The sequence below is a fragment of the Hippopotamus amphibius genome, chromosome 10, assembly GCF_030028045.1.
Source record: "Hippopotamus amphibius kiboko isolate mHipAmp2 chromosome 10, mHipAmp2.hap2, whole genome shotgun sequence".
NCBI classification, from domain to species: domain Eukaryota; kingdom Metazoa; phylum Chordata; class Mammalia; order Artiodactyla; family Hippopotamidae; genus Hippopotamus; species Hippopotamus amphibius.
In genome coordinates this window covers 13,986,033-14,096,322 of record NC_080195.1, presented here as the reverse complement: position 1 = coordinate 14,096,322, position 110,290 = coordinate 13,986,033, and the positions used below count along the sequence as shown (strand labels likewise).

General features: G+C 40.3%; 3 protein-coding genes across 16 annotated transcripts; all 3 read right to left on the bottom strand.

The window, feature by feature from the left end:
* Positions 1-2,482: 2,482 nt before the first annotated feature.
* KLKB1 (kallikrein B1) lies at positions 2,483-28,809 on the bottom strand. Of its 4 annotated transcripts, none has more exons than XM_057697501.1 (15): positions 28,741-28,809; positions 23,391-23,449; positions 19,801-19,963; positions 18,284-18,390; positions 15,262-15,421; positions 14,693-14,802; positions 10,979-11,138; positions 10,115-10,224; positions 9,814-9,976; positions 9,607-9,719; positions 9,280-9,445; positions 7,183-7,358; positions 6,122-6,217; positions 3,425-3,564; positions 2,483-2,929 (listed from the first exon to the last, which is right to left on the bottom strand). In XM_057697501.1, the coding sequence occupies exons 1-15, from the start codon at positions 28,746-28,748 to the stop codon at positions 2,747-2,749; spliced, it is 1,914 nt and encodes a 637-aa protein (XP_057553484.1). In that variant the 5' UTR covers positions 28,749-28,809; the 3' UTR covers positions 2,483-2,746. The 4 variants fall into 4 exon arrangements, with proteins under 4 accessions (XP_057553484.1, XP_057553486.1, XP_057553485.1 ...); XM_057697503.1 differs by lacking the exon at positions 28,741-28,809 and adding an exon at positions 28,433-28,569; XM_057697502.1 differs by lacking the exon at positions 28,741-28,809 and adding an exon at positions 26,117-26,229.
* On the bottom strand, positions 28,775-47,436 carry LOC130830328 (cytochrome P450 4V2). Of its 3 annotated transcripts, XM_057697516.1 has the most exons (12): positions 47,314-47,436; positions 46,909-47,017; positions 41,847-41,959; positions 41,372-41,457; positions 40,368-40,558; positions 39,875-39,944; positions 38,264-38,390; positions 36,087-36,272; positions 32,970-33,072; positions 32,028-32,162; positions 31,755-31,934; positions 28,775-28,947 (listed from the first exon to the last, which is right to left on the bottom strand). In XM_057697516.1, exons 2-12 carry the CDS (start codon positions 47,015-47,017, stop codon positions 28,775-28,777), a joined length of 1,473 nt encoding a protein of 490 aa, XP_057553499.1. In that variant the 5' UTR covers positions 47,314-47,436. The 3 variants fall into 3 exon arrangements, with proteins under 3 accessions (XP_057553499.1, XP_057553498.1, XP_057553500.1); XM_057697515.1 differs by lacking the exon at positions 47,314-47,436 and having other exon boundaries at positions 46,909-47,235; XM_057697517.1 differs by lacking the exons at positions 46,909-47,017; positions 47,314-47,436 and adding an exon at positions 44,746-46,170.
* Positions 47,437-50,461: 3,025 nt separating this feature from the next.
* FAM149A (family with sequence similarity 149 member A) lies at positions 50,462-76,700 on the bottom strand. 9 transcript variants are annotated; one of them, XM_057697507.1, is made up of 14 exons: positions 76,236-76,367; positions 72,849-72,959; positions 72,423-72,561; positions 70,063-70,205; positions 68,611-68,736; positions 67,768-67,938; positions 66,997-67,187; positions 66,022-66,176; positions 62,831-62,934; positions 62,154-62,363; positions 58,952-59,072; positions 57,626-57,754; positions 57,461-57,539; positions 50,462-50,527 (listed from the first exon to the last, which is right to left on the bottom strand). In XM_057697507.1, exons 1-14 carry the CDS (start codon positions 76,244-76,246, stop codon positions 50,514-50,516), a joined length of 1,704 nt encoding a protein of 567 aa, XP_057553490.1. In that variant the 5' UTR covers positions 76,247-76,367; the 3' UTR covers positions 50,462-50,513. The 9 variants fall into 9 exon arrangements, with proteins under 9 accessions (XP_057553490.1, XP_057553496.1, XP_057553494.1 ...); XM_057697511.1 differs by lacking the exon at positions 50,462-50,527 and adding an exon at positions 53,663-55,078 and having other exon boundaries at positions 76,236-76,687; XM_057697504.1 differs by lacking the exon at positions 50,462-50,527 and adding an exon at positions 55,111-55,376 and having other exon boundaries at positions 76,236-76,700.
* Between the last annotated feature and the right edge of the window lie 33,590 nt (positions 76,701-110,290).

Here is a 110,290-nt window from a genome sequence, read left to right as displayed (position 1 = left end):
GGATCGAACCCGGGTCCCCTGCATTGGCAGGCAGATTCTTAACCATTGCACCATTTAGGAAGCCCCAAGCTCCTGCTTTCTTATCAAGACTTGCTTTGTCCCAGCTTTCCCCTTCCCCTCCCCTGCCCCCCTACCAGTGTCCTCAAGTCTGTTCTTTACATCTGCATCTTTATTCTTGCCCTGTCACTAGGTTCACCTAGAGCAGTGGGATAGGGAGGCTGGGAGGGAGGCTTGAGAGGAAGGGGATAAGGGGGTATGTGTATAAATACATCTGATTCACTTTGTTGTACAGCAGAAACTGGCACAACAGTGTAAAGCAATTATACTCCAATAAAGATCTGAAAAAATAAGTAAATTAATAAACTTTAGGAATTTTTTTTAAGATTTAAAAAATTAAAAATAATAATAGTAATTTTTAAAAAGACATGCTTTGAAAAAAAAAAAACACAGACTCCATGTCCTGCCACCTCTTTCTTGCTGTCCCTGAAATACCCTCTTTTCATGACAAAGTTTTAATGCTAACCTTAGATCAGGGTTTCAACCCTGGCATTACTGATATTTGGGCCGGATAATTCTCTGATGGGAGGGGTTGTCCTGTGCATTGTAGGATGTTTACCAACATCCCTGGCTTCTACCCACTAGCAACCAGGTGTGGCAACCAAAAATGTCTCTAGAGATTGCCAAATGTCCCCTGGGTGGGAGTGTCTCCCATTGAGAACCACTGCTTTAGGTAATAATGAAAATAACGAGTGATGGTTATACATGCTCCTGTCACCTTTTATCTTCTTCATAGTATAAGACAATATGATCCGGACCTAGAAGACATAACCTGGGATATGAATGCCAAACTTAGTCCTGGCTCTGTCCTTGCCAGTGACCTTGAACTAATCTCTCTACCTCTTTGAGCTGCCATTGCTTCATCTTGAGAATAAAGATGTACTCATTCCTTACGACATTTACTGAATGCCCAGTTATATGCGATGTGAATGAAAGTGGCTCACGGTTTCATACAAGTTTTAAGTGTACATTGGTGGTTTCCCACACCTTGGAGAGGAACGAGACACACGTTGGAGCCCTTGGCTAACTGCGTATCAGATGTGTACCTGTGCTGTACATCCCACGGGTTGACAGGCTGGTGTCACAGGGCAAGAGCAGAGCCGGCTGCCAGGCTTGGTGCTGCCACTGCCCTCTGGAGCACAGCACTGCCAGAGACCTACACCTCCAAGCCCACTCTCCCTCGTGAGGGTGAAGTCATCCTAACCTCTCGCCTTCTTAGCCTCTTACACACATCTCATTCCTTTGAGGCTCTTACTGTGTGAAGGGCTCTTCTGTTCCTCCTTGTACTAAACACATGATGGGTAATAAAGAGACCAGTCCAGCACCACTGGTTCCAATTGGCAACTTTAAAATGATCATGATTCCCAGAAGAGTTCCACATTTCAAAACTTACCTCTTTTGCACAAAGGAGGTCATTTCCTGACAAACAAAAGCCCAAGGGTTACGCTGCAAGCACTTCAAAGTCCTATTCAAACACCCTTTAGGATACTAAAAGCCAAGATAAAAGATTTTCATTGCAAACCATTTTTTTTTTCTTTTTAAATATAAAACAACAGCCACAAAGAACAAAGTCCAATATCTTTACTGCATATAAAATTAAAAGTTGAAGTTGTGGGTTGTTTTGTTTTGTTTTATTCCTTTCAGGGAATCCGGCCAGATATTACAAAATCTGGAGAATTTACTTGTGGAATAAACCCTTAACTCTTCAGCTTCCTACTGTGTGGTTTATGAGTAACTCAGACCTTGTTGTTTTCCTTCAGCCCCCTCCATTTTCAGCCCTCCCTACTACTCAGTGTGTCTTTGAGCATAGAAAGAAAAAAGTCTCTTTTAGGAACTTTATTTTTCTATTTTTCTCATTAATTTACACAATATTTTGTAATTGGTCAATTCGGTGTCAATGTCAAGTCAGCTTAATGGAACTGAATCTAACTACCTGGTATCAGCTGTGGTCACTGGTCATTGGCAAGTTTGGAATTTGTGTTGCATAAGAATTGGTATCATTCATTCCAGGGCTGCTTCCTGGTACTGTGAATTTACCTAATACTGCTTCTGCTTCTTGGGTTGGAGCTCTGTGGCAACGCCCCGCCCTGGAAACCAAGGTAGGAGGCCAGCATGAAAAGAGGTACTACCATTCTTCCAGGTTCAGATAACCCATCTCTTCCTTGGAGAAGTGCATGTTACACAGGTTTCTTTGATTCCACTTGGCAGAACAAAATCCAAGCTTACCAGCTGTTCACCCCAAGTGACGCAGGCAGTAGTAAGTATGAATGACCAAGCAGGTGAGGCTGAGAGAAGAATTTAGTATCTCTGAGATAGACTGCATCCCAGAGGAGGTGGTGAGATTAGGATGATCCCAGGCACTGTGCTAGAATCTGGAGTCACTTATCTTCCATTCTGTTTCACTATCAGAAGAAAACACTTTTCAATCACACAATTTTGCCATTTTATTTCACAGCAGCCATGGAGACACTCAGTTGTTATTCTCTCCCATGACAGCGTTATTACTGAGTGTTGAAAGCGTTACGCATTGTCCCTTTCACCCTTATGACAAGGACAGGAGGTAGACACCACTCCCCACGTTTCTGCAGATGAAGACCCCAGGGCTCAGTACTCGACGTGAACGCAGGTTGTAAAACGAATGCTCCCAGACCTGGGCTCCTTCCCGTCCCTGTGATGCTTCTCAAGCTGGCTACTTCATGGAAGACGGACCACCGCCATCCTGTGTTTTCTCTAAAATCCAGTCCATGTACTCAGAGACTTTGGTGTAGACCCCTGGATGGTCCCTGCGGGCACAGCCTTCACCCCAACTGGTGATGCCCACCAAATGCCACACGTCGTCATGTTTACAAACCAAGGGACCACCTGAATCACCCTGTGTCACAGTGAGTGGAAAAAATAAAATAAGAAAAGGTCATGACAGACGAGCCTTTAAAATTCTGTAGTCACACCACACACAATTTCTCACAGTTCTTCAGATACTCGTGTGCCTCGGCTATGGAATGACATGAAAGTGACTTAAGTCAATAGTGTATGGATGCATTTTCTGTTTATTCCAACAAAGGAATTTTGACATTATCATCCCAAGGTGAGATAACCTAATGCTCTTATATTTTAGCACAATTACTGTAGGTACAATTCTCTTCCCTTGAATATGGCATGCTCTTGCAAAGGCTCTGAGATATATACTATATGAGATATAAAAATTGTATGTGTATATTCAGTTTGTTGAAGACGTCTTATGAAATTACCAAATTATTTGGTTCTCAATTATTTGGAAAGCTCCTGTGAAATACTCTTGGAAAAAGTATATTTTGAAATGATTTTTCTCATGCGGCCTACTGCGTGTTTTCATAATCGAATGCATTACCTTGCAAGCATCTTTTCCTCCTTCTTTATAGCCAGCACAGATCATCTGTTTGGTTATTTTATAATCTCTATAACTTCTCTGGCATTCTTCATTTGATACCAAAGGAACTTTTGCCTTTCGTAGGGTATTTTGGATTTTCCCTATGAGGTAAACAATATACGACTTCAGAAGGAGGCAATAAAATAAATACAGAAGTAAGACTACAGTCTTACAACAGAGGAGAATGATGAATTTGCCACTAAGGTCCTTTCTTTGGATAAAAATAGTAAAGGTGGGAGGAGAGAGAGAGTCCTGTATTGGACTCTGATGCAGCGTTGGGACCACCCTAGAACCTTAGGTTGACCAAAGAACTTCCATTTTCTCTGCCATGCTCTCATCTCCATAAAAGTCCCCCAAATTCCCTCTTATCGCCTGCAGTCTGAAAGCCTAGAAGTTCTTATTTTTCAGGCTTTGTTTTACATATTCAAAATTATAGCTTTAAAATTATTTTTCTCAACAAAATGAAAAGACAACCTACAGAATGGGAAAACATATGTGCAAACATTTATCTAATGAGGGGTTCATATCCAAAATACTTAAAAGAATGCACACAATTCAATAGCAAAAGAAAAAAATTGCCAATTTTCAAACGAGCAAAGGAGGTGAACAGACATTTTTTCAAAGAAGATAATGGCCAAAAGGTACATGAAAAGGTGCTCAACCTCAGTAATCATCAGGGAAATGAAAATCAAAACCACGATGAGATATTACCTCACACATGTTAGAAGGGCCTTCATCAAAAAGATATGAGATAACAAATGCTGGTGAGGATGTGGAGAAAAGAACACTTTTGTGCACAGGTGGTGGAAATGTAAATTGGTGCAGCCTTTATGGAAGACAGTATGAAGCATTCTCAAAAAATTAAAAACAGAACTATCATGTGATCCAGAAATTCCACTCCTGGGAATATATGGGAAGGAAATGCCAATACAGTGTCACAGAGATGTGGCAGCCCCATGTCTACCGCAGTGCTATTTACAAGAGCCAAGACATGGAAACTTAAGATGTTTCCTTTGACAGATGAATGGATAAAGACACTGTGTGATGTCCACAATAAAATATCCCATCATATATGTATGCAAATATATGATGGAATATTATTCACCCATAAAAAACACTGCCGTATGGTACATTTGAAAGTTGTTAAGAGAGTAGATGCTAAGAGTGCTTACCATGAGGAAAAATAATTTTTTTTCTTTTTCTTTCTTTTTTATTTTCTGTGTGTGTATCTATATGAGATGATGAATGCTAACCAAATTTATAGCAGTGATCATTTCACAACATTTATAAGTCGAAACAATCTGCTGTACACTTTTAACTGATGCAGCCATGTATGTCAATTATGTCCCAATAAAACTGAAAAAAGTATACACATACAATTTTTGAAAAAAAATCCCAAACCTTTGGCAACAGAAGAGTATTTTGTTCTTTGAGTAAATGCAAGTGAGTGTTTTTCACAAAGAACAATTTATATTTACAAATAGTTTAATTTCCACCAGTGTCCAGGCACCCCTTGGACATGTTTTGGGAGCATTCATCATTTAGCTAAGGTTGCTTTTAAATTCTTCGTGTTCAAAGCACTAGCCAAAAATCAGAAAAGTTTTAATTCTTTGAATAAAGGACAGAATCAGCAAAGATGGAGAGAGCTTGGCAGGCTATCTCCTTTTGTAAAGAATGATGCAAATATTGTTCCATCTAGTGTCCACCAGGAACATCATTTTGGAAAAAAAAGAATGGTCTGTTTCCTGGAAAATCCAAGGACAGCTGAAACACCCCAAGTACCCATAAGCAGGGGTTCTTACCCAAGGGTCCATAGGAAGAGTTCACATGGTCTATAAACTTGGGTAGGAAAAAAATACATGTCTTTATTCTCACCAACCTCCAACCAAAGTCTAACACTCCCTTCACTGACGAATGCAGGCAGCACACAGGAATATTAGCGGTCCTGTGACTTTGCCATCAGTAGAGATCACAGATATTTTCCTATCACCTTGTAGTTATGGCAGGTGACTGAAATTACCTTTGTGCTCATTGCAATTTCAAAATTATGGTAGTTACTAGAACTTACTGTTTAATATATTAATAAAGATGCACATGTATTTCTATATCACATTTTAAAGTATTTGATAAATTATTGCAATTTCACTGGTTTTCTTTGTAATTCTATGTGTTTTATTTAAAGGTTTAAAAGCATCATTAGAGAAGTTTATAGGCCTCACCAGATTGCAGGAAGGATGCAATAAAAATAAAAAAACAGATTTAAGAGCCTGCCAGAAAGAGAGATGGCGTGCCTGCACTCCTGGTCATTAATATCAAGGGATAACAGTGGCCTTGAGAGATGGGAACTCTATTAATTCTGAGGACAGGATGGGCTTAGGGGAGGTTGTAAGTCCTGCATGGGACCAATCCTTTATGTGACGTCAAACAAATGATGTTTATCATAAAGTAAGATGCTTGAGAGATTACCCTATAAATTTTTCCAAGCCCAAGCAAAACTCTGTATTCTCAAGAATTACTGAATAAATACTTGGGAATGAGTAATTTGGAAAAAACCGTGAGTTTGGATATAATTTTAGAGGCCAGTTAAACGGATCCACTCCATGTATTTTAACATATAAGACTTACTTTAGAAACAGCATTTAAAATGTCAAGTTGTACCTTTTTCCTCTGTGAAGCCCCACCCAGTTATCCAACAGTCAGTGTAAATAGTTTTTGTATCATCTTTGGAAGGTAGGCATATTGATTTTTGGGAATCTGAAAGGTAATTTTTAAATTAAGAGTTTGGCTAGATTTAGTTAGAGATACTGACTTTAAAAATAGGTACTTTCCCCACCCCACCCCCACCCCCACCCCCCATATTCTCTTTCTATAGAGTAACACCAAGTAGAATAAACCGTTTGCTTTCTGCTCAATTTCTAAAGTCAATGATTCAACAAAACTTCTCACCATCAGAGTCATTTTTGGTGTTAGATTTTCTGGATTAAATTTTAAAACTCAGGACCCAAACTTACTGTCACAAGCACTTAGAAGTTCTTGTGTCTTATTCTGTGTGTGATTCTCTTAATAGTAACAGCAGAGGGTCTACACTGTTTCAGGCATGATATTTAAGTGTTTTAAATTTTATTTTAAGTGATTTAAATGTCAATAAGTACATTTTATTTACTTATTAACTGATTTAAATTTCATAACAATCCCATGCAACAATCAGAGGTTGCAGAGAGGTAAAGGCATCTTGCCTGAGTTCACAGAATCATTCGTAGACCCAGCAGACAGCGAGCAACCGTGGTGCATTGTACCTCCAAAGGCAGCATCTCCAACCGCAATGCTACTGTCTTCCCAGAACTTCCTTCTGCAACAGTCTCCTCTCTACTCAAGTTACACCTGGAAATTAATATCTGGCTCTGCTTGCCCTCATAGGCCTGCTCTGCTTGCTACTCTTGTCAAAGGAAGCAGTGCTTCTCAATATCTATTATTTCAATAGCATATATGCAGCTGTATTCCTTCCTGAAACAACTAATTAACACATCTTGGCCATTAAGTAGAAGAGATTTTATGTCAAGTCACAAGTCATCTTTCCTGTGAACACTCATCTTTCCCACAACTCCACTAACCAGAAAATAAAGATGGTCTCTCTAGATTCTGACCACTCATTCAAACTGATGTGACAACTGAAACCAACACAATTCAGCTGTATGCTTCTCCTTAAAAACGCTACATACCAGTATAATTCAAAGGAGTCTCAAGTTTTATTAAGGCAATATCATGACCACCTTCCGAGATTTTATAATTTTGGTGAATAATAATCTCTTTTATTTGTGAGAAAGGTGTTTCTTTTGTTATCTCTGATAGATTTAAAATGCCACCATAAATGCGCCAAACATCTGATAAAGGAAGCCTAGGAGGAAAAAATAAATACCAATTTGAAACCAAAAAGACTGGTCTTTGATATTGGTCCTTTTTTCCTCTCACGTTACATTTCAGAAAAGAACTGGGAAGAAAATACTACACCTGACATATGTTTACGTACCTAATTTCTCCTCCTTGCAATTTAGCACCAACGGCAGCTGTGCTGAATCTCTGAAGATTTTGTTAAAGATGTTGGAAAGTGTACATTTATACAACTATGTCATGTTTTCCGTAAGTAAATACACAAGAATGTTGCTATCTCTTTCTGAGAGAAACTGTGTTTGGGAGATGTCTAGCAGTTTATCATGGAAAATCATGCTCATTTCACGAACCTGAAAACAGTTGCTTCCATGAAATTCAGAACTGGCAAGAGAGATTACTTTACACAAACCCTCTGTAACTCGATAGGGTAGGGGGTCCCCAGAGAAAGAGAACCAGGCATGGTTTTCTTGACATCAGAGAAGCCATTTTCTGCCTAAGCCATTTTGCAATCTAAGCCTGGCCACAACGCTTGCCCTTGAATAGGTCTCAGTAATTAATGATCCTAAGGGAACAAAAGAATGCAGAGACAAATGACTGTTACAGGCAAGAGAAATAACAATTGCGATGATCATAGATCAGTTGTAAAGACTCCTAGTTGTCTTTCAATGGTAAAGATTAGCCTGAAGCGCTCAACCACCAGAATGGCTGGAACCTAAGGGATGATGATGTTGACCTTTTCTGACCCTCGTGACTTCAATCAACTAAAGCTTGGGCTCTGCCCAAGCCCCTTCATGAATATGCATGTATCCTTAGTTTAAAACTTCCCCAATTTTGCTATTCACGGAGACACTGCCTTGGGAAAGATCCATGGTGTTCTCCTTACTCGCTGCAAGTTATAAATCCTTCCTTTTCCTGATCTTTGGCTTGGTTGTGTCTTTGACTTGACACCCAACCAAGAGGTGAAACCAGTTTTCACATAACACCCCTAATAGAGCAAGTGAGGGGAATTTCGGTGCTATTTAAATTATATCTATATTTTGGGAAGTGTGAAAATTTAAATTAACTTTAAATTTGAATATACACAAAATAAATCTAAAATTACTATTTAGAGCAAAGTCTTATTTTGTGTAAAAATCTGGAAATTGTTATTATCAAGTTAGTGGTTCAAGATATGCTCACCCAAAACTCTAGAGAAAATAATGGAGGTATTAGGTGCAATGTGGCTTTTCTTTCAATTAAATCACAGTATTTCCCATGTATATTATCGCTTATAAACTCACAACACTGAGCCTTCCAGTATGAAAATTCTTAACCGGAACTGGTACAACCACTATGGAAAACAGTATGGAGGTTCTTCAAAAATTAAAAATAGAACTAATATATGATCTAGTAATTCCACTTCTGGGCATAAAGCCATATATAAACATATAAATATAAAATGGAATATCATTCAGCTATAAAAAGAAGGAAATCCTGCCATTTGCAACAACATGCATGAAACTTCAGGGCATTATGCTTAGTCATAAGTCAGAAAGAGAAAAATAAATACTGTATCATCTCACTTACATGTGGAATCTAAAAAACCAAACTCAGAGAAACAGAAAGCAGATTGGGGGTTGTCCCCAGACTGGGGGGGTGGGCGGAAGGCTAGAAAATGGATAAAGGTGATCAAAGGGTACAAAATTCCAGGTATATGATAAATTAGTTCTGGGCATGGAATGTACAGCATGGTGACTGTAGTTAATACTGTATTGTATATCTGAAAGTTGCTAAGAGAGTAAATCTTCAGAGTTCTACCACCAAAAATATTGTAGCTTTGTGAGGTGATGGCTATTAATAAACTGACCTGATGATGGAGAAATTGATTACAGAGTCTTCAAAACAAAGAGGCAAGGTAAGCCCCCAAATAAAATGCAGGCAAACCTTACCCATCAAAGCAATGGGCAGCAGTTAAGACCCACTGGTGTCCAATGATTGACCCTCCACACAGGTGGCTCTGAGGTCTCAGATTCACTTGCAGACTGACCTGCCAGGGCCACTCTCCCCAAGAAGAGTTGGTTCCTCCAACAATGCGTGCATTTTTTGTCGTACAGACTAAAACGAGAGCGTTGAAGTTAACGGTTGGAACTAGAGGTGAACCAGAGTAATCTTCAGCCAAGGAAAACAAGACACATAATTCCATTACGAAGGACTAAAATTATCAAAACAACTCAGACATCCCTCTACAGTTCTATGAAAAACTGAGATTTACTCACCAGAGCTCTCCCCACTTTTACACAACCTCAAAGAATAACCAGAGCTCGCTCTTGTCCCATATGTGATTCTAACTGGGGAACCATCCAAAGACAACCGTAAGGAACACTTACACCTAGATAAGATGATCAACACAAAGGTTAAACCTCAGAGGATGAAAGCCCACGAAATTGTCTTCGACTGTCTTTGAAAAATAAATTTTCACTAACCTCTCTCCTCTACAGTCTTCTGGTAATAAAGAATAAGAAAAAAACTGACAGCGAATCATCTTTGTGCAAGTCTCCTGGCAACCATTTGCTCCCTCAACGAAGGTCACATTCAGTTCTTCTCCTTCAAAGTCAACTTGTGAGTAAATTTTGGAGTGGCAGGGCTCTGTGCCAATTATGAATATACAAAGATTAAAAATGCAAACAGTAAGCCAAGTTTACACAAGTTTCTGCTACATTGAGGATTGTTAGAGGGTCATAAAAATGTCACATTTTGTGTCATATTATTATTGAATCATATTACCAGGTAAAGTTTGTTTGCAGGTTAAAAGGCTGTATCCAGAAATGGCGTTTTCCTGAGGAGTCGGGGAACTTGGGGTCCCACTCTGGGAAGTCTTAAGTAAACAAACATTTCTATTTAAAAAAACAAGCAAGAGAAAGAAAGAAATCTACATTAAAGGCAAAAACAAAAGCACCTCATATCAAAAAAAACACCCTCTGCAAATTTTATTCTTCTGAAAAATTCTCTTCAAAGTAAATCAAACTACAGAACTCAAACTACAGAGATAAAATGTAAATCCAGCCACGTCTCCCTCTGAAGAAAACTGATAGGCACAGAAAGCCTGAGAAGAAGAGAAAGGTAAAGTTCTACCCTCTAATTAAAAAAAAAAAAAAAAAAGAGGAAAGAACAAATTCTGGGGAATTATGGCACTGATGCTATCATATAACTCTATACCCTTCTCTTAGCTCCACCTTGTATGTAAAGAAAATGCAGGTTATCTGAGGGTCAAGAGGTCGAACCAGAACCTTGATCAGGATAAACAAGGCTCTAGTTTCTAAAACAGGGGTTAGAACAAAGAAGCTTAAAAATATTCTCCTAGCAAGTAGTTTACTTCAAGCTAATACAAAGCATTAAGATTAGTAGGAAAGGTATGTGATCGTTTTTTTTCCCCATGGCTGTTGTTTCATTGATTCAATATGTTTAAGTAAGAGAAGGTGGGTAGAAAAGTCTGTGAATCTCTTAACTAATCTGTACCTGGCAGAAAAGCACCTATTGAAACTATGAGTTCAAGTGTTTTGAAGGAAATGAACAGAACTTATTAAAAACTCAAACTATAAAATTAAAGTGATGTCGGGACAGCAGCAAACATTATACATTCATACGCACCTTTGTGATTCTGTCTTCCACGCGTTTGTATAGAAAGTGAAGAAAAGGCACTTGGGGTGATAGGTGCAAATGGTTCGACACACAAAAGCATCCGGTGCTATGATTCTGGCAACATTCACATCTGAAAATGCGCGATGTTGGAAAATGTTCATGTGGCAGCCTGCGAACCCACAGAGGGAAGGAGTACATGACACGATGCTAAATGTGCTCGTACTTTGTCATCATAACTAAGGAAACTATGACTGTTATTCATAAAACTACACATGCTAAGTGAAAACATGTCCATTGGAACATCCCCAAACTTGTTTGCCATTTGGAAGAAGGAAAAATTGGTCTAACTTGGATAAAAAACAGATTCAGAGAAATAAAATGCTTAACCCGAGTTCCTAGCTCCATCCTATTCAGTGTGAAATATTTATGTTACTCAGTCTTTGTTTATATTTTCTTTATATTACCCTGACCCTGAATTCCAGGAACACGAGGTTTTGTGTTATGTTTTCCTGAACATTCTGAAAAAGATTTTAATAAAGAGATCAACAAAAACCTGACTTTCTAACAAAAATGCCATGTGCCCACTGAAATTAGAACAAGAAGAAACCACTTTCATTATCTATAACATAATTATATCCCTTAATTTCATTTTATATGTGTTCATATTATTTACTCAGTTTACTCAACTTGATAACACATGAATCCTATTAAAATTATGCAATCTTAAAGAATAAGGATAGCAGTTATGAGAAAGACAAAAAAAATCCAAATTTAAATGAACATAGTTGGATCAAGAGAGAGTGCCCGCCATAACATAGTATCTTCAGATGGGCAGTTTAGGAAATTAGACCTCAACTAATTACAGCTTTTTTATTCTTTTAATTTAAAACAGAGTCTTGAAGCTGGAAGAGAACTTATGAGTCATCCATATCTATCTACAACTGCATCCTCTTAAGGATACCCTTGACAAGGTGTTCAACATTTATTTCAGACATTTATAGTGACAAGGAGCTGACTATCTCATGACAAGGCTCACTTCTGGATCACTGCAGGTGCTGGAATTTTTTCCTTATTTTCATCATGGTAGTGTCTACCTTATAAAACCACACAGATTAAGCTAATCCTTTCCCCAATGATAGTCCTTCAAAAACAAAAATTTAAAACAGTCATCCTGACTCTTTTTCAGGTTTACTGTCTTTAACCTGTTTCTTTAACAGGATCTTATTTTCCGTGATTTCTAGATATCTCACCATCTGGTTACCTTCCTTTGAAGTGTTCCACTCGTGCGTTGCTCCGCACAAAATGTGGACCACAGAGCTGAATACAAAATGCAGTCACCGTCTGACCTGTCCCCATGACAAAAGGACAGGCGCTACCTTGTTCCAAAGACCATGTTCTTTTTTAAAGCTAGTTTGTTCTGTTTATGAAAAGCACCACAGGATGTTAGTCCGCCCGACAGAGGAAGGACCTCCCCAAATCCTCTCCTCCCTCAGTGTCAAAATCAACATGGTTTCAGAACTCTGGAAACCTACCAAACGTTTGTAACAGTCCAGGGAGTGTTTACTGAAGAAAAACAGCCGGATGCCAGTAAGAACAGTGAGTTTTGTGGGGTTTTAACTTGCCCTGTCTCATCCCCTCTCCCCAGCTCCACGGAAGCCACGGAAGCCTTGGGAAAAAACACCCACAATCACGGGGAAAGCCCCAGGAGGGGCAGATCGGAGCTGGGGCCACTCCAAAGCTTTGTCCCCAGATCACTGTCATTACTTGACTGGCTGGAAGTTCTCAGGAAAACCCCACTCCCAAGGACTGAGTTTCTTTAACCTGACTTAGAGCTTCCTCAGTGTTAACAGCCTTTTCTTGGAAGTGTTTGTCCCCCCCCAAAAAACAAAAAAAACAAACGGGGGCCGTTACACAACATTGTAGCTGCCTAAGGCAGCAGTAACAGTTGGGATAAACAACAAGCCAATAAGAACCCTAAAAGGAAAACCAGGGAGAGTTTGAAAATCTCTGACATATTGCTGGGAATCTGGACGGCCATAAGCCTGTGTAGAGCCGGCTGTGCGCATGACCTTGGCGGGGCACACGCCCACCGGAGATCTGAGGCAGCCCTGAGCCCTCGCCGCTGGCTGACCTTGACCTCTGTGAGCAGAAAGTGCCAGGGCAAAGCTGTCAGATCCCTGCCAGGGCAGGGAAGGTATGCCCTTACTCTCACACAAAGCCCCTTGTTCAAGGCTGGGAAGCTCCCTGGTTCTAGGCACTTGAAGGGAACTTCTGTCCCACCATTAGCTAACTAGGAAGAAAACCGAGCACAGACATCCGTGACCGTGTCAGCAAAGACTAAACACTTAACATAATTAGTTCAGGAGAGTCTTCAAATTAACAGCCACAGCAACACAAGATGGTAACAACAACAAACTCTAAGGAAGGAGGGAATTTGGTTTCCAGAGTTGTCACATGCTAGTATTTAAAAAGTCTAAATTTTTTTTTTTACAAAAAATTATGAGACATGTAAAGAAACAAGGAAATATGACCCATACATAGAATTAAAGGTCGATATAAACCATTGCTGAGGAAGCACAAACCTTGGATTCACTATATCAAGACGTTACGTCGACTATTTTAAATGTTCAAAGAACTAAAGATAATCTTGTCTAAAGAACTGAATTATGAAAACAATGTCTTGCCAAATAGAGAATATCAACAAAGAGATAGAAATTATACTTAAAAAAGGAACCAAATCTGAATATTAGAAAATTAAATAATCGGTTAATTCGAAGCAATAAATCTGGAACCCAGCATGGAGGAGGTGTGTTTGGGGAGGGTGGGAACAGATAGGAAAAGAGATGCATTGTTGCCAACTTCCCAGTCTTCCAAGGAGGGATCCAAACCCAGCTCCCCATTCAGGGCGCACAGAGCTGGCACTTGATACTGTGTAGAAGTGGCTATTGGTAATTTGGTTTCAATAACATGTTATCATTGACACAGTGATATGCTAAATAAAGTAGAATATCATAGCAAATTTTCTGGATAATTCAATTAAAATTACCTCTATGTCTGAAACTACAGGGTTTCATTGATTTATTATGCTAGAGTCATTTCACTAGATAATAGACACCACCAAGAAACAACCTTATGGTTTTCTCCACAACGTCACTGTGCTACTTTCCTATGGCTGCTGTAACAAATTATCCCAAACCTAGTAGCTTAAAACAACACAAATGTATTATCTCAAAGTTCTGGAGATCAGAAGTCAAGAGGTCGGAAATGGGTCCTTCTGGGCTTTAAATCAAAAGGCCGGCGGGGCTTTGTTCCTTCATGCATCTCTAGAGGAAAACCTTTTTCCTTATCTATTCCAGATTCTAGAGGCCACCTGCATTTCTTGGTTTATGGACCCTTCCTCTATCTTCAAAGCCAGAAATGTAACCTCTTCAAACCTCTCTCTCTTCCTCTGACTCTGACACTTCTGCTCCCTCCTTCTTTTATAAGGACCCTTGTGACTACATTGGGCCCATCCACATAATCCAGAATAATCTCCCGTCTCAAAGTCTTTAATGTCATCATACATTTAATAAAGCCACTTTTGCCCTGTAAGGTAACATATTCACAGATTTCAGGTATTAGGATGTGGAGGTCTTTGGGGGCGGGGGGGTGGGTGGGTGGGTGGGAGGTGGAGTGCTCTTAGTCTGCCTGCTACAATCACACAGTGAAACAGGAGCCAATTACCAATTTTCGAGTCCGCACAGGGCTTCAGTGAGAATCCAGATTCCACGTCAGCCAGCACCTTTATACTAGTAGGTGTCCCTTGTGGACTGTTCTTTAATAGGCAGTTGTTCCTGGATGTGAAAAACAGAGGTTACTTTGCTTCCTAAACTTCGAGGTGCCTGCAGAAGTCCATTTCCAGTCAAAAATGATCCATGGTCAGTGGAAAATAAACAAAGCAATCAGAACAGTGACCTTGGTGATGAATGAGTGAGGGGTTTGTGTTATTCATCAAATAAACATCCCCACCCCCCACCCCACAGAGGGAAAGTGATGGGAAGGTCATGATGAGGTAGGAGCCATTTTTCTACAAGACATTATTCTACTGAACCCCCATTCCGCAAGCACAGTGTATCTGCGGACCAAGTGGAAATTATTCTCTTCAGGAAAAATGACACAAAATTGAGTAAAATAATAAGAGTGGTTAAATCTAAAAACCCTATCTGGTTTTCAGCTGGGGGCAAAAGGGTTATGAAGAGTACAATTAAACCCTAAAACACCATCAGAAAGAACAGTCACTGAATTTTACTCACCGGTACTCTGCATTGAAGAAGCTTTGCGTGGCGTATGTGAAAAACTGGCAGTGAATGCTATTGGTGCACTTTTCTTGGCATTCTTGAACGCTTTTCACTTTAGATACATTGAAATTGACTCCTCTCATATCAAGTCCTTCATGAATGCCTCGGTGGCAAGCTGTCCAAATAAAACGCATAGAGCAAATTCAATCAGTTTCCCTTCTGGAAGTAAATAATCAATTTGGGCTGTGTAGTTTTGGGGTTTTTTAAAATTTTTTATTTTACAGTGGAGTATAGTTGATTTACAATGTTGTGTTAGTTTCAAGTGTACAGCAAAGTGATTCGCTTATACATATACATCATCCATTCTTTTTCAGATTCTTTTCCCGTATAGGTTATTATAGAATATTGAGTAGAGTTCCCTGTGCTATATAGTAGGTCCTTGTTGGTTATCCATTTTATATATAGTTGTGTGTATATGTTAATCCCCAAATCTTAATCCATCCCTCCCCCCCTCCCACATTTCCCCTTTGGTAACCGTAAATTTGTTTTCAAAGTCTGGGCTGGGTAGTTTTGAAAGACATTATTCCATTTTTGGCAACTGCCCTATTAAACAGGGGATTTAGAATGTAGAATCGCTAAATTATCAAACTCTGCTTGAAATAAATATATTTCAATACGTTTTCGAGCACTAGCCTGTAAAAGGGGTTCATTTACTTCCCAAACTGCAAAGTCTAGAACTTCACACTAGAATTATCAATGAGCAGTGGAAGAGAAACAAGACAATAATACTGATAACAGGAATTTGTAAGTTGTAGAAACGGAAACTCTTTCCAATTCTGCTTTACACGAGAAAAGAAACAGGCTAAGAATTGGGATGGAATTTTTTTTTTTCCTTTAGGAAGCATTTATTTTATTTTATTATTTTTTTTGTAATAACTTTTTTTTATTGGAATATAATTGCTTTACACTCTTGTACCAGTTTTTGAGGTACACCAAGGTGGGATGGAATATTTAAAAATCAAAACTTTTCTTAATGATTAATTAAAAGCTATAAACATACCTCTAAATATTTTAAAGTAAAATTGTCCTGAGTTTAGAGACTTTATGTGCCTGGGAGCAATATTTCCCTTTAATTTAAGCTGTTTGGGGAGAGTTAGAAGGGAAGGTTACATCAAGCTCTGTGAGTAAACTAAGTTTGGGGAAAACAGTAACTGGGGGTATTGAGAAAGGCAATATATTATTTTTTTCTTTAAATTTTACTAGCATGTCACAGTGGAAAATAATGCTTAATAGAAGAATTTACACTAAATTGTATTAAGCTATCAATTTGATCTGATGAAATAGGAGAAACACTCCTCCTCAGGTAAACTATATTGACAAACCCAGGCCCCCATGTTTAGAACTAAGGCTAGTTATACAAACGGCAGGCACACTGTGTGTGTGTGTGTGTGTGTGTGTGTGTGTGTGTGTGTGTGTGTGTGTGTGTTGTGTGTGTGTGTGTTGCAGGAATGGTGTTACTGGGGCGGGGGAAAGGATGAAAAATTTTAAAAACACCTGTAATTTAAATCTACAAAATTACCAGTATATGGTAAAGGTAAAATAGCAATGATGCATTGTCCAATCATGGTTATTTTAAGGTTCTGCCAACCCATCAGTTGAGAGAATCTTTTCAGTACTTTCCACTTTCAGATCAGTCATGTTAGAGAAATAGTTCCTTTGCTATAAATTTATTAGGATAGGGTGGGAAATTGTTTCCCAAGCCATCAGCAGCGATAAGCATCAGAATGAAAGTTTTCTAGTCTCCTAATCCTCACATTTTTTCCTAAGATTTGCTATTGCTGGCAAGATTTATGGAGTCCAATTTTACAATTTGGGGCCTTAAGGGGATTTCTTAACTTTGGCACTATTAACATTTGGGACTAGAAAATCTTTGTTGTGGGGGCTTCCCTGTGTATTGAAGAATGTTTAGCAAGCATCTGTGGTCTCTATCCAGTACATACCACTAGCATCCTCCCAAGTTGTGACAACCAAAAATGTCTCTGGACACTGCCAAGTGCCCCTTGGTGGAAGGACAAAATCCCCCTGGTTGAGAGCCACTGAGAACCTCTGGTGTACAACTTACCCTCAAATGAAACAGGGAGGGAGACGCCCTCTGTATTCTCTCTCTCTCTCTCTCTCTTTTAGTGTTCTACTTCTTTTTCGTGAAGTTTTTTTTTTAATTTTTATTTTATATTGGAGCATAGTTGATTAACAATGTCATGTTAGTTTCAGGTGCACAACAAAGTGATTCAGTTATACCCATACCTGTATCTATTCTTTTTCAAATTCTTTTCCCACTTAGGTTATTATAGAATATTGAGGAGAGTTCCCTGTGCTATACAAGGTCCTTGTTGGTTATCTATTTTTTTAATTGAGAAAATTCACTTTATATTTTTCCTTTAGTACTAACTTTATTTTTATTTTTTTAATTTTTATTTTTGATTGGAGTATAATATAGTTGATTAACAATGATGTGTTAGTTACAGGTGTACAGCAAAGTGATTCAGCTATACCCAAACAAGTATCCATTCTTTTTCAAATTCTTTTCCCCTCCAGGTTATTAGAGAATATTGGGCATAGTTCCCTGTGCTATACAGAAGGTCCTTTTTGGTTATCTGTTTTAAACAGAGCAGTGTACACATGTCAATTCCAAACTCCAAATCTATCCCTCCCCCCACCCTTCTCCTCTGGTAACCATAAATTTGTTCTCTTAGTCTGTGAGTCTGTTTGTTTTGGAATCAAGGGGAGCCTATTTTGGATGTGGATTCACTATCTGTACACCTTACACCAAAGAGCCAACCTCACAGAGAAGAGACGCTCCTTGAGTATGGGATGCCTGATAGAGGCAAGCGGGCACGACCAGAACACAACCCCGTCTCTGTTATCTTTCTGAACGCCCCCTTCCAAAAGTGCCTGGCAGTACATACAGAGTTTAAGCAGAAGCTGTTCTAAGGTAGACCCATTATCCATCCAATTAGCTCAGAAATCCACACCTTACCACTAATTCGATCACCACATTGCTTTAAGGAATGTCCAGAAATTGCACTTGTCCGTGACACTCTTGGCAGAGTTCCTGTAACACTGTCTTTCAAGAAGCAACCAAACCTGTTTTTAAAAGTAGCTTCACATAAGAAGTAGAATAGTAAACACACATTGAGGAAATGTCTAACATTTTTATACACTCATAAATATAGCCAGGAATAAGGAAAATAATACAGCTTCCCTGACACCTGCTGGGACAAAAAAAAGAAACATTCTTAGAGGCAATTCCATCATATCTAACAGTCTTTGTAATACCTAACTTCAGCATTGTTTTCCTGTATATTCACATTTTAAAGCACAGAAAGTCAATCATAATAAAGAGGTAATGGTTTTTCCTGTGTTCCTAAACTTTGGGGGAATTATGTTCCCCCGGTGATTGTTTTTATAAATATTATAATTTACATAAGAAATTAAATCAGTCATGAGAGTTGCGTCTATATATGGTGTTCATCTCGATGACTAACTCCTTCCAGTCCACCTGCTGAAAGGCTTCTTTCTGTCTTTAATGTCAACCTTAATGTAATTTCATTATTCACAAGGATTCTAGACCCCAGCTCAACTTTTTATGTGAAAAGTTGCTGCCATTCACATACGGTCTGGGTTTTCTATGCAAGTTTCACATGTAGAATCAGGGATGATTGTCTCATTCCTAGTTTTTAAATTCGAACAGAGCACAGATAAAGGAAAAGAATTATGGATATGGAAATGGGAACAAGGAAGAAACATTCAATCATTCATTCTGAATATTGATCAAAATTAAAGAAAATTACAATGAAACTATGGTTGTGCTTAGGCAACTTTATGACTGAATAAGATTTTTAATTACCTTCTTTTTAAATGCTCTTACTTTTCCAAATTACCAGTTAATAATATATATTCATGGTCTCTGACACACACACACACATGCACATGCAGGCACACACCCGCCGGCACACACCCGCCACAGATACCCTAGATGCCCAAACGGCCTCATTATAGGCACCATTCAGACCTAACTTCTCCCAAGTTTACAAGTTCTGGATCTTAATTCTATTCTCAACAAAACGCTTCCTTTCTATCTCATCTTCTTAGGACTGTGCTATCCACAATGTGGTCATGGGTCTGATAGCAAGTACCTTTCTTATTCTGGTGAAATATTTACCTATTATTAGACCCTTTCTTGACATAATCTCTTAATGATTTCAAGTATTTTCCTCGAGGTCTTGGACAGAAAAAGACTACCTTCTACTAATTTAAATGAAGGCAGCAATTTTTTAAAATGCAGATTTCCAGGCCCAAGAGACTTCGGTTCAGTAGGTCTGGGCTTGAGCCTAAGAATCTGCTTGGATAAGAACTACTCAAGATGATTCCAATGAAGCCGGTCTTTGAACTCCGTTTAGAAACATAACCATGCTGTATGTTACCTTTTTGCACACAACTGATTCCACATTGAAAAATGACTGGCTTCTTCAAAAAAGAAATATCAACTTTTACCTTTTGTCTGTGTCAGTGGTTGAACTTGCAGGAAGAAAACTAAATAGCAAACACCTAGGGTGGAAAGTGCACACCATCTGGCAGTGTTTGACGGTCGGGGTGTACACGGCAGATACATCCCCACCCCGGAAGAAGATATTGTTATATAGTTGAGTCAAGCATTCTGTGATAAAACAATTGAAAAAAAGAAACATTAATTTAGAACAAATAATGATTTTAAAAGAAATGTATCTTCGTTCTGGACGTTCTCATTTTATCCATGGAATACCCAAAGGTCTTATGACATGACTAAATACAGAGGCAGAATGAAATATATTAAGGTTTGATGTATGATGTTAAAGCTATTTTATGGGTACTTCTGAATAAAAATCTTTGTTGATTTTTATTACTCATACTAGATCATTATCAATAATTTGTATGTTAATTATTCCCCCCAAATGCAATCGTAGCTTGGTTTCTCCCTGTTTTCTAACATGCTGTGAAAATATCATGCCTTAAAAATAACAATGTAGGGACTTCCCTGATGGCGCAGTAGTTAAGAATCTGCCTGCCAATGCAGAGGTCACAGGTTCGATCCCTGGTCCAGCAAGATCCCACATGCTGAGGAGCAACTAAGCTGGTGCACTACCGCTATTGAGCCCACATGCCCCAACTACTGAAGTCTGCGCACCTGGAGCCAGTGCTCTGCAACAAGAGAAGCCACCACAATGAGAACCCTGTGCACCGCAATGAAAAGTAGCCCCACTCGTCACAACTAGAAAAAGCCTGTGCACAGCAATGGAGACCCAACGCAGCCAATAAATAAAAAGAAATAAATTTATTTTTTAAAAAAGTCTAAGGACTGGAAGGCACAAAAAAGTTTAAAAAAAAATAACAATGTATGATATCTTTCAAAACACTTTCATAACAAACATCTGCACTAGATTCTCACAACAGCTCTGAAATGAAAGCTAGAGATAGATTTTATCATATGTATAATGACCTTTTTTTTCTTTTTTAAGAAAGAGGTTAAGTAATTGAATCACAAGGCAGTACAGACTTGCACAAGATCCACACAGCTAATGAATGTCTTGGGATATAACCGCAACTCTTCTGACTCCTAATCTTGTTCTCTTTTCTTATGTGCAATGTTAAATGCTGTTCCTCAACTCACTTTAATTCAAGCAATCTAGCAGTTATTAAGTATTTATTACTTTAGGAATGAGGGCAAAAGAGGCAATATTTGCTCAATGTCTACAAGCTCAATATTTAAGTAGTTTAAGCAAATGCACGCATATACCAAATTGAAAACACATTTTGAACTACTGCTGTTTAGAATTGTTCACAGTTCTAAAGTACCCTGCTTCCCACATACTGTTAGAGTATTAAGTGTTACCTTTACTTTTATTGTTTCATATATTAAAGTGTTAACTTTTATATGTGAATTTAGGTTTACCTTGAAAGACCCACATCAAAGTGCTTAATAAGCTTTCCCAACTCAGGTAGAACCTTCACTTTAGTTGGTCAACAGTCCATTAACTGTAGCGTATTCCAGCGACAACCTTGTCCATTCCCGAGGGCCGTAACCACACTTCAATTTTAGTAATGCCTATTTTTATATTGCCCTTCAGGGAATGGGCAGCATAGACATGAATATCACTAAGCACTGAAGATTAAAATTTCCTCTGTGCTATCCTACCCCTCTGGGGATTCTGACCCTTGGCCCTATTACGACACCCAACCCAGCAAGATCAATTCTCTTCCCTCAGAGGCGTAGCTAAGATGACTAAGCCTTGGGTAAGGTTTATATTTAGAAAGAGCAGAGATCTCTCCAGGTGGAAGCTTCTGGGAGTACAAGTTGCCAAGTGTACAAGCCTAGATTTCATATACACACAAAACACTGAGGCACTTGTCCGGTGACACCCCTAACTGCAACGTGGCCTGTGTTTTAGACAGTTGGTGTTTTTGGCTGATTCATAATTATCAAGCAGCCATTCTCCCCCATCCCAGTGCACAAACAAGGTTCCAAACAATGGCTGGTGCTAGCCTGGGAGTTCCCATTCTGCAAGTGAACCTTTGCGGACTGCCGGGTGACTCTACTGTTGAAAGGGGGCCACAATGAAGAGTAGCCCCCGCTCGCGGCATCGAAGACCCAGTTCGGCCAATAAATAAATAAATAAATAAATAAATAAATAAATTAAAAAAAATTAATTAATTTAAGAAAAAGTGAATATATACTAGGCCACAAAAAATAGATGATTTTTAGAGTTGACCTAAGTTGGGTAAATGATTATTCTCTGCTGGTAGAAAAAGTCAACTTGGGAATAACCTTTCTGGAAGCTCATTTTATGATGTATGTCATAAAACCTTCAAAAATATGTATACCTTCGTATCTGGCATTTTAATTCCCCAAAATTTATTCTACAGAAATAAACATGTGTATAAGAATGTGCATACAAAGATACCATGAATAGAGAAGAATATTAAGCTCCAAAAAACATAATATATATTTATTTGCATGAAAAAGTCACTATAAATGGGAAACTTAAGTTACAAAGAAGTATTTGTAGTTAATAACATCTTTGTTGCACGTGTAAAGATTTGTGCAGACAAATATCTAAAAGACTAAACAGAAGATTTTTAACAAAGGCCATTTCTGTATTATAAGACTCAGACAACAGATATTCTCATTTTCTGCTAATCTGCACCTCTAATTTTCCTAGCCTGATCATAATTTTAAAAAAATAAATAAATAAATTGAAGTGGCCACGGTTCACAGCATCTCTGGCTTCTACTCCTCAGCATTCAATGGATTTGTATGTGGTAACAATTATGGCTCAGAACAGCAATTAGGAATGAGGGGACAGATGGAAGGGAGTTTGGTTTTGGGGACAAAAGCTTCTTCCTTAAGAAATTATATTTCCAAATGTAACCCTTACCCCACAGGTGTTTATCTTAACCTTACATCTGAGAGGTAAGTAAACAACATTGTGGCATGGTCTTCTTAAGTAAACATAGACTCAGAAATCACCCATAACGGTGGCATCACAGAAATGCCATTCTACAATGATTAATGAAAAACAGAGTCCAGAATCATCCCTATTTTGTGAAAATTTAATGGAATGGATAGAAAGAGAAATAAGATCAAAACCTGATGTTGAAACTCAAACTATTCAAGTGGATGGTTTACTACATTAAGTATAAACCAGGTACTTTCATTTCTGAAATGATTCCTCAGAGGTCTAAAAGAGTAAAAATACGTACTGAGTACACATTATGATACTTGGATTGGACCCAGACACTACAAAATGCCTAGCACTCTTTTGAATATTCAGATAAAGTTGATTTTTTTTATGTTGATAATAAAAACAGAGGACTGACTATTGTAAGATCTACTTCACAGAGAGTCATTTCCAAAAGGAAGTTTCTGTTAACACCTGCCAAAACATTGTCACCTCTGGGCGCCTCCTTTTGGTGTATCTAGGATCTACATCTGACCAGTGGTAGTTGGTACTGAACCTTAAAAGGATATGTGTCCTGGGGGGTGGATGTCTTGCTTACCTACTCTCCCATTCACCCTTAACTTTACATCTTAGAGAAAATCCACTCACCACAGGAAACTGTAGCAAACAAGCAAAGGAAGTAAGCTGCTTGTCTGAATGAAATCATCCTAAAAGAGAAAGCAACACATGCATAATTCTGCTGGTTGTAGATTATATTCAACACGAACCTTAATTTAAGCTGATATAGATTTTCTTGTAAACGTCTGAATTGCAAATCTAAGCACACAATTACCAGCATAGAAAGCAAGGATTTTCTGCACATTTTGTACCCGGCGACTTGGCACAAGATACAAACTGAGACCTCTAGACTACTGTTGTGTTTACTGTTCATTTGGCTCCTATGTTCTTAGTAATTATGGAGAGGGAATTGGTAGAAGGCAATTAAACACTTGCAGAGCCTCTTGATTTGAGCAAAAAGAAAATTATTACAAACCACAGCAATAGTATTGGTCCAGAATCCCTAGGGAAAAATATTCAAAATATCCAAGCCCACTTTAAATTTTTAAATCAGTCAATATTCTCTTTGATTTAAAAAAATCTTCCATTTAAATATTTCCACATATTGAGAACATTAGTTCCTTCTACATGCTCTAAAAACACAGGAAATTAGAACATCAACTAGTAGTTTCTTCATAAAGTAAAAACAATGCTTAATGAAAAAAAAACCCTATTTGGAAGCAATCAGAATAACAGAAATTCTCTACCTGAAAGCACAATTGCTTCCGTGGTTCTGGAAGTGAGGGTGCCTCTCGCCACTTAAAAATGGCTGGTTTCGAACTTTCCCCATAGGGCTCTGCAGGCAGTATTTGCTTGGCTCTAGTATTGACTTTGGTTGTCTGCCAACAGTTTAAACTTTTTGTCCTGTCAGCATATTCTGTGAACATCCCATTCCTGTGTTGAGCTATTTACTACATTAACTATTTCATAGTAGGACCACAGAATTCATAAACAGGCTTTCATTTTTTAAAATGTCCATAACATTCCCAGTTATTTGGGGTCATAATAAATCTTATCTAACTAGACTTTTCCACTATAATGACCGGGATACACAACTGAATAAGGGGTGGGGATGGATAGAACATCCTGGAAGGCCTGAGGAGCCTTTTGGAAAATGGTATCCATGCCTTCCTATATCCTGGTGAAGGAATCTTGTAACACTGAAGTTTTAAGGATGGAAGGGAATTCGTCAGTGTTTAGGTCTTCCTCCCATCCAGTTCAGGAAATAAGACATAGCAGGGGTTGAAAACCACCGTTCACAGACCAAATTGGGTCCGGTGCCTGTTTTTGTAAATAAAGTTTCATTGGAACAGTCATGCTCATTCATTTCTGTATTACCCACGTTTGCTTTCACCCTGCAGATTTAAGTAGTTGTGACAGAAACAGTACGGCCTGCGAAGCTGAGAAGATTTACTATCCGCCCCTTTTCAGATAAATGAGCACTCCTAGCATAGAGTTTAGACTTCTCTGTCAAGACACCTAGGCCTGAAACATATTAGTTTTCCTAGAAGACTGTTCCTGTTCAGGGAATTCAATTTTATTTTTAAGAAAAATTCTCCCTATATATTGAAATATACCTCCTTGCCACTTCTATCCATCATTCCTAGATTGACCAACTAGATCCATACGAAATGATTTATTCTCTTTTTTGTGCTTTTAAAAATATTTAAAGACTGTAACCTCTAGCCCACTAAATGTCCTTTGTTTTCTAACTATTCTTCAAAAATGCATTACATCTTTCTGGCTAGTAAATTAGATTTTTAGGGAGTTAGTTCTTAAATAAATATTTAATGCATGTTACTGCAATGCAGAACTGTGTTTATTAGAAATGTAGGATAATGTTGCCAATAAAATATTTTCTGGCTGTAATGAAGTAGCATATTTCAAATATTCAAGCTGTACCACCATTTAAATTCAGGGTATCAACTGGTACAGCAGCAAACAACAAAAGGGAATCCTCTGGCTTGTGCAATATTAAAGAATTGAAATTGGGGATTTCATTTGCTACTGGCCTCATCAGGAAATAAAGGTGACTGGGAAAAAAACTACCTTGTCTCCAAATCACAGCAGAAATCCTCAGAAGTTGTTTCCCAAAGGTGCGATTACCAATTTTAACCTATTTAAATATACTTCTGTATTTCTTTTGAGTTTTTCTTACAGTGGAATATATGTTCTCAAAATACAATAAAATTAAAATTTCTTTGTGGATTCAGAAGAACCAAATCAGAATGAAGTTGAAAAAAGGCAGTAGTAGTCAGAGTTCTGAAATGTCTTCCAAGATTTCCCACTCTGATCCCAGAAACTGAAGATGGGATACCCTCTCTGTCCATGATCACATTACGTTACATGTTGCACGACAAAAGCAATTCTGCTGCAGATGTAATTAAGATCACTAAATAGCCAACTTTAAGCTAATCAAATGGGGCTTATCTGGGTATGCCTAATCTCATTGCAAGAGCCCTTTAAAACCAGTTTTCTTCTGCTGTTAGCATAAGAGAAGTCCCAAAGATTCAAAGTGTGAGAGCAATTGAGCAGGAGGGAAGCTCTCCTTTGCTGCCTCTGGAACCACATACTATAGAGGGTGTGGTTTGGGGAAGCAAAAGGATGAGGAGAACAGAAGGCGGGGGAACCCTAGGATAATTTCAACAATAAAGTGCTGTTTCTAGAAAAAGGGGGTCTATAGGCAGAGTAAACAAAGTTAAATGTATCTATCAGCATCTCATTAGATGCTGGAAATAAATACATTTGATCCAGATACATTCCAGGGTAAAACTGACCTTTTTGTGACCAGTATCTCTCTGTGAGACAGGTCAGTTGGTTGAAAACTGACATTCTTTTGCTGTCTGTGACAAGAAATAGAGCATCAATTCAATAGCCCACCACCTGGAGAGGTTTTCAGGCTGTAAATCCCTGGGACCCAATGATGCTTATGGTTTTTGCTGATTCCCAGGTAGTAAAAGAGATTTTACTGTTTGCTATCAGCTAAGCAAAACATTCTGGTATTTCTACTTCTCCTCTACTTTACTCTTCAGAATATGGGAAACTCAAAATCAGTCTATGATAACCACGTAAGGATCATTTTGTTAGAAAGCCTAACGCTAATGACATCGACTCAAAAGTGCTTTTGCTTTAATTAGGGGTACATTATGAGTCAGTCATCCACTAACCTACCCTTTAAACTTATCCATATTTCAAACTGACATCAATCCTTAGAATAAAATGTAGCAGCCATGTTTAAAATGTAATTAATTTTTCTTGAGATACCTCTTGGGTAGAAGTAAGACAGGTAATGGGGATATAAATGGATATCTGATCATCCTTTTATTTTAAAAAATCAGCACCTGCATTTCCATACTACAGAAGATGACATCATTTCTCAATTCCAACTCTGACACGGTTTTGGAGAATTTCCAATTAAAATACAAATAACAAATCACTCTGGGGCTAAATGAAGATTTTAGGCCAAAAGGTAACATGTAGCAATATTTTACTTTACATTTAATTTCACATCTAATGTAGGGTCACTTAAAAGAAACAAACAAACACAAAGGTTTAAATGAAAGTGCATAAAATTGAGAAAGAAGACCGATTTCCACAAACAAAACTCCAATTATCCAAGGTCACTTGGGAACAAGATTTCCTAATATATCCACTTTCTAGATAAGAAAGTTAACCATAGGATGGGAATCTTGTATCCCCACTTGTATCATACATGTTCTTGGCTTTTGCTGATCAGCTTAGGGGCTGGGTGGTCTACACGGGGTCTCTGGGATATTAAAGTGGGTAAAGCTGCTGACACTGCCCTCAGTGCCGCGGCCTATGGTGCTTCCCGAGTGGCTTTGGTTTGTAAACTCTTTTATATCCATTGAAGAATACATCTCCCATCCTCTTAATCTGTTGTTTCTATCAGCTATGGCCTTGGAAAAATTGAAGAAACAATTTTATTAAACTTACTTATTAAAAGATTTAAAGTCACTGAGAGAGGGACTAGGGATGTTGTCTATGGCATTAAAATTCAGGGAATGGGTGTCAGTTATCAGCTTGGCAGGTATGTTCTGGAAGATTGAATTTACTGGAAGTCTAACCCTAAACTAAGCGAGACATGACTGTGTCACTTCATGCAGATGAATAGCTTCTCTTTTCCTGTAACCATGGAAGAATTCTAGAAGAACTATGCCAAAATCAGAGGCAGAACATCTGTGTTCTAATGACATATCTAGACATGAGTTCCATAAAGCAAGCGCATATTGTACAAGTGTCGTCGTACTGGGAGTGGAGAGATTTAGAGTAAAGACCTCTATTGCCAGCCTTACCACCCACTAGTGGCCTAAATTCGGGAAGAAACTTACCTTTCCATGGATCTCATTCCCTTCTAATAAAAGGGAGTACAGTCATCCCTCTGTATCCGCAAGAGATTAGTTTCAGGACCCCCCCCAGACACCAATCCACGGATGCTTAAGTCCCGTATATTAAATGGTGTAGTACTGGCATATAGCTACACACATCCAACTGTATACTTTAAATCATCTCTAGATTACTTATACTACCTAATACAATGCAAATGCTATGTAAACAAGTTTTAATACAATGTAAATGCTAGGTAAATAGTTTTCCTTTTTTGGATTTTTTTTTCAAATATTTTCCATCAGTAGTTGGTTGAATCCATGGGTTCAGAATCCATGGATAGGGAAGACCTGATTGCATAACTAAATAAGTTCTAAGGTCCTTCGAGCTCCAGAAGTCATTAATGAACTCCCTGAGGCACTGTGAGGGACTGGAGATTACCAAGAGGAATGTCTTCCAATAATACATGATATAGAAAGGTAATTGTGATGCTCTGAGGAGTGAAAGGAAGGCTATACGTACACAGTCCAAGGGGAAATAGGAACAGAACCTATAAGTCAACTTATAAATGATCTGCTGTAGATGATTAACTCTGAAAAGTATCATAATGAGTATTCTTCTCATAACTGATGCCACTGATATAATTCTTGCAACCTAAGCTCCTTGTATCTAAGTACTTAATTATTCACCCTTTTCAAATAAATGTGTAGATATACATGCATATATATGTTCCTGAGTGTAAGGAATACCTTAAAAATATTCTGGAACTTTAATTAAGTTATATCCTTTGAGTCTGTTGACTGAAATTGAATTGGCCTGTGGATCCCTCTGTTGAGAAGCTGTTACATGTTTACTTGGGTACAGTCATCACTTAACTCTACTTTTGGGATCAAGACCAAGGGTCAGAGCTATGATGGTGATGAAGATATGAAGACTCTCACTTCGGTAGACTTGACCCCAAGGTAAGTGGAAACAGGAAAAAAAAATAGATTTAGTATTCTTATATTAAATTCATGATCTACGAATTGTAAATGCAAAGTTTCCTTTAAAGAAAGACCTTTCCATGGTAAGAGCACAGCCCAGTAGTATAGTTAGGATCCAACTGTGTTTCTCCTCTTCAGCTTGATCCAGATGCCATTACTTGGACGAAGAATCAGCTCTCCTGCCAGACCAAGTTCTTCTCTTTTTTGGTCGGATTCTATCCAAAAATGCCTCAGGATGCAGGAAAGAATGGTCTTTTCTTCCATTATGGCAAACTTCTGACCTTCAAATTAACGTAAATACCACCACTTTAATGACAGATATACCTCAAATGTGAGAAATCACAAATCCAATTAGAGGAAGCAAGCAATTTTATATTTTCGCAATGGGCCCTGGGAGAACCAGAATCACTTGGGATGCTTGTAAAACATGCAGTGCTCTCCCTGCTCCCACCCAGTGCACCTGAACAGCGGAGGTGGGTCAGGTACTTGTAGTTTAGCAAAACCTCAGATGAATACTGGGCTCATTTAAGCATGAGAATCACAACTCTAAATTGATTTCTTATTTGGGCCTTTAATTTAAATTTAATTTACTCTAGAGTCACCAAATAAGCTTCAGATTCATCCATTTAAATCTGGACTTACACAACCCTCAGAATGGGAGAAAATACTTGCCAACGAAGCAATGGACAAAGGATTAATCTCCAAAATATACAAGCAGCTCATGCAACTTAACACCCAAAAAGCAAATAACCCAATCCACAAATGGGCAGAAGACCTAAATAGACATTTCTCCAAAGAAGACATACAGATGGCCAACACACACATGAAAAGATGCTCAACATCACTAATCATCAGAGAAATACAAGTCAAAGCCACAATGAGGTATCACCTCACACCGGTCAGGATGGCCATCATCAAAAAATCTAGAAATAACAAATGTTGGAGAGGGTGTGGAGAAAAGGGAACTCTCCTGCACTGTTGGTGGGACTGTAAGTTGGTACAGCCACTATGGAAAACAGTTTGGAGGTTCCTTAAAAAACTAAAAATAGAACTACCATATGATCCAGTAATCCCACTACTGGGCATATACCCAGAGAAAACCATAATCCAAAAAGAAACATGGACCATAATGTGTATTGCAGCACTATTTACAATAGCCAGGACATGGAAGCAACCTAAATGCCCAACAACAAAGGAATGGATAAAGAAGATGTGGCATATATATATACAATGGAATATTACTCAGCTACAAAAAGGAATGAAATGGAGCTATATGTAATGAGGTGGATAGACCCAGAGTCTGTCATATAGAGTGAAGTAAGTCAGAAAGAGAAAGACAAATATTGTATGCTAACTCACATATACGGAATCTAAAACAAAAAACAAAAAAATGGTACTGATGAACCCAGTGACAAGACAAGAATAACGAGGCAGATGCAAAGAATGGACTGGAGGACACGAGGTTGGGGGGACGGGGGGGCGAAGGGGAAGCTGGGACGAAGTGAGAAAGTAGCATAGACATATATATACTGCCAACTGTAAAATAGATAGCCAGTGGAAGTTGCTGTATAACAAAGGGAGATCAACTCGATGATGGGTGATGCCTTAGAGGGCCAGGATGGGGAGGGTGGGGAGGAGCCGCGGGAGGGAGGGAATATGGGGATATACGTATAAATACAGCTGATTCACTTTGGTATACCTCAAAAACTGGTACAGGAGTGTAAAGCAATTATATTCCAATAAAGAGCTTAAAAAAAAAAAAACATGGCCTTACAAATGTCCGCATTTATGTAAATGATAAAATGCTAGAGATTATAAAGCCAAAAGTGTTTATGGTGCATGGTGATGTGCATCACTTTGTTTAAGCACTTCAGCTGACCTTTTGGTAAGCATTTTGTGTTTTGGTCTTGCAAAATGCAGTTCTTATAAGCAACAAACACAGAAATGAAATATAACTGTTATAAATGTTTTCTACCATATGAAGTATATTCTATTTTAATCCAAAAGCTACAACATTTTCAAACTCTACCACGTAACTAATTATGCTTTATGTTATGGGCTAAATAGTGTTGTGCAAATTCATAGGTTGAAGTCCTAACCCTCAGTAGCTCAGGATGTGACTGTATTTGGAGACAGGACCTTTAAATAGGTAATTACATTACAATGGGGTCAGATGGATGATCCTAATCCAATCTGACTGGAGTCCCTACAAAAAGGAGAGATTAGGACACAGACACACACAGGAAAGAGCATGTAGGGATACAGAGAGAAGACCACCATTCAATCCTGTTGACACGTTGATCTTGGACGTCAAGCCTCCAGAATTGGGAGAAAATAAATTCCTGTAGTTTAAGCCACTCAGAGTGGGGAACTTTGTTTCGGCTGCCCTAGCAAACTAATACACTTTAGGACAGTCATATTTTAAAACAATAATGTATAGTAAATTCAGGGGAGAGGAAGCCAGTTTTTTAAAAGACTCTTGACTACGGGACACTACATCTCAAGAAAGTTTTGTAAGAAATGCACTACTCTGCAGGCCTGAAAGGTCAAACCAGTTCTGAGGTGCCCTTCTTGCATAAAGTACATAATCAGTCTAACCATGAGACAAACCTAAACTGAGGAACATTCTACAAAATAACAGACCAGCACTTATCAAAAGTGTCAAGGTCACGGAAAACAAGGAGAGACTGAAAATTGGAGGCGATTGTCATCCTTGGAGGAGATTTAAAAAAAATGGATGGGGTCCTGGAACAGAAAAGGACGTTAGTGGAGAAACTGATGAAATCTGAATAATGCCTGGTTTGGGGTTTAGTTAATAGTATTGCACCAATGTTAATGATCTGGTTTTGATAATTATACTGTGATTATGTAAAATACTAGCATTAGGGGAGGGTGGGTGAAGGGCATACGATAATTATACTGTGATTATGTAAAATACTAGCATTAGGGGAGGGTGGGTGAAGGGCATATGGGAACTCTGTACTGTGTTTGCAAGTTTTCTTTGATTCCAAAATTATTTCAAAATAAAAGTTTAAAAAATTAAAAAAAAAACAAAACCAAAAAAAAACCAGTTCTGAGGGATACAAACCTATACAGTTTCGGGGTCCAGCAGAGAAGGGCACGTATGCATACGAATGACGTCCTTTTGAATTCTCAGGAAAGAAACGTTCTGGCTCGAATTCCTCAGGATTGGGGAAGTACCTTGGATCTCTATGCAGTGCATAGGGCACGATGATTACTTGAGAGCCTTTCACAATTTTGTAACCCGCTGTCAAGAAGCAGTCAATAGGCCATGAGGATTGAGCAAGACAGACAGTAAAATAATCCACTCTCCCTGCTCTTCAAATTACAGAATTCTTACCAACTTCACAGTCTTCATTAAGATTACGGGCAAAGAAAGGAACAGAAGGGAAAAGGCGGAGGCTCTCCTTAATAACGCATTCCAGATATTTAAGTTTCTTCAGGTCTTCTAAGGTAGCAGGATGATCAGACTTCCCTGGTTTTGAGTAAATGCATAAGATAACAAAGAAAAAATTATTTGAGTCTGGGGGATGGGACATTGAAAAAGAATACACTCATCAAAACATTGACTGCTAAGTACCTCCAGCTAAAGTAGAATTTCTAATATTTTCCATAATCAAAATCAAATGAGATATGTTCAGTAAAAGGAACCAGATACTAATGGTCACATATTGTGGGATTCCACTTATAGGAAGTATTCAGAGCAGGTGGTAAATCCATAGAGACAGATAGTAAATTAGCCAGGGGCTAGGGGAAGAGAGGAGAGTGCTGATTAATGGGACGGGGTTTCCTTCTGGGGTGCTGGAACTCCAGTGACATCACTGCTGGCACCAGCCTAGGACAGCTTCCCTGCAGATTGCTGGTTGCGGAATAGAAATGTATGCCCGATCGGCTTAACGCATGTTTTCTCTCATTTGTGGCCAGCTACAATGCTGTATGAAACAGTTTTCCTTGACCCCATGACTCAATGCTTTATGCACATAGGTCTGCTTCATCCATTAAGCAGAGAGATGCTTGAGGACAGTAACATTTATCTGTGCATCCCCAGCATCTAGCCCAGTGCAGTCACATGCCAGGCAATTAGCAAATGCCTGTATTCTGCACGTGATGAATAAAGCCCTGCTAAGAAGACTGGTACTGGACGGGATCTCGTATGGGAGCCTTCCTTCTTATTGCCGCATTTTTAGAACAGGTCTTACTGCATGTCCTTCATGAGCAAGAACAACTCTTGCTTCGGTGGATGTGGTACCCACAGTGTAACTAATGAAGGGACCAAACATACCAAACACTTCCTCCAGTTCATTGTCCACTTTCTGCTGGATTTCTGGGTATGATCCCAATAGATATAAGGACCAGTTTATTGCAGCTGTGGTCGTATCGTGGCCCTACAAATGTAAGGAAAAAATAACTTAGTGGAGTCATATTGCGAAGATTAGAAGAGAGAGCTCTATTTTGAATTGTTTGGATTTGACAGCGCACTGTGACTCCAAGCAGAATAAATTAATTGGGTACAGTATTTCAAAGGGGAGGTTCATGCTTAGACATTTCAGCATAAACAGAGGTGCATATATGGTGAGAAGGGGCTGTGCTGTGCTGATAAGGGGGCTTCCAAGAGAACTAGGTGCTCTAGGCTGTTTTTAAGGGGAAAAGGTCTGACTTTTATGAGCCAGTTTACAGGATCTGTACTCCTCCACCATCTAGCATTTGTAAAGTAGGCTTTACCTGTCAACCCTGGATACCACAGAATCTATGTATGGTTCTAAGTAACATCCTGCACGTCAAGAAGTTGATAAATACTTGCTGAGCTTTAGGCAAAATACTAAGTATACTCTGCAGAAACTAATTCAATTATTCTTCAGGAAAACTGTGAAATACTTGATATAGCTATTTACATTTTAGAGATTAAAAACAGACCAAGAATTGTTTTTTACATGAGTTCTTCAGAAAAAAATATTTGTTTGAAAAATCACTAATAATATTATAGCTCTATGAATAAGACTTTTAGGGGAACTAAAGAGAAAAATTATTTCCTCTATGCAAGTTCTAACTTTTCCATTTTCCCTATGCAACACAGGTGATGGTTATAATTTTTCTTTCCCTGGGCAGAAATCTCCAAAGCACTTGCTTCGTAAAACAGCTTCTCTGTTGAATTGTTTGAGGTTTATTCTGCAATTTTATAAAATATGTATTTTCCAAATCTCTGACATTGGGGTCATTGCCTCTTCTCAGGCTTGCTGTTTCTTCACAGAAACTACCCTGAATTCCGGACAAGATCTGACTCATTTCACTCAGTTGTTTATGAAAGTCACAGAAGGAAGTGCTCTTGCTAAATAATTCTTAATAACATCTCTTGAATTTATAAGTGGAAGCCTGATCTGAACACGTAAGCGAAGTCTGCTGAACTTCCTGTTTCCATTTGCCAGCTACCCGAAGACGTCGGGGTGAAACAAAGCATGAAGCACACAGTTTACAGAAGCAGGCTGGTGGGACAGGGCCGGGGCAGAAACCTTAGCGTCCAGCGGCCAGCACCTGGGGCAGGAAAGGCATGGTCGTGATAACCTGCATCCGCCTTATGGAGGAGGTCACGATATTATAGTCACACGAGGTGTGCCTCCTATTTGATGCGAAGAAGAAAACACTTAGAAATTCAGTGTTAGAGCCAGAAGAAGGAAATCATTAGTCCAGTTGTTTTCATGAACGTGAGCGGTTTTCGGTGGGAGAAGGATGTATGTGTGCACGTGCACATGTGTGTATGAGAGTGTATGCACGTGGGCGTGTATGTGTGTGCGTGTGTGCCTGGGTGGAGATGTGAGACAGTCTCTCCACTTCGACATCAAATGATAACAGCCAGTATCCACTACACACTTCTGGTGTGCCAGGCACAATTCTCCGTGCACTTTCAAAAATCACTCACCTAACCCTCACAACTCTCCTGCGAGGCCTGTGCTTGACGATGAGGACACCGAAGCCTAGAAAGGCTCCATGAGGCACCTGAGGTCCCACCTCCAGTACAGGTTAGAGGTGGGATTTGGCCCCAGAGCCCCCGAGCTTAACACTGCTCCCCGTTTTAGCTAATTTAGATGTCCATTTTCTGCATAACATTTCTTTTCAATGAAGTGCTCTGCTTGAAAAAGAAGTTACAAACTCCTGATCTAATCCTCTATTTTATACACAGGGAAGCTGTGACAGAGCTCTGGGGTGATGGACACCATCGCATAAGGCCAGTCAGCATGGAGCCAAAATAAGAACTCGGGTCTAGGGCCCTTTGACACAGCTCGCTTTCCTACACTGCACCCCCAGGAGAATGCGCGCTCCAGCACTGTACCCACATGTACACGGCACCCACATGTACACTGTACCCAGATGCCTGCAGGCAGGGCAGCTCACACCACCATGGCTGGCGTGTGCTGAGCCTTCTAAAACCACCCATGGACAAAGTGAGAGAATAGCCTTGACATATACACACTACCAAATGTAAAACAGATGGCTAGTGGGAAGCTGGGGCATAGCACAGGGAGATCAGCTCAGTGCTTTATGATGACCTAGAGGGGTGGGATAGGGAGGGTGGGAGGGAGACTCAGGAAGGAGGGGATACGGGGATATATGTATACATACAGCTGATTCACTTTGTTGTGCAGCAGGAACTAACACAACATTGTGAAGCAATTATTACAATAAAGATATATTAAAAAAAAAAAAGCAAAGCAAAAGTAAAAACAAACAAAAAAAAACTACCCATGCCCTTCACTTTCCTCCACTTACTATTACCACATGGCACTTTTTCAAACTATTTCTTCCTCTTTATTTGGCAATCCTCACACTGAGAGATTCACTCTTTGTAATATTTACTAATGCTAGAATTACCTTTTGTAAAAACTGCATCTTTCTTTTCACTATTTGAAAGCCAGAAATCCCTTTAGAATCACAAACTAGTTGAATTCTCTATCGGAGGGCTCTTGCCACCTTCTTTAGTTTGGGCAGCTCATAGTAGAAGCTAAGTGCTCGTTTGCTAGAACTTCAAAAAGGAGGTGGTGAAAAGACAGAATTGTGGGTTTCAGAGATTTTTAAATAGCATGAGGTAATATAGGGAACTGAGAGCGATTTCTGGCTGCTTTTTGGCTTGGAAAAATCCAATGGGTTTTAGGTTTGCCTGAGAAAGCAATGTGTCTAGTGCAGTACTCACCGTGAGTCAAAGGCTTTTTCTGAAGAAGAAAGCTGATCTGGTACTTAATAAGGTTTTTACATTGTGTAATTTCTACTTATAATGTAGCGATTCATCCTCAGTTATATGAAGCTGCTTTAAAACTTGAACAAACTTTAAAAAATAATGCTAAAGATTTTAGACAATAACTGCAATTTGTTTAATGATACCCGAAAATAATGTGACCAGATAAAATACCTCAAACATAAAGGTGTCAACTTCTTCTCGAATGTCTTCATGACTCAGCTGGTTCCCTTGGTCATCAGTCACATTTAAAAGCAAGTCAAGAAAAGCCCTGTATTTTTTTTTGGTTGGAAGAAAGTCCCCGTCATTACTTCTACCTTCTTCACGTCTCTTCATTTCATTGGCCCGTTCAGTGATGACCTGCGATTTAAATAACCATATGCTCTTGTTTGGATATTGATGCGGCCACGTAACACACGTTCTTATGAAAATGTATTAGCTTCTCTCGTGGATTTTTTTCTAAACCTTTCCTGTTCTAACTCCACAATAACTTAGGCTTCTTGTGGAACATGTAGCAAAGCTTCCTGTTCACATTTCAGGGCATTATTTGATAAGACTTTAAAAAACAAACTTAATGTCAGACAAATTCAGAATATTCAAGGGCTATTTCTGCCATCTTTCCAACACGGGAATACCGTTAGTAGTCACCTAAGTGGTGCCCTAGAGATTTCAATGAGCTAATGAGAAAAAGTGTAGGTGCTGGAGAGAATACAATCATCATATAATAGACTCATTACGGATCACTCTCATTGCAGGCTGGATTGGAGAAGCAGCAGCAGGTTGATCAGTCAATTCACCTGCATGCTTGCTTTCCTGAGGCCGAGATTTCTCTTTCTTCAAGTATCAGTGTGGCTGACTCCCTCCCTCCTCTTAAGGTCCTGGCCCCTTCTCACACAATCAGAAAGCCCTTCCCAGATCATTGCCAACCTGGTCCCTAGCACACTATCTTCCTCACCCTACTTTATTTTTTTTCCATTTCACTCACCACCTGACGTTATATTATACGTGCTGTATAATGTAATGCCCGACTCGAAGGTACCATCCGTGTGGCAGTAAATTTGTTCACTGATATAATTCCAACCCTTAGAACACTGCCTGGCATTTGAAGGGCATTCGTTAGATCTTTTTTGAAAGAATAAAAGAATTAAAGCCCGTAAGCTTAATTTGGTTGTACATTTCGATTTTCTTCTCCTGTCAAGCAATTGACCAAACTTGCTACTAAATGGTTTGAATGAATAGATCATACGTTCTTTGAGAACAAAGCACTGTATCTCCTTTCATTCTTGGGGGAACCCTAGTGCCTGGCAGTCAGTATGCAATTTTCAATAGTTATTACATGAAGAGCATTGTCCATCCGATTTGGACTTCATTCATTATTGATATTGATAGCAATGCATGTAACTTGAGGGAAAATTTAATTGTAGTTATAAAATACAAACTGTTGGTCATTATCCTACTGCCCCGTAATGGAGATTACTTTGTTGTCCATTGTGGCCACACCATCTCAGTCCAACACCTCATTCATCCACCATCTACTGACTCAGTAACCACATGATCTGTTGGTGACAGGCTGTACCTCACTGTAAGGAAGCAATGCCAATATAATTCAAGCCCAGATTTACAGTAAAGAGAGAATATATTTAAACGGGCACTTTTATCAGTGCATTGAAATCATAATTTGATGTATATTTTCACTTAAATATTGCTTTGTCAAAAGCACATGTTTCACATAAGACTGACATCTTATATCTGAAACAATATCACTATCTCCTTGCTATTTTTGAACTGGAGGTAAAATAGTGATATCTAGTTAATTTTAATCTTTTCCAAGTTGAGATATTGCTATAAATGCCCTTTGCCTTTGAAAACTATTGCCTAATCCATACATTTTCCAGAAGGCTCTCATAACATGGATCCTTTTCTCTTTATTCATGCCACATAGTTCCCTGGGTGTTAATAAATATTTATAGTTCATATCACATTTTGTAATTTTTTTTAATAGACAAACTCCTCTACTAGACTAACCTCTTTTAGGGTAGGAAACATACATGTCTTACTCATTACTGTGTTTCTAACACTTGGTACAGTGTTTGACACCTAACAAGTGCTTAATTAATATTTGCTGAACACATAATTAAAATGTAATCATGCTGTCTACTTTTTTCCATTATTATTCAACTTCTATTTCAGGAGACACAGGCTCCAGGGTATGTTAACACAACAAAAAATCTTGGGCTTATAAAAGAACTGGAAATGGAGAGTGGTGAGGGCTTCAGAACACTGAGAATACACTTAATGGTAAATTTTATGTTGTGTATATTTTATCATGATTTAAAAACTCGTGGGCTTACATTGTTGGTAAAAGTATGTAGGATTTTTAGGCTCCTTTTGTGTTCCCGTCCATCTTTAAGCACAAAGAACAAAAGGTCAAGCCAGAGCCAGGGTGTCTTCATTCTTTGATGTACCGAATCACTCATCCTATAAACAGGATAAAGAAACATCAGCTAATACACTGAAAATGTGTGTTTCTTGAGCACCTAATTGATGCCCGGTCTCAGTGAGGGTAATATGTAGGGATGATAATGATGTATCTCAGAGGCTGCTAAGAGCCCCAGGCTTTACCCTCAAAAATAAAGGCATCGGTCATTACACATCTAGTGAAGCTTAAACGTTTAATGGGTTCTTCAGAGGAATGAAAAATCTGTTACGAAACATCCTCACTAGACGGCCATCTGATCTCTGCTGCTTTTCCTCTAGAGACAGTGCTCGACTTCCCCAGGCTGCCTGTGCCTCTTGTACCACAAGTTGATACGAAATCTGCCTCTTTTTAATGTCCACTCATTTGCTTGCTGACTCCTCTGGAGTGCCAGAAAATAACGGTTGCCCTCTTCCACGGAAAAGGAGATTTCATTCAATACCCATCTGTCACATGGCTGTCTTGAGCACCGCCCTCATCATTCCCAGTGAAAACACAGAAAGACCTCTACACGATCTCCTCCTTCATGACCAGCTTAGATGCCAATTCCTCAGAAAAGACCTTTTCTGGCCATTCAGTCTGTAGGACACATCCCTGTTTTCCTCTCATATCAACTTGATCTTTTCTTTCTAAGCAATTATTATAATTTATAAGTTTATATTCATTTGCTTCAATGCCTGTCTCCCCTGCTATTCTGTCTGTTTCATGTGCTCATATAAAATTAGTCAGTACCGTGTGTAGTGAATGGCAGATTATAGATACTCAATAAATAGTTATTAAGCTGAAGCGAAATGAGCACCGGACTTAAAGATAGGATACATTGAACGAAAGCCTGGCCCTGCCTCTTAATAACTGAATAATCACAAGCAATTTTAAAATTAAAGTTGATTATTTCAACTAAAAAATAATACACATTCAGTGCAGAAAATATAGGAGAGTGAATCACAACAAAAACAAAACACAGTAAGAAAGAGAAGCACGTGAACAAAATAATAACTGCAGCTAATATTTTGGTACAGTATCTTCTAGCTTTTTCTATGAACAATTTTTTATACCCAGTGGTTATCAAACTACCAAAAAAAGTCTTTCTTTTATCACTTAGCATCATAACGTAATCTCGCGATATATTAGAAAATAGTCATTTAAAATTACTGAATAATCTGGATGTGTCGTAATTTACATACCATTCCTCTACTGTTGAAAGATATGCTTAAATGATTAGGTTAGTTTCTAGTGTAATGTTCACTTTGAAATGATGAAACAACTACAGTACAGACAGAAAGTATCAGCAATAATTTTTTTAAGCCCTAATCAATAACAATTTTACTTTATTTTTTTGGCCATGCCAAGCAGCTTGTGGGACTTTGGTTCCCCGACCAGGCACTGAACCCAGGCCCTTGACAGTGAAAGCGTGGAGTCCTAACAACTGGACCACCAGGGAATTCCCAATAACAATTTTAGAAATAATTAGAAGGACTTCATTTACCTATAAACTGCGCGAACATACTCAGAATCATCATTACTTTGAGCACCAATGTTCTTCCCCATAGCTGTTTCTGTAAAATACAGTAAGATGCAAATATTCAGTTCATGCACATATCTTGGGTACAGTGGCAGACACTTGAAAAAAGACGTTATGTCCTGTTCTATTCTTATATATTGTAGAATTGTTCTTTTCCCTCTTCTCTTGTTTTTTTTCTGCTTCTCTTATTCCTAGTTCCTGCCCTTCCTTCCCTCTGACCTTCTGGTGGTGTTGGCTCTGTGACTGCTTGGTTCAAAGTCCTATGAATACTGCTGCTTCTCAGGTGGCTAATCTAGCAATAGGACCTTCCAGAAGAACCCAATATCCTTTCTAACCAGCCCCCCCCGCTCCCCACCCCCGCCCCCCGCCGGCCACACACACACCATGGACTGTTATTTTCTATTTGGGCCATTTTATCTTTACATCCTAACTTTAAAAGCAAATTAACAAGACTTACCACAGATTATATCTAAGGCACAAAGTGTGATGTAAAAAAAGCAGTTAAATGCTTCTTGGTTAACATGTTTTTCAAGCTTATTAACCAATATATTTGCTTGTTCATTCATGACATCTAAGAAATCTTCCAGAATTGTAAAATGGAAAGCGGGTGTTAACATTTTTCTCCTAGAGCGCCACTTGTTTCCAGTACTAGAAATACAATACATGGTTACAAAGAAAAAAGAAGCAACATCTGAAACAAATAAAATATAAATATAGCCAAGTCACCAAATTCTCCTGAAACAGCTACATCTACAGATTCTCAAATGCTTTGGTCTGAATGACAAAGCCTCATGCTGAGTTACAGAACGTGAATATTTTGGAAACTGTTCTATATTACTAACGCTTAAGAGTGTTCGTTAAAAATGGACATATTTAAGAATTTTTCTACATTTCTAAGTTCTGAGTTTCAAAAATTAGAATTTTTCTCCCCCTATCAATATCTTAGTCCTCAGATATCTTTGGACTCTACCATCTTTGAATTCTCCAAAGTCCCCACAAGAGTCCTGCCTTTCTCTTGCTGGGCCCCCTCTCAGAGGATGGAGTCCTGTTTCTGGGTGCCAACTCAAGAAGTGAGGTTACTGTGTTCGATATACTTCTCTGGGGGCGGCTGCCTTTTTCATTATATTTCATTATATTTTCAGGATTTCCCTGCTCCATACCAAATTGTACACTCTAAATATATGCAGTTTATTGTCTCTTAAAAAAAAAAAAGATATCCCTGCTCCATTTTTCTTAGAACATTAGTGATTATCATTTTTGAATACAGTGGCTGGAGATGACCATCCACCCTATCTACCAAGGTCCATTGTCAGCTGGACTTTTCCCTCCAGCACCTCCCTTAATTCCCCATAGCTCAGTCTTGCTATTGGAAGAATCCCTTGTGTCCACCCCTGTAACAACAAGTTACCCAAAGAAGTAACTGTTTCTACCAGACGGCTTCACAAGTTTCCACTGACATACCTTGTAAGAAGTCCTAGGCCAAGCCACGGTTCTAGGAACTTGTACATATAGGCTTTGTCAATGTGCTTTGAACTATTTAAAATTACCTTTAAAAGAGAATAAAAATATTTGAGGGCTATAGACATCAAAGTGATCTCAGTTACAAGAATACCTGGCTAGAACACGACCACTTTTTAAAGCAAGACTTCATAATTGTTATTTCTCTGCAATTCATTTTCATTCCTGGGCCTCAAAGAAATGCAGTTACAGTTTTGAACATATAACTGTCCTTCAGTCTTGAGGACTAAAGGGAGTTGAAAGAAAAGAAAATGTCCAAGATGATTCCTGGTTCCTGCCACAAACTAGGAACCAAACAGAGTCATCTCTTGAGGGGAGAGGGGAGAGGCAGCTGAATCCGGAGGATGACCACATCTAATGAGATTCCCACACCATCAAATAGACAGTGGAATACTGATCACATCTGCCACATACTCACCTCCACATTTTCTGCCTTATAAAGGACCAACAGAGGTACTGGCCCGAGCCAGAGTTTCAGTAATGGCAGGTGTCGGTGTTCTTCAGTGTACTGAATTAGCTGCTGAAAAAAATCTGGGAGAAAATATTTAATCTTAAATTCAATCAAGAGAAGAATTTTGTCTAATAAGGATACAGCACAGGGAACTCTACTCACTACTCTGTAATGACCTATATGGGGAAAGAATCTAAAACACTGTGGGTACATGTATACGTATAACTGACGCACTTTACCGTACACCTGAAACTAACACAACATTGTAAACCAACTCTACACCAATAAAAATGTTTTCAAAAGACAAGAATTTTGTAATAAGTTCCTAATTGTGTCTTTTGGTTTTTTGGGTTTTGTTTATATTTTTACTTTGGACAAGTCACTTAATATCTCCCAGAGAGATGTTGTTGTGGCTGTTGTTGTGGCTGTTGTTGTTTAGATTCCGCACAGAAGTGAGATCACACGATACTCGTCTTGCTTTATCTGACGTTTCATTTAGCATTATGCCCTCAAGGGTCACCCATGTTTTCACAAATGGCAATATTTCCTTCTGTTTTTATGACTGAATAATATTTCTGTGTGTGTGTGTGTGTGTGTGTGTGTGTGTGTGTGTGTGTGTACCACATTTTCTTTATCCATTCATGCAGTGATGGACACTTAGGTTGCTTCCACATCTTGGCTATTGTAAATAACACTGCAGTGAACATGGGGTGCATTTATCTTTTCAAGTTAATGTTTTCATTTTCCTGGTATACGTGCCCTGAAGAGAAATAGCAAGATCATACAGTAGTTTGATTTTTAATGTTTTAATGTTTTGAGAAATCTCCATACTGTTTTCCACAGTGGCTGCACCAATTTACATTTTCACCAGCAGTGCTCTAGGGTTCCCTTCTCACTTGCCAATACTTGTTATATCTCGTCTTTTTGATTATAACCATGTTAAAAAGTATGAGGTGAAATCTTATTGTGGTTTTGATTTGCATTTCCCTGCCAAGTAGTGATGTTGAGCATATTTTCATGTATGTGTATGTCTTTTTTAGGAAAATGTCTATTCAGGCCCTCTGCTTATTTTTAAAGGAAATTGTTCAGGGTTTTTTTGTTTGTTTGTTATTGCTATTGACTTGTATGAGTTCTTTATATATTTTGGGTATTAACCCCTTATTAGATATATGATTTGCAAATCATATATCCCATCTGGTAGGTTTCCTTTTCATTTTCTTAATGGTTTTCTTTGCTGGGCAGAAGCTTTTTAATTTGATGTAGTCTCAGTTGTTTACTGTTACTTTTGTTGCCTTTGCTTTTGGCATCAAATCCAAAAAATCAAGGAGCTGACTACTTGTATTCTATTAGGTATATGGCTTCAGGTCTTATACTTAAGTCTTTAATCAATTTTGAATTACTCATCATGCATGGTGTAAGATAGTGGTCGAGTTTTATTCTTTTGCATGTGTCTGTCCAGTTTTCCCAACACCATTTATTGAAGAGTCTGTCATTTCCCCATTATGTATTCTTGGATCCTTTGCGGTAAATTAATTGACCATCAACTGTTTATTTCTAGGCTTCCTATTACGTTCAATTGATCTATGTGTCTATGTTTCTGTGAATATCATACTGTTTTGATTGCTATGGCTTTGTAATATAGTTTGAAATGAGGAGGTATGATGCCTCCAGCTTTTTTTTTTTTTTTTTTTTTCCTCAAAATTGCTTTGGTTATTTGAGGTCATTTTTATCCCACACAAATTTTGGTACTATTCTATTTCTGTGGCAAATGTCATTGGAATTTTGATATGGATTGCACTGAATCTGAGAATTGCTTTGGAGAGCAGGGGCATTTTAACAATATTAATTCTTCCAATCCATGAACATGGACTATCTTTCCATTTATTTGTGTCTTATTCAATTTACTTCAGCAGTGTCTCACAGATTTCAGTGTACACCTTTTTCACTTCCTTGGTTAAATTTATTCCTAGGTATTTTATTTTTTTGATGCAATTGTAAATGGAAATGTTTTCTTAATTTCTCTTTCTGATAGCTCATTATTAGTGTATAGAAATACAACTGATTTTTATATATTGATTTTGTATCCTGCAACTTTACTGAAGTAGTTTATTAGTTCTAACAATTTTTTGCTGGAGTCTTTAGGGTTTTCTATAATATCATGTTATCTGCAAATAGTGACAGTTTTACTTCTTCCCTTCCAATTTTGGGGAGGGGGAAGGCTAGTTGAGAGGGTTCTCCTGGGCAATGGGAAGGCCTGACTGACAGCAATCCCCATCTCCCTGTGAGACTACTAATATGATGTTTGAGATTTCAACAGGGATGTTTTGACATGGGGATTTGGGCAAGGGGAAAAACCGGCATGGCATAAAACACCAAACTATTAAGCTTTTCAGCTCTTTTTCCATGTTGATAGATGTGCACGTGCTCAGTCCATCCCTGGTCCTCTTCCATCCTTAAGCTTCACCCACCCCTGAACTTCAGGGCAAGTTGTTCAAAGTGGGAGAAGGGCTAAGGCTGGGGATGTCCACTGCCTATAAAGCTAAATCAATAGTCTCGATTTTTTTAAGTGTTTGCACACTTTGGCACACCAAACCTAATAATAATAATCTTAAAACAATTAACATTCATTATGTCATATTTACTTGCTATGGCAGGTTATTATATGTCAGATCTAGTGCTAAGGGTTTCAGGTGTATTATGTCTTTTATGCCTCACCACAGTTAGATGGGCGCTATTATTACTGTCATTATACAATTGAGGAAGTTGTACACAGTTAAGAAACTTGCCCAATATATCACAGAGCTAGTAAATGGTGGAATCTGTCTTTGTACCCAAGGCAGTCAGACCCCAGAATGCGCCACCTTACCCATATTACCACACTGCTTCAAAATGTCTTCTGGTCAAGACAGCTGGTAACACTGCTGTGAAAAGAGCTGGGTTAATGCAACAGTGTCAAAATATCAGGCTTCGTGCTCATATGCTGCCTGCCTTGTTCTGGTCTGACAGAGGAGACAGGGAAATCTGAATCTGTGGTTCGAAGGTATCAGGTCCAATAGCAGGTAGCAGCTGAGGAAGACAGGTGCTGACACAGATGCAAAAGCAAGAGGTTAGAGTTCCAGGGGCTCATGGGAAAGCAACTGCAATACTCCTGGTGGAACTACCAAGGCCAGAATTTGGACAGTAGCCACAAAGTGAAAGGCACAGCCTCCTGTATAAGAGACAAATGCTGAACAGAGGGAATATTTCTCAGAACACTCTGATATCCCCAATCTTGCTGAGCTCAATGCTGAGCACAAAGTGGGGCTTCAATAAACGGCTCATTGACAGCTTTAAAGAAATGAGCCTAACCCCATTCTAGACAGTGATCTAGAAATCGCACGCATTAAATTTAATCCTTAAAATTACTCTGCAATATAGTTACATTTACAAGTAAATGGTAAACAAACAAGCAAAACCCCTCTAACTTAAAGAGTTGTAAACAACTTCTCAAAATCAAACTTGGTTGCAAAGCTGGAAACGGAGCAAAAGTTTGCCTGATGCCAAAATCCAGTACTTGTGTGGTGGATTAAAAAGTCCCTTTATAAAAGACAGTACACCATCATTCTCTTTGCTCAGAAAGTAATTTCAAAGAGAATTTTGTTAAATACTCCAGTCAGTTCACAGTTTGTTTTGAAACAGGTCTTACTCACTAGAGATTTCAATTCTTAGAAAAATTCCCAAAAAGAATATGATGAGACTCCTTAAGTGGGGATGGGAGGGTCTATATTTCTATATAACTATTTTTTAATCTATAAAGCCTCAGGATAGAAGAGGAGGTTAGCTCTGCTTTCAGTATTAGCCAAGATGATTTTACAAATATGGTTTTCTTATAAATAAGTGTGTTGTTGGATCACTTGTGACATTAGTCACATTGATGTTTGGCTGGTAAAAAGTTTACTTGGATTTCTTCTGCTCCAAAACACGTTCAATATTTTGGTAAACACTCTCCCATGTGGCCACATGGTATCCCTGTGAGGTTAAAATGACAGTATTATTTTGATTTGGGGAAACAGAAAAGAAATAATCCTTTACACATTGAAGTTAATGTTCAGCCTGTAAAACTACTAGTATTTACAATTAATCTGAAGGGGAATTGGGTTCTAGTCCTGGACTCATTTTAAAATACGTCATATTGAGCAAATCTTTTCAGCTCTAGGTATTTCAATTTATAGCCCCCTGAAAATAAAGTGCTAAAATCTAATTCACCCTCCCTAATGGAGGATTGCAAATCTCAGATACTTCTAAGACCTTTGTAACTTAAAGTGAGCTTTTTCCATCAACAAAATAATATGTCTATCTCTTAAAAACGATTTCAATTAAGAACAATTCACTCTTTAATAAATAAGACTTTTGAAACTTACTGTACGAATTTTCAAGCAGGCCTGGCCATCAGTTTTGTTATTAGGTAACCTCCTTAAAAGGGCTAAAAGAAGGAATCAAAGTTCCGGTGGTCTTGTGATATCCGGGTGGGGAAAACCTCAAGTGAATCACTAGTCCCTGGAGAGGGGAGAGGGGAGAAGGGAGAGGGGAGGGGAGAAGGGAGAGGGGAAAGGAGGAGGAGGAGGGAGAGGGAGAGAGATTTCTAAGTTCTAAGGGATTTGCCTTGTTCCAGGGAAGTGTTTGCCCTTAAGGCTTTAACAGCCGAGACAGAAGCAAAGACAGCAGTGTTCTGAGGTAGGAGGAGCTACCAGATGGGAAAAGAAGAAGCAAAAAAGCAGAAGGACAAAAGCTTAGAGATACTGCAATCTATGCTGTACACAAAGAAAAAGTTCGTTTAGAACGGAGGGCACTTAGCAATTTTGCCAGGTGTCACAGGGAAACTGGATAGACCTGGGATTCCATCCTCTAACGCGTGACAAATTCTTCTCTCTCCCAGAGGCAGCACGTCAGGCACTAGTGTCCAGGCTGTAAGAGGGCCGGTGGGGCGGCGCGGGCCGGGAGCCGCCAGCCCTCAGATGGGGACACAGCCGGTCTGGGCGCGGTCCCTTACCTCTCGCGTCCGGCTTCATATACAGCGCGTGTCCCAGGAAGGGGTAGGCGCCCTCCAAGGTCGGGATGGCACGCATCTGCTGCCATTTCCACGCGTAGCTGGCCACCATCTGCAGAAGGCGCAGGGTGAGGGTGGCGCCCGTCAGGGAGACCGCGCACAGCCCTCCCCAGAGCAGCAGCTTCTGCCCGAGGCTCAGCAGCCACAGCGCCAGCATCGCGCCCTGCACCGGGACTGAGACTGCGGGGACCGCGGGGCGGGGATGCTCGGGGCGGCCGGCGCGGTTCAGCCCCTGGAAGTCTAGTGCGCGGGCCGTGGAAGGAGCTCCGGCCTCGGGAAACGCGGGCGGGGCGCCGCAGGCTGCGGGGCAGTCGGGGAGCGCGAGGAGGTGGCGCCCGGCCCGCTCACCTCCCCCTCCAGCCCGGGGCGGGCACAGGCCGGGCCGCCCTGAGGCGGGGCCAGCCCGGCTTCTCAGGACAAGGTTGCAGCCTCCGAGGCTCCGCGACAGAGCCCCGCGGGGGCTGTCACGAGCACGGCCAAAGCCTCCGGAACCGGCCTCTTTGCTTCCAGCGGAAAACGAAAGTACGGGAAACCGCCTGAGCCCCCCATAGGCTGCGCTGACGTAAACAGAGTCACGTTCGTGGGTGGAGTAGGGGAGGATAACGAGGATGAAATCGAAGCAGGTTAGTGATGGAGAGGCGCCCTGGGGCCAGAGGGGACTGAACTTATAGGCCCCCCGCTGCTGCTGTGTACGGGGGCGGGGGGGGGACAACTCAGGCTGGAGTGAGCAGGACGTTTTAAAATGGAAATAAGCATCTGGTTTGAAGCAGCCTTGGGAGCTCATTTTTGCCCCAGCTGGGTACCTAACCTTCTTCCTTGCACAACCAGCAGTGGTCCACTCCGCTGGGACTGGCTGCCTGCCCGCCCGGAAGTGGGTTGCATCCTGGCTTCCGCATCAGGGTCATTCGGGCAGCTACCTACTGTAGTCTTAGGGGTACGACCTTGGGGGCACCAGTTATCAGTCTGCATCGGATGGCTGATTGCGACACAAGAGAGTTGAGTAAGGTTGTTGTGATCCAAATATTTTCGGGACCAAGAAAAGCTAGCACCTAAGAGAACAAGACAAGGGCGAGTGGGAGAGGATGGAGGTCGAGGTCTCTGAAAGCGATGTAGGTAAGTGATGCCGGGAGAGGATAAGGAGACGGTAGCTCTGGAGTACGCTCCAAAGGGAAAGAAAACAAACCTCTGAGCCCGCAGAAGGAAAAGGTAAGGGCAGTGAGAAACATGCTGCAGTTCTGCCCAGAGTCTGGGTTCCCTGACTACCAAATTCTCTCTTTTCTCCAGGCACCCAATCCTGACTCTGGTTCTCTTGTTTATGCCTGATCCTTTTTCACAAAGGGGCTGGGATGGAGTGTCCCTCTGCTAGCATCAGGTCCCTAAGCTATAAGAAAAATGCCAAGGGAGATGGAATATTGAGAATACCCCACATTTTTATTTTGCTTAATTGGATTAGTTTTCCTCACAGCTCCTGTACAGTTTGCTCACAGCCACCTGCAGAGCCTCTTTGATGTAGAGAAAAACATACCTAAGACTTTTCTCCAACTGAATTTCTTCAAGTCATCTATATATACTGACACAGAAAGATGTTTGTGAAGTGTTAAGTGGAAAAAAATAATAAAACAAGTTGCAGAACAAAGTATATAATATAATGCCCTCTTTGGGAGAAATTTTTTTCTCTACAGCTGGACTAATAACCTGGAAAGAAAAATAGTGATCAACTCGATGGCATGGGAATGGAAAAGAACTTACACTTTTTATGTTATTCACTTCTATACTGATTAATTACTTTAAGACTTTAAAAAAGTGTATCTGGGTAATATCTCTCAGTATATCTCCTGGGCTTTCATTTCTTTCTACAGGACTGAGGCTGAGCCACAAGGTCAATTAAAGCTATAAAAGTACAAGATTTGCCTATATCTGACTCTCTGCTAATCGCTGTGGACAAAACAGGGAATATAACATACCACTGCAGCCCTCAGGAAGTGTGTGGGGGCGGGGGGTGAGTGCTTCAGGGAGTGGCAAAGGTGCACAAAGAAATGCTCCAACTCAGGAAAGGGTCTTGAGGGGTTCAAGAGGCGGTGTAGGGCCTCTTCTTGGAGCACAAAATAGCTCATAGTGACTAGAGCAAGGTAATGTTGATGGGGGGGCATGGAGCAAGCTGAAATAGACTTTGACTGCCAAGCTTAGACGTTTTATTTTTATTTTGAAGGCAATTTATAGGTGAGAAAGAGGGCACTGAAGTTTGTTTGTTTTTTAAGGCTCAACAAAATAAAAGCATGTCCCTTTGTTCCCTTTCATCTTTCCCATGGTTCCCTTGTTACCGGATGCGACCCTTTTCATACTGCCTTGGAATATTGAAATTTCAGACGAAAGCAGTCAGATGGGCCAGGCCTGCAAGAAACGCAGGGCACCATCCTTCTCTCCCGGCAACAGAGTACACAGTGTTGCATCTTAGAACGTCTGCCCTAAAATGTAATGATGCTCTGTGTAGGAAAGAGTGCTGTGATGAGATGAAGACAGTCTGTCTACCTCGTAACCACGTTGATTGTCAGCTTCACGGAACTAATCCAGCTGAGTAGGAAGGTATGAACTTCCTTGCCCTCCTGAAGATTCATCCTATAGTAAACAACAGATCCCTTCCCACGTGGAAGGTCTTCGTTTGCTACTCTCCCCAGCTTGAAATAAGTGCTTTTGAAAGTTAAAGTCATGGGCCAGAATATGTTATAAACTACAGAATGGCTTTGTAAATGGTAACACTTTGATGTCCTTAAATTTTATCTCACTTGGAATGATCCCCAATATGAAAAAGATATCTAACTTAGATTAAAAAAATAAATTCTCGCTGGGTATAGAACTGTGTTATCTGTATACTCACACACATCAAATGACGCGTGTAAATTCCTATTTTCAATTCCTCTTCTCTTTTTCTCTCCTGAAGCCTCTTGAGACTTTCACCTTGTACATTCCCCTAGCACAGATCTTGGCAAGATCACCAATATCTTCCACATAGCTAAATCTTTAAGTCATTTCTTGGACCTTATCTACATGGACTTATCAACAGCATTCAACCTATCTGAGTCCTTATCCCTTCCTGAAACCACAGCCCCGTTTGCCTTTGAGGATTCCATAGTCTCTTGATTTTCTTCTCCCTCATCACCAGTCCTTCGTGCTCTCTGTTTTGCTAGTTTCTCTTCACATCCCACACCTCCAGATGTTAAAATGCCCCCGGGGCTTGAGGTAGGAGATAGATGGGCCCCAGGGCTGGACAGCCAGGGTTTGTCAAGTGGAGTAAAACTGAAGCTTTGTTCTCACCCAGACACTCCAAGGACAAAGGTAGTGGCAGAAGGTGAGCTCTGCTAAAGTAAAGAGATAAGGTGCCCACTCCTGGGATCAAGGAAAACTTCCCTGTCTGCACATGCGTAGGACGGCTCCTTGGGGGTCAAAAAGGGAGGGGGCGCCACCCCATGCCGTGTATGAACATGTACCCACAGGCCTCTGCGGTGGAATCCATCTTAGAAAAGAGTTGTGTATGCATCTCGGGGAGGGTCCTAGGACAGTTCAGCTGTGAAAAAAGAAACAAGATAATTGGCCAAATGTAAACAAAGACCAGGAAGCACTGTCCTATATAAGTGATTTACATCACCTCCTTACTGCCCTCCTCCTTCAGGACGCCCACACTCCTCTCCAGGTGTGTATCTCTGCCTAGTTTCTGACTTCCTGTGCTCCTCCTTCAGGAGGCCCGCATTCCTCTCTGGGTGTGTATCTCTGCCTAGTTTCTGACTTACTGCATTCTTCTTGGTTAGAGACGGTGCCCATACCCTGTCTCTCTGGGAGCTTATCTCTGCCTTGCTTCTGTCTTAAATAAACAAGCAGTTCCTCTGAGTGCTCTCCCATACCTTGTGCCATGTCTCTAATAATAAACTTTACCTGTTTTTACAGTTTTGGCCTCCTTGAAACATTCTTGCTTTCAGAAGGGGGAAAGAGCTGGGGCCACGTTGCTTCTAGCCTGTAGCCCCTGGTGGACTAGTTGTCAGGACTCCTGGTTTTCACCCACGCTACCTAGGTTCCGTTCCTGGGCAGGGGATTAAGATCTCTATTCTGGACTGTTCACTGCTGTCTCTCCAAGATCAGGCCGACAGCTCTTCTCTCCCTGCTTCACCATTCTCACTCTCTCTAGGTTATCTCATCCATTTCAGTATATATATATATAGTATTTAAATATATATATATTTATATAAGTATACACACACACACACACACACCCCAGTCTATACCTCCTCTGTAAACCCCAGGGACAGATATCCAAACATCTCAATATCTCCACTTAGGCATCTCAAACAAACATGTCCCAACATGCTTCCAAATCTGCGCCTCTTGAATTCTTTCAGATTCCGGTAAATGCCAACACCGTCGTTCCAAGTGTTAAGCCAGAGCCTTGGAGTCGATCTGGATTCTTTTCCTGTTCCCCTCCTCATTCAATCCAACGGCAGATCCTGTTGGCTCAAATCTGAGAACACATCCAAAGTCCCTGACTTCTCCCCAGCTGCACCGTCATCTGATCTGAAACATCATCTCATGTCAGATCATATGACCCTGTCCTCAGAACTCTCCAGTGGCTCCCCACGGCAGATAATTTACCACTTCCAAGGCCAGAAAGGATCTCAATCCCTTGGCTCCTATTACTTTGCTGATCTCATCCCTTATTTACCCCCTTGCTAATTCCATCCCGTGTCCCACTGGCCTCTTTGCTGCTCTTCAAACCTCCAGGTATACTTCTGTTTTAGGCTGAGTGTTTTTCCCTCTGTCTGGAATTCTTTTTTTCATTTCTACATGGCTGCTTTTCTCATTTGCTTTGAGTCTTTGCTCAAATACTACCTCTGCAAAAAAAAAAAAGCCTCCCCTGACTATTCTATCTAAAATTGCAGTTTTTTCCACTCTCTGTCACATGGCCCGATTTTATATTTCTTCATAGCACTTACTGTTACCTTGACCTTATATTATGTTTCTATTGATTTGTTTATACTCTGTGTCCTCCACTAGAATACAAGTTCTATGAGGGCAAAGACTTTGTCTTGTTCAGCCCAATGCTTAGAACAGAATCTTATACAAGGAAGGTGCTTGATAAATATTTGATGAAATAATAAACGCAGGATGACTGCTGCACAGGAATGCCATTTTCTGACATGAAGGTTAAATTGGAGTACTCATAAATGAGGCAAAACCCTCACAAACACATATGGATATTCATTTTGAATTCACAGGGAAAAGTTTGCTCTGGAGTTGAAAATGAATGAATGAATAAACTATTAGACACTGCAGAATAGAGAGATACACAGATTATACTGAAAATCAGGAATCTGAAGAAAATTTTATGAATGTAACGAATTTTGGAAAACTCTTTCAACACTTTTTATTTTATTAAAAATTAAAGAATTAAATATCCTGAACAATGATCTGTAGTCATAAGAAAACAATGACAATAAAAACATAATACGCAAATGATTTATATTATAAAAATGTACCTCTTAATTGATATAGAAATTCCATTCTAGTTCAGAATAACAGCAATATGGACACTTCCTTTAATATTAAATTTACAAAATCTAGTAGTTTTCTATGGTATTTTACATGTTTTTATATTATTTTTGAATTCCTTCATTTCTTCTTTGATTTTGGATAAACTCACAATGTAGTCACTAACCGTAATTTACAAATTCATCTCAGGAGTAATTTGATTTGCCTTTTTCAAACTTCGTTAGAGAAATTCTAAGGTGAGACTCATTTATCAAAGTATATTATTATGGAAACACTGCCCCAATTTTTACCTCACCAGTTTTAAAAGCGCCATCCTTGATTTAAGCATTATTTACTGACCTATAAATTGTTATCTGTATTATCTTTAATACAGGTGTTAAAATATATGCATGAGCAGGTTTCTTAAGTGAGTGGCACAGCCAAGTCTTCATGTTATTGCTAAAATAGTACCTTATTTTCCAATAGAAAATGTTTAGAAGGTATGAGTCTAGGTCACTGTCCTTGGTTCTATTTTTTAAAGTATTTTTGTCAATATACATAAAATAGATTCTTACTTGCAAAACTCTGAAGCCCGATAAAGTAAAGCTACCGTGGAATCTATTCAGTTGTTCTCTGTGAAAAAATAATCTTGGGTAGTTTACCTCAATGTGAGTTTAGGACGTGTAGCTGGTTAGGGAAGGAGTTGGATGGTTCCTGGAAACTGATATAAAATAGCCTGAATGGTTCTGCAAAAGCAGGGTGGATAGAAAGGGCACATTTGGCAGTAATTATGGACCAGGTCGCACCTGACTAGACACCCTTAGGAACAGGGGCCCCAGGCTGCTCACGTGTCTAGAAATTCCTCATATTTGACAACCGTGAAATTCAAACTATTTTTTCTTGAAAGTTTCCATAGCTAATGTTTAGGGATAGTTTAGAAAACTCTCAAAGTGCTTTGGTCTGCTTAGTGAGGGTAACTAAGCATTAGGGATATTCCCTGGAGTTCTGGACCTGCGGCCATGAGAAGAGCTGTAGATACAGTGACCATCCTCCTGTCTGCTCCCTAACAAGTTCCACTACCATGGAAAACGGAGAAGAGGGTGGAAAGGAGGAGTCATCTTTCGGAGGTAAGGCTCTGGGCTCATTTTTGTTTTGTCCACTCTGTGATAAAGGACAACACGAATTCCAGTCCCAACATACTTTTTAATTTCCAAACATCTATTAGTTGGCAACAGTCTTCTCTTCTTACAACCAGAATTATGTCTGAAAATGATTTATCGTACATTTATATGATTTTATATATGAAGTCTCATTTTGGATTAATGAAAGTTAGATTCATAGAATATAATTATCTGATAGAAAAAAAGAAATTATGGCCATTTGAGATCTGAGAATATCAAACCAAGTCCAAGGATTTCAATCACTGTAAAGGAAAACAACGGTAGGTGGGGGAAATCAAGGAGCAAAAGATACAGGACCCTGGAGGCTTGTCTCCAGCTGATCTGTGCTCCTTTGGCTTCTCTGTTCCATTTTCCGTATTAATGTCAGATTGGGACACATGCTCTGAAGGAAAAGAAAGCAGGGCTAGAGGACAGAGGGCGGGGAGAGCTGCTGTTTAGACAGAAGGATCCGGGAAGGCTTTTTGCAGAGGTGACCTGTGAGCAGAGATCAGACTGTAATGAAATAAGGGAGACAGGAAGGTGCTGCTGCAAAGCCTTCCCTTCAGTGGCTGAGCACTTCCGTCGTAAGCAATAAAGACGAAACCATATGCAATATATTGTCACTACGTTTATATGCAGCTTCCAAAAATCAATTTGGGATACTTTTATTTTATTATATTTTAAATCGACTGCCTGAATTTGAGCATGAAAACTAGTCAAACAAAATTGGCTTAAGACACTTAGCCACTGACATTCCTCAAAGAGGTTCATGACTAAAGTGCTTTTTAAAAAAGGTATAAGAAAGTCAGCACAATGACTAGAACAATCTGAATATTAGTCAACCTGGCATATTGTACCAAAGATGACTTGGCTGTTTTCTAAAGGAGGGAGTAATACCTAATAGTGACTAGGATTTGATGAAATTAATAATAGAATGAGACGAAGAATGTCAAGACAAAGTTACATACTCCTAGATAAAATGGCATATTCCCAGATAATATACTTTCATATATTAAGTAGTGTGTGAACACACGCACTAAGCATGTGTGGTGTGTCTGTGTATAATTGATAAAAGGATGGATTATAAACACATATTAGACTCTTCTGAGCAAAGTCTAAAGAACCTTTATTGGAATGCTTCCCATAAAGAAGAAGGTTGGTAAGTTCGACTTGTATTCTCTTAACGATGCAAAGTGTTCAAAATTAAATTGTATATTTGTTTGCGTTTCTCCCAGGTAGTCTAACATCTGACTGTCAGACAGATACATAACATAATACTTCCTCCATTTTTCAAGTGATAAATGGTGTACCGGGGCTTTGAATGCTTCAGCAAGTGTTGTAGTTGTTGACTCTGGTGAAGTCATATCAGGAGGCTACTTGGAATCTCTTTCTTAAAGTCAGTGTTGTCCTCTGAAAAGATTTAGGTGGACATTGTGAACCTGAAACACCAAGCAAAATTCTCACTAAAATGTTACAGATCCCAGCTCTCAACGGATGGTGTTCTATGTTCCACGCAGATGATATTTTTTTAATTTAAAAAAATTTTTAATGTCACTTTACACAAATCAGGAAATAGCTATATGGAGAAACTGCCATTTTGGGTGCTGAGAAGGAGGAATGCTTCCCCTCCACCGGGCTTCGGTCCTGGCTGTGAATTCCCCCAGAGGACTCTGTCAGCTGCCTTAAGAAGTCCTTCCCACTGTTGGCCCCTCAGCTTCCCCTTTCTTTTTTCTTTTTCTGGGACAGAACAAATGTTGATAAGTTAATAGCCCCTGCTGCTTTTGGACCTGGAAGCAAAGGTGAGCAAGAGACCACATGCCTGCTCATCAGAGAAGAAAATAAATCTTTAGACATACAGGACCATCTCTCTTATGTATCCTCCGTCAATTCTATAGACATGAACGAGGCCTCCCACCAGCAATCAGGATAGTTGCCACAAAGTCATTGAAAAGAGAATACAGTGGCTTAGTATTTGGTGAAAAATTAATTAAGAGTGCAGATCTTAAGCAAATTCACAGCCCAGTTTCCTCTCCTAACCCCTACTCCTGTGCGCTCAACAAACTATCTGGTATCTCCACTTAGCACGCTGCAGTCAACATCTCCGGAACTGAATTCATCAAAACTCCTCAGCAACACGGTCTACTGGCCATCCATCCGCAGAACGTACTTATCAACCTCCACTCTTCTGTCTCTCACATACCACAGCGGCCTTTTAGAGAAAGAACTACTGTCACTGAAAATGACAGCAAACACTGCTTGGGAATGTACAAGGCAAAAAGCAACAAAAAGACACAGCAGCTTAGAGCTATGGGCATAGGAGAAAAATCTCAAAGAAATAAAGAAATTTTGACATCACTATGCTATAGAAGGGCTGACATAAACAGTAATAAACCTGGGTTGTCCCAATGCTTGAATTATACTAGATTTATTTTAAAATTATAATATATTAGGTGTTTCCTTGCTATTTGCAAATTATCCTCTACATTTCAGATTATCTATAATGCAAATGATTCATAACTTTTTGGCAAACAGTGTATACCTGGCATCTAGCTAGGTCCTTTCCACACATTTTTCCAATAATTATTTTCTCCATCTAGTCTGTAATAAAAGAACTGAGGCCCGGAGCAGTTGAGGCTCTCCTAAAGTGCTCAGCTAGTAGGTACTAGAGTCAGGATGGAAATCAGGCATTTGACTCCAGAGTGGCACACCTCATGACAATGCTGTGTTGCTTCCTTGAACAAAAATGTTGGGAACAGTTTTGAAAATTATTGGCCTGAACTGGCCTGAATTCAGTCTAGAAACTTTACTCTTTAAATGGCATGCTAGCTGAGAATAAGTATTGATCTGTAAAACTCTACATCATAAAATAACTAGAATATTTGTATTAATTTTGTGAAGCATTTTTATAATTAGATCTAACAATAGAGTTTCTAACAACAGAGTTAGAGAATCTAACAATAGAGTTTCATTTAGAAGAAAAACATGGAAGTGCTATAGCAGAGAGAGACATTGCTTTTGCATAGGACTCATAAGGCAGCGTTTTCTTTTTTATGAGGGTGAGGCTCTAAGTTATTAAGAACCTTTGGGCATTTTCTCCTTTAAGATTGTGCAAATTAATGAAAGGAAACCTCAGCCAAAGTTGGGGTCAAAAGGCCTGTAGAGGGCGCTCTCATGCCCTGCCTAACCAGGAAGACACCTTCAATCACCCCACCAGAAGACATCAGTAACTGACTGATCCCAACAGGAAGAGACTACCTTCCTCTCCCAAACAGGAAGTACAGCTACATTCCTGCCCCAGCAGGAGGAAGGCAGACTTCCTTCTTGCCCAGCAACAAGCCCAGCCAATGGAAAACCCGGCAGCTCAGCCAACGAGAAGCCATCATCGCTGAATGACGTGAACTTTCCTTTTTCCTTGCCGCTGACTTCCTTTCCCTGTCCTGCCTTCCTTTTATAAAAGCCTTCCGTGCCCTGCAGCTCCTCAGAGTATCTCTCTGTTTGCCAGATGAGATGCTACCCGATTGATCTGGTTTAACAAAATCAAAATTGATTGGTTTAACAAAATCAAAAAACAAAATTGATTGGTTTAACAAAATCACTTAGATCTTCAAATTTGCTTGGTTGCTTTTTTGTTTCTTAACCAACAGCAGAGAAGTGTTTGTCTTTGCAGTTTTGTTCTTTATAGAGATTCCCGAGACACAGCCATAGACTACAAACACTTGGTCAAAATGGTCCTATCAAGGTAGATAATCTCTAATTTCTCTTTCCAAAACTTGAAATTTCACTATTACATCATATTTTATTTGTATATAGAGAACACTGACCTGTCAAAAAACCGTGACCTGTCCATGTGTGACCAGCAAACTCCATCAGTGTCAATGAACCTTTCAGAGATGTATCTGACTGTTAGAAGAAAAATAACATGAGGGATGAGTTTTATTGCTTCAAATATTTTTAGAAATCAAAGTTATGGTTAACAGAGAACCCACCCGAAATGTATGGGTGGTGCTGGGCCTTGAAAACTGTTCCGTGGTCAGAGATCTTTCTCGAAGAGGTGATCGTTCTACACTGTCAAGTGCCACACTCAACACATGGTTTTGTGGATGCCTTCCTCTGAACTAAATGAAGGATAATATATTCTTGTTTAAAATAAATGCAATCCTTAAAAAGACAAAAGAAAATCTATATATGCGTCAATCAATCGCTCGTTTATCATTCATTCACTCGCTTATTTCAAAACTTTTATTTAGATGTTGCTACATATAAGGTCTACTAAACACACATATCAAAATATACTTTAATTGTATTTGTAAAAATACATGTAATTGTATTTTTAACCTGATGAATTGGTAATGCCCTAATAAGTAAATATGGATTAAAAACCTTAACCATGTAAAATTCTTAATATTAAATTATGATAGAAATTTTAGTCTGCATTTATGAAGCATCCGACTTCCTAAGTCACAATATCCTAAGGTTAAATATTAAAGCTTTGCAACTCTTGCCTTCTGGGAATGAGTTTCATTGCTGTGCTCAAGGAGGCAAAAGGAATGCAAGAGAAAGCACTGCCTCAATTGGTTTTTCTCTCTCTAGGCGTTATGTTCCCACAATTGGGGGTCTTCTGTGTTTTATAAAATAGACACAGGTTACGTGCACTGGAGTGAAGTGAGCAGTCATTCTCAATCTGGGGAAATCTGCTGATGCTTCCTACCAGCAGCATACCTTCCCCAGACTTTCTGTGGCTGCTTGGCTGAGTTGAGCTTGGGTGAAGAAGGCACTGCCTCTACATTGCAGTGAACACGGCAAAGATTAGCTGTAAAAATGAGAGCTAGTAAAAACGGCAGGGTATTTTACTGTGCTCTTAATCTATGCCAGGCATTATTTAACATCGATAAATTCATTTAATCCTTACAACAATTCTTTGAGGTAGGAATCTTATAAATGAGAAAATTAAGGCTCTGGGAGATTAATTGGTACCAAATCATACAAAGAGTTTGTGTGACAGGATTCAAACACAGATCTACATGTCTCCCGATCTCAACTTCATGCTATTTTTTTCACTACACCATCCCGACCATCAGCTATTGCCTTGACACCTGGACTTTTTGATTTAGTTCAAGCCATGCTTTTATTTCACAAAATATTGAATTAATCCTCCCACCTCCCGTAAATTCTCACAAGCCAGTTACTTTCAGGAAACAGATCATGGAGACATTTTATGCTACCAAGTTCATGTGGAAGTGTCCAAGTGATGTTTGTTTGTTTTCCAACAAACAATGTAGATGGTGCACTTAAATATTATGAAATCTGCTTACAGAAACAGGGCGAGATCCGGGAATGGCCATATTCTGCTCCCCAGTCTCTGAGCCTATTGGGGGCAACCTGCTGCGTGAGGTTGGAACCGGTGGGGAGGCCGTATGGTCCGCGCCAATTTGCCTGTAAATGCAACAACATGACCTGAGCACCGAGGTGCAAAGATGGACAGACCTTACTGCGAAGGTCCTCACCTGAGCTATTAATCACAACCTGCCTCCCAAAGGAAATGCCAAGTAGGATGAGCTGAGTTTCCGGAAGATGAATGTGTGTGGGAGCTGAGCCCAGCCCCAGTGACCTCTGTGTTTAGCAAGGACTGTCAGCCTATATTTACTGAGTGCTCAGCTATGCTAGCCCTGCACAGAACACAGAAGTTATTGAAGGTCTAGTTCCTCCCCTTAAGGAGATTACAAGTTATTGAAAACACATCAAGTAATTAGATTACAAGGCAATGCAGTTGATATTATACAGGGCTACGGTGTCTGGTTCTGAATACAAGCTGTATAGAAAGATAGGGAATAGAGCAATCGATGAAGGATAAAATTAATTCTGACTGTGCGGGGCCTAGATGAGGAAAGCAGCAAAACTTAATGTAGGGTCATAAAACAGAGAGACAAAATATGTTCTGTGATGGGAAAACTAAATATTGTGAAAATGTCAATTATTCCTACATTTTTCATAGATTTAATGCTATGAGGTCCAATGTGATACTTTTTTAAAAAATTTGACAATCAGATTGTTTGTCAGGATGAGTGAGTAATTCTAATAGAAGAGTAATGATGATGAGACTTTCCCTACAAAATATTAACAACGAAAAATTAAATTGTCTAAATCATGCATAAGAATAGGGATGGATATTCTAGAAACAGATTCTAATTCATTTATTCATTAATCATAAATTTATGAAAATTAAAATATGACAATTTTTGACCCATCAAGTTTTAAAATACACATACTACCTAAAGTTTATAGGCTGCAAGGAAAGAGTCTCATGTATTGCCAGTGGGTCTATAAATTGCTAGAACCATTTCTTTGAAGAAGTTTGGAAAAATATTTCAAGAGCCTTAAAAATATCCATAACCTTTGACCTGGTAGCTTTATTTCTAGGACTCACCACAAGGAAACAATTTAAAGACACCCTTACTAAAATTTATATAAGATAATCTTCACTGTACATTATAGTAGTGAAAATATAGAAGAAATGAAAATTTTCAGTAATCAGGCAACACAATAAATTATCATATACCCACATAATTATATTTTAGTCATTAAAATCATGCTTTCGAAAATATCTAATAACATGGAAAATATGAATAATGTTAAGTGCAAAAGTATATGAGAAAGTGCTACATTATAAAACAGTACAATGTTAGTATTAGAAAAACAATAATGGAAAGAAAAGAAGAAATGTAATCACAGATAAAACTGGTAGTAAATTTACCAACAGTTGTCATTTTTGTGTCTCTATGTGTTGAGCATACAGGTGATCTTATATTTCTACTTTTATTTTTGGTACTGTCTGAATGGTCCACAGCAATCTTACAATACTTTGATAATTAGGGGAAAAATATGGTATTTTAATCAAAAGGAAAGACAGAGCATGAACAAAACCACGGAAGTAAGACTATGCAGAGCTGGTACATCTGTGGGTCAGAGAGGAGATGCTGCTGACCACGGTCAAGGTGAGTGATGAGAAGTGACGGGAGGCGGGTACCATAACCAAAGATGTGATGCTGCCCCCAAAGGGCAAACGCTGGTTCTTGGTGGGACAAAAAAAAATCTTACTCTTTTAATGTATAAAATACAAATGTTAAACACAGCACAAAAATCTACAGTATACTAAAATTTCACAGGTGGGAGGAATTAGGAAAAGATACTCTAAAAGGCCTTCTTAGCATGGCAATAATTTAAAAAATGTTGAAAGACATGGATCCACAGATAGGGAGGGTGCAGGACAGGAAGGGAATGTACCGTTGGAGGTGTCTGAATTTATTTCAGTAAGAAATAGAAAAGGTTTTTGAGGAAAGCCTGACAGTGGAGCCCAGGCGGGCTGGGAGGAAGAGGAGAGAGCTGATCATGTGCTATTGACACGGCAGTGGGTGAAGAAGGGGGTCCCAGGCAGCCACACTAGCATGGAGGAGGGAGTGGGATCTTGAAAGAAGTAACAGAGCAGACTCGAGTAAAGCTGGAAAGAGCATTTCCAACTGGTGAAAGAAACATCGCCTTATCATAAAGCGGCAAGTTTTGCTGTGGAATGCATCTTGAAGGAGTCCAGTCACTGGTTAAGCATTGGCAGCTGCTTACGCCTCCCACCTGTGCAGGGGGACCTGGGTGCAGTCACTTTAATAACTCCCTCCCTTGCTGCAGGAAGTCTGGTGGCCCGGTGGCCCAAGGGGTAGTCTCTAAAGCTAGGCAGCACTGTGAAGGTGTCCAGTTCTGCCTCTCCCTCATGGGATGATCTCTCCCCAGCTCTTCAACTTCTTTCAGCCTCTGTTTCCTCATCTTAGATTTGGGACAATGTGGGTACCAACTCAAAGGTTTGTGGTAGGTCACAAATAAGATAATAAATGTGATTCATTTAGCTGGTGCTGGGAACATGGAAGCAGTCATCAAACACTGGCTGTTGTTAATGTGAGTATCGCCTCACACTTGAGCGAGTGAGAAAACTGGAAAGCTCCTTCGTGATGAAGGAAGAGACAAATTCCTTCCCAATAAGGCAATGATTTGATGTTGATCCCTAAGGTCAAAAGCTTTCCTGAAACCCCCTACACAGAGTGAAACTCATCCTTAGAGATAAGTAAAAACTAATAGATACATATCCCTTTTATTTTAACAACATTTTATGTATATCGATTTGCACACCTCACAATGAAAGTATTAACTGTGTTATTTAAAAGCATTCGCTAATCATTAGTTGTACAGACTCAGCCATTGAAACCCATCCAATACTCTCGCCATCAAGAATTTCCTTTTGCTTAGCTGCCTGTGCTGTGGGTATGTGGCCTGACTTTATATTCTAGTATCCAGCCAAGTATACTATTGGAACAGATTCATGATAAATATCCAAATTAATGAACTACTCAGAAAAGTGTCCACATAAAATCTGACAGAGGATGCTCTGTCTGGAGTAAACCATAAACCCTGATTGACAAGCATCTCTGTCCTCCGTGACCTTGGCTTCTCCACCAGAGAAACAAGACTTACAGCTTTGTTCCCCGAATAACTTCATCACTGTACACACTGGGGATTTTTATTCTCTGTGACTCTGAGGTGAGAGAAGGCAGCCTCCTGTGTGCCAGGGTTTTCTTTGCAGAAGTCTGTGGTCCACGAGCATCCGCGATCCGTACCAGATGCTGCTGGGCCAAGGAAAGAGCACTGGCCCCTCTGCCCAGTGATTTGTCCTCCTGCTCACTCCTGGGGGACAGAAGTTGAGTTAATTACTCAGATGTAAGCTCTGCGAGAACAGGGGACTTATATATTTGTCCTTTACTTTGTCTACAACAGGGCCTGGCACGTAGAACTTAGTTCTATTTATTGAATGAATGGACAGACTAGCATTTCTGGTTCAATTTTAATTTCAATGAAGGATTATCAGGAAAAAAGATCTAAGATGCTCATTGTTTGTAATCAAACTGTATAGCCCACAAGAGCAAGAATTCACAGCTACAGTCCCCTTTTCCTATCTGCCCCAACCCAACAGAAATTGTTTTGTGGTTGATATTAGAACAGCATGTTTTTACTCTCACACTTTGGCTGTATGTGCTCAGACACACCTGGAGCATGGGATTAAATGCAATTCTTATTATCTCGTCCTCTGTGGTCTTTCGTGCTTGAGTGTATTCAGCATAGGGAAGAGGCAGGTCATTATATTTTGTACGTACTGTGTTCTCTCTGCAAAACAGGTAGGTCTCTGCTGAAGTGGTTTTGCATGAATTGTCATCACACCATTTAAGTCATTATAAAAATTGTTGGAGAAGCGATGAATCTGAGGAAAGTAAAAACAATAAAAATTAGAAAGCATCCAGGGCCATGCAATTACTGACGCCTGCGAGGAAACCACAGGAAAAAAGGGCACCCTCAAACTGGCTAATCTGAGGTGCATTTAATAAAGGGGCTATATTTTCTAAAGATGTGTGAAGAGAAATGAGCAAGGACTGACTGAATTCCCCAAGGCTTGTTCACAGTAGGGACACATTACCACACCCAGGCTCAGAGCGGCAAGAAGAGAAGGAGAGGTTTCTGGAATCTGCACAGGGTAGCTGATGGAGAAATGCCACCAACCACTGTGACCCGGCAGAGGGGCCAGGAGGAAACAAGCCAGGCTTCATTCTTCGCCATGCGCTGAGCTCCCAAAGGCTGCAGGGCAGGGAGCCCTCTGTGCATTCGCTGAGTGTCAGCTTTCCCCAGGGTGAAGGGGGTAGACAGAGGGTCGGGGGAGGCAAAAATAAGGTGTCCCAGCTCCCAGTGGTCAGCTTGCCTGGGACCTCTCCCCTGACGCGCCCCTTCACAGCGTGCCCCAGTGAGCTTCCCAGAGCAGCTCCAGAGCCTGGGAAAACCCAAGACCAGCGTCTGAAAGGCTTGCGTTTGAATCCCAGTTCTCAATGCCTCCCGCTTGGTCATCTTGGAGAGATTTTTAACTTCCTAATCTTTATGCTGGGGATAATGACTCCTACTTCATAGAGTTACTAGAATTTAATTCGATAACCTTGGAGAAAGCATGAAGTAAGGGCTAAATAATTATTCATTTCCTATTTCATTCTGCAATATGATCAACTAAGATTTAAAATAATATTTAGTTTCAGGCAAACAGGACCTCTGAAACTAGAATTCTAATTCAAGAAAAATGTGGCAACCCTAAATCACATTTTCCTCATATTGAATATATATAAAAATAAATGTTAGAGGAATAAATTAAGACCTATTGTGATTACCACTAAAATGCTTTGACTATTTCAACATAAACTCTACTAGTATTTTATTTTTACCTTAAACTTTGCCGCCCATTCACTTTCTTTTAACATTTATCCAAATGCAAACAACAAAATAGCTGTAAAAAGCATTTTAAGAAAACATAAGAAGCTATAAACACAACAAAAAAATCTGTTAAAAACCTCCTTAGATTTTAAAATCTCCATATTTCTCAAGTGTATTTATACTGCCTGATAGTTAAAGGTTCTCTTCCACACTGTCATCAACTGTTCATTTGTATGTGATTCATATTTCATATTTTAATATGAAAAGTGAGCAATACTGCTGAACTTGTCAGAGCAGTTGAAAGAGACCAAAAAGTACATGAAACTGGTAGCAATTCCCAAAGTTTCTTTTGATCAGCACAAAGACTAACTGTACAGCCCTTACACTAGAGGGTGACACAATCCTGTCAGATATTTCTGTTTTAATCCACCGCTCCGTGGACCTCGTGCCCTACTGCTCCTATGCTGGGTGCATATTTTTGCCTATTCCTTGTCATCCTCCCTTTTCTTTTCAGCTTAATAAATCTCGCCTGTCCTTTACGATTTAGTTCATGTATTACTCTACTTTAAGGGTATGCTATTTCCCCACTGAACCCCATAGCATTTATGAGCTAAAGGACATCTAATTACAATATATAATATAAAATAAGATGTGATATATAATTAGCACTGATTACAATAATCAAAGCTAACACTTGGTCTGCTCTATGCCACACACTGTACCAAATGTCTTATCTCCTTTAATTCTCATGGCTTCCTGCCTCATAGATTCCGTAGATAATGGAACAACCTTTGAGAGAAACGGGAAGATTCAAGATCACAGTGTCAAAAGCTTGTGACACTGGCCTCCAAAGTTGTAGTCTATATCCAAAGACTCTCACCCACTCAAAACATATCTACTAGGTTGCCTCTATGTGTGTGTGTGTGAGCGCATGTGAGCGGTGTTGTTTGGCATGGCTTGACTCCCTCCCACTAACTTGTAAGGACCAGGAATCCTGTCTTATTTTTTTTCTGCTTCCCTACCCCAGATGGGCTGAGCGAACGTAAAGTGCAAACTCCTCAGTGCTCCTGACGGTCTCCCATGAACAAGCTCACTTCTCCAGCCTCACCTTCCACTAGGTCTTTGAATAGAGACACAATTCAAGAAGAATGTATTGAGTTCCCAGTACATGCCTGTGCTAGGAGCTCTCACATGTTTATATGATTTTATCCTCACAATAATCCCTTGCACAGCATATTATTACCCTCGTCTATAGATAAAGAAACTGAAGTTTAGAAAAGTGAAACAACATGTCCAAGATAATTCCCCTTATAGGCCTCTTAATTCCAAACGCCCTGGTCTTGCCACAGTGCCTCTGCTGGTCCCAGTGTCCCATCCTCTAACCCTCAGGCCAGTCACTGTATCCCCTCCCTCACTCCTCCGTGTGGGTCTGAATTGACCCACTCAGACTTCCTACCCAGGAAATCTACTCATTTCTTCATGTTTGGCTCAAATTTCACCTCCAACCTAAAAGGTGAAGGCTCACACACCAGGCAGAGTAAATCATTCTCCCCCTTATTCTCTTACAACAGCTCCCTTTTTTTTTTTCTGCCCATCACTCACGGAAGACATTGCATCTGACCTGTATCACACTCTTCACTTTACTAGGACACGGAATAGGCTGTGTTCATCTCTCCATCTCCTTAAAACATCTAACACAATTCACTTAATACAAACTCAATAAATGCTGAATGAACCCGATGTATACTCATTGATCAAGTCGTTTAACACTTTGGTGGGAGGACAGGAGAACATCTGTAGCCTTCAAATTGGCTAGTAATATTGGGGGAAAACATTTTTTCTCTTCAAAAATATGGAAACCACTTTCTAGCTCAAAGCAGGTGGAAAGTCTCAAATCTGAGTGTCCCTACTCTATCAAAGAATCTGGCGATTCTATTAAACTCCACAAAATCATCACTTTTAAATTTTAGTCTTCTTGGCCAGCAGACCCAATATCTAATATCTTGATAACAGAATTTAATAGAATGGCACTCTTGACAAACTGAGGCCAGAGATATAAAGATTGAAGGAAAAAGAAACAGAGCTGAAAAGCACCTACCTGAGGTGGGTTAAGATGAGAGGCCAAGGATACACTTCGAGTTTCAGAACTTCTGGATGGGGGAACACTGGACACATCAGCATTAATACGGGAAATGACTACAGGTGGAGATTTATTTTCAGCTACTTTCAATTTTTCTTTCTGTTTTTTTCCTTCTGTGCCAAAGAAAAATCAATATTAAGAAACATTATCTAACATGCATACTTAAAATCCACTGTTCAAAGAGAATATTTGTTCTTGAGATACCATGAGTCTGCTGTGGCCACTGAACCTTGCTATGGAGAGGACATACCCCACAGAGCAATGGGCTGATGTGACACTTTTCCAAGAACATCTAATGAAATGCCTATTATTTCAGTGGTAGCTAGAAAGATCGGGATTATACACTGGGGCAAGCAAAATTCTTGGTATTTTATAGTAGCCCAACTAACCCCTCTAATTGGAAAAAGTGATATTTAATTAACATGATTATTACCCTATTGTACAAATTGGTTAACGCTAGTCATTACTGTCTACCACGGACATTTCTGTAATTTGTTTCTGCTCAATTTCAAGTAGTTTAGAGAACATTTCATACAGGTAAATGAAGTGATTAATAAATTAGCTCTGTTTACATTTTATTTTTATAAGTAATGTTATTTATAATTAAAAATCATTACCTCATTATTAGAGATTAGTTAGGTAATATTTTTAACCACAATTTAAAAAGCAACTTCTAGCTTCTTTCTTGTGTACTTCTCTGTTTTTTTTTTTTTTTTTTTCAGGAATACTTCTGTATTATTTTTATAGCTCAAAAAATAAGAATGTCCTTTTGGAAGTGATGAGAACTCACTTGTGAATAAAAGCAGAAAACCCACTTCCCTTCTCACACCAGTCACATCCTAGATTTGGCCAAGCTGGTGGGGCAGAAAGCTAAAGGGACAGGGGTTATTTTTTCCTTTCATTAGAATTTGTCAAATTCTACAAATTAAGTACCTGTGAGTGTAATTTCCCAGTTTTTTCTAATCAGCTTTTCCAATATTTCCACCACAGTTGTCCAGATGTGATCAAACACTTCTGCGGCCACTGCGTCTCTGATACAGCCATGCGGGGACACGGGAGGAAGTCCATGCCTACGCCACGTCATGGGATGATGAGCTGGTTTTTGTTCAAGACAGGCCTCACCACTAAGGATAAAACCCATTCTCATTACTGAAGTATCAATGGTTGAAGTTAAAATAATGCTACCTATCTCTCTAGCCAACATCCATGCATATATGTACATCATACACATGTAAATAAACTTAACCTTTTTAAACAGCACTTTGTTATTTTTTAACGTACCAATTTTCAATCAGGAGGCAAATTTTTATTATACAATATCGATAGCTTTAGTCTAGGAACCAAATATGCATTTAGTCCAGAGACTGGACCTTCCCCTTTGCCCTCCTGGGTGGCCCGGTATAGGGCACCTGGAGCCCCGGGGGACAAAGGCCACTAGTAGCCTTTCCACTTTCGACAACGTGCTGGACACAATTCTTGTTTCCTGTCTGTGCCACGCTGTCACTAAGAAAGGGCAACACTGCTCTAGTATAGCCACATCCTGCCAGGAATCTAAAAACTTTGGGGAGCACATTACTCTCAAAAGAATGGAAAATCTTTTGGATAAGTGAAAAAAGCACAAAACACTAACTGAGCATTTAATCAAAATACATGCCCAATAAATAAACATAACTGTGCTAAATCAATGTCTAAAATTCTATTTACTCTTCTTTTCTGTCAAAAGCGAAATACTCTTCAATCTTTCCATCCACATCATAAACCTCCTCTTCCAGGGAAGAACATGCCGTGAGGTCCGCAACCCCTGTGCCATCAGGACCTGGCAGGGCAGGGGCTGAGAGTACAGCTGGGACTATCTGAGAGCCAGAGATGCACAACCTATGGGGAAAATCAGATTCTCCATGAGGGGTTGTAGACCGTCAACACCACAATGTTACATGGTCATGGTGGGTCTTTAAATTATCCATAAAGCCACAGAATCCCAAATTTTAAAAATCACTAAATATTACATTCGGCAAAAATCATCTACTTAGAAGCAATATTTTAACACAGGCATCATTAAAAGTTTTAAGGGCTTCTTAAAAGTCTAAATTACTCTACGAGCTTGTATCCTCTTTGCTGTAATGAAGGGATATCATAGCACAGTCCTGAATATGCGTGAATGGCAAAGAGGGATTTACCAAAATCTGCTAGTGAGCAAAAGACAACAGAATAGAGCTTTATTTCTTCGGTTACTGCCCTGGGGCTTAGGATCCATCACAACGAGGCAGTTTTTGATTTTGCATCTAGCCCGCCTCTCAGAGTCTTTGAAACAACAGTTTAAAAGTTAACTCTCTTAATATTTGTATTATACACACACACATCACCACCATCAATTCAGAATCATAATCATCTTGGGTAAAAAAAAAAAAAAGTGCTCTGTACCTGCCCTTCATTGAAATCTAAATTTCCAGATTGGTGAAGCCAAGGATCATGGCTGAGATAGACATGAAAAAGTATAAGTAAAATGCAATTTGAAATACTTTTCAAAAGTAACTTCTAGCAACATACTCTCTGATGTTGCTGCTGGGTCCACAGTGGTCAAAGATGGGTTTGTGGATGGCAGAAGCAGGCCCGCTGCCCTGGAAATGCCGGACCCCTTCATCAGTGGGCAGGATGAGCTGTCTTCCTAATACTCTGCAAGTGGGAAAAAAAAAAAAAAAAGGAAACTAATATTTTTGATTGGAAAGGAAAGATGTTTTGCAATTTTAAAAGTTGGGTAAAATAATGTTTTGAAGGAGCGTGTATGAAGTGATAAGGTAGACAGGCAATAAGATAGTACGTGAGCAGTGCAACGGGACCACAGGAAATGCACAGGCTTTGAGGGAGGAGGACAGACTCTTCTTGGCCATTGATGAAGAAACTTGAGGCAAAGTTTTCAGGCTCCCTGATCTACCGATTTCATCTGTGCAACTTTGTATGCAAAGTAGAATAACAGTTCCCTTGGAGGACTAACCAGTGGTTTGGAGAGAATGCAATCGGATTCAAACAACTAGGCTAAAGCTGGGCACACAGAAGCTCTCTATAAATGTCGACTGATATACACATAATGAAGAAAAATATGTAAATATATATACTTGGCTTACAGTCCTTGCCATCTTTTCTTTTTTTCTACCCTTTCCTCCTTTGGTTTTATCTTAAGCGTGTAAGACAACACTGAGAGGAACAGATCTGAGCTCCTGGATTTCAGGCAAGTGCATCATGTTACCTAGAGAAGTCCACATTCATCATTAATCTCTAGTGGACACGAAGGCAGGGGCTTAGGAAGGACTGGAGAGGAAAAATAAAAAACTACTTAGTCAAGATTTTTAAAAAGTTACCTAGTTGAGGTAACCAGAAGGTCCATCAACATTGGCACGAGTGCTCTAATTTACTCTCCCCAGACATAATATAGAGGGACTTGAGATAAATGACATGGATCTTTTTCCTTTAGTAGGTTTGGCTGACTAATTGAAGGGAGAGGATCTTCCCTTTATACGCAATCTATATCCTTCATCTTTGATATAAAATAATAGATGATCGTTCCTACATAAGGAATCTTGGTGAGATGGTCAGATTCATCTGTCCAATCACTCAGCAAATAATTACTCTCTTCCTCCTCCAACCCCGCCCTGAGCAGTGCTCTGGGGGCTGAGGACAGACACGTGTTGCTCACAGACTAGAGAGTGTGAGGGTGAAGGATAACTTTTGTCCTTCTTTCATTCTTGCTCTGTGATACATGCAATGCCTTTCTGGGAATGAGCTACGTTTGCTTCTCACAAATTAAAATGCACTTGAGTATTAGAATGTCTCCAGATTGCCTCAGACACCATTTCAAAGGATGCGATTTCTCAGTAAAGGACATGTGTTCTGGATATATATTTTGACAAGCACGTTCACTCAAAATACACCAATTTACTAAACGGGTCAGGAGTGAGCAGTTCCCAAACCCACTGTGGAGATTACTATGAACAAGCTCCTTACCTCAGATGGAGGGACCTGCTTGCCCACTCACTGCATTCTGCCTGTAGATTCTGGGTCTGAGAGCTTACTTTCCCTTCAAATAACATTTCCTCGACCTCCCAGAATAACTGCTGTACTTTCTGTGCATTGGCTTTGTCAAACTCCTAAAATAGAAATGCACATTTAGTTACAAGATTGAAAGTTGTAAATAAGGGCGTCAGAACAATGATACTTACAAATTTATATAGGAGGGAGTATGGTGCGATCGAAACCAGGCATACCAGGGTTCCAATTTTTACTCTTCTGAAAAATTATATCCCACTTTGAGACTCAGTTTCCTTAACTATTAAATAGAGATGATTTCTACTACTAGAAATTCTCATAACTAGAGTTATGAGATTTATTCAAGATTTTACATAGACAGAGTTACAGGTATGAACATACATATTGACACAGACACTGATAGCAATAGATGTGCACACACCTATATATCTAAACACACGTACACACATATGTGTACACAGACATGTGTCCCTCACATAGTTGGGCGTGAGACACCTAAGTACATCTGCAAATTACAAACTATTTTTTTTCTGATAAAAAGGAAAATTACTTCATAGAAATGGCCATTCACTTTCATTTGATCAAGGAAACAAACAACAAAAAAAACCACCTTAAGTATCCTAAGAGATGTGGTTATTAGGGTGAGGCCAGAGTATTAATTTTTCGTGCCCGGACTTAAGAGGTTCTTGGGCTGTGTGAGTGAGAAAACTCTTCAGCCTTTCTGTATATTAGCCATGACTGAGAAGCAATAGACTTATTGCCCCCAAAGCCAGTGAGGAAAATGTTAACATACCCATAATTAGAAGAACCAACACTGTACAGGGGGGTTCCCTGGCATTGACCCCTGGTCAGTTTTCTCCCAGGGGGTGTGTGAACCTGAAATCTAACCCACAACTCAGAGCAATCAAGTACATATTCAGCTTGACATACCTGATCCAAAATGGTCAATTCAGGTTGCTTTTCACAGACTGCTATTTGATATTCTCCATGTTACTTCTTCCCCCCAACTGAAAACCAGCAAGATTCCCAGACTGCAGGGGAGTTGAATTACCCCTTTTAAAATGCAAACAAGGAGAAAACTCAGAATATTTGCCTCCTAGGAGGGGACTGGATGGCTGGGGTGTGGAAGAGGGCTTATTTTCATCTACCTTTCTTATTTTGTTGCTTTTGCAAATATTACCTATTGAAAAGTAAATAAACGTTTTTAAATTCAAAGCAAAATTTAATGATTAGGGGCTGGAGTAATTTAAATTCTATAAATGGAAGTTATAAGACTCTTTATGGATAATTACATGAAAATCTGTACTAAAGGAATCCCAGAATTTGGACAGAATTGCTTCATAAAGCAATGGTCCTCAGCCTTCTTCCCATTGGCACACTTTTGACGGCAGTGTGCGCGGGGGTGGCAGGCTATGGGCGTGAGGGTGGGGCTGTTTATCCCAAGTGACAGAGTCACATCTTGTTTGAAAGGGCCAGAGCGACTCAGAGCTGACTCCCTTCAGCCTGCCCCGCCCCCCGCACGCCCCTCTCCCTCCGGCCCCTTGGAGAATCACTGCTATAAAACCATCTCCCGGGAGCGGACCCACGAGCGCAGTGCGGGCCGGAGAGATGCTTTTAAAGAAAGTAAAGAAAACCAGAACACAAACAAGAAAAGAGCAGGAGTTATAACATCCAAGCAGCTATCGTGGAGATTCTTCCACAGCCTCAGGGGCGTCACAAAAGCCCGTGTCTCGGAATTCTCAGGGACTCTTGAAAGGATAAAGAGGTCTGACACTGCGCAGTCGGAGAGATCTTAGCGTAAGCCTGGGCTGCAGACTTAAATCCCACCCAGCTGAATCGCACTGTAGGGTTACAGTTATCTAACACTAGGGTTAGAAGTCAAATATCTAACTTAGAATATTCAGGGGAAATCCCCTAATCGTGGTTTTTTTTTTTTTTTTTTTTACATCTTTTATTTTTCCCCAATTTTTCTTTTATTCAAGTTCCTAATTGTCGGAAGCCTCTCCTGAATTTCCAGCCATAGATATTATACAAGAAATCATATATAACAACCTGAGGGGGAGGGTTTGGGGTTGAAAAACCAAAACTATCAACAGCTAAGACTCTGGGTTGTGAGATTATGGGCAATTTTTATTTTTCCTTAGAGTTTCTGTATTTTTCAGTTTTTATGTGTGACATGTAAGTGATTTTATACTTACGTATGTGTGAACTAGGTAATGCTTTTAAAATTGGTAAAAAACGATTTTTTTTAAAATAAGAAAGCAAGTCATAATTATAATTTGTAACCATGGGACTATCCAAAAGTTTGTGAGACATACATCATCTCTCCAAGAGTAAATGGAACTCCTCTCAGTAGATAAGCCGGTAGTTGAACTCTGTGTCCCAGACCCAGACCAGGAGTTGGGGGCTTCTGTGGGCACGGGGCTCCCGCTGGATGAAAATGATGACACAGATTCACTGTAGGAAGAAATGTAACATAAATAACATTTACTGGGAAGAGGTCATACTGGGAAGTGGCTTGACCTCTGAGTCGACTTCTTCATTCTTTATCTAAATATATTGGTTAATTTTCACAGTACACTGATTTTAAAAGATGTATGCAGTGCAACATTTCACTTGGCTAAAAATAAAACTGCTTCTTTTACTTGTAGAAGTTCATGGCCCATCAGTGACTTTGTTTCCCATATTCATGATGGGCATGTGTTGATTTTGCAATCAGAAACATTTAACAGGCTAATTCTTACCGGGTATATTTATCAATGGCTTTCTGTACATTTCTTGTAAAATGTGTAGGTAAAGGATCTTTGCTTTTCACAGCAAGACTCTGCTTTCCAGATCCTTCTGACAGTCCTCTTCTGAAAAAAATAAAACAAAATATGAAAAGTATCTGTAAAGTAATAAGCTTATTATGACATTTAAAATTTCCTTTTGTAGAAAGTTGCCCTTGTCCTCCTGCCATGTCCCCCAAACACGTGTGAGCAAACACACACCCAACACACACCTCAAGACACTGAGCCTAGTTCCCTACTATTTTTATTTTTCTTAGAATCAAAGTTGTCATTAACCTACATAAACTGTTATGTAAACTGGGAAAAAACAACTTCTTGTGACTTAGCCAGACTGGTAGAAGTTGACCCAAACCTAGGTGGATACAGCTTCACTCCAAAACTTGGCAATGGAAACATGAGCTGGATTTCAGATTCCACGTATCCCTTGACCAGGCGCCCCTGGGCTTGCAAAAGCCAACCAGCCTCCCGCGAAAAAGATCAATAATTCCATATTAATTCTAAAATACATCAAATTCATTTGAATCACTAAACACATAAAAAAAAGAAACGACTGAAACACACAAATGATAACTCATTTTAGCTTGGCATTGTTGCTTGGTGTGTAGCCTGATTTGCAGAGGTTTTAAAATATTAAAAGTAATGGAAAACTAAAACAGAAGAAATCTTTCAATTTTAAATAAGGTATTAAACCTGGCTAGTGTAGCCCAGTTAGTGTTAATCATTAAAATGCCCTTTCAATGAACCTCTTAGAACATTTACTTCCCTCTAGTCAAAATACCTTCTTAATGTTTAACAGTAAACAACTTCAGTTATTTTATAGAAATCATATTTTCCCATATATTTCACATTAACTTAAGATATGGTAGTCATTTGGGAAAAAAAGATCAACTTTCAATATTTCTAACAGGGACACCACTCTAGCAATTATTTAAAAAGTTTGCTTTTACTTTGAATTTCAATGGTACCTAATTTTCAACATTTGTATCAATATTTCTGAATGTAAATGGAGTTCTAAAAAATATGAATATGAGAATCAGGTGTGCTCTTAATTATATACCTACAGTACTCTACAACAAAGAAAATTTTTAAAGCAAATTAATTACTATAAAGAGGTAAGCGATCACACACATGTCTTTACAAGAGAGAATAACAGAACTATAGGATTTTTTTCCTCTCTTTACCGCTCAAAAGTCATAAGTACAACCAAGCAATCCTGAGAATAATAAAGGGTGGCAAAGAAAAGAATACAGGACAAGCTGCTTTACCTCTAGCCCTATGCAGTCATTTCCACATGACTCTATAATTCCAGATAAACATAAAAATACGACATAAAAGAGGCAATCAACAAAAAATTACATCAAATAGATCTGCTTTGAATGTTACAAAATGTATACTGGTATATGAGTTAATTTGCTTGTTATTGAGAAAGAATTTTAAACCTCAGGGTGGTGACAGATAAAATATTCTTTTGTAATATGTATAGAATAAAAACATGGATTAGAATCTTGCTTTGCCACTGACAGGCTGTGTGCTTGAGCAAGTTACTTTTCCAGTTACTGTGAGACAAATTAGATAAAGTATGTAAAGTGTCTACATAATCAGGCCAGATAAATCAGGTTGCTTCCACTGCTATTATTTTTTTTTAATTTTATTTATTTATTTATTATTTTTTGGGGGGTACACCAAGTTCAATCATCTGTTTTTACATACGTATCCCCGTATCCCCTCCCTCCCTCGACTCCCCCCCACCCTCCCTCAAGTCCCCCACTGCTATTATTGTTGGCATGTGCCACGTGATGAAAACATCATGTTCTTGTTTTATTTTCACCTCTTTCCACATTTCCTATCACATACATCTCTCTTGGGACCCTAGTTTTTTATTGGGATAATCCTGACACGTCATTGATTTTTTCTGTCATTTCCTTTTTTTTTAAAATAAATTTACTTTATGTATTGGCTGCGTTGGGTCTTCGTTGCTGCACACGGGCTTTCTCTACTTGCGGAGAACGGGGGCTACTCTGAGGTGCTCGGGCGCCTCATTGCCGTGGCTTCTCTAGCCGCAGAGCGCGGGCTCTAGGCGCGTGGACTTCAATAGCTGCAGCACACAGACTCAGTAGTTGTGGCTCACAGGCTCTAAAGCACAGGCTCAATAGTGGTGGCGCACGGGCTTAGTTGCTCCGCGGCATGTGGGATCTTCCTGGGGCAGGGATCTAACCCGTGTCCCTTAACTGCTGCACCACCTAGGAAGCCCTGTCATTTCCTATTATATACATCTCTTTTGGTACTTTAATTTTTTTATTGGTATGATCCTGACACTTTATTAATATTTTTTATCAGTAGCACCTAAAATACTGTCACCTAGAGATGCTCTCTGTTTACTGAAAGAATCACTAGGCAAAGATTAAATTAGCACCTCAAACAAAGAGCGTGCTTTGGAAAGAGAAAGACAAATATAGTATGCTAACTCATATATATGGAGTCTAAAAATGGTATTGATGAATTCAGTGACAAGACAAGAATAAGGATGCAGATGCAGAGAATGGACTGGAGAACTCGAGGTTTGGGGGGGGCGGGGGGGTGAAGGGGAAGCTGAGACGAAGCGAGAGAGTAGCATAGACATATATATATATATACTACCAACTGTAAAATAGATAGCCAGTGGGAAGTTGCTGTATAACAAAGGGAGTCCAACTCGAGGATGGAAGATGCCTTGGAGGACTGGGGCGGGGAGGGTGGGGGGGACTCCGGGGGGGGGAGTCAAGGAAGGGAGGGAATACGGGGATATGTGTATAAAAACAGCTGATTGAACTTGGTGTACCCCCCAAAAAATAATAAATAAATAAATAAAATTTTAAAAAGTAAAAAAAAAAAAAAAAAACCATGTCTAAAAATATACTTCTAAAACCCCCCCAAAAAAAGTTGCCTCTTGATAGCCCGCAAACCTCTGCCACTTTGCCCTATAGAAATTCAATTATTAAACAGTGATCGCAGCTTTCAAAATTTATATTTCTGCTTAAAAAGACTGTCTGAAATGAGTGTTGCATTTTGAATGGGTTGGAATGCAGGATGGTATGCCCTGACTCATTCCAGAAGCAACCGAGGCTCCCGGCTGTTGGAACTAATGAGAAGTCTTCTCAGACACCACGAATGCCTGTCAGAGCAAGTGAGCATCTTTGCTCGAGACGGCCTGATGATGTCAGCATGGATTTCATGAATGGATTCAGGGAAATGGACCAGATGGATTCTGGCTTTGCAAGCAGGAAAAAAATCACGCGCATGGCACACAAAAAATGTGACACGAAGGCAAGCTCATCCCCCCTCCCTTCCCAGATCAGGACTTACCCAATCACCATCAGCCCCAGGCCTGGGCTCGCGTCCCCCAGGCCCGGCCCCGAGCCCCGAGGCCTGGGCGCCGCCGGGCGCTGCCGCCCCGCGCCAGCCCCCTGCAGGGGGCGGCCCCGCGCCCCGGGGGCCCGGGCTCCCCGGCCGCCCAGCCCTGCGCCCCCGCCCGCTAGCCCCGCACTTGCCGCCGCGACGCCGCCGGTAACTGCGAGCGTCGAGCGGCGCGGCCAGGGGCGCCCCCGGCCGGGGCTGCACGGTCCATGGGCGCGGTGATCGCGGGGCGCCCTGCGCTGCCTCCCCCTCCGGCTCCCTCGGCCCCGAAAGCGCCGGATTCCTGCGCGGCGGGGCGACGCCTCCCGGCCCCCGCGCCCGCCCTTCCCTCCTCCTCCGCTGGCCGCCGCACCCCTCGGCGAGGCCGGGCTGGGCCAGGCGGCGGGTCCCCGGCGGCGTCCGCTCTCCCCGAGCCTGGCGGCGCTCCCCGCTCCCACCCGCCGCCCCCTGCCCTCGGGCCGCGCCCCGCTCTCCCTGGATCCCAACCTCCGGGAAAGCACCACGTGCCCCCTTCCCGCTGCCAGGGGCCACATTTCATAATCCTGCGCGCTGAGCTCTGACCGGAGGCCACTCGGCCTCCTGGCACCTACCGGCCCCACAGCCCTCTCTGGGCCTCCAGTGCGCAGCGATCTGGCCTTCCCACCCCTTCCCCGGGGTCTGCCCAGACAGGTGTTTGCTGTCCTTAACCCTTTAAAAATTTTAATGAGCAGGAGAAATACAGGCCGATTTCACCTATCCCCCTCCTCCCTTCGAAGAATTCCTAGTTGGGCGGGGCTGGGGGTGAGGGTGGGGGTGGGGAGGAGAGGGAGGGAGAGGGAGGTTTAAAAAAAACTGAAGTCTCAGCCTGGTGAATGCAAGATGCTAACCTGATGAACAGGAACTCTGGGTCTAATTAGGCACCAAAGATTTGCTTGCTGTGCTGCCCTGTCCCTCCATCTCATACAGTCCAATAACTTTTCTACAGACCGGAGAGTACACACCTGTGTTTTCGTGTATTAATATGTGCTTGTTTCAACCTTGAAGTCATACAGTTATACCAGGACTAGAGTCACCAGACTCCACACTGTGAGACAGCAAAATGGCCAAGCCACTATTTTCATAAACTGAAAGAAACAGGAGGGAGGTGGCTGAGGTACATACACAGTGTCCACGGGTGGACACTGCCTGTGGCCGTGCCTTTTCCCAGTAAGAGATTCTTAGTAATTACAGTGAATAAAGGGGACGCCGGAACACGTTCCTGCCTGCCCTGGCGACCCATTCCCCTTGAGATCTGACGCCTTCTAAGTCTAAACAGGTGCAGAGAAGCCCACCTATTCCTCCTGCTCAGCATTTACTTATTCCATTTAATGCTTATGCCATTTAATAGTGAAAAATCCAGCTTCTTTATTTTCAATTTGACTCAATGGACAACCCGAAGAGGATGGTAAGAAAGCAACTACCAACAGCAAAACCATCATCTGTTTCTTGAACTAAGGATTCTAGGGTCCTCACCACATTTACAAATCACTAGCTTTAAAGTGGTAAGTGGCTATAAGTTCTAAAATTAATGATATATATTAATGATGTATCCACATGTGTATACATGCAGGGTATGAGAGTGTGTGTGTGTGAGAATCAGGAAACCTGACGGTAACTAAAATAATAACTGCTAATACTATTTATATGAAAGAAGACATGACAGGAAAACAAAACAAAACAAAAAGTAAAGAATAATACTATGGGGACTTCCCTGGTGGTGCAGTGGTTAAGAATCCGTCTGCCAATGCAGGGGATGTGGGTTTGATCCCTGCTCCAGGAAGATCCCACATGCCATGGAGCAACTAAGCCCGTACGCCACCACTATTGAGCCTGCGGTTTAGAGCCCGTGAGCCACAACTACTGAAGCCCATACACCTAGAGCCGGTGCTCCACAACAAGAGAAACCATGGCAGTGAGGAGCCCGCGCACCACAACGCAGAGTAGCCCCCGCTCGCTGCAACTAGAGATAGCCTGTGTGCAGCAACAAAGACCAAGTGCAGCCAATAAATAAATTAATTAATTAAAAAAAAGAATAATACTATGATCCAAACATATGCTAGCTGCTTTATATGTTATTTTTGTTTGATTTATTTTTTTTAACACCCATGGTAAGTAGATGCTGTTATCCACTTTTACTGATGAAAATACAGAAGGCAGACGCCATACATGACATGTTCAAGGTCACTCAAGTAGGATGTGGCCTGTGTGTATGTCCCGGGTATCTATTACTGCTTAACAAACTGCCCCAAACTTGGTGGGTTCCACAACGGTCCTGTGGTTATGCCCACAAGCCACAGATTCCAGGGATTCTGGGAAGACTCGACGGGGTGATTCTTCTGCCCCATGTGGTGCTGACCTGGGTCATTCAGTGATATTCAACTGGTCACTGGGCTGGGCTGGGCAGTCCAAGAGGGCTGCACCCATGTATCTAGCACTTTGGGGCATGGGGGTGGCTGGAAGGCTGGGCACAGCTGGGCCCTTCTCCCATGTAGTCTCGAGACCTCTTCCAGGAGTCACTCCAACGAGGGGTCAGAATTCCTACATGGCAGCTCAGGACTCTAAGAAACCAAGGCAGAAACTGTCAACTCTGTTAAAGGCTGGCCCCGAACGAACAAACTGTCATTTCCACTGTTCTCCATTATCAAAGCAGTCACAGATTCAAGGGGCTGGAAGATAGAATGCTCCTCTCAATGAGAAGAGGGTCAAAGAGTCTGCAGACATCTTTCCTCTGCCATAATCCCCTTCCAGCCACACATTACTTATATTCCTCCCACAAGCCCGGGATACTCAAGCCACGCAAGAATCCCTTAAAAAGTCATTTCAATCACATCCAAGTAAGGCTGAGGAGGCTCCTCCTTGGTTGGGGCATGTGCTCTGGATCTGAAGACCAAGAAAGAATTCTGCCAGCAGATTGCCTTTGGACTTGAACTGCAACTGAAACTCTTCCCTTTTTCTCCAGCCTGCAGGCCTACCCAGCAGATTTTGGATTTACCACGCCTCCACAATTACGGGGCGAATTTCTTAAAATTGAAATGTTTGCATGCAGTACTGCTAGAAAGCCACTAGATGTCATCCCTTCAGCACTTTGAAAACTATGCCCAGCTAGATTTTAATTCCATTGTTTTTGCAAGATTTAGGATTTAGTGAATTTTCACTCTAGTACAGATGTTCGAGAATCCTGTTTAGGTCAGAAGTTACTATTTCAGTGAATAATGTCTAGTCTGTACAGCCAACAGAAAGTGTCATGATACTAACATCCTCCGTGGATGGAGTACTTTCACTTTGGCAGGCAAATAGGGTCAGGGACCTACATATCTTTTACTTCCAAACCTCGCAACAACCCTGAAAGGTGACTACTTTTTTTGTACAGAAAAGAAAACCAAGGATGAGAAACATTAAGAAAGTTACCAAAGGTAAACAGTTTTATCCAGATCTGTCCAGCCTGACTTCAAAAGTTTACCCTTTCTAGAATTCATCTCAGATCTAATTTGCAGATTCTACTGAAGTTCTTTTTATCGAAAAGATGTCCTATGAATATCTCCTATAGATATACAAAATATGTTCTATAACAACATTCACCAACATCTCTTGAATACTTACCACATCCCAGACCCTGTTCTAAGCACTTGATATAAATTAGTGCATTTAAGCTTCACAATAATTCTTTGAAGGGGGAATACTATTAGCACAATTCTGCAGGTTGGTAAACTGAGGCACAAAGCAATTGATGGCACGGCACCACCAACATTCTAACTCAAGCTGTTAGAGAGAAGCTTTATCAACACCATACTTCAATCTTCCAGGCAGGGCACAGCCCTCCAGAGCCCTCTGCAAATGACACAGAGAAACCAAGTTTCATTGTATGCAGCAAAGAATATTTAAAAGTTTTAAAATGTAGAGAAATGCTGTATCTGAAAAGAGATAGCAGAAAGAAAAATTATTAGACTTTTAATAAAGAGTATAAAAAACAGTCATAAGTCATGTATGAGGTCTATAGCTTATATAAAATTATAAAAAGATATAGAATTAGTATGTTAGTCATAATAAAATACTTAAGTTGGTTATTCATAAACCCAACAATTTCTAAATAAGTGCTGAAATCTATCAAGGACAATAATTTTTATACAAGATCATATGAAATGGTCAATACTATACTGTTTTGAACCAGAAAAATAAATTTTATGTTTCAAACTAATGCATTGGATAAATGGGTTCAATAACATTCTTTAATACCCAGTAATTTTCTTCTTACTTTTAAACATTTACTTTATAATACTTTTATTGGTAGAAAGTGAAAGAAGGAACAAGCCCTCAAAAACTGTTTTATAAATATTTTTAATAAAGAATTCATCAGGCTTTCAAACAGAAAACACCCACCTAAATGTAGTCTACGAAGCGTTCAATTTACCAAACTGCAACATCGATATAGCAAAATTTTCCAAAAAGTGCTCTCTACTGTTTGATTTCACTTATTCTCTCAGTTAGTACAGCTGATAAGGAAGACTTTGTAATAATTGCTAGACCACTATTATAAATTTCATTTTATGTAATTGAAACATTAAAATATAGTTAATCCTCACAAGTCATGGATTTCTTATTTGTGAATTCATACACTTGTTAAAATTTATTTGTAAACCCAAATCAATCAATACAAAACAGTAACAAACATAGTAGCTATTAATCCAACTATATCGATAATCACTTTGAATGCCAACTGTCTAAATGCACCAATTAAAATATATGTTGTCCTAAATATAAAGACACATACAGGGTTAAAGTCAATGGATGGGGACTTCCCTGGTGGCACAGTGGTTAAGAATTCACCTGCCAGTGCAGGGTACACACGTTCTATCCCTGGTCCGGGAAGATTCCCACATGCCGCAGAGTAACTAAGCCCGTGCACCAGAACTACTGAGCCTGTGCTCTAGAGCCCTTGAGCCATAACTATTGAGCCCACGTGCCACAACTACTGAAGCCCACGCGCCTAGAGCCCGTGCTCTGCAACAAGAGAAGCCACAGGAATGAGAAGCCCGCACACCGCAACTAAGAGTAGCCCCCACTCGTAGCAACTAGAGAAAGCCCACGTGCAGCAACGAATACCCAACGCAGCCAATTAATTAATTAATTAACTAACTAACTAAAAAAAGTCAATGGATGGAGAAAGATATACCATGCTAACACTAATCAAAAGAAAGCAGGAGTAGCTGTATTAATTTCAGACAGAGCAGCCTTCAGAGCAAGGAAAGTTATTAGGGATAAAAAGGAGCATTACATAAATGATAAAGGGGTCAGTTCTTCAAGGAGATGCAACAATCAATGTGTGTGTGCGTTAACAACAGACAGTCAACATATGTGAAGCAAAAACTGATAAAGCTACAAGGAGTAAGAGATGCATCCACTATTTTAGTTGGAGACTTCAACACTCCTCTATCAAACACGGACAGCTCTGACAAGTAGAAAATCGGTAAGGACATAGCTGGACTCAACATCACCACCCATCAACTAGTTGTAATTGACATCTAAAGACTAAAGAACAAAATTAGAATTCTAATTGATGAGAAAGCATTGTGTCATAGTTTAACATTTAGGCAGATTTCACATTTAACATAGGCAACATTTTCCTTTTTAGTGGAATGTAAAATTAAAGTGTGGCTTTGATCAATATAATCTTACAGTCAATGAAATTCAGTAACTTCTGAAATAAAGTTTTTTTCAACATTGATGGCTTAATTTGCTGACATGGATAATAGTTCTATAAAATTCTGCCCTTTATTAAAAAGCAGTCTAAATTGGAAAATGATATTGTACCAGGATAATTTGTCAGATGACTGATATTACTAGTTCTCTGCTGTGGAAGTACTACATGTGTGTTTCTAAGCCTTAATCTGTAACTATTTAGGTTTCTGTCTCCCAAACTTTCACAAACATAACAGTGCAAAAACAGAAGCTAAACTCAACTCAAAAACAAATTCCAAAGACCTTCTATCCAACCATTAGTTACAATTACAGGGCCAGCTGGCCTTACAAAGCTGTCTTGGGGTAATTAAAAACTTTCCAGTAAATGGTCTTTTTTGATTAAGTGAAGTTCCTAATTTTAACATAGTGTAATTTCCTTTTTTTTCTGGTGAGTGCTTTTTTTAGAGAGTCCTGTTTAAGAGATCTTTGCCTAAACTTAAGACAGGAAAATCACCTCCTATATTTTCTTATAGTGTTTAGAAGTTTCATTGGTTTTTCTTTCATATTTAGATCTACAATTCACTTGAATTTTTTTTGTATGAAGTATGACATAGGTGATGTTTCTTTTATTTCCTTAAGGATATACAATTAATTCTGCATTATTATCGAAAAGACTATATATATACATATATATAGTAGCTTTATAATAAGCTTTTTATATATAGTAGCTTTATAATAAGCTTTTTGTATATAGTAGCTTTATAATAAGTTTGATATTCTTTCAAGTAATTCTTGTGTTGTTCAACTTTTTCTACATATCTTCTATCAATTGTTGTGAAAGGTATTTAAAATCTTCCACTATGATTTTGCATTTGCTTATTTCTTCTCTTAGTTCTGTCAGTTGTCAGAACTCTTTTGTAAACTCAAATTTTAGTTTCCTTTTCTGGAGTAAAATAGGCTTTTCACTGTTTACAAGATCATTTCTGAGTTTTATATTTTTCTCCTCCCCATCTATGGCAATTCCTATATTTCCTCATTCAATCTGGCTGCCACAATTAAACAAACAGAAAGTATGAAACACTTCTTCTTGCATCTCTGTATAAACCTTAGGAGCAGATGATAACTGCTCTACCTCTGTCAGAAATAAATGTATGTTTATATATTTTTAAAACTATGGTATTGGTGCCTACAAATTTAAAATTTTCATATCTTATAATGAAATTGACTTTTTTATCTTTATAAAATGTGCCTTGTTACCTCCACTAATTCTTCTTGTTTTGAAGTCTACTTGGTCTGATATTATTAAAGCTACCCCAGTTTTCTTTTCATTAGAATTTGCATGTACGGCCACCACTCTGTCCATACATTAATAGTCAACATTTCTGTATTCTTATATATAAACTGTGTCTTTAATAAACAATATATAGTTGTTGCTTACATCTTAAATACAGAGAGGATTAAATTTGGTTCTTACAGCAGACAGGGCTGGGGGCTCCAGTAAGCCCAAATCATCTTAATCCAATCAGGAATTAAAAAGATTTAAATCTGGGTTTCAGGCCCTGTGGGGCTGGTCTATTTCCAGTGTACCAAAACTCTTGAGTGGTTTTTTTTTTTTTAACAAATTTATTTATTTTATTTATTTATTGGCTGCGTTGGGTCTTCGTTGCTGCACACGAGCTTTCTCTAGTGGCTACTCTTCATTGTGGTGCGCAGGCTCCTCATGGTAGTGGCTTCTCTTGTTGTGGAGCACGGGCCCAAGACACGTGGGCTTCAATAGTTGAGGCACATGGGCTCAATAGTTGTGGCACACGGGCTTAGCTGCTCTGTGGCATGTGGAATCCTCCCAGGGCAGGGCTCGAACCTGTGTCCCCTGCATTGGCAGGCAGATTCTTTACCACTATGCCACCTAGGGAGTCCTCTTGAGTGGTATTTTAATTTGTTGTCCAACTTTTCTAGTTGCCTTGGGTGGTGGGTGTTTGTTTTGTTTTGGTTTGCTTTTTTTTGTTTTTGTTTTTTTGAACAATCTAGTTTGCCACTTTTGGAAGTGGAATGAAGGGAATCTTTGTACTGAAATATTGCACAATGTGTGACCTAAATCTCCATTCATCTCCCAAAGGAATCTTCAGTAAAATATGCATTTTCCCTCTAAATTTTTTGATGCAGGAGCACTTCCCTATTACTCTGCGGTGAAAACAGGGTTGCATGCTGCCTCATGGTCAGCTTGAGGTAAAAACGGAGATTTCCAACAGGGACAGGTATATGGCTTAGAAGCGTATTTGGAGTACACACACACACACACACACACACACACACTCACACACAAGATGCTAAATTCAAAGTGTCCATATTAAGCAAATGAGCAACTGAAGTACATTAAATAGTAAAGATAGGCATTCCATTCCTAAACTGAACTTCACATTGACCCTGAATTCACAAAAATCGTGAGCTCTGGAACATTAGGAAGACACATTTCCATTAAGCACAGGTCAATCCTTGGCTAAAATGAAGATAAAACCACATTTTCCTCATTATAAGAAGGAAAAAAGTATTGTACTAAGGTGTTCCACAGAGGATTGTGTTGTTTCTTTTTGTTTTGTTTTGTATAACATTTAGCTGAGTTACTCTTTAGGACAGAAAACTACTATACGAATTTCCTACAGAGAACAATTTCTTCTTACTCACGTATCACCTAAAATCATGGTTCTTCACTTCAATCTCAGTTGTGTGAAATCTGAACCAAGAAATTTAGGACTAATTTTATCAGTGATTAACATTTTAAAAAAATAGAGTAGGGAATTCCCTGTTTGTCCAATGGTTAGGACTCTACATTCTCACTACGGAGGGCCTAGGTTTGATCCCTTGTGGGGGAACTAAGATCCTGCAAGCCTCGAGGTGCAGCCAAAAAATTAAAAAATAAATAAAAAATAGAGTATCACCAAGACTATCCCTTTCACCTCCATTCCCATATCTTTACAGTTGTCAATATTTAATTATAAGGCTTCTTCTAAACCTTTAAGTGAAACGTCTAATTAAGAAAATGCTAAAGTATACCTATATCCTTTCCCCTAACAAGGGCCATATCTAATTGCTCCTTCTCTTTCTTTCCTAGTAAGACAATGCTTGCTAATTATCTGCCTTACTTGTATGAGTAAAATATCTGATTTACTATAAAATATATAGAAGATAATTTATGAGACACATATAATAAACTAGAAGAGAGATGACAAAACTAACATTTTATTTTAAAGACGTTACAGCTTTATGATAAACGTCGTTATCTGTACTTCAAAATGGACAAAAGTATGCTTTAATTTTGGTCTCCTTATCAGTATTACCAGGAATTTATTTTGAGGAAGATACTTTTAGATTACTTATTAACATGATTTTTATTCTTCAAACTTATTTTTATTGGGAAGAGTATAATTTCTTAGTCAGTTTGTTCCAGGAAAAATACTACCAATTACCTTAGAAGTAGATTTTAATCCTTATTAGCAATTTAATTCTTTAAAAGCACTTGGTTACACATATGCATGGTTGATAAAAATTGACTGCCTGGACTTGAATCTTACATTTTTCCTCATACTAAGCACATGAATTAGACCATTTCTTATTCTTTCTGAACCTCAATTTATTCATATGTAAGGTGGAAATAAAATTCCTACTTTGTCTGTTTGTCTTGGGGATTCAAGATAACGACTATACAGCATTTGGTATCTGGTAGGCCTGGAAATACCAGTAGCTGTTTCAAATGCTGAGAACCTTGGCTTTGTAAATATATATTTAAGCAATGTTCATGTCAATCAATGAAACACTTACTAAAAATATTAAAGTAGTAAGTAAAACCAAGACTTTTCCTTGAGAATGTATCACCTACATCTTCACATACTAAAATTAAAGTTCCCTAGGATTTATTTTTTATGCATTAATTTAGCAATGATATTACTGGTTTTTCAGAGGGAGGGATTCATTTTATTCAATGTAGACTCTTAATTAACTGGATTAGGAAGAGTCTTGCATATACATGAATAAACCGATTTCTAAGACTTCACTGTCCAATGTTAGGAATTTGAATGAAATGTTACATTTTTTAATAAATCCCTATTTCAGCTTTCTATGCATCTGTGACATTCTCTGAAATATAACTGTTAGCATTAAAAGCCTGATGTAAATTGTGAGCTCCCAGATGGGATTTGTCCGCATTCTTATAATTGGCATTATAATAAATTTAAGAACACAGTGATCCTAAGAAGAATATATATGTATATATGCATGAGAGAAGAACATTTTGAGTTCAACTTAGCCTTAATCTGTTTATTAAGTATCAGTAGGAAAAGTCTCAGCTTGACTGTTTGTTTTTCTTGTCGTTGCCAAAGACCATCTGCTTCTCTCCCAAGTTCACAACTGAATGTTTAATCATGTCAAAGGCTTTCTTTAGTTTCTGTGCTTTATGAAACATGGTGTCTTCATTGACTACTTTTACCTCTCAAAAATAAAGGGGCACGTTTTAAATTTTTTCAATATATATTTAATGAATAGTATTCATTCATTTAATGAATAGCATATAGTATTTACTGAATCACGCTCTATTTAATACATGTATAATATGTAGTATTCCTAGGACCATAAAATGTTCAGGTAATTTTTTGTTAAAGAGCAAAATTCTTGCCTATGGATTGCAAAATTTTCATATCCAAAGAGGTATGTGATTTGGCCGTTGTTGAATTAAACAAATATTTACACTGCGCTGGTAAGAGGAAACAAAAAGAGTGTTCTCTGTATGTAAAGGAGATGTGATGGAGAATTTTTAAAGGTTAACTGATATTTTTTTCCCTAGTGGTCTTTCATTTTCTTTTGTTTCTTCCCACATTGAGTGATCCAAGGCTTTTTTGCTCATTGTTTCAGATAGCAGAGAATGCAGTTGGGGTTTTTTTCTCCTTGATGTTTATATGTTATTGTTGCTGCTTGTTTTTGTTTTTGTTTTTGTTTTGTTTTGTTTGTTTGTTTGAAGCCTAAACTTACAAGATTGTTATAGAGTTTTTATTCTTAGCATAGAAAAGGATTTAGGAGGAAACATATCAGGGAGATTCTTCCCAAGCCTCAGAAGGGAAACAGATTCCCTGGAATGAGAGATCTCATAGGCTCAGATTTTCTGTATTTTTGAGAGAGAGACTCTCAAGGAGGTTAGGGAATGGGAATTGTGACTTGAGGGACCACTACAAAGCAAAACAGTCCACCAGGGACACTGTTCCTTGTGGAAGGCACCCAGCCAGGAAGTCGACAGAGGGTGGAAATCTAGCCAGCCCTCCACTTGATTTACACCATAGCAAAATAATAAAAGGAGTGTCTTTTCTTATTCCCACAGGCTAGTGGAGCCCTGAATCAGGCTTTCAGCACCAGGGAGTTCCTAGAGGATGTCCTTTAGGAGACTATGATTCAGAGGTACAAAGCTCAGACCTCGGGGGCAGTGGAGGCTGACCTATGATAGCTTTGTGAGCAAGGGATCAGAGGGCCCTGATCCCTCCTTAGAACTTGGGTGAGGTGCTAGAATCCCAGAGAAAAGATAGGCTGTGTGGTGTGGGTGGGCATCCTCCTGGAAGTCCTGTGACTGAGAATGTTGGCCCCAGGGGCTCCTGTAAATACCACAGAAGTAAGGAAGGGAGACCCCTGAATTGAAGGGCCTTTGTAGATAAGGGCATGAGAGCTGGGTTATAAAGAAGGACAAGATGAGATTATGGATATTTCAGCGGACTCAGCAAGAACAGAGGTTATTAACGAAAAAATGGGTTCCTTCCCCACCACTGAATGTCCTGGTCTCACATAAGCCCCCCAGAATGAGGCTCAAGCCTAAAGTCAAGATGAGAGCAAGCCCAGATAACTGGGTTTTCATTTCCATGAAAGATGGCAAGATGTAAGTTTCAAACGGAAATTAAACTTAAAATTTGGGAAAATATCCTGACGGGGCAAAGGATCACTGCCCTCATCATGATTCCTTCCTATGTGATTAAGAATGGATTAATACCTATGATCACCTATTACTCATAAGTCAGGGACTCTTCCAAAGAGATTATAGATTGGGGACTTCCCTGGTGGTGCAGTGGTTAAGAATTCACCTGCCAATGCAGGGGACACAGGTTCGAGCCTTGGGGCAGGGAAGATCTCACATGCCATGGAGCAGCTAAGCCCATGTGCCACAACTGCTGAGCCTGAGCTCTAGAGCCTGCGAGCCACAACTATTGAGCCCGCAGCCCACAACTACTGAAGCCCGTGAGCCTAAAGCCCGTGCTCCACAACAAGAGAAGCCACAGCAATGAGAAGCCCCCGCACCGCAACGAAGAGCAGCCCCTGCTGGCCGCAACTAGAGAAAGCCCGCGCGCGGCAACAAAAATCCAATGCAGGCAAAAAGTAAAAATAAATGAATACATAAATCAATTAATTTAAAAACAAAAACAAAAAAAATAAAGAGACTATAGATTGGCAACCAGAGAAGAAAGCATGTCATGTCTGTAAATTTCCTGACAAAATTATCTGTGTTTGTAAGCTATGCTTTATGAGAGAAATTGCCATCAAGGGGTGTGAGTGAATTAAGAGAGCTCTGAAGGGATGTAGCCATTGGCCTACAACTTAAAAAAAAGCAGTAAGTGTGAGAAACCCCCTCCTTCTGAGCAGTGGATTCTTGGCCACAGATTGTAACCCCACAGCCATAGCTCCCAAAGACATTATGACTAAAGTATGTGCTCAGCTCTGATTATTTGAACAATTTAAAGAATCTCATCTTTAATCAGAGGCTACTGTTCAAATACTGCTTAGCCCTGTATTTTAGGAAGAGTTAAATGGTGGTATAAGCATTTGGCTGTTATTTTTCTCTCATGGTGTCTTGAAATGTCTTGCTCATTGTGGTCTAAAGGCACCTAAGTAAAGTCTGCTTCAGTGCTTCTCAAACTAATGTGTAGTCTGACCATTACAATTTTTTTTTCCTATTCATCGTGGATGTTATAATTTTTTAAGTGTAATGAAAATAAATTACTAGAAAGTAAAATGGAAAAAAAGACACACAAAATACAAATCCCAAAATTCTGTTATCAGTCAAGAGACATAAATTTACTCTGTCAATTGCTATAAAGTTTTCTAAACATTTATTCTCAATTTCCGTCCTTATCATACATTGGTAACAGGTAACTAACTGGTAACTGCTAACATATCAAGTGCTACACACATTAGCAATTACATTAGAAAAAATTCAAAATGTGTTTTTTAAATACACATAAGGAGAAAGCTCAAATTCAATTTGTGACACTTTAAATGTAATAACAAAATAAAGAAGATAATTTAAAGCTTAAAAACCTACTGTATAAGACAGTAAGAACAAAATTCTTTTCTTGGGTTCAAGCGAATGTTAAACATGAACGACCAAGTCAAGTTCATTACTATTTTTAATGAAATTTATGTCATGATGGTAATCAAAAGGAATAGTCATATGACAATTGTCTACTGAGCTCACCATTCATCCCTGTGGAAATGCAAATTCCCAGCAGAAAGCATTACCAACTCTGGGAAAACTCCAAGACAATGAAACAGAAAGGCCCAAGGCAATTATTCTTAAAGAAGGACATTTAAACTTCCTCTAGATTTTCATAAGATTAGGAACCCATGAAAGTGGATTTTGTGATGAAAATACTTTCACTTATTCATTTAACAAATAGTTATTAAATGCCTTTTGTAGGTGTGTGTTGTCTTCAGTGTCACAGGAGAAAGAGTTTATCATTTAAAAAAACATATGGGGACTTCCTAGGTGGAACAGTAGTTAAGAATCCGCCTGCCAACTCAGGGGACACAAGTTCGATCCCTGCTCCAGGAAGATCCCACATGCCTCTGAGCAACTAAGCCCGTGAGCCACAACTGTTGAGCCCGTGTGCCACAACTACTGAAGGCCTCGTGCCTAGAGCCTGTGCTCTGCAACAACAGAAGCCACTGCAATGAGGAGCCCACACACCACAGTGAAGAGTGTGTAGCCCCCACTCACCTCAACTAGAGAAAGCCCATGTGCACCATCGAAGACCCAACTCAGCCAATTAATTAATTAAGTACTTTAAAAAAAGATATGATGTGCATATAAATAGTACCATCACTGGGTAGGAACGGTCAAGAGCTATTCAAAGTATTGACTATTGGTTTGTTTTGTGATGCTACTGGCTATTTTGCAGTGTCTCTAAAACTTAAAAAGTTTGATCCCAGGGCTTCCTAGGTGGCGCAGTGGTTAAGAATCTGCCTGCCAATGCAGAGGTCACGGGTTCAATCCCAGCTCCAGGAAGATCCCACATGCCACGGAGCAACTAAGCCCGTGTGCCAAAAAAAAAAAAAAAAAAAAAAAAAAAAGTTTGATCCCAGGGTGGCAAATACATTTTCTTCTAGGTATTAAACAGCAATCAGTGGTAATACTAATTAAATTAACCTTTATCTTCTGTAAGTTTTATAGGAAATGTGATGAAAGATTAGAACGAAGTGTAATTTGTTTTCCCAAATAATTGCACTAAAAGATGCCATTTATTACCGTGTTATGATAAATGTAAGTGAACTTTTTTCTGTCACTCTTTTCTTCTCCTGCAAAGTATTCTTCAATGAAACATGCTTTCTATTTTCATTTTTGTGCCAAGAAGCAGATAATAATCAGATAATATTTTTTTTAAAACATCTCTCCATGTGTTAGGCACTTAAAATATTATTTCAATGAATTTTTAGAGCATCTCTATGAGGAAAGTATCATTATTATCTCCATTTTATCAAGGTGGAAAATCGACAGTTTGGAAAACTGAAGAGCTTGCCCAGAATTAGATAGCTAGCAAACAGTCTGAGATTGGAATCCAGTTCATTGGACTCCTGTCTGGGTCCTTAAGCATCTCTCCAACTCTGGGCTGCCTCAGAGAAGTCCCTGCATTCTTTTTATTGTCAGTCAAGTTAACAAGCCTGCAGGCAGCTACTGTAACATTTCTACACTTACATGACTCTAACAAGAAAACTCAATCACTCAAAGAAGCAATGACTATATGTTATCAGCAATAATTTACAAGAGCTAGAAATACTTCCTGACCACATGAAGTTTAAATCCACCACCCTTCATACACAGACATTCTCTATCTACCTACCTTACCTACTGTTAGAAATTCTTCTATTTGCAGAACAAAGAATAAGTCCTTTTACAAGGTGATAATTGTAGAGTTCAAACCAGAAATGCAAAAGGAGGTAGTGAAAAGGGATGGGGAGACTGGAAACCAGTGTGAATGAGGGACAATGTGTACGTGAAAGACACACACAAGTGAAGGTGAAGATGAAAGTGCTGGATCACACAGCTGGGGGTGCAGCAGAGTGAGGTAGAGAGGGCCACACAGTATCTGCCTCTGGTTCACATGTGGCCGCTGGTATGTCTCGCGGGGTGAAAAGGGCGAACCCCTCTTCTATGGGCCAGTCATTTATTTAATCCACGAATCAGAGATCCAAGCGCATGCTGTTACACAGCACCTCAGTGAAAAATAAAAAGGCTCTGAATTGAAAGAAACTTTGCATATGTCCCCACTCAAATTAATTTCACTATTTTTAGTTTTAACAAAGGCCAAGGACAGAAACAGTTCAAAGGTAAAATGCATGAGTTTTCTTTCAAAAAATGTAAACTGTGGATGAGGATTTTTCTTTGTAAATGAGTGTGGTGTCTTCCAATTAGATTCATCTTTCTCAAGATTTGCTTACATTTGTTTTACACGTATCAGTATTCCACTACCTAGGCTTTTCCCCTCCCTCTCATGTTCTTATTTTAAACTTCTTCCACTCTCTAGGTCCCTGGGTTTGAGAAAACCAAGTATATGATTTTGTTATTAATCAGGCAGGCTAATAATTAGCAGCAGCTATCTGCAAACTGACATAAGGTGGTAGTGGTATAATTTAAATCCATTGCTGAAGCATGTTTGTTTCAATGTTATAAACAGCCACCCCAGAAATCCGGGAGGGAAAAAAATATACTTCAAGATACAAAAAGTCTGCAAGATTGAAGGAAAAATTACTTTCTTTCTTCCTTTCCCCTTATCCCTTTGTAAACTTCATGGTTAAAAAAAGAAAGGAGGTATGAAAGGAAGGGAACATGACTGTTTGTATATGTAAAAACAAAACAAAACAGAAAAACACTAACATACTCGAAGGGCTGTGGGATGTCCCATGGAGGGAACAAACGCACATAATTAGGAAATTCCTTGAACACACGTATCTGTGCCTATTATTCCTCAAAGCAATTGTATAAAATTCAATGTCTGCCCTTTCAGTACAACTGGATAACTTTGCTAATGCAGATTAGCATACTGTAAACAGTGCCAAATACATGCTATTCAAAAAGTATCCATTAAGCATTTTTGGACAATGCAAACATGTGAACCTAAGATATTCAAGAAAGGAAACCAACACCAGTGCTTTCACTGGCCGTGCTGAATGTTTCAGTGCCTGTGGGAAAAAGGGCACTAAGACTAGAGTTTAAGGTTGGTGTGTACATCTGTTTGCTCATAAAACACTACTTGCATAAATGGTAAGGACCAGTAGCCAATGACAAAGGTCTAATTCCTTAGGCATATGAATTCTAGGCACGTATCCAAAGGCAACTGATTTTCCTTAGGGTGAAAAGGTCAGTTGATTCATCTATTTCATAACACAATACTTTAAATGAAAAGGAACAACTTGCTCTTTATTTCAGTACTGAGATGAATGCCACACAGTTTTGTGAAAACAGTTATTTAAATTTTGAATGAGTTAGAATCAGTCTTAATGCAAAAGTTTTCCAGTCCCTATTTGGGGGGAGAGGAGAGCTTCTCTGCTAACAGGCCTTACCACTCTTCCGTTCCTAGATTACAATACAGAAATCTCCATCCATGAACGGGGACTTGCTGGTTTGCCTTTGACCATTTTGCTATCCTTTTGTAAAATTCAGAAGGCTGAACATTTTTTACACCCACTTAAGAGCTATATCTTCTACTCATGAAAAATAAAAATCTGCCTTAGTTCTAAAATCCACGTTTTACAAGAGAAATGTTTTCATGACTGCTCTTGGTGGTGAAAGGATGGTGTGTGAGTGTGTATGTGTGTTGAGGGAAGTGTCCCCCAATTCCCATTAAGACGGTTCCCATGACGTAGGTCAGTGTTTCCGGAGTACCTCAGGACCCCACGGCAAGAACACAGGCGCTCTAGACTGTGTGATACAAATCCGTTTGTGTCAGATGAGGTTATATATATGTAAATTAACTCGAAGTCTCACAGTAAAAAAAAAAAAAAATCCCACTTAGGATGAGAATTGGGGCTGATCCTTGAAAAGGAGGGAGGCGCGGTGTCTCACCATTTCTTAAAATTATAGCTGCCAGTGCAGGTATCGCATTACCCTGCACGTCTGCCCTGTCCTGCATCAGAGAAAGGGACTTAAAGGCTCCTTTCAAAGTCCTTAAGTAAGCCAGACTATCAAATGATCTGAGTCAAGCCTTCAGCTAGAAAAGAAACAAAATTGTGTCCTAGTCTCCTTCAAGCCCTGCTTCCTCTCCCCTGCCTCTCTGCAGGTAAATAGCAGAGGATTACCTCGGAGAAAGCTGAGCAAAAGCCTGTCACCCGTGTGTTTGAAAAGCCAAGGAATAAGAACCCAAGAAAAGCGCCAGGAGGGTGCCCAAGGGGGTTAGTGGAGTTACTGCAAACAGTGCAGTTTTGTAGCGGGCGCGCGGTAAGGTGGGGGTGGCAGGTGGAGGGGTAGGGGTCCCAACCCAAGAAGGACCTGCCTGGCCCCAGCCGCTACTCACGCTTCTCGGCCATCCTCCGAGTCGCTGTCCGAGGCCCACTCCTCGCCGATGTCCGGCAGGGTGAAGAACAGGGTGGTCTTGGGGCCAGGCCCGGGGGGCCCCCGAGCGCTGGGCTCTCTCTCCGCGGGGCCGGGCGGGCGAGGGTTGCGTGGGTTGGCGGCCACGCTGCTGCCGCCCGCGGTGCCCCCGATGGACGGCAGCGCCGCCCAGACCCCGCCAGGGCCCGGGGGCGGCCGCGCCACGGCCACCAGGTGGGAGGGGGAGCCAGCCGCGCTGCAGCCGCCGCTGGAGGGGGCCGCGGGCAGAGCCCAGGGCAGGGGCGAGGGCTGGACTTCGGCTGCTCTGGGGCTACTGGGCAGCGAGAGGGTGGTCCCTCCTGCTTCTGCCGCGCGGCTCGCCACCGAGACCCGGGGGTAGGAGGCGGCGAGCAGAGGATGGAGCGGGGCGGGTGTCGGCTGCAGCAGGGCCGGCGACCCCCGCGAGCCGCAGGGGGAGTCGGGCGCCAAGGCAGGGAAGAGGGTCAAGGTCTGGGCCGTGCTAAGCGAGGTGCCCGCCCCGATGCCCGCCGGCCCTGCGGTGGCTGCGCCTCGCGAGGGGCCGGAGGAGGCCACCGGCGAGGGAACCGCCGGGGGCGCCGTCGAGGTCTTGAAGATTTTGGCAAAGAGAGACCCAAGGTCCAATACAGCGACCTTCATGTCCTGGCCTTGGAAATGCTGTCCTGGCTGCTGCCCGAACCTCAAGTCCACGCGGAGCCGGGCTACGGGGCTCCATGCACCACCGCCCGCAGGGATCGGGAGGAGGGGGCCCGGGGTGAGGGCGGGGGTCGTGGGGTCCCCTCAAGCCGCGCACCCCGGGGGCCTCTGATGCTCTCTCCACGCGGAGGAACCCCTCCGGGAGCTCGGCCAAGCGACACTTCGACAGGACCTTCCCCAATGCCCGGTCGGCCACCGTCGGCTGGGAGCAGTCCCTTCTCTGCCCTAGGGCTGCGAGACCCCGAAGGCCAGGGGTCCGGGAGCCCACAGAGGCGACTTCTGCAGCTGCCAGCGCCACCGAGGGATTAGGATGGAGATCGGGCCTCCGCCCGCCGCAGATACCCCGACGCCCCCCCCCCCCCCCCCCCCGCCCGCGCCCCGCCGCAGGCGGTTGCTAAGCTAAACAAAAACCCTACTTAGCTCACTGCTAATTGGGCCCCAGACGGCAGCCTGGGGCTGTGTCTACAATGGAAACCCTGGCTCCCCTCCGTGATCCCCGCCTTAAAGGAACACTCTCCAATTTCTCCATCACCCTTAGAGCTTCACCAGATTCTCAGAACTCTGGGTTGAACATGAGGATTTTGACCATGAACCTGGGAACGATAACCCTGATTCCAAAAGATCTAGGACTTGTCTAATCTGACAAATGAACCATGGCCAGCTCTCTGATAGGAGGGAAGGTGAATAAAAACATGTATTCAGATCATTTCCAGAGAATGAGCTTTCAGGTTCAAGCTGCTCATCATCTGATTGGTTCTGAACATAGGTAATACAACTTGAAGGGACAGGCAGCAAAAAGGGTCATTGCTGAGTGAAGCTTTTGGTTCAACTCACCCAGTGCCTCGGTAGCAGCACTTGTCTGCTGCCGTGTCTCAGGGTTCCTGATTTTACGGGCCTAGGACCTTCATAGCTGACCAGCCTCTTAGGATGGAACCCCACTAACTTTACTCATAAAATACTGATGCATAAGCCACAACTCAAATGTGTTAACTAATAACAACTGCAGTGCTGTCCTCTGTTCTTTCCCTAGGAGAGGAATTCCTGTCGACGTCAAATTAAGTTGGAAGATTGTTAGGTGAGCACAGAATCAAAGCAGGGGAGTGAGTCATATACATGATATATAGTTCATATACATGATATATAGTTCATATACAGAGGGCAGTAACCATAGGAGCAGATCACCCTCCTCCATCCTGGAAGAGCAATCCTACATGAACAGTGGGGGATTCACCCACCTGTCTTCGGCTCTCTAACTTTAGATATTTCTCGGCTTTCCTTACTAACCACTTCCCCTCTATGCACATGCTTTTCGTTAAGTATGTAGACACTGTCAATAAGGCTCCAGAAAAGCTCCTAGTTTTCTAAATCCTAGCCTGGAAAGTAATCTGTCTCTGAGGTGTGTTTGCATGTATCTTCTCTCTTATGGGCTGAATTGTGTTCCCCATAAAGATATGATGAAGTCCTAACTCCCAGTTTGTGTGAATGTAACCTTATTTGGAAATAGGATCTTTACAGATAAAATCAAGATCATTAGCATGGGACTTCCTTGGTGGCACAGTGGTTAAGAATCCACCTGCCAATGCAGGGGACATGGGTTCCATCCCTGGTCCAGGAAGATCCCACATGCCTTGAAGCAACTAAGTGCATGTGCCACAACTACTGAGCCTGTGTGCTGCAACTACTGGAGCCCACACACCTAGAGCCCATGCTCTGGAGCAAGAGAAGCCACCGGAACAAGAAGCCCACACACCGCAACAAAGAGTAGCCCCTGGTCACCACAACTAGAAAAAGTCTGCACAGAGCAACCAAGACCCAATGCAGCCAAAAATAAATAAAAATAAATAATTTTATTTTAAAAAGATCACTAGCATGCACCCTAATCCAATACCCTTAAGAAGAGAAATCTGAACACAAGCACACAGGGAGAATACCATGTAATGACAGAGGCAGAGATTGGAGTGATGCAGCTGTGAGCTGAGGGATGTCAGTCTTTGAAGGCCACCACCGAAACTTAGGAAGAGGCAAGGAAGAGCCTTCCCTACAAGTTTCAGAGGGAGCATGGCTCTGCTGGCACCTGATATCAGACTTCTAGCTTCCAGAACTACGACAGAATACATTTCTGTTGCTTTACGCCACCTAGTTTGCGACACTTTGTTATAGCAGCCCTGGGAAACGAATACACTATTGGGGTAGTAATGAATATTTGGGGTGCTTCATGATCATAGAATCTTTCTGATACCTCTCTGAAAGTCTTCAGTGGGTGTATTTGCTCTAAAAAGCTGGCTACGAATTAAAATAATTATCATAATTGTCTAAAAAATATCTACAGGGAGGATGACAGAAAATACAAAAAGGCAGTGGAAAAAATATCATTGAGGGTTAAACAGTGGATGTAACCTTCTGGCCAGGCAGCTTCATGAAGAAGGCACAATGGATGAATGATTGATCCTTTTGTTTGAGGGTCCTTTGAAAACGACGGATAATTGCAAACATGATAAACAACTGTTCAGAAGATGCTAGGTCTTTTATACCCATTGTTCATCTGTCAACAGTCTTTCAGACAGACGTTAGATGCTCCCAGGCTTTCCTGTTAATTACCAGTAGCATGCCACTCTCAAAACATGAGCCCCAGGTGATGTACCACAATGGTCTTGGTTCAGGCAGAGTAAGGAAATGAAAATAAATGCAGTAAATCATTGTTTCTAACTTTGGCAGTGTTGCTTTTAGACAGACTTTATTAGAAATGTCAAAGCCGTGTTTTATGTGATAAAATTCTTCTGCTTATATTGGTTAATTAACAATTTAATGAATTGGTTTTCTGATGTGTATAATAATGCTTGACTACATCATTGAGAAAGTATTAGGAAGTGATGACCATGTTGCTAGGAAGAAATGTTATGTTTTGGAAACCTGAAAGTTAAAACAAATAACCTGAGAAGTTAATCTCTTTAGGGATTTAAATCATCTCACTTAGCATGACATCAAGGCCAAGATTCTATAAAGAAAAATACTACCAAATTTGATTATTTAAAAAAAACAACAACCCACTAAACTTCTGGACAAGGAAAGGCATTTGTTGATTCAACAGATATTTACTAAGTGCCTGGATGGAGACTGTATGGTATGGGAACCTCTGGAGCCGGGGTAGGTTCATATTGTCTCTGCTACTGGCTGACACCCAAGTCTCTCTGTGTTCCTTAGTTCCCTCAACTGTAATCCAAAGGTGATAACGGTTCCTATCTCAAATAATAGGACTTTGAGAGTTACATTAATTGATATATGCTTGGGAAGTGGAACAGAGCCTAGCACAGGGTAAGTAGATGTTAGTTTTTATCACAAGTGATGCCAGGTTACATTGAAAGGATGCTCTTTATCTCAGCACAAATGAAGCCCAGGACTCAGGCAGCAGCCACCTGAAGCTGTGCCCTGAACCTTTCCAGGCTGTGTCGCCCTCCAGCTGAGCCCAGGAATTCCTTGTATGTGGTGGGGCTGCAGAGCTCAACGGCATTAGGTCTCATCAGCAGAGCTCTGCCCACTTCAAGGGTCTGCACATGCAAGTTTGTGCTTAAAGAGAACTGGCGGGTACACAGCAGCCTTGTGCCTGAGAGTTTGATTAAACTCTCAGAATAAAGCATCAGTTTTAGCATATAATAACTGGTGTGCAAGACGTACGAAACAAGCAGGACCCTGTGGGGTCCTCCTGGGTGCAAATCCTTTCCATGTCTTCTGTTTCTTATTTATAGGAAAAGGTTTCTCCAGCCTCCTAGACCTTCCCCGAGTTCCAAAAGGCGGATTCAAACAGTTCCTAAAAAGGGAAAAGAGGGAATGCAGAAACAAAGGAGGGACAATCAAAAAGCAATAGTGCAGCCATTTAAGCAGGGTCCTGGCTCCTCCTCAAGGGATATACATAACAATATCTTTGAGTTCTTCTGTGGGAACTAAGGTCCCACCCATGTGGAGGATGGTAACTTCCTACTGAGTCTTGGAACACTTCCCTGTCATCTCATCACCAACCAATCAGAAGAGAGTCGTGCACCCTGCAGCCCTCACCCTGAATTTTGCCTATAAAAACTCTTCCCTGAAAACCACTGGGGAGGTTGGGTTTTGTGAGCTTAAGCCACAAGTTCTCTCGCTTAGTAGTGAACCTTGCTCTCTTCCCAACTCCAACGTCTCAGAGTGTTTGGCCTCACTGTGCATTGAGCACAGGAACTGGTGCTCCACAGCACGTGTCAGTCTTGTGAAAGACCAGTAAATTGAAATCTGAAAAAATTCACAGAAGCAATGTGATGGCTGGGGAGAAAAAGAGTAAAAATCTTTGAACCTTCATGAAAAACATTTCATACCAACTAAGATGCCCTAAAAGAGGGATAGAGAGGAAACTTCAGAACTGCAGAACTGGTTACCAGTTCTAAAAAAAGTTCTGCAGTTGTAGGAGAGGAAGAAAATTATTTTTTTCCCTCTACCCACCTTAGGTTCATTGGCTGGGCCCTGAAAAAGACTGGCAACAGATAGATTAACAAGATAAAAATTAAAAAGTTTCCCAGTAAGGAAATAATGTTTGCATGATTTTTCTGTAATGCCAGCCAAGATATAAACAAGCAAGAGAAATAGAAAGCATTTGCTAAAATATTTGTAACAGCTACTTATGTACAAAAAATTCACAAAGACTGGTTCTCCCGTTGAAGCAGAGCACATGGCACTTGACACTGGAACAGAGCAAGTTGTTAGGGGAAACACTGACTGAAACCGCCGGCCCTGGCCAGGCAAAGACAGTAATGATTTGCATGAACTATTTTACAACAGGAGATCCTGGTGAGGAACACGGAACTAATAAGCCACCACCAACTGGAAGAACACAGGAAAGGTCAAAAGAAGAGAAGGGACACTGGTCCACATGTCCTACCAGCCTCCCAGAATCCTCCTCGCTGGAATTCATCTTGAACGGTTGCATGTGACACCAGAAAGGACCCTGAGTCAGAATGATTGGCCAGAGACAACCTGGAAACTAATCCCATCACCATAAAACCCGAGCCTGCAAGCCACGTGGCAGAGCAGTCCTCCTGGGTTCCCTTACTGTGCTACTCTCTGCCCAGGCGCCCCTTCCCAATAAAGTCTCCTGCTTTGTCGGCACGTGTGACTCCTGGGACAATTCATTTCCGAGTGTGAGACAAGGGCCCCCTCTCGGGCCCTGGAAGAGGTCCCCCTTCCTGCAACAAAACCACTGGCTGGGATTATAAACTACATACTGATCCAGAGGAAAAATGTTACAGGTAGTGGAGTTTTTCAGTTTGAACATTACCATTTCCAAAGTTAGGCAACATTATGTTTTAAAACTATGCAAATTATGTAAACAAGAGGTACATTTTAAATCGGTCTGCATTCAAAACTCTGTGTCAGGAGGACACCAAGCATTGGGATTTCTCTCATAGGCAGAGCCCTTGGTGTACAGCACTCAACTGAGGAACAGCGAAGGCGGCTGGGGGGCGGGCGGTGGGGGGAGTGGGGGGTTGGGGGTGTGCCCAATTTAAGATTCTCTCACATATACACAGGAGAACACGGTGATGAATAACTCAAAAGGGTGGTGAGAAATCAGGCTTATAGACCATCTTAATAAAAGAACAATAAATTGAAAGAGAAGTAACAGTGAGGCCAGAGATAGATGGGTCCCTGGCGGAGCAGCTGGAGTTTGTCCCCTGTGGACAGATACTCCAAGATGAAGATAGGCAGGAGGATGATAGGAGAGGTTGAGCCCCTTCCAGATAAAAGCTGGAGACCACATAGTTCTCATTCTCGAGGGGAAGGAGACCTTCCTGACTACACATGCACAGAACGGCTCCCTGGAGGTCAAAAAGGCAGTGACGTCAACATATCCATCTTGGGAAAGACATGCACCTGCACACATGGGAGGACCCTGAGATACACCAAATACGGACTCAGAACCAGGCAAAGCAAGATGAGTGGCCAAAGGAAACCCAGAAGAAATGCCCCACGTAAGTGATTCAAACCACCACGAGGGCGCAACTCCCTCTCTGGGTTGAGTTTGGCTGTGGGTGCCTATTCACACGTACTCTTTTTCCTCCTAATAAACATTTACTTGTTTCACTTCCTGTTTCTTTGTGAGAATTCATTTCTATAAAGCTGATGGGCCAGGGGCCTTGTCACTGGTCAGTGATCAGTGCTCTCTCCGCCGCAGCCTGATTTCAGTCTCTGGCTGGGAACTGAAGTCCTGCTTCAGGCCACTGCAGGCCGAGGCCACTCGAGATCAACAAGACAAAGGAAAAGGACTTTTTCTAGGGAGAGCCAGTTGTGGGATGGTAAATATATGGGGAAAGTAATGAAGATAAGGCTGCTTAGTAAGGTTTGTTAACGTAGCCCTTTTTGTGATGTCATCTCATCTCTTCCCATTCCTGGTATGGGAGGTGGGGGGCTCACCTTCACAAGGGCAATTTCTGTTCTGCTTTCATGCAGATGGTGGTGGGGTGAGGATTGCTCATCCTGGGTCTGCTCTTTCTCAATTGCCTTCAGCTCAAAATAATCCTTATGCCAGAGTCACACATTTTGGAGTGGTATACAGCATGTGATGGGCATAAAATATTCTTAATTTGTACTGACTTATAATACTTTAATTGTTTAGAGTTCAGTGTAGATTATAAATGATATGATGCTTATAATTCTAACTTTTAAAGTGTAGCAATAATGTTATGTGGTAGCCTGGATAGGAGAGGAGTGTGGGGGACAATGGATATATGCATATGTACAGCTGAGTCCCTTTGCTGTGCACCTGAAACTATCACAACATCGTTAATTGGCTATACTCCAAAATAACACAAAAAGTTAAAAAAAAAAAAAGTGTGGCAAGGAAAGGCCACTGTGAGGAAAAAAAGTTTTAAAAAGCACAGTGATAATTTATATGATAAATTTAAACAATTTTTAAAAATTACAGCACTGTTGGGGAATGACTCCTATCAATTTGCCAGGAATCCAATCAAGGACCTTCTTTCTTTGAAGTCCTCTATTGGTCATTTCTTTGTTGTTATGGTAATTGCAATAAACCTTCCCTAGTTGCTTAAAGCCTTCTGGTCAATGAGCACAAAAGGAAAAGAGGAAGATTAAGGACAGAATCATAAAAAGGAGAGTTCAAGGAAAGTTTTGAATATATCCTTTTTTAAAAGTAATTTCTGGGACTTCCCTGGTGGCTCAGTGGCTAAGAATCTGCCTGCCAATGCAAGGAACACAGGTTCAATCCCTGGTAGGGGAAGATCCCACATACTGAGGAACAACTAAGCCCGTGTGCCACAACTACTGAAGCCTGTGTGTGCCTAGAGCCCGTGCTCTGCAAAAAGAGAAGCCACTGCACTGAGAAGCCCGTGCACCACATTGAAGAGTAGTCCCCACTTGCCACAACTAGAGAAGGCCCACGCAGCACCAAAGACCCAATGCAGTCAAAAATAAATTAATTAAAAAAATTTTTTTAAAGTAATTTCTTAAATAGCATGGACAAGATGTCATAGTGTGTTAATTACTGTCTAGCATGCATGTAAAAAAATCTACCTTTAAGAGGCTCTTAAATAAAAAATATATACATGGGGATATATTAGATTATTATAATATATAACATATAATTAGATTATTTGCACATTTTGGCTTCTGTGCTGCAATGAATCTGGGAGTGCTAATATCTCCTTGAGATCCTGATTTTAACTCTTCTAGATTGTTGACCTCAAACAAATAGTCGGCCAGATATTTCTCCAGCAAAAATGGGCTTATTTGGGATCAGCATAGAATTGCAATTGAGGTCTGCAACCAGTGTGAGCTATGTGCAAGTCCCCACACAGCAAGGGAAGGAGACCATCCTTATAGGGAGGAAAAGGAAGTCATAAAGGTTGTAGTAAAGAGAGTCCATGGCTTTTCATTGGCTTTTCATTGGCTGAGTCCTTGCCAGGAAAGAAGAGGAGCCTTTCTTCTTCCTGTTTGGCTCAGCTATCCTCACAGGGTATGAGAGCTCCCTCTTCTGGTCTCTGTTTATTCATTTTTTCAGGACAAACACCCAGAAGTGGGATTGCTGGATCATATGGTATTTCTGCTTGTAATTTTTTGAGTCTCCATATTATTTCCCATAGCAACTGCACCATTTTGCATTCCCACCAACAGTGTATAAGAGTTCCAATTTCTCCACAACCTCACCAACACGTGTTGTCTTTTGTTTTTTCAACAATATCCACTTCAACAGGTGTGAGGTGATATCTCATTGTAGCTTTGATTTGCATTTGCTTGTTGTTGAGCATCTTTTCATATACTTGTTGGCCTTATCCTATACCATACACCAAAATCAATGCAATTGGATGAAAAGCTTAAACATAAGACCTGAAACTGTAAAACCACTAGAAGAAAATACAGGGGAAAAATTTCATGACTTCGGTATTGGCAATGATTGCACAGATATGACACCAAAAGCACAAGCAACAGAAGCAAAAATGGACAAGTGGGACTACATAAAACTAAAAAGCTTCTGCACAGTAAATAATATAATCACTAGAGTAAAAAGCAATCTACAGAATGGGAGAAAATGTCTGAAAACCATATATCTGATAACAGGTTATGATATTGTGATTTATGATAAGAAATATATGTCTGGCCTTTGCTCATTTCTGGCACAGAGCTAAAATCCTTGAAATTTTCTTAGTGATAAGAGCAATGGGAGCACCTTTTGTTATAATATTTGGCTTCTTGTTCTCAGTTCTTGAAATCACTTCAGAGCCATAAAAGTGAAGTTGTTGTCTTGTTATTCATAACAAGTGTCTTTCCACCACAACTGGGTTTAGGTTAATGAGGTGACTTGGAAAGAATCTAAGGATGGGTGCTAGTTGCCAGGGGAGTGAAGCATGTGATTAGAGGGTTGGAAATTTCAGTACCAACCCCAATGTATGGGAAGGTGAGAGGGGATTGAGACTGAACTCAGTCACCAGTGGTCAACGATTTAGTCAATCATGCTTATGTAATGAAACCTCCATAAGACCCCAAAAGTACAAGGGTTGGAGAGCTTCTGGGTTGGTGAACACCTGTAGATTCAGGGAGAGTGGCCAAACTCCAGGAGGGTGGAAACTCCACACCCTTTCCCCATACGTGGCCCTAGGTGTCTCTTCCAGCTGGCTGTTCCTGGGTTATATCCTTTTTTTTTTTTCATAAGGCTACAGCTTTTTTAAAAAAGTATTTATTTATTTATTTATTTATTTTATTGGCTGCATTGGGTCTTCGTTGCTGCGTGTGGGCTTTCACTAGTTGCGGAGAGCAGGGCTGCTCTTCATTGTCGTGTGTGGGCTTCTTATTGCAGTGGCTTCTCTTGCAGAGCATGAGCTCTAGGCACGTGGGCTTCAGTAGTTGCAGCACATGGGCTCAATTGTTGTGGCTCACAGGCTTAGTTGCTCTGCAGCACGTGGGATCTTCCCAGACCAGGGCTCAAACCCATGTCTCCTGCATTGGCAGGCGGATTCTTAACCACTGCGCCACCTAGGAAGTCCCTGGGTTATATCCTTTTAAAATAAACCAATAATCTAGTAAGTAAAATGTTTCTGTGAGTTCTGTGATCCACTTTAGCAAATTAATGAAACCCAAGAACTGGGTCCTTGGAACTCTGATCCAATCAGGTGACAACTTGTGACTGGCATCTGAAGTTGGGGGAAGGGGACAGTCTTGTAGGACTAAACCCTCCACCTGTGGGATCTGATGCTCTCTCCAGGTAGACAGTGTCAGAATTGAGTTGAATTATACGACACCTGGCCGGTGTCAGAGAATTTCTTGGTTGTGTGGGAACTACCCCACCCCCACCCCCAACCCACCCCCACAAGTTGAAATTGGTTCTAGAAACTCCGGGGAATTAATTTCCAAAATATATAAGGAACTACAATTCAATAGCAAACAAAAACAGAAACAAAACCAAAACCCTGATTGTTAAAATGGGCTAAAGACTCGAATTCGTAAATCTGCAAATAATATGTGAGATTTGCACTCAGCCACATCTTAGGTTGATATGGGATTCCTTTGTGTTTCAGTGTTGTTTTGATAGTATCCATAATAATGTTCTCCAAGTATGGCCAAGATGAGAAGTGATGACTAGACTTGCCATAGAGTGTGGTCCTTTAGATCAATTGAAGGTACAATAAAAGTTTCCTAATGTGATTTCTTTCTTTTTTTTTATATACATGTTTGTGTTTTTCTGCTAAGCATGCCTCCAGTGGGGCGTAATTCAGGGAAAACAGAGAGGAATAGAAGGAGATTGAAGGTAGGTAAAAAGAGAAACAAGAGGATAGGAAGAAGATGGAGGGTATATTATGTAACTGGTGAGTCTGTCCTGAAAGTTTGAAGTGTACCTGATGTCACCTCCTGGAATTTATTCAGAGGTACAATACTGAAAACTTACTATGCCTAGATTAACAGGAACTTCAGTTTCCTAATCACAGCCCTAGACCATCCCTTAAATACCATCTTCCCTTTAAAGCCTCTGCTATTCTGTTCAGAAGTCCCCAGGTACCCCCTAATAAGTGTAGATCTGGTGGCAGGGAGGGATGTTCCACTCTCTTCTGGGCTAGGATCGATTTTGGGCACGCACACACACACTTTAGGGCCAGGGAATGCCCTGTGAGCCACCAGAGATGTTACATCAGAAGAGGCTACAGAATCACCAAGCTGCCAGGCCAGGAAGGTGGAACTGTTATCAGGGAAGTCTAGAGGGAGCCTCTGTTTCTTACCACTGCTTAGGTAACCAGGTTTCTCTGAGGAAGGACGATCTCATTTGACCCAGTGTTTATCCCAGTCAAGATCGCTTCACACCAAAACAATCCCAGCAGAGGAACAGCTCTTTAAATCCCCTTGCACCAAAGGGTTATCTTCAGCAAACAAGTAGAGTGGAGAAAAGTCTCTGACCTGAGAGCCCGCTCCAAGGCCACAGCTGAGGCAAAGCCCTTTCCTAAACTGGGGCTTATACAGATTCTTGTATCAGTAACAGTGGATCTTAAGGTTACTCCCTCCTGAGACTCTCCCCAGGCACTCCTAGTGTTTAGGAGACTGAGCACTTCCTATCCAAGAGTACTTGGCACAAGATAAAGTCCTACTAACTCATCCTATAAAGGAGGTGTGTTTTGGAAGGCTGTAAGTTTCAAGAGTTAGGTCGGGCTTGAGTCAAGGGTTAGGTCTCCTTATAGGAAAAGCTGATACCTGACTTAAGCCTTGAAACTGCCAAATTTAGCCAAGAAAGAAGGTGATAGGACAGCAGTGAAAGCAGAACCACATTTCCATGAGGATGGCAATTTGAAAGGGCATAGCATGTTTGGGAAACTGTAGGTAGTTCTGGGCAACTGAAGATTATGGTATATTCATTCACTTAATCCTTTAATCATTCAATCAACAAACATTTTGTGACCGCTTACTGTGTGTCAGGTGCTACGTAAATATGAGGAAATGACTGGAGATGAAGCATGAAAATAAAGAGACAAGATCCTAAGAAAACTTAGAATGTAAACTATGGTTTTACTTAAGTGGGGACCTGGAACTCCCTGGACCATTCCTATGTGGCATACTGGCCTGTTTTTGGAATAACTTTTGCAGAGTTGCAGGAGATTGGAGGGAATTTTGGAGCATCCTGATTCGCTTTTGTTTATTTTCTCTCCCAGAAGCAGAACTGCCAAACACAAGATTTCCTGATCGTAAAAATGTATTTCAAAAAAACCCTAATATGCCTATTTCCTATGTCCACTGCCACAACACCCATCTAACATTTACTTTTCAGCAGACTCTTTGTTCGAGGGGACTTTTTCCTTCCAGAATGGTGTTACTGCGGTTGAAATGCAATATGAAAAGCTATTTTCTTAATGCGGTGTAATGACAGGCAGAGCTGTGTGCCCGTTATATCCTGGCTGCACTCGGTGTATACTCTAACTTAAGAAATAAATAACGCAGAGCAGGAGAAAAAAAAATGGCTGCAAGCTTGCAGAAGTGTTTAAAGAAACCAATGGGGACTTCCTTGGTGGTGCAGTGGTTAGGAGCCTGCCTGCCGATGCAGGGCACACGGGTTCAATCCCTGGTTCGGAAGGATTCCCACATGCACCACAACTACTGAGCCTATGTGCCACAACTACTGAAGCCTGAGCGCTTAAGAGCCGATGCTCCGCAACAAGAGTAGCCACCCCACTGAGAAGCCCGCACACTGCAAGGAAGAGTAGCCCTCACTCGCCACAACTACAGAAAGCCTGCATAGAGCAACGAAGATCCAATGCAGCCAAATAAATACATAAACAAATTTTTTAAAATTAAGTAATTAATTAAGGGAGACTAGACCCTTTCCCTCCCCCCACCCCCCACCCCCACCCCCAAAAAAAGAAAAACCAACTGAACGATAAAAACTTTAGAAGGTATATTGGATGCTGTAGTGAACCACCAAGCTCTCCCTGTCAAGCACTCGGGCATCTGTTCTTCCAGTTGTCCAACACATTACCTTCTGATGGTTCACAATCAAGCCCCTTCTTTGGAATTGCTTAGCAGCAAAGCTTTTTGCTCAAGTCATACTTCCTTCCTGGGGCTCTCTACATCCAAAGACTGGGTGATGTGAGGGTATAGCAGTCTAGTCCCTACGCCTAGATTTGCGTCAACTCTGTAGGGCCATTCCCACTCCAGAGCTCCCCATGGGGTCCGCTAAGGCCTCAGGTGCAATTGCAGTTGCATCAAAGCTCATCTTTCTCTCTTCCTGATCCAGCTTCTTTCACTCCCTTGTAAATCAGAGCCCTCCCTTTACCTGCTTCAGTTAATCTCCATCTTGGAGTCTGTTTGCTGGGAAACTGATTTAAGATAAAAGCAAGCTAAGACTTCAAAACAGGTTTCCCAGAAATGCTCACACAGAACTGGAAAAGTTCCACCATTGAAAAGTGCTGTGACTCCTCCCTCGCGATTGTTTGCTAAACTGGTGGGGGGAAAGTCACATAACGGAACCAGTTTCTCCTTTGGACAGGAGGATGGATCAAAGCTCAGTTGCAAGAGCTAAGAATAACTAACATATCACCTGATGTAATTAATAACTAATGATCAATTGATTACCATGCTTTGTTATTTTAATACAGATTTATATATTTATTGGGAAAAAATGCTTAAATCCCCTTCTGTTACGTGAAAGTAAGCCTAGCTGTTTGGACTGTGAAGTTATAAGTTATGCTCCTCTGTTCAACTAGGTGTCACATAAATCTAAGTCATAGACCCCAAGAGGGAATTTTATTATAATTTCTGGTTTTGCCAATAGAAACTAAAAAATTACAGTTTCAAAATACCAAACCCCTTAAATCTAAAATCCTTTGTCACAACCTCTGCAACATGGTTCCATCCTCTGCAGTATCTCCACTGTCTCCCAACACCGAGTCACGTCTCCCTCCCTCCTTTCCATCTTAAGATTCATTCTGCCACCTTCCTTCTCACTCACCAAAACCCTACCTGCCTTTGAAAGGTCTGAGTGTCTTCCATGGAGCCTTTCTTGCCAGGTCCATCTCTGAGAATTCCTTCCCACCCTAACTCCTACTGCCCCATTTCCTACAATGCATCTCATATTCAATCGCACCTTGTAGTGCTTAGTTAGCACAGGGCTAGGCACATGCAGCTAGCTTCTCAATGAGTACAATTTTTTGACAGCTTTATGAATATATAATTTTTGTACCCCAAATTCACCTGTTTTAAGTGTATCATTCAACGATTTTTAGTAAATTTACATAGCTGTAAAATCATTACCACAATCCAATTTTAGCACATTTTCATCATTCCCAAAAGATCTCTGATGCCCACTCTCTCTAAGGTTGGCAAGAAATATATTTTGAGCTCTTGATTTGAAACATATTTACATTTTCTCATGACCAGCATCACTTCCTATAGAGACCCTTTTACAAATAATCTAAGGTAGACATTTAGAAAAGTAAACATTGTTAAATAAATGGCATTGAAGACCCCCCTTCTCACTAACAAATGGATTGCATCTACTTCTTATTGCAGCCTAAAAGGTGTCATTTTTAGGTAAAATCTAAATTCCTAGATTTATTTCAAACTCCATGTTGTTGATTCAGCTGGATTTCAGTTTGAAAGTGAAAACGAGAAGGAGCTGAGGTGAACAGATTACGTGATGACATCCTGAGAGCATTCAGACAAGTCAGTTCACATGTGTAAATTAAATAGGTCAGACAAGCATCTTTTTCTACACTCCCTTTGTCTTGAACCCAAAGGGGATGGACTCCTCCTGAGAACAATTAGAGAGGACAGCCTGCAGAGTTCGGGATGCTGCTTCCTGTGCGGGTCAAACACAAGTCAAGGCTTATACCTTTTACTAGTTTTACTTATATTCAACTAAACAGGCCACTCCTTGTACGGCCTAACCTCATAAATATTAAGCAACTTCTGAAAAAAATGTCATTTGAGCTCAATTTAAATTGCGTCCATGCAATCAACTACCTCATAAACAAACAAGAGAAAGAAAAATTACTTCCTGTTTTGCTTTTCACAAACTGATAATATATTGATAAATTCATAATAAAAATAATAGATTTAGAAATATTTCAATGAGGTTGAGAGTATTGATAAATAACATAAGTACATCTAGAAAAAAACTAGTTGCGATTTTTATTTTATGATGTCAAAATAAAACAGGATTATTTCACAGTTAGAAAACAAATCTTAACAAAAAAAGCCATAAAACACGTCTCAAGTGTGAGGGTGAGGGTGGTGTATAAGGAGAGAATGAAAATGAGTTCTCCACATACTCACGTTGCCGCAGAGTCCTTCAGAACAAGCAGTATAGCAGGTATTACTTTTTTTTTAGGGTTATGTGAACTTAGCCCTGAGAATACGGAACTTCTTAAATCAAAGTTCCAAGATGTGACATCTCAAATGCTCCCTAAATTCAGCAGACAAATGAGTGCTTCAAATATAGAAATTATCTCAACACGATCATTTCAACTCTCCGTTATATTGGAACACCGGAACTATAAAGGTTTTTAAAGGCTATTCATGTCTGTTTCCAATAATTAGACTCTTTTTACTGTAAAATGAAAATAAACCTTAAAATAATCATAAGGACTAATTTACACACAGCATACTTTTTATGGTATAATAACAGATTCTATAGGAATGCATTATACCAGGATCATCATGAGTCATGATATGAGAATAGTTAAGATTTTGTTTATCAACATAATTTTCAAGATCAGCAGTCAAAAAATCCCAGTGGAAACAAGTGATTTGGCTAGGGCCATCTCCTGGGTCTGTGACTGGGGGAAGACAATATTTTGCTTTCACAAAGCCAATCTACTAATTAACCTTCAGGAAGTAAGCTTTCCTGCAATACTTTTAAGTAAAAGAATTGCTTCTTCTAACGCCTCATATAGCAGAATTCCAAATATCAGGAAACATAAGTATTTATTAAAATATTTATTTTATTAGGCAATCAAAATGAAGTGCGAATGTTTCCTGTCCTGAGTATGTAAATTAAAATGGCATTTAACATTTAACAAAATCTACACTGTGACAGGTACCACTAAAATACAAAGTTCTTCGGTTGGAAAATGGCTGTAATTCAACTTTTTAAAAATATGGCTGTATATTTTACTCTTTCACAAGTGAAATAGCATTGTATCCATAAAACAGTTATATTTATTCTGAGTGCATCCAGAAAAACAAAAACAAAAACAAATTATCACAAACCCTCATATACCTCTAACTTTTCTTTTAA

What these genes read in the sequence shown, in the direction of transcription:
- KLKB1 (XM_057697500.1), bottom strand. Translation starts at nt 24,129, where the DNA reads ATGGGGAAAGTTCGAAACCAGCCATTTTTAAGTGGCGAGAGGCACCCT. An exon ending in GAAGACTGTAGAGGAGAGAG is followed by an intron (nt 9,720 to 9,813) that starts GTTAGTGAAAAT and finishes CATCTTATCTAG; the next exon opens with GTGTAAGTGTTCCTTACGGT. An exon ending in GGGCTTCACAGAGGAAAAAG is followed by an intron (nt 3,565 to 6,121) that starts GTACAACTTGAC and finishes TTTACCTCATAG; the next exon opens with GGAAAATCCAAAATACCCTA.
- LOC130830328 (XM_057697515.1), bottom strand. Translation starts at nt 47,122, where the DNA reads ATGCTGGCGCTGTGGCTGCTGAGCCTCGGGCAGAAGCTGCTGCTCTGG. An exon ending in GGCCTAGGACTTCTTACAAG is followed by an intron (nt 40,559 to 41,371) that starts GTATGTCAGTGG and finishes TTGTATTTCTAG; the next exon opens with TACTGGAAACAAGTGGCGCT. An exon ending in TATGTTCGCGCAGTTTATAG is followed by an intron (nt 38,391 to 39,874) that starts GTAAATGAAGTC and finishes TCCTGTTTATAG; the next exon opens with GATGAGTGATTCGGTACATC.
- FAM149A (XM_057697504.1), bottom strand. An exon ending in GCCATTGATAAATATACCCG is followed by an intron (nt 72,562 to 72,848) that starts GTAAGAATTAGC and finishes TTCTTCCTACAG; the next exon opens with TGAATCTGTGTCATCATTTT. An exon ending in GCACCACCCATACATTTCGG is followed by an intron (nt 57,540 to 57,625) that starts GTGGGTTCTCTG and finishes TTCTTCTAACAG; the next exon opens with TCAGATACATCTCTGAAAGG.